The sequence below is a fragment of the Saccostrea echinata genome, unplaced genomic scaffold (assembly GCF_033153115.1).
Source record: "Saccostrea echinata isolate AGI-Se365-2 ecotype Australia unplaced genomic scaffold, CSIRO_AGI_Sech_v1 ptg000033l, whole genome shotgun sequence".
In the NCBI taxonomy this organism is placed as follows: domain Eukaryota; kingdom Metazoa; phylum Mollusca; class Bivalvia; order Ostreida; family Ostreidae; genus Saccostrea; species Saccostrea echinata.
Window position 1 is genome coordinate 878,017 of NW_026889782.1, and position 118,853 is coordinate 996,869.

General features: G+C 34.5%; 3 protein-coding genes and 2 pseudogenes across 4 annotated transcripts; 4 read left to right on the top strand and 1 right to left on the bottom strand.

Moving 5' to 3' along the window:
• The first annotated feature begins 6,082 nt into the window (after window positions 1-6,082).
• LOC133198926 (uncharacterized) lies at window positions 6,083-18,847 on the top strand. Of its 2 annotated transcripts, none has more exons than XM_061334836.1 (6): window positions 6,083-6,299; window positions 8,147-8,447; window positions 11,186-11,286; window positions 11,855-11,922; window positions 12,482-12,660; window positions 18,271-18,847. In XM_061334836.1, exons 2-6 carry the CDS (start codon window positions 8,213-8,215, stop codon window positions 18,543-18,545), a joined length of 858 nt encoding a protein of 285 aa, XP_061190820.1. In that variant the 5' UTR covers window positions 6,083-6,299; window positions 8,147-8,212; the 3' UTR covers window positions 18,546-18,847. The 2 variants fall into 2 exon arrangements, with proteins under 2 accessions (XP_061190820.1, XP_061190819.1); XM_061334835.1 differs by lacking the exon at window positions 6,083-6,299 and adding an exon at window positions 6,312-6,584.
• A 946-nt stretch (window positions 18,848-19,793) lies between these two features.
• LOC133198931 (uncharacterized) lies at window positions 19,794-26,860 on the top strand (annotated as a pseudogene).
• A 4-nt stretch (window positions 26,861-26,864) lies between these two features.
• Window positions 26,865-29,218, bottom strand: LOC133199070 (P2X purinoceptor 7-like; annotated as a pseudogene).
• Window positions 29,219-44,793: 15,575 nt separating this feature from the next.
• LOC133199071 (multiple epidermal growth factor-like domains protein 10) lies at window positions 44,794-67,191 on the top strand. The gene is made up of 8 exons (XM_061334957.1): window positions 44,794-44,848; window positions 46,729-46,950; window positions 53,038-53,292; window positions 53,379-53,513; window positions 56,527-56,664; window positions 65,622-65,762; window positions 66,042-66,179; window positions 67,055-67,191. The coding sequence occupies exons 1-8, from the start codon at window positions 44,794-44,796 to the stop codon at window positions 67,189-67,191; spliced, it is 1,221 nt and encodes a 406-aa protein (XP_061190941.1).
• Window positions 67,192-85,324: 18,133 nt separating this feature from the next.
• On the top strand, window positions 85,325-104,304 carry LOC133199072 (multiple epidermal growth factor-like domains protein 11). Its single transcript, XM_061334958.1, has 5 exons — window positions 85,325-85,592; window positions 88,702-88,953; window positions 89,063-89,200; window positions 89,509-89,646; window positions 104,123-104,304. The coding sequence occupies exons 1-5, from the start codon at window positions 85,325-85,327 to the stop codon at window positions 104,302-104,304; spliced, it is 978 nt and encodes a 325-aa protein (XP_061190942.1).
• The last annotated feature ends 14,549 nt before the right edge of the window (window positions 104,305-118,853 follow it).

The following is a 118,853-nucleotide window of genomic DNA, read 5'->3' on the forward strand; positions in this document are numbered from 1 at the left end:
ATACATGAAAAGAAAAGGTAATGGTAATTTTTATTAATTACTTTAGCAAAATAGTTGTACTTTAATTAAATGTCATTTAAATGTAACTTAATAGAAGAAAAAGTCAAACTGATAGTGATTGTAATGTTTTCGCTAATCTTTTTGAAAACTTATATTCTTTAAGCAATTAGGCATCATTTGTTTGGCCAGTTTATTCCTTCATAAATTATGAATTTGCCAGAGCCATTCCAGGATTTTCTATAAAAGGAAGTCAACATGGTCAAAAGTCATGTCAGACAGCAGGCTCCCATCAAATGGGGAATATCTTGTCAATGTGGAGGCCATTAGTCATACATGTTCTATTGGGAATCACTGAAGTGAGTGTAATCTTCAAAGAGTGTTGTTTCTTTGAATTTTTTATTTTGATTTTATTAGGAGAACTAATTATAAGGACACCCCAATCTATAGATCAGGTGTTGCAAAGTTCAGACATTGTTGATTTTGAAAGTGGTAAAAGGGATTGAAAAATGTAAGTTTATTTTCGCATCATACTAAACTATGCAATCCGGTTAAATCTTTTAGAGGCCCAGTCTGTGTAAAAGACCTCTCCATTGTTTTTATTACTTTTACCAATTTTAACACATAAAAGGCCCCTCTCTTTTTTTCTTTTTATAAAAGGCACTCTAGTTTCACATTCATTTGTTTCAATACACTTAGAAGTAGCTTTTGCAGTCATATTTTAAATCCAACACTATACAAAGGGCATAGTTTTTATATTAGGGCAGCATCACAAGCAGCTGGCTTAGGTTTCTCTGAAAATGACATTCAGTGTATGGGTATATGGAAACCTGATGCAGTCAAGAAATATATAAGGACAGGATCTTTTACTCTTTTTCTCCAATACATTGTCCATTTTCAGAATTATTTTAGTCAGACAGGGTTTCCCATCTTCCCTCAAGTATATTGAGCATAATACCAATCATCATCTTACATAAGTGTTTATGCAAATAGCTTTAGATGGGTTAGATTATGTCTGCTATCCCATTGTAGGCTATTCCTAGATCAGCTTTTGGTGGCCCAAATTATGTCTGCCACCCCTCATGCAAGTTGTCCCTAGATTAGCTTTAGGTGGTTCAGATTATGTCTGCCACCCTTATGCAGGCTGTCCCTAGATCACTTTTAGGTGGTTCAGATTATGTCTGCCACCCTCACGCAGGCTGTCCCTAGATCACCTTTTTTTGATGATCCTAATCATACTATTTTTCTTGGTTTTGGGCAACAAAACTTCATTTATCAGTTTATGGATCCTCTAAATTGTTATATTATACTCAGGTGACCGTTAAGGCCCTTGGGCCTCTTGTTTAACTTCCAAGAAACTTTTTTTTTTCTTTTTTTCCTGAATTTTCTTTTCACTTCAAGGTTTATGATGAAATTTTCTGGGCACAAAAATTTCCAACTACCTACCGACCCAATTTTTGAGTGGCAAACAGACTTTTTTTTTAAAGATGGTCCTGATCATTGTTTTTTTTTATCTTTCCAGATCTTGAGGTCCCTGTGTTTAATACCCCAGATCAAGTGTGACGTTTTCTTCATACAAATTCTGAAAAATCAATTTAATATTGATGTAACATAGAGATCGGTGAAGGGCTTCAAATTAAGACCTTTACTCGGCACTCAGGGCCATTGAGCAGTGAGGGATCTTTATCATGCCAACGCCTGTCGTGGCACAGGGCCTCGGTTTCTAAGGTCTCATCCGAAGGACCCGCAACTTTCACTTCAATGTGCCGAGCGTTTGGCAAAGGAACAGTTCCTACCTATTTTTTTTTATCGACTTAGGTCAGTCGCGGCCGTGATTCGAACACAAGACCTTCCGATCACAGAGCGAGCGCTCTACCGACTGAGCTACCGTGGCGGTAGACAGACAGAGAGACACCGGGTAAAGTGATCCCTAAGTGTCGCTCTGTTCTCAGGCGACAGAAAAGTATGTAGTTTACTTACAAAGATCGATATCGATACAACTCCACCAAATTGTAAAAAATTGTACTCGGTCGTTGCCATGTTTGTTTAGAACAAGGGATATTAAATGCCTGGATAAAGTGAGACCTCCTAGTTCCGAGAAATTAATTCTACATGGAAATGTCATCATCTTCAATTAAAAGAACTAAACTGCTGCAACTGGCATTAATTATTAGCCCGAGTTTGTATCTTTTAGTATTAAAGTACACTTCATCTTAATCTTTATGCTAAATATTATGGTAATATAAATTATTAGTAAGAGAAGTATTGCATAATAATTGAATCACATTAGTATACCAACAGGGAAAGGATACCATATTCACGTGGTAAGTTTCAGATGCATAAGGTGTAAAATGGATCTCCATAAATCCCTTTATGTCGGTCAGGGTTCTGTTGACAATTGTGTTTTGCCTTCAGTACAAAACTAACCAGTTAATATATGTGAATGGAAATTCTACAACTACGTTATTTTCTGTACAAAAAAAATATTAAAATGGTGCGTCAGTATGTGTTATTTTCAGTGACAGGTGCAATATATGATAAAAAATATATATTACAGTTGCCTATAATATCAAAAACATCATTTTAAGTGTGGCAATATGAATACGTTATCCAATATTTTTTAAAGTTCGTTTTATTATCCTTGATTGAAATTAAGCTTGTACAAAACGATTACAAAAAATACACTTTAAACTGCGTGGTAGAGGTAAAATTCATTTTATGTGAATAAAAGAGTTTGACACAGGTGATTAATGATTAATTTCAACTGTGGAAATCCAGAAGAGGATGTTGCCCTCTAACTGAATCTTGCTTGGCAAAATGTATAATGACTTTGCTTGAAAATTGATTACGATTCCGAATGGAAAAATACCCTTAAATGTATCGATAAGTTGATACTATTATGAAATAATGAAATATTTTTTTACAAGTAATACTATGACATTTCGCGAGCACTTTTCGAGTATACTCGCAACACTTGTAAAGTAAGACCGTCACGTGCTCATCAAAGTCAAGTGATGTCACAACATGCGTACATGTATGTGTTAATTTACAACTGAGGGAACCATACTTTTTTTATTTACTTAAAAATGATTTTATTTTCTTGAATTTACCAGATTCATTAAAATCTAGGGCGTGTTTTTTTTTTTTTTTTTGTATACTGGATTGAGGGAAAATGTTTAGGTCCTGCACATGATATTAAAGCACCTGCTCGTCCTCGACCGAACCAAATAAACCTGTGTGCCCTGCTAAATGGCTATGTATTAATTGATACTAAAATCTTTATAAGAATTACTTTACAAAATCTAAAAAAAAACTCACAGAAATAAGACCGCCTACTCAAAAATTGTGCATATTTTGTTAAGAATAAATAGCAAAACTTACATGTAATACTGTAACCCAGTCTGCAGTTACATTCAAGTTTAAATCCAAACCAAGCTCACAATTCAATATTGTTTTTAATGCATTTTAAAGTTTCGGGTAGCTGTAACACATCTGCGTGGCTTATTATATATCTACCTTTTTCTATTTCAAAAGCAATAAATCATTACGAAAAATAGCATGATTTTCCTATCTCTGGATTGCAAAACTCAAACATAATAACAAAATCATTGACTGATTTTAAATAAATAATAAGTCCTCACTTGATGCGGTTTTGGCTTCATTTTATTATTAAATAATTTTTCTTACCACTCATGTTCATCAAATGCAAAAAAAAACTTGAGCAAGTCTACACTTAGACGTATTGTATTTGACTTTAAAGTTAAAATTTAAAATTCATCAAAACGTTATCCTTCCTTGAAAGTTTGAATTTACCTGACCAAAGTATTAATGTCTACCGTCATTTCAGATATAGACTGTGAGTGTCTCACATTAGACGTAGCAAAATGACTCTGGACTCTGCCCATGCAAGTTAAAATTTAACAATTCTGTCTAAAACATCTTTTTAAACATTTTGTTTTGTATTTTTAACATTTTTCTTCGATTTTCTCTCGTATGCTAGATAATTACTTTAAAACAAACAAAGACCTTGTCTATATAAAATTAGCCAATAAGCAACCAGATGAGTACTGTAAAATTAATAGCAAATTTTTATCAAGCCGTAGCATGGCGTATAGTGTTTTGTCATCCTTACCCAAGAATTTGCATCCCGACGAAAAAGTTTTTTTGCCAACATATTTACATGTATTCAGTGAATATAATGTATCTACGAGTTACCACTAACTTACGTTTCCACGAACCAATTAAACTTGGCTTGCCCACGAACATTGACCCCACGAATTAAAATGATACCACAGTATCAATTCGTAACAGAGTCCAAATTAACCAAAACATGCCCGCTCTGTGTTTTTTCCCCGGTGCAAAAAGTTTTCTCCGTTGGTTATCTGGGATTATGTTCAAAAAACACACTACAAAAAATTGAAGATTTAAACTCTACATTTAACGTGGAAGATAAAAAGAAGATGGGTAAACAATGCGGGCGAAGTGCCTATAGTGCAACAAACATGAAATGAAAAATAAAATCTCAATTAGATCAAAGTTTTCTTTGATATTTCATCTTACATTACAGTATACTTTATGTAAAATATCTACAATTTACAAAAATCTCACAAAGACTGAAATTATTTGCCTACGAATTAACAGACACACACTAAAGAGGACATAAAGGATCATTTTCTCATACTTCAACAATTTTTTTTTCGATATGAGTGGGTCTTTCCTCCATTTTTTTTGAAAGTTAATCCTAAAAGTTTGCATAAAAATATACATTTTTTTGGTTTACAAAAACATGGAGCAAAGACCCACTATACCTTAAAAGTACACTTTTATGACAAAGCATTCGTATCTTTCCGAGAAATACTTGAAGTCCATTAAGTCAAGGGTCATATCACAAACATGATTTAAATGCCACCATTCATCATGATCTGTGTAGCGTAGTGGTTATGTGTTAGTCTCAAAGAAATATAATACTCCGGATTTTTATTGTTTGAATCCCTAAAATCCATCTTATTATTTTAATAAAAGAATTTTTTCCAAGATCTTTTTTTCTCAGAAAAGTTTTGTTGATCATAATTTCATAAATTTCAATAATGAGAACTTTACTTTAAATACTTCATTCACAAATTGAATACGATTTTTTTTTAAATCTGAAGCTATAGGCATTCGGCACGCCTTGTTCACCCATCTTCTTGTGATAAGTATGGCTGTTTAAATTTTCACATTTCTGTCTCCTTTACCAGAAGGATTAAGCAGATTCACTCCCTTTAATTCCAAGGTGAAGTGAGCTTAATTTTGTCAAAATTGTCTTTCAGGTGAGCGTCGTTGCCCACAGCCTTTTTAATTAGCACTGTGTTTTGAGGAGACGTACACTCTGATGATAAATGGTGTAGAAATATGACGATTTACATTTAGAATACGGTTAATGAGTCCACATAAAAAAAATTCCATGTACAATTTGGTGCATCACACATTCAAAATTTTAGAAATTAAATTAGGGATTTTATTCTGCGAAACAATCTCAGTTTGAAAATATATTACGAGAAAGGTTTTCTTATTAATTACCAGAAAAATATATTATAATTAACATAATGTAAATTCAATTTTTTTTAAAATCTAAAAGCATTTAATAAATTAATAAAAATAATAGAGTGAATGAAAATGATTTCAGAACGGGTTCTTCTTTATTTTCATCAGATGTGAATCCTGAAAATTTTCACCTTTAGAATATATACCAATATACACGGCAGTTCGTGATGACCTTACTCATATTTCACCGTCTCTTCTCTGATAATTTCTTGCATAATTAATATGGACAGCAATCTTTAGTAGCGTGAAATACCATTAATTTTAATTTGTACGAATAAAGGGCTTGTTTTGACAGTAAGTAAAACATTCAAAAGCTGTCGTCACCTGGTGTGTCACGAGGTCAGATTTTATTATTGCACAACTAAAGTGACATAGGACGAAAATAAAATTAATGAACATACTTGTTTGATAATTTCTTCATTTAAATCATGGACAAAAATTAACAGTGTTAATGATACTGCGTTTATATTTACAAATAAGTTTTAATGTTAATTACAAATACATTGTACGGACGTTTTCCTTTTGGGGGAGAAAAATAGCCCCAGACTTTAATGACTATAAACAATTGTGGCCTAATTGAAAAAATAATGTGAGAGTTTGAGATGTAAATTGACAATTACGTTAGTTTACGATTTACAAATGACGCAATATTCAATTTATTTTGTTTAAACGGACAGACTGGTTGCATTTCTAAGTGGAATATTTCATGGAACGAAAAAGTAAATTGTGGAATTTTTTTTTTAATGTGATATTTGCAAATGTCACTGCCAGTCGCACGTTGACTTCCTTTAAATAAGTGGATGTTTAGATATAGACAACTGCAATTTCTTCCACATATTAAAAAAACAAGACATTTTACATTAGCCGTAAAGGTGATATACTTCTTTAAAACAAGAATTTAAACTGATACATAATCGTGCTGTAACAAGATGGAAAATTCCAGGGAATTTACAAGAAAAGGAATACATGTATATAAAAATGGGGCACGGTTTGAAAGTTCTAAGGTAAGATTTGATAAAAAATACAAACATTACAAAGTATTAATATTTGTTAATTGAAAAGAAAGGGATACGTTAATTTGATCCCTTTTTAGTAATAATGATAACAGAAACAATGCGATAATGTTTACAAATCATTTAATATTTACTTTTAAAACTGATATCAGGCGCATAGCTGCCTATACTCGAGTACGCAAATGCGTACAAATAGGGGGAAAAAGAATTAACGAAAGGGAGAGATTTTTTTTTTTTGGAGAAAGAAATCTAACATCTAGTAAATATTTTGTGTTTCAAATTACCTTGTTGTCATATTGTTCTGATTCAAATTTTATGCAATAATTAAATTTGAGATCTTTGCTTTAAATCATTGTCAATTCCAAAAAAGATTATTTACCTATTTATAACTGTTCTGTAACACACTGGTATTTTTTCCCAAAGATCTTTCAGAAATGAAATTTCAATCACATTGCAGAATGCATTGATATAATACTGTTTGATTTAATATACAGCATTTTGTGTTAATAACTTTTTTATACTTGTTGCTGAGCGTTCAAAAGAGTAGATGATACCAACATATATACATGTATTGATAATATTCATCCTCAATTAAATGTACAATAAGTCTCCAAGGAAGTATTAACGTTACGTTAAACAATATTACCACGTCTTCTATTTTGAAAAGAAAAGCATATTTTTTTCCCAGGAAAACAACTGAGATACTTAGTGTCACCCAAGAGATTCCGGTGGCTTCGCCTAGCTCTAGTCCTGAAGTAGGCCACCAGACACCACACTGCCTACGCTGCCACCAATTTTGTAACGTGAATCGGTCACCCATCCAAAAGTTAAACTTAACTTGCCTGAAATAGAGGGAGACTCTACCGCATCACTAGATCAGCTAGCTCACTAGCGAGGCAGTAAAAGTTCCCTGTATACTGTTCGCTACATTATTTTATTTGAACTGCATACTTATTTATATCGTCGGCTATGAAAAATACTTTTTCTAACAAGCATTCTGAGAGTATTGCATTAGCAATACTAGTCCCCTACCGGCAAGTGTATTCTGGTTCCCGTTAAATATTAAAAATGCCATATTTCCTTCAAAAATCAATGAAGTGGAATGAAACGCAAACTTGATCTAGAACTCATCAAGGTAAAGTCACATACCAAAAATCAGGTCAATATTTGCAAGCGTTTAAAAAAAAAAGTGCGGAAAAAATTGAAAAGGTCGTAATTCCGACAAAAATCATTGAAGCGGAACGAAATGCTAAATTGATCTGTTATTTATTAAGATACACTCACATACCAAAAATCAGCTCAATATCTGCAAGCGTTTAGAGAAAAAAAGCGGAAAACCAAGTGGGACAGACTGACAGACGGACGGACAGACTCAGAAGAAACCTATAGTCCCCTCCGGTTTCATCGGTAGGGGACTAATAATCTGAGAGAAAACATTGGTCAGCGGATATTCAAACTAATACAAAAAAAACAACAACTTTAGTGCATTTTTTCTTCTTCCTAATCGGATATATTGGTATATTTTATAACTTGGCATATACGTCTTCTTTCAGTCTGTACCATATTTAGAAGTTCCTACCTGGGTATCCTTGACATGTAGTAGAAAAAACTGTTGTGGAATGGACAGCAATTTCAGATCAATTGACACTACTTCCCTGGGAATGGGAAGTACTTTCGGTGAGATCGGAAGCCCTTCAGACGTGTCATCGTTAGGGTCCGAAAAAGACAGAGGATTCCTAAATAGGAATAAATCAAAACGAGGCAAAATGGCAGTGCTGTTTTTAGTTCTATTCATTCTGATTACTTTCATTGCTGCAGCTGTTGGGGTAACACTAAGCTACGTCCACCATCGAGGTTAGTTAAAAGAAGGTTAACAAATGCTGGGTATTTTGTTATATGTCATAATGTGTTAAAATGCTGGTACATATGTGATAGAAGGGACATGCATGGAGACTAAAGAAAGAGAATTGAAAAAAAAATGGAAATTTGTCAACTGAAACAGTTTGTTTGTTTGTATGTTGTTTAACGTCCCTCTCGAGAATTTTTCACTCATATGGAGACGCCACCACTTGCCGGTGGAGAGCTGCAAATTTTGTGTATACTCGGCACTTACGGCCATTGAGCAATGAGGGATCTTTTTCGTGCCAGCACCTACTGCGACACGGGACCTCGGTTTATACGGTCTCATCCGAAGGACCGGTCTCCACGTCCCACAGTGGGATTCGAACCCGCGACGAAAGGATCAACTCCTTACACCGCGACTCTAGAGCAGACGCTCTAACCACTGCGCCACGCGGGCGACCAACTGAAACAGTAACATAAACACATGTAAACTTTCCCACATAAGGCTTACATGTACGAAGAGTGGGACTGGCAGAGATTGTAACCTCTGGGTCGAGGCCTCTGCTGGTGAACTGTTAGTCCCCGAGGGCCTCTACAGCCCACTAGCTACGTAATTCGGTGCTAGCTTTAAAATACGAATATATATTTAATTGCTGTGGTAAAATTAAAAAAAATATCTCAAAATTAAAGATTATTTCCTTCATGCGTAGCTCTGATCATTCGACGTATTTGGCTCTAGTCTTTGGCACCCCCTATTTTCAGCTCTTCCAAGTTTTTTTAACGTAAATATATCGGATTTCCAACGTTTCGGCATGAGCATCACTGAAGAGACATAATTTGTCGAAATGCGCATCTTGTGCAACAAAATTGTTACCTTATATGATTTACCTCACTCCTCCTTGGCACATGATCTGTGTTTCCAGGGAGTCCGTGTGTTTGCCCTTTTCATGATTTGTTTTGTTTACTGGATTTATGATATTAATTACCGTTCGATATATTCATGGTTTGCATATAAACATTGTTTAAATATAAACTTCCATTATAACAACCGTGAATCTCATGATCAGTGCGTGGAGATGACCAAAAATTATTGTTTTCTCTAAAATACAGAGTACATTGGTATTGTAAAGTCCTCAAATTAAATTGACAGCATTATCATGCAGTGCGGTTTATTTAAGTATTTGAATGTTGTGATATGTATGGCCTGTAAGAAAGTATGTGTGAAATAGGTAGGGGGAACAAAGGTCCAATTTTGCATCATAATATATACCACAAAATGTAAGAATTATGCAGACATCATCACGTGATGGAGAGGTCATGACCCAGTCAGGAATGAGGCTCCAGAGGGGTTGAAGTTTATTTAAAACACAGGGGTAAATGTGAATCATGATCAATCATCTGAACAACAACACTTTCACTTTCATAATAAATACATATATTGAACTTATCATTCTGCAGCATTCCTTGGAATATGAAATGAATTCGAATGATTTATAAGGAAATATGATGCGTCATTCTTTTCTTTTCAATGGCTACAAGGTGTACAGTTATTTCATTAAAAAAAAAAATTTTTCCGCATCATTTTTTTTTCGATTTAAATTCAACGTAGTTTTAAAAAGTCTACACAACATCGAGTTTTATCATTGTTACATGTATACCACCGCAAATAAAGTTTTGAGCTATATAAATATCCCTTTGTCCGTCTGTTGGTAAGCCTGTCCGTCCGTGCAATTGTGTCTTGGTTGTATGTTTGTTATGGAGAATTATTGGAAGCACAAAGATTGTTTTATGACCCAAGGGTGTGTTATGACCTTGACCCACTGTCATTTGGCAAGTTCAAGATCATATACTAAAAAATGCAACATTTGTCTCCTGTCTACAATTAATTAATGGAGAAACACTGGATGTCAAAACCTAAAACAGAGATTGCTTATGACCAAAAGGTGTGACATGAAATTAATTCCAGGTCATTTGATCAATTTGAATTTTTGAAGAGAACAGTTTGATTCCTGTTCTGACCATATCTTATAATGGAGAGATTAAATGACTCACATTTATCACAAATATTGCATATCACCTGAGGGTATATACTATATACTTTCACCCACGGTCATTTTGGCAAGTTCAAGATCACTTTTAGAGAAAGGGTATATTTTTCATGTTTAGTCTATAACAGACTAATTTGAAGTTCATACTTGACACAGACATTGCGCATGACTGAAGGGCGTAGTATGATCTGTCCCAATGTTGTTTTGGCAAGTTTAAGGTCTAGCAGAAAAAAAAGTTAAACATGTGCCCGGTCTATTATTTTCTAATGGAAAATATTAAAAGTTAATACTTTACTAAAATATTACTTTTTTCCTAAATGGTGTTATGACCTTAAAACAAGGTCATTCTTGCAAGTTCAAGGTCATTTGTAGAAAGATTAAAGAATGTTGTGTACAGTTCATAAATCTCTCTTATGGGTAAGTATCATACGTTGAAACTTCAAATACGATTATTACTTGGCTGAAGGTATGTCACAGCCTTGACCTAATGCCAGTCTGGGAAGTTCAATGTCACGGCCAGAAAAAGGTGTAAAGTTCATGTCAAGTCCATAAATTGAATGTTCATATTTCACTCAAAGATTACTTATGATCAGAGTTTGTGTCATTCATTTGGACCAGGACAAATTAAGAAAATTTTAGAAAAATACTGCACGGGGTAATTTTTTTGAGCAAGCTCACAGTACCTTTAGTTTTTCTCTGCAGATATTGTGAGACTCCATGTGAATTTCAGCGTTGATAAATACAACGAAACGCTGATGTACAAGAGGCAGCTGGAAGCTGAAGCATCTGAATTCTGTAGGAAGGTAAGAATTATTTCATGCAAATGTTACACCATGTCGGAGAATAGACGACTTTCACATTTACAAAAGTAATGTCTCTTTCCGGGGTCAATCGGCGTAACCCACTGTCTTACCTCTATAAAATTACTAACTTTATGAGGCAGTGTCATAAAAATTAAATGTAAACGTATAGTTCATTATATTTTTCTCATGCCCCATACTTTGGCAATACAGGAACAGTACAAAAAAGTTCGAAAGCATTGAATGTTTACAGGTGAGTTACAAAGGATATAAAAAGAAAAATGAGCGTTTTGTCACCAAAGAGATATAACTCTAAAGAATGTGAAAGTCGTCTGTTGTACTTGATTTTCAAATGTTGTTTAATGCAATAAAGCTATTCTACAGGAATTGCAAAATGTTTATTCGATGTAATTATTATCATGTTTTGTGTGTCTATATACAATATAAAGAAATTTTAATCGAATTATCAATACGGCAAGTAGGATCACTTAAATTAACCCTGTAGAAACAGAGATATTTTATTTTATATGAAATTTCATCCTTAACGCTTTTGAGGAACAATTATATTTAGGTAAAGGATGCGTTTCGTTCAACAGGACTTGAATCCCATTTTGTGGAATGTAAATGCGTAGACACCAGGTAAGGAATTTTTTCCACAAATATTTACTCATAACAAAACAATTTTTGTATTTTTCTTTAATTTGTCGACGTACCTCTGCATTCGGAAACTTAAGGTTATCAAGCTATTTTTCACTCCCTTTATACAAAAAAAAAATAACTAATGGTATATAGCAAGTGATACTGTGGGCATTTTTTTATGTTCTTGTCATTTGCTTTTTTAAATAATGTCGTTATTATTGTTAAGCATTAGCTGTATTTTCCTTTAAAAAAGATATTTTATAAAATGACATAAGAGATTATCAACAAAGTAATTTCTCCTATTAATTATCAGGAATGAAGGATTCAATGCAATGTTCGAAAATTTTCATACATAAAAGGACCCCGAACACTATAAATCCATATCTTCAGTAATTTAACATTAAGCATTTTTATTGGCTGAGGTCAAGTTATTCTCCTTTAGGATATCTTCTCATTATTTCATTTTTCCAAAGGTTGACTAAAGATTTCTGCACAAAAATATCTTGTCAGGAGGACAATACATTTCTTTAACTTGTGTAATATATTTGCGTACTTCTAGACGTACACAAAGCAAAGTAACGTTCTCCTTCCAACTTGATTTTGCTGATAAGGAGAAAGACAATATTGACCAAATCAAGGGTGTCATCGTAAGTGTTGTCAATGAAAAGAAGAGGGATTTGGAATTCAGAGCATTGTATTCCCATCCACCTCAGCCACCAGGAGATGCAGATAAAGAAGGTACAGTTTTAATTCATTAATGAAAAAGGTGAAGAAAACGAACAGTGATTGATCTAACAGGAAATCTACAAACAATTCAAATCTGAGTTCGGACATAATATACGGATCCCAGGAAATTTCAAAGGTAAGATCATGTTCCTAGGAGGAGTAAGCATCCCCTGTTGACCAATCACGCCCTACAGTACCTATCGCCTGGTCTCACCTGCCCTATGTATAGAACAGGTAGACGGACTACTCCATAGTCAAAATTAGGATAAGAACAAAAGCCTTATAATTGGTATGAAATATGTCGGTAAAAATACGACCCAATGATTGGTTGTATTTGCTAACAAGGTCATTTTAAAGACCATAGAATTTAGGAAATTCGAGTGAATTTCAGTCAAATTTACCATTATTCACACATTAATTGTATTGAAATGACCACTTCAACACATTATGAAAATATTACATTTTAATCATCGATGTCATGGAAAGTAACTTCTGCATTCTTGACACTCACCTTGTCTAGCTTTTTGTCGTTTTTTCAATCCGTGTGTTCCTGTTTACTTGTCAAGGGTATGGCTAAGTACATTGTTTGTTTTAAAGTCCCTTTAGAGAATTTCTCATTCATTGGGACGCAACCAGTTGCCGGTGGAGGGCTGGAAATTTAGACCTATACTCGACACTAAGAGCTATTCATAGGCACTCCCCAGCTTAATTGTTAAAAAATATATATCTACTATACTACAAGCTTATCTTTTAAAAAAAGATAGGTGAGCTAGCGCTGTAGCTATCATAAACCACAGAATTAGATATCTGAATTATTGGATTAATTTGCTGAATCGATTAAGGGGACGACCATTTGATTCTGAGGAGGGGGGGGGGGTCTGGTAAAATCTTTCGAGTCAGATTATTTATTTTCATGCCAGTCAAGGGCAGATTATTTATTTTCAAGATGATCAAGGACAGATTAATTATTTTCTTCTTCACTGAAAAAGTTAGACAAAAACAAAAAACAAAAACAAAGTTCAAAGAGGGACCGGGGGGGGGGGTGGTTAAGTAGCAATAGTCAATGACAGATTATTTATTTTCTTGCCGGTCGTGGAAAGACAGTTATTTATTTTCAACTTTTTTGAGGACATTATTTATTTCCAAAATCTGCCAGCCCCCCCCCCCTCCCCTTCAGACTCAAATGGTCGTCTCTAATTATTAATAGGAATACACAGTGGTACACCGGAGGTACTGTTGGGGGGATGTGTCTTAATTCAGAATGGCGAATGTATCAGCTATTCAGTGTTTAATACAGAATATTCATCAGACTATTTATAAAAAAACATATCCGAGGTTGTTATTCCGAGCTTGCCGGAAAGATCCAGGAAGATAGTTAAAAAATAGCTTCTTTTTTTTAATTATGAATTTAGAAATTATAACTGATCTGTACAGTTTTGGCATTTACTGTTACCTTTTGTACATTTATTTAAGGTTAGGCAACAAAACGCGAAACTTCAGATCATATGTATTTTCAGATTAAAAAACGAAATTGACATGGTACAGTTTATCTACAGTAGTATTCACAGAATGCCCTACCACGAAGTTGAGCATACGTATTCCAGTAAAAAAGACTAACGTAGTTGCTAGCGCTCTAGAGCGCTAGCAATAACAATCGGATCATTACTCAGGCTTTTCCGTCAAAAAATGAAAAATTAAAGAATAACAATTATATCAGTGCTACTGCATTGTATCAATCGCTTCTCGTGTCTTTCCGACAAACTCTGAAAGATTTCCGGGGGGAGGGGGGGGGGGGGGTCTGAGCTTGCCGGAATCATCTAGGAAGGTACATGTAGTATACATGGTTAGCTTTAAGGAAAGCTAGGTTTTACCAGTTGATCTCTACAATCTTGGCATTATATGACCCAAATTTTCTTATACTTTTAGTCATAGGTTAGACAATAAATTAAGAAATTCAGAATTCGTATCATATCAATTTTTTATGATAAAACGAAATTATCATCGTACAGTCTACCGGTATCTTCAGTAGTTTTCCCAGAATGCCCGACCGTGAAGTCGAGCATGCGTATTCCAGAAATATAGACTAACGTAGTTGCTAGCGCTCGAGAGCGCTAGCAATAAACATAACAAGGCATGAAACAAGCCTCCATGTAGGATTCCGCTTAGGGGCACTTTCTGACTAATACCGAGAATTTCTCGCCCAAGTCGGACTTTTCTCAGACATCGAAAGCTGTCATTTATTGAAATAAAATCAAATCAGGTTGAATCTCGCAGTACGTCCGTCGCATTCACGCGTTTTCTAGCATTTCTCTGCAAACCAGGTCTCCTCGGCCGGAACTTAAAGGTTTATGGGGGTATAGATAATTCGATCATCGTTTACCTTCAAAGTACGAGAACGACATTTCGCGGAAAACTAACATTTAATTTTCAAAAATGAACAAAATCTATTGTGAAATATATTTATTTGTATATCAATAAGACATTCAATTTTTCTTTGCATTTTTATCACTTCTATTGATAAAAAAGAAGTCTAGCAGATACTTGAACTTATGAAAATATATTGTCACCCGGTTAGTCTATAAGTCGGCAGAGCCAATGGGTTATATATATATATATATATATATATATATATATATATATATATATATATATATATATATATTTATAAGCAGTCTTAAAGACAGTGGCAGATTTATTCGGGGGGGGGGGGGGGTCACCCCCTTTAAAATTTTTAAGAAAAAAAGGAAAAGGGGGGGGTATTCAATATAAAAGAAAGTCTTGATAAAACTTATGCTTTAATACTAATTTTAACTACAAGTATTATGAGTTTCTATTGCCATTTAATCTTTTTGACCCCCCCCCTTTTTGAAATCCCGGATTCATCTCTGGAAAGTATACTTGCATACATGTAAATTATTAAGTATTACTTTTATTGCAAAATAAATAAATATACAAGTACATGAATATTTTATCCTGATAACGGGACTTATTTCTTATAGATGGTGTCATATAGATACTGATTAGTTTTGACCAAAAACCAGCTTCAGTCTGGACAGTTAACAAATGCAAAGGCAGCTAGATTAGGAGTCATTTATTAGACTATAGCTTATGTCATTACAATGAACTTCCTGAGCCCCGCCCCGCGCTGATTTCACTGCAACAACTACATATAAACACAATCATATACAAAAAGTGCTAAACTATTCATTTCGTCATGCGCAAGATTGTAAAGTGTGAATTTGCACATGACAACTACAGTGAAGGATTCAATTCGTGATGTGTAATTCTGAGGGGACAACTATTTGATTCCGATAGGTGTTGGTAGATTTTGGAGAGAAAAAAATCTGTCCTAAAAAATGTTGGGGAAAAAAAAATTATTTTCCAATAGGAAGAAAATGAATTATTTGACTTCGAGTTATATTAACCTCCTCCCCCCACCCGCAGACACTCTAATTTTCTCATTTTTTTTCTTCATTTTTTCCTACCTACTTTTTTGGTGTATAGTATAAATAAAAAAAAAATTCCCTAACCATCTAGGAAATAAATAATCTGTCCTCAATGACATGGAAATAAACATTTTGACTCGAAAAAAAAATCCCCCCCCCCCCTTTAGAAACAAATTGTCCTCTAAATTCCATCATTGAACTAAAAAAAGCCAAGTCTTTTCCTTGTACATAGTTCTTTTTCTTCCAATACATTTCACAATTTTCGTGCAGAACTTACTTCTGCAAATATCCGCTATATTTTATTATATTTATTTACTAAACATTTTACCACCACCCCCCCGGTTTAATCCATCTGCTTAAACGTGTCCCTCCCCCTCCTTTCGCCCCTACAATTTTGCCAATACTTGATCGAATATACTAATACTGTGCAATAGAAAACAAACCTACCTTACGACTGTCCTCCTTTAATAATATTTTTTCTTGTCAAAGAATTGTTGTTCAGTTGACCCCCCCCCCCCCCCAGCACACACACACACACACAAACACACACTGAAACTGCTTTTTATGGGCCTGAAAATGTGTATTAAAGCTTGCAAGGTCCTCTTGGTGTAAAATTATATTTATTTCACAGTACATTCGTTTGTTATGAAAAAGAACGTTAGCTTTCCACGAGATGTACTTTGAAGGTAAACGACGATCGAATTATCTATACCCCCATAAACCTTTAAGTTCCGGCCGAGGAGACCTGGTTTGCAGAGAAATGCTAGAAAACGCGTGAATGCAACGGACGTACTGCGAGATTCAACCTGATGTGATTTTATTTCAATAAATGACAGCCTTCGATGTCTGAGAAAAGTCCGACTTGGGCGAGAAATTCTCGGTATTAGTCAGAAAGTGCCCCTAAGCGGAATCCAACATGGAGGCTAGTTTCATACCTTGTTATGTTTATAGTATAGTAGATATATATTTTTTAACAATTAAGCTCGGGAGTGCCTATGGAGCTATTGAGCAATGTGGGATCTTTTTGTGCCAGCACCTACTGCGACACAGGACCTCGGTTTATCCGAAGAACCGGTCTCCACGTCCGCAGTGGGATTTGAACCTGCGACTTGGGGATCAACTCCTTACTCTTCCACTCTAGAGTAAACGCCCTAACCACTACACCACGACAAGTATAAAAGTAATGAAGAGAGCATAAAAGCCCAAATTTGACACAAACCTTGCTTATAACCATTGACTGTTTCTAAAATTTGACTCAAAATAATTTGCACAAGTCGGATAGTTCAAAGAATTGTCACAGTGGGACTATTTCCCGAATCGAAGCGTCTCTTCAATTAACTGTTTAATTTATTGTTTCAAAAGTAAACTCTAGATGATTACGGATAACCGGGAATTAAGTTTTGGAAGCAGGGACTAGCTTGACTAACGCATGAAAAAACGGCTTTTACTCCATTAACAACGATTTTTTGGGGAATTCTTCACACCTTATGATCTAATTTTATATAGGAAGAACAGTGGTGGTATAATAAAAGAAATTATTACCCAACATATTTATTTACATATTTTTTTTTTTTTAATTTTTTTTTTTGGGGGGGGGGGGGTGGTCTCGAAATGAATCACAAGACTATTCCGCAGTATATTGCGTAAAGTCACGTTATTTTGAAAATCAAAATAAAGTGAATTGATGTACATTTTTCTACCAATTTTGTGGCTGTAATCAAACAAGGTTTTTATTTTTACTTTCATAAAAGAGATTATGATATGTCTCTAACCCTAGATTATCTAGAAAGTGTAAAGCAACCTTAATAATTATGCAAAGCGTCTTAAAAAATCGGATGGGAAAATAAAAAATATATATATAAATACAGGACAGCTTGCCTGTAATGAAGTATTTGTCGACCTTAAGTTTTTGAACCAAGATGTCTTGATAAGAGAGTTTGTGATAATAAAATTTTAGTGGATTTGAAGTTGACAAATAATTGCTTATAACCATCAGGTAGAGAGTAACTCTTTGCTAGTGAATATTGCTTACATGTGAATAATATAAAATCAATAATACAGGCATGGGGGCTTTTTGTACATCACTGTTTGAATTGTACCGAGAAAACAATATACTTTGTCTTTTTTTATAATCACACTGATAATGTGAGTATTTCTTTTTAACCGTTGTATTTAGGGCCTGTTGAATTGAAGACAAAAGATGAAGAAACTGCAGCATCCACGAAGACAACCCCTGCTGAAATAAAGTCCACAACACAAAGAAATAGAAAGATATTTCCAAAAACTAATTCCACTACATCAAATACCAATACGGCATCAAGTAGCAATTTTAAAAGTATTCAAAAAGTGACAGTCAAAACTACAACCATTGCAACAAAAACAGTCTCCACGACACCGGGAATGAATGCGTGGGACAGACTATTGTCTCAGTTAAACATCACTGGAGGTTGATAACATGGTGAACAGTACAGCTGATGTCCACTGCTATTTCCTTTCAATCTCGTTCAAAGATGATTAAATCTATTGTTATTTAATCTTGACATTCATGCATTTCATCATTGCTTGCTTACGGGGTAGTCTGAATATCAAACGATCAGGTCTATACAAAGATTAGCAAACTATTGCTGATAATGAGGTTTTAAACTGATAATGGGAAATTACATGTATTACTTTAAAATTCTGTATGCTCATCTGTGTATATGTCACAGTTGTAATTAAATTATGATTATCATTATTATTAAATATGAAAATTATGCTTTTGAAATATTTAGTACCGTATTCCGATTGGCGCGCATAGCCAATCGAATACAACCGGTTTTGCAGGTATGTGAGAGCCATGTGCGAGTGTTTTGTTTTGTACAGGTGAATTTCTATTTTTAGCATTTCTATACGTATGACTGACCAGTGACCTACCATGGACCAATGGATTTCACTATACTAATTTATATGCATGTTTTTACTAACTCGTGCACTATATAAAGTAGGAAGCCCGCCAAATTCCCCACCCCAAACTTTTGTGCCTTTACGGTAACAGATAACGTATTGGTTATATCTTAGATCGATTCAATCGATGTGTATTATTTATTCCTGACTTTTATAATGGATGCCTGGTTTTTTTCTGTATCCATAATTAAATTATAAGACCGAACCAGTTTTGTTTTCACTGAAAAAAAACAAGACCCTGACCCTGTGACATATGGCGCCCACGTTAATGATGTTACTATGATGGAAACCAGGGTGCAGTTCCTGGGACAAGGCCGAAACGCCACTCGCCAGTGCCGCTGTGACGACCAACGCAAAGATTCCAGACAGTAGGCGTACAATTTTCATTCTACATAATCATGACAAGTGAGTTCTATTCATGATTGTACTCGCTACGTGCTTCGAGTCCGTGCGAAATCAGTATACTTAATATTTTTTCGCTAGATACGAGTCCACCTGAGTTCATTTCAGGACAGTTGTCCACTATCCAGTGATCCGTAGACTAACTGACATCTGTTTTGTGCGAGGAAAAGAATTTCGCGCTACAAGTTGTGAAAAGACCCTACCGCGGTGAAACTATCCATTCACTGATTCAAATCTTAAATTTGGCCAGTGAAAAATAAAATCTATCCAGATATATCTGTGCTATTAATTACTATATATGTTCTGTGTCTTTGTGTTTTGTATTGTATTGAATATGTCTGTGTATTATTCATGTTTAATGTATGGTGTGTGAGGTTGCCGGCTTTGTGAATGGGTGCAAGGTGCGTGTTACTCATGTGTAAAATCATCGGGCTCGACATTCATGTTTTCATTTGTTATGATATTGAACTTCCGGAAGTGTAGAAAAAACGTGTTTGTCAAATGTTCGACATGCTTTGATAAACTCTTAGCTGCCAAACGCGTATGTTCAATAGGGTAAACAATTTTTCTGTGTATTTTGAATGTCTGTGATGCATTGTTGTTCACTGTCAATGTTCTTTTGTCTGTCAATGTCATTGTCTGTGGTACGTTGTGTGGCATGTGTTATTCGTACAGTAGGCTAGTTTACAGTAGTTTGAAAATCATTCCCTGCGCGCGATCACTTTTTTTTTTTTAATTGCAGCATTACTAACCAAAGTACAGGACTTGAAAGCAGGACAGTTATACAAGGCAGACAGGTATATTTGTGTATATTTTCAGGTTTATTGTGTACATAAATGTGTTTGTGGAGAATTTGAATGTGTGATTACTAGTGTGTTGACAGATGCACTTTGCGATAAGTTTAATTTTGCTTGCAATTTGGTGTCAGTTTTCTGATCATCCTCAAATCAACATGGCATTTGGTGGTGATGAAACCATAGGAAAGAAAGATTTGCATGAAATTAGAGATCAAATTAATGCAGAACAACATTACAGGGTAATACCAAAGGAAGAGTATGACATGTTAAAATCACAGAAAATTCCTATTAGTACCCCTAAGGTTCAGCAAGATGCGAGTGAAGATGCTATACCAAAATTACCACCCCTAGGTCAAGTACCATTCCATAGTCATATACCCTCACCAGGTTATTTACACCCACCAGGTCTTATGTCATCACTAAGGTTTTTTAATAGCTCTGCTCTATTTCAGAATAACAACCCTACCCCTATTAAACTCCTAAATTTCAGTGGTAGTGAACAAACTCGAAAGGGAGAAGTGAGCTATGATGTATGGTCATACGAGGTTCGGTGTTTAAAGGGCCAGTGGCCTGATCATGTTCTTTTGCAGCCAGTTAGAAGTTCTCTGAAGGGCACAGCAAGGGAAATCCTGATTCCACTTGGAGAAAATGCAACTGTAGACAAGACATGGTAAAGATTTCCAAAGCAGAAGACATTACATCAGACCAGTCATTTCTGGTGTACAACCAATGCCTGATGAAGCTTGCAGCAATCAATGTCCCAAAAACCTGTACAGCAAAAAACTGTGGAGCAGAAGTCTCTGTCACCAGGAGTATCATTGGATCAGCAGTACATTTGAAATGGGTAAATGATAAGTGTTTTCTAGATTTTTAGTTGTGCTTAATTAAAATCTTGGTGGAATTAAGGGAGAGGTGGATGGGAGACAAATCAGAGAAAATTGATTCAAATTTTCATTTATTTTACAAATTGTCATTTAACGTGTTGCTGAGAGTTATTTTCTTATATTTTAGCTTTCATGTCTGATGTTCATTATCACTGTTTAATTACATTCACTAATTAACAGGTTTGCAGAAAAAATCATGTATTGTACGAGTGGTGCTCCCAACCCATTTTAAACAGAAGAATGCACAGTGGGGACTTGATGCTTGCATCAGCCATTTTGCTCTCGGGAAATAACTTCAAAAAGATTGAATTGATGTGTAAATTTTTAAATCTTCCAATAATAAGTAACACCACCTTTCATAAAATACAGAGGACATATCTTATTCCATCAGTAGATGAGTTTTGGGCTGATAATCAATTGAATACCATCAACCAATTCCTTGGTGAAGATTTGGTCATCCTTGGTAAGTATTGAAAAAAAGGAAATGTATTCTGAGCCACACACAAAATGTGCGAGTTCCATAAAAATCGCTTTGTTAATCCATCTATCCTTCCACCTTTATGTCGACATGCAATTTTGTTGTGACAAGATAAGTTTAGATGTATTAATGGGTTCATACAGAGGTACTTGATTATAATACAAGACAACTAATCAAAAAGTGTGTCTGATCGGATAATGTAGGTATGTGTTTCTACTTCAATCAGCATTATTTTTTTGTGATGGAGTATGAATATCTCCAACAGTTATTACATTTTAGCCTTATACAGAAGAACATGTAGTTACCAAAGGAGGAAGGCACATATATGAGGGTCATATCAGTTTCCTTGGTTGTATCAGTATATAAACATTTTTATATATATCCAAGGAACTTTCTGTTAGGGAGAAATTTATATCACACTATATCCTTCAAGCTTGCATGTTCACATCCATGATAAATTAAATCATTACAGGGACTTTCTATATAAGTGTTTTTATTTTTCTGGTTGCAATGTTTAAAGTTTTAATTATACAAATAACATGACTGATTTAAAATTATACATTGTTTTATTACCACAACTTTAATGTGTTTTATAAACTATGAATGTTTTATATTTTTATGTCCACATAAAATGTGGAAATTAAATATGAGCAATTTTTCAATTTCATTTCAAGGTGATGGAAGAATGGACAGTCCTGGACATTCTGCACAGTTCTGCTCCTATACCTTTATGGAGTATAGTTCTAAAAATATTCTATGTGTGGTCACCATGGACAAAAGAATTACGGAACTCAAAAGCACAAATTTAGAGAAAGCTTGTTTCATAAAGGGTTTCAATTTCTTGCTTGACAGTGGTTTGAAAATTGTTGAGGTTGTCACAGATGCCCATAATCAAATTGCTGCAGTGATGAGTAAGTTTTACTACACACTAAAGTGAATTTGTTACCAGTATTCCAGTTTCTATACAGAGTTTAATTAATTCTTTTTTTTTTTCAGAAAAAGACTACAAGCACATTCGCCACTCATTTGACATATGGCACGGTACTAAGAACTTAAAAGAAAATAATGTCGGCAAGTATAAGTATTATTGACCTAGGTTTTTAATAATGTTGCTCTGAGTCAGATCTATACATCCTTTATGCATATCCCTCAGTTATCTGAGATTTGGGGGGCATATAGTTTTTGATCTGTCTGTCTACAAAAACTTCAACCTTGGCCATAACTTTTGAAAGGTTGGTTCTAGCAGGGACATAGTATTGTTTTTGAAGGGGGGCAGCCAGAGAGAAAAAAAATACATCATACCATATATACCAGAGTAGGCTTCCTGATTTCTCACGTCTATACCACATTATAAAACTTCCAGACAAAAGTTTTTTTCAAGATTTAACATTTTGCATCAACAGATAACTTTCGACATATCAATGTCAACAGTATGACAACATCAATTTGGGAGGAAATCAACAACATAGTTTCACAGGGGTTATTTCAAAGTTTTGTTAAAAATAAAAAGCAAAGGAGATAAATTTAAAAAACATCTATAATTGTGTGATTTGATATTTGCTTTATCCAACTTGTTAAAATGGTGTATATTTGCTCGGCAAGACTTGGGGCCATTTCAACTTGTTGGATATATACAGCAAAAATCAAATCACACAATATAGATATCTTCTACGTCACCCTTATTTGACTATACTGCTACAAAAAGTTGAGGGGCCAACCAGCCTTTTAATGAACATTTATAATTGTAAAAAGAGTAATGTTTAGAAAAAAATTTGGGGGGGGGGGGCTCCCACTTCTTGTTATATTTTGAATTTGACAACATGGCACTTTCATTTTATGCTATGATCCTTTGAAAGATCAAACTTTATGGGCAATAAATAAATGTACCAGTACATTATAAAGCTTCAAAAATGTGACACAAAACAAACCCTCCTTTTAAGAAATTATTTATTACATTGCACAGGTTGGACAAGAGACTGATAAGAAGGAACTACTGAATTGGACTAAAGATATAATGAATCACTTTTGGTATTCTGCACAGATCAGTGAAACATACGAAGAATTTATTGTAAGAAGAAGTAATAAGTATCAATGCAAAACTTCACACTTATCACTGATATAAATGTACCACTTATACATGTTTATATTTTTACTCCAAGGGTGTCTGGTTTGGGCTTCTTCATCATGTGACTGACGAGCATGAGTGGATACTGGCATATGGAGACAATGCATCGAGTTCTTGCAGTCATGGTCCATTAACGGAGGAGAGAACTAAAGGATGGATGCAGAAAGGCTCACCAGCACATGTTGCATTGCGATACATCGTTATGGACAAAAGAAGACTCAACCAAGTTCATTATTACTTGAATTGCAGTATTAAAATCAATATCTATTAATTGTCTTATGCTTTTATTGAAACAATAATTTGCTTTTAAGCTGACATGAGCCAAAGGTTCAAGTGAGCTTTTTAGCAAGTGAGCTTTTCTGATCACCTGTTGTCCAGCATCCGTCCGTCTGTCTGTCTGTCCATCCGTCTGTAAACTTTTCACATTTTCAACTTCTTCTCAAGAACCACTGAGTCAATTTTAACCAAAGTTGGTACAGAGCATCCTTGGGTGAAGGGGAGTTTAAATTGTTAAAATGAAGGGCCAACCCCCCTTACAAGGGGAGATAATCAAGAAAAGACAAAAATTGGGTGGGGTCATTAGGGCGGGGCCACAATAGGGAATCAAAGTTTTACATTGAAATATATAGGCAAAAACCTTGAAAATCATCTTCTCAAGAACCACTGGGCCAGAAAAGCTGAAACTTAAGTGGAAGCATTCTTAGGTAGTGTAGATTCTAAATTGTTCAAATCATAGCCCCCGGGGGTAGGGCGGGGCCACAATAGGGAATCAAAGTTTTACATTGAAATATATAGGCAAAATCTTTGAAAATCTTCTTCTCAAGAACCACTAGGCCAGAAAAGCTGAAACTTACATGGAAGATGGCTTTTTAAAAAAAATGAACTTGATAATTTACAATTTAATTTTCATATAAGTCAAATATGAACGCCCTATCATATGTCATTCAAAAGTACCTAATCACCAAAGTTAAAATTTTTGAAAATTAGTTCAGACATCAAGGTCAAGGGGTCAAAAGTCATAGCATACTTGGAAACATTTTGTTACAGGTATTGCAGATGTCAAATATGAAAGCCCCATCTCTTCTCAATCAAAAGTTGTAAAAAAATATATTTTTTAAATATTTTTGAAAAGTAGGTCAAACTTCAAGGTCAATGTCACGGGTCAAAAATCAAAGTATGTGTAGAAAGGCCTTGTCACAGGTAATATACATGTGTAATATGAAAGCCCTACCTCTTCTCATTCAAAAGTTATGACCAAGGTTAAAGTTTTTGGGACAAATGGTCAGACAAATGAGATTTAATGTCCTCTCGCTTATGCGAAAGTGGGGGATAAAAATTGGAGTGAGATATATATATTTGTCAACCTTTTTGCAAAACTCGTGTGATTTTGAATGTAGATAACTACGTAGCTGTTCACCTTTTTTTTTTAGAAGCACAGCAGAATTGGAGAATTTCCAAAATTTAATTTTGGTGTATGCCTCCAAAAGACATTCCTACAGTCCCCCAACGTATAGGGCAAGAAATTACCTTGCAGCACTTGACCACAATGGTCACTGTGAGAGAGAAACAAAGAAAAACAAGGATGGTTCTATAAGGTAACTGTTTTTGAGATAAGCAGCTGATGTCTATCCATTTCCATTTGTCAATTACTGTAACTTCACTGTAGACATGTATTTAAGTGTAATAAATGTACCAGTTTGCTTGCAAGAATTACTGTATAAATTGTTTTGGTTAAATTCCCTTATTAATCCTCATAAGCTAATTTTACAATATTTATTTATTTTCCTCGTAGGTATCAAAGATCCTTCAACAAAAAAAGTGGTGTCTGGTCCGTACACGAATTGAAAGCTGAAAAAAACTACCCCTACATTCTGGCTTTGATTCATAATATAATCACAAAGCGATTGGAAGATGCTATTGGAATGTCTCAAAATGTTGTTTTATCAGCAGATGATCCTAGAAGAATTTCCAAGACCTTGGCACCAATTCCTCCACCTACAACTCAAGAACTTGTCCTTAAACAGAAATCTAGATTTGTTGATCAATCCAAATAAGACTTTCAATTATTCTTGGGACACTAGTGACACTCTTGAGCCTTTTGACTTTCATGGAGAACAAGAAGTCTGTGAGCGAATGCTCACTAGTAATACCCACACTCTGACGTTAATATGCGCTCTCATGTTGACGTCGAATTCATAAAAAAATGAATCCCACTAAATGACTTGCCTAAAGAACGAGTGTGCTAAAATTTCAAGCATCAATAATGAGTAGTTGCTGAGAAAATTGTGACGAAAATTTGATATGGACAGACACACAGATAAACAGGAAGTTGACTTCAGATTCAAACAAAAATGAATCCATCCATATGGTATGCCTAAACAAAGATTGTGCTAAATTTTCAAGTATCTATGATGAGTTGTTGCTGAGAAAACTGCAATGGAAATTTGGTTGGACAGACACACAGATAAACAGAAAGTTGACATCGGATTCAAACAAAAATGAAACCCACCATGTTGCATGCCTGAAAAAAGAGTGTGCTAAAATTTCATTCATCTGCAATTTGTGTAGTTGCTGAGGAAACTGCCATGAAAAATTGTTACAGATTCACGGACACACAGACAGATACAAAAGAGTAAAACAGTATATCCCCTTCCCTTCTGAGTGGGGGTATAATAAAAGTTCATGTACAAGATTTTCCAGGATTGTTAATCATGACCATTTTCTAGCAAGCTATTGTCATTCTTTGAATGAGACTAGTACATATACATATACATGAAGTGCATATTGTAAAAGGTCTCTCTAAATATGGTTTGCATTTACTAGTAAATTATTCTCATTGAAAATTACATTGTATATGTACATGTATATATGGTAAATACATGTGTTTTTTTCTAGGATTGTTGTGTAACTACTAATGATTGCAGATATCTTGTATATTTAAATTCAGATCTGCTGTTGTGTTTACAAGTGTGATCCTTCACACCTGATTTGCAATATTTATGGCAGTTATCAGCTGCCATCTTTCATTTGATATGTGTTATATTACTAGATGTCCTTGCCTGCATTTTCTAACTAAAAAGCAATTTTAAATTGTGATTTTTTTTTTATATTATCTCTATATCATTACAAACAAATAATCAAAAGTTGAATCATTGTTACAATAAATTTGTTGAATTTATCCTAGTCTGCCAGGTACATAACCTCTGTACTGTCCAAAAGCATTTGGATACTTGTCTCCGATTTTCCAAACACAACAGCTTGGGATAGGTCTGCGGTGCCCAGCTCCTAGATGCCTATGCTGCCACAAAGTGTACTGTCTGTACCCAGCACGACGATTGGCTCTGTTGTAGTCATCGTCATCTTGAATGGCATCGTCATCTTGAAGATTTCCTGCCTGTATGCTCGGGCAACATGTAAAATTAGTTCATCAAGAACTACTATATCAAAGTCCTGAAAGAGAATATATATATGGCATTGTACATACTGCAGAAAATTGGTCATAATGAAAACTACATCATCAGGTTTGTCTGTCAAGGTCATGATTAATTAAGGTCATAAAGATCATTGAAAAAAAAAAGAGTTTTCTTTTTGTTTAGTAAATGACAGGGCCATCTTTTGTGTGTGTGTGTGTGTGGGGGGGGGGGGGTAGTTAAAGTTTTTAAGAAATGATAAAGATAAGTTTGAATATGATGCAATCTATATCCCTGGAAACAAACTTAAAATTTAAGTATGGTTAAAAAAAAATATAGGAAAGGGTTGATTTTGATTTGTTGGTCAGAGTACATCAAACAGGTCACTTTTTATTGTTAGCCCAGTGTAGTAAAGCCGTTGATCTGGATCATAGCAATCCGAGATCAGAAATGTCTAGTGTGAAATAGTTGATTTTTTAAAATAAATTGGAATTTCAACGAAAGTATAGACGGAACAGACAAGCTAATTTCAATTCACTCTTGTAACTTTGCTGGAGAGTTTGAGAAAAGCAATTTTGCAGGTAATGTTTAAAAAAAAAAACTTGCTCTGAGTCTTGAGAAGCAATTCTGCTCAGTTTGTCCACAACAGACGCGTTCTAGTTGTGTTGGCATCTCCCTGCAATAAGAACAGGTGCACCAGTCAGGCTGTCCTTGCACACGAGCAGGTGAATGGTGTCCACCTCCCTGGGCCCTGCTGCTCTCCTCCAGGACATCAAAAACCAAACTTGGGTTCCTCTGGCAGAGTTGGAACATAAGATCTCTTAGGCTATCTTCTGGCATGTTATGAATGCGTTCCTGAGAAACAAACATTGAAACGTATGATACATCCACTTCATGCAAACATCTGTTACACGTATGTAATTTATCAACATATAAAGACATCAAATTAACTTTTATAAAAGTCATATATGTTATACTTGTAAGTGTATTTAAAAAGGGAATATTTGAGTAGACCTACCTGCAACTGAATATTTCTTGCCGCAACCGCATCTCTTCTGTCCACTGTGATCTGCCTTCTGCCGCGGCGAGCAGCACGAACACCCTGTCCCCTGGAACGACTAGATCTTACTCTCGCAAGACGGACACGTCCCCTTGCCAATCTTGCACGTCTAAGCTCATCAGAGCTTGAATCACTATCAGGACCCTAGGAAAGGAAAATTTTTAGATGATATATACACAACTAAATTCGTTTTTTTGTTTTAGTCTTTAAGTATAATCAACACGTGTAGGCATAAAAAAAGAGAAATTTATCATGAAACTTATTTATTATTAGGGTCTATAGTATGGTCCGTGATCATCAGTCAGAAAGTGCAACTGATTTCTCAATTATCTTTTGAGCTGAAATTTTATAGGTCTAGATCATCGCCGCCGCAGCCAGTAGTGACAGTGTGAGTGACAACGTTAGCAGCTTAGCTTCTCTCCATTTTTTTTTTTTTTTTTTTTTTTTTGAAGTAGAGATCAATTTAAATAAAACATAAGACCAAATGGCATTGATAAATATATCAGAGACAACACACTGTTGCAGATTTTTTTTATGAGGCATCGGATCTGATCATGCGGCAACCAACATTTCACGTTAATCTCGGTCAGTGTCGGTACAGTAATTTTTAATCTGTTAAATGTTACGTATATGTTTTCGAGAAATTATTCCTGATATTAACTTGACCCTTGAGTATAATTCTTTTATTTATAGCTTAAAAATAATGAAAATACACACAGATATAGACTACGAAACAGTTTACTGAAAGCGAATATGTTACTTTACATCAAATAACGTAGTCCCGTGAACCCCCATCGTGGGCCCCAACGAACATTTTCTTTTAATTTTAGAAGTTTTCATGTTTAAACTAAAATTTCATGAATTGCAAAGTGTTAATAATTTTTTTTGGTCATAAACTTTTGTAAATTTAAAATCTCTTTTATTAACTGAGCTTATAATGTACTGAAAGTACTTACAACTTGCGTATTGGAATCCATCTTGCTTTCCACTTCGGCTATTTCCGGACTACGAAGCGTCTTCGTCATCAATGACGATTGCGACGTCAGACTCAGCAGTGAAAGATAATTAGATACGATCATCGTAATTTTTATTGAAGTAATCTTACCCATATGATCCTTTTACACACCAGAACAACAATAATTTATTGTTTTCCGTGTTTTGGAAAAGAATAAGATGGTTTTTAGGGATATGAAAAAATGCTTAAAATGAGGTTTATTATCACTTTAAATGGTAACGTTTCAATTTTATTACCTTTCTATGCATGATTTTTTTCCCAGGAGCGTATACATGTACTTTCATGAATATTATACATAATATAGCGTTAAAACATGAATCTGCATGGGCAGCAGAAGGGCATGATGCAGGAGTGTCTCAATTTTTTCCCTTGATATTCCCAGTGGCTTGATAATCAATCAAATCCCAGTGGCTCGATGGCCAAGTCACTTCAGAGGATACGATTAAGGAAAATAAGGAAATTTTTGGGAATTAATTCAGGTTCAGATTAATTTAAGTTGGCACTTTAAAACTTCTTTGCTGCCGTAGTAGGCGGCTAAGAACTAAAGTTAAAGGAACGCTAAGTTTTTATCCATCTTCTTTCGGAATAATTGTTAAAGCTTTCGATGGTGTATCTGAGCTAAAAAATAAAAATACGAGAATGAGTGTAGCTTAACATGATATATGTTATTTACGTTGAAATTAAATTTTTCACCGATTTTGAACTTGAGTAACTTCATGTTTCCATAGTTAGATTGATTAAAAAAATTTAAACTGTGTCTGTTAAGTAAATGCGGAATCGGTAAATAAACCGGATATTTATTTAATTTCTAATATCTATGAAACGTGATTGATTTAAATTGTGTAATTTACAATGTGTTTGTTCATGTATGCAAACTAATACTTTGTTTTGACATAAAAAAAAATGTGAATATATACAAATAGTTTAATGGTCCATCTCTTTGAATGATTTTCATTCCTAATTCTAGAAGGGTACATGGGTTGACCCAAATTGATGAATGAAATGTCAAGCAATCTTATCATTGATGCACTTTTATTTAATTTGATGTTGTCATTTTGTGAACATTTCCAGTTCATTAAGAGAGTGGGGATGACCTCCTGGGATTCATAACCGTAAACCATTAGATGTACATAACATAATTACACAAGAAACAAAATTATGTATAGTCAAATGGAAAAGTCTTCTAGTATTTTGGAGTCACATGATCATTTGTCATTTAAGGGACAGGGAGCGGCTAGGGAGATTGGACCCCCCCCTGGAATTTGCACAGTTATTTAAATGGGGCTATATACTGATTTACAGAAGCAAATAAAAAATGACTTTGGACGCCCTCCCCCCTTTAAGAACATTGACCGAGGGACGTTAAACAACATACAAAAACATGGACCCTACCATCATTGTTTTTATTTTGTTTGTTTGTTTGTTTGTTTTTTTTTGTCTTTTTTTTTTTTGCTTCAGGAAATTCTGGGCTGGAAATTTTTTTTACTGAGGTGTGGACCCCCCCCCCTCCCCCTCCCTGGAAAAAAATTTCTGGATCTGTGCCTGTAGGCCTAACTGAATGTAATGTCGACAACGGGAGATAACTCTTCAGAATGTGAAATTCGTTCATTGTGGCATCCGATGATCTTTGATCCTTTTTAAACTCTAACCTAACCATTTATTTTACCCCCAATCTATACTTAAACTTGTACTTACCGACTGTCATAGGTCCTGTCAACTTCATGAAACATAATCCAATTAAAACACAAAATGAATTAATTTCTACTGATATACATTTAATGACTGCACCATGTGCAATGTAAAAATGGTAATGGTTTGATTGTTTATTGTTTAACGTCCCTCTCGAGAATTTTTCACTCATATGAAGACGCCACCACTTGCCGGTGGAGAGCTGCGAATTTTGTCCTATACTCGGCACTTACGGCCATTGAGCATAGAGGGATCTTTTTCGTGCCAGCACCCACGGGACCTCGGTTTATACGGTCTCATCCGAAGGACCGGTCTCCACGTCCAACAGTGGGATTCGAACCTGCGACGTAAGGATCAACGCCTTACTCCGCGACTCTAGAGCAGACGCTCTAACCACTGCGCCACGCGGGCGACAATTGGTAATGGTAAAACAAGTACTAGTACTAGTATGGTGACGCAAGCCCAATGTGATGTAGAAATTTTCAAAAAGGTGTTCACATACATGTACAGTACAAGAACAAATTTTAAATTATCATAACAAACGATGTTTTTACATAACTTTGCCATCCAGGCCTATTTCCAAAAAAAAACAGGCAAATTGTGTGTGTGTTGGGGGGGTTGGGGGGTTGACAAAATTGATTGGGTATGGCTTTTCAAGGAAATTTTTGCCTAATCAGATACTGAAAAAAGTTTGCACATTTTGATAAATTCATCAAAAAAGCTTTGTACTAGAATAATATTTATTGTTGAGAAAATAAATTTAAAAAGTTCCAATTATGGGCCAAAAATTTATATCCCCCCTTTTATCAAAACCTAATTTACATCATTGATTAAATTCTGTTATTTCAGACTGGTAATGAATCAAGTAAAGGAAATACCTATAAAAGGCGTATAAGTCACATGGTCACCCGAGCATTTTATACTTGATTTGACGAATACATGTACTGTGCAAATCATAGAATTATTTTGACTCTTTCCTTGGTTAGCCCAATATGAAGGAGTGTGTATTTAGAGGCAAACACCTTAGTGCGGGTATTACTGTCTCATGACAGCATCTAGTTAGAAATATTTTGGTGTTTCTTAATTTGTAAATACAGAGTCATTGTAAAGAACATATCGTTAGGAATTTATTTATTATTAATATAGTGTACCACCATATCTGAAAGACCCATACAGTTTGTTAGATGGACTTGGTTCCATAAACTGGTATGCATAGCTATTGTGATTCTCGTATAAGAAAGATAACTCTTCACGATTGTGGAAAGTAATTTTAAAGATTAAGCTTGCAAGAGTTATCTCCCTTTACACATGTAAAGCGTAATAAATTCTATAGAGTGAAACATTTATTTATAACACTATTTGTATAACGATTCCTATGTATATCTACTATTATAATGTACTATTCTAATGTTATTGTATGTTTAATATTAATTTCAGAGTCAGTTATGTTGTGATATATTGATCTGAAATGATGAATAGATAATGTCAAAAAAACTAAATGTGCTTCGACTTATTTCATGATAGGATTCCCGTTAAAAAATGGCGCCAAACGCAAATGAACCCCAACTCATCTAGAGCGCTCCTCTACGCCACAACAATTCTGAAAGTATCCGATTCAGTTGCATGCCATTCCTGTGAACATTCCCGGACAGTTGTTATATGAAGACAAACAGCTCGTCAGGATTCAAATTTTCTCCACAGAAAAGAGCTGATGGTCTTTGTGCAGAATTTTGGTAAGTTCTTGCATATCGGGTTTAGACAGATGAAAAGTGTGAACTCTCCTTGCCTCTAATTCTTCTATGAGGTCATCTCGCTTTAAATTTTTTTAAAGGACACAAAGAACGAGGGCGCTTTTGATTGACATTCGGCAGGAATCTTGGCGCACTTGAAAAGTGAAAATTTTATTGAACTGTAAAAATAAATTTTAACATTCTTTTGATATATTATGTTCCCATTAAATAGGAAAGGAAAATATTTTCCCTGAAGTGTGTTTTGATTTCCTTGAAAATAACTTGAAACATGGTTAGACGAGTCATTCTGGTACAAAATGTTACATTTTTAAACACGTTTTTCAAAAAATTTGCTATCTCTGGGTCATCTCTCCACGATTTTAAAAAGACATTTGTGTGCATTTGTATTCAAAGAAACGAACAAACATTTGTAAAAAATGGAGAGAAGATCCAGAGACTATAAAAATGAACTTTTTCAAAAAAAAAAATACCATTGTGTACATGCGTTGCTTTTTTGTCATTTTATATTCCAGATTGTTTGTGTAGCAGTGATAGCATTACCAGTCCAACGCACTTAGGAGTAGAGAAGTTTTTGGTTCGATCCTCGCATGGAGCAGTTTATTTATTTATTTTTTATTATACAAACAATCAAGTCGTTTATCATTTGAGTTTTATTTACTGATTTATAAGTTTTAAAAAGAGATAAATTTCAGTTGCACGGGGAGCGAAAGCAATTTTTCAAAACCTACTGAAACTTCATTTCATATATCATACCCCATTATCGTGTTAGGTGTTTCTTATTTATGTGAAGTATCAATTGACTTTGTTGTCGTCACTATTAAGATCACTGGACTAAAATATTTCAAATTCGAAATTTATTTCAATGTAAATCTAAACATTTTCCTATGTGCGTAACTTTGTAAAGTCTGTCCACATCTGGTCAGCCGACAAATCGTGGACATTTAAACCACAAATGTTTCGTACGCATGATCCCTGCAGATCGCACGCCAAGTACGCCCATCTTCTTTTCTAAGGAGAGCCTGTTCCAGAAAAAACAGCTATAAACAAATTTACCTTCTCTTTTAAAGATGGAGAATAAAATCTCATGGCACACTCTACATTCTTGTATTCTGTTGCCTTAATTCCCAGACACAGCTATAATGACAACCTCTCCGCTGTCCAGCTTCAAACTGCCTAGCTGGTCCACCAGCAGTGAATACTGTGACTTTGTCGTAGATGAATTCTTTACGAAATGTTGGATTTTTGGAAAGGTTTGCTAATCGCGCATCTACATATGTCATCTGGTCACTGTAACTTCACTTAGATTGCCCAAGAATATACAGATATGGTACTTTTACAGCACTCTGAACATCTATTGGTGTTTTGACTGAAAATCTATCTTGGAACTCTTCATTGATCTGAAACAAAGATGAATCTAATGTAGAAACCATAAAGGCCACATAACTATGGTTCGGGATGTCACTGAAATGGAGCCAGAACTTGAAATGCCGAGTGTTTTTAGTATGAATCTCTTCCTGATAAATATTTCAAAAGAGGTTGGACTGATTTGTGTTCATATCTTATTTTCTCTTAAGGTATTTTCCTACCGTCAATTTGAAGAGACATCTTGAAGTTTTCCATTTGACGTTATTTTATTTCTTTAAAAAAAATCCCGGGAGCAATCTTCAATCCTATGTAAATTTCACTGGTTTTTAGTTTCTTCTTGATGGTTTTTCTGGAGACGTTTTGTTGGAGACGATGGATTGTGATCGATACCCTTTTGTACAGTTTGAACTAAGCCCTGCGGACCCTCTGAAAGTAATCTCTGTCACCGAGCCTTTGTTGGGGGTTGAATATATTTATGTTCACATATAAAGCTTTTTCTATCTCTAACGAGACCTGTCAAATTGTAATGAGATGAAGCAGCATTTTTTAGGGTTGTATGAAATTTCTGATTCAAGATTTAGGAAGTTTCTAAAATGTTCATTATTTGAAGTTGCCCATTTGCAGTTCTGTTTGGAGTTAGGGTATTGTTTTTATCAACCAGTTCTTCTGATTGATATTTTCTGTGTTTTAACAAATAAATGTATGTTAAGTTGATAATGATGGACAACGCGCCCCACACCTTGCACAATCTTGCAAGGAATGCATTTTTCCTTTTTCTGACAGGGAAGGGACCATGATTGATTGAAAAGAAAACTTCTAAGGAAATTGCTGTTTTTCACCATTTTCGTTTGAATTTTTCCTGTATTTGTTATTTGTTAAATAATTTTGCAGTCTGGAAAGATTTGGTTTGGATTTTTTGTACGGAATGTACCTTTTGGGATATCTGTGACATTTTGGTAAAAATCATAGCGTGCTGGAGCTGAAATTATGTTGTTAAATTTCCTCACTTAAGTTGTGCTGTTGTCAATGTAGATTAATTTGATTTGGGCTCTTTTTTGTTTTCTCCACCATTAAACTGATTTTTCAATGATTATACGAGTTATATATTCTCAAAAATTGATGAAAAATGGTAGCATGTTTAAACTTGTAGAAGTGTTATTTCCTCATTTCATTTCGACACCTTTTGGTGCAGAGGTTATATTATTTATCAAAAATTTAATACTTTCTGTGGATTACTTCACCACTTAAATTACTCTTTACCCTACTCTAAATTTACTATTGGAGTCAAAATGTTTTAAAAAAGAAAATTAAATTGATAGCATTTAGACCAAAAAAAATAAGGGTATGCACCTTGGAAATCTTTTCCTTTAAATTTTATTTTTGTAAATATTTCTTAGTATGAAATAAATATATCATAAAAAAGGATTACTTGTGTGTTACGTTATTAATTGATGCCTCAGATGAAAATTAATGTGATTAAACGAAAAGATGGCACATTGTCCATTGTGTGGACTATAAAATGGCCAATCCTTGATACACAATGACTGGCGTTGACAATGCTGGTGAGAGATGCCAGGAGGCCATGGACTTAAAATGAAAACAAAATATCATTTTTGATGAATTAAATCATTTGATTCTTTATTGAGCGAAAATAAAGACTTGCGGCGAAATATATTGAATAAGGAAATCGTTTTTCCAGCATTGTATCTACGACTTGTTGGTGCGTATAAATTTTGACTTATCGAAAGGAGAAACGGTATCAGGTATATAAATCGGCCCAGGACAAGGGCATAACCACAATGGATTTTTGTGATCCTTTACAGAACGAAAGGAAAATGCTTATAGATTGTAAAAAGTGCTGCAATCCTGTTGAAATATGATTTTCTTTAATTATATTACGAGTACATGTAATGTCTTTTTTGTGCAAGGCAAAAGTGCACATTGTGACCCATCTATGGCCTTTGGTCTAAATTGCATAGAAATCAGAAGAAATGTGGCAAGACAAATCTTAGAACTTAAAGATAAGGCGTTTATTTGTTCCCCCCAAAAATAAGGGGGGATAAAATAGAGTATAAAGGTTTGAGAATTATAGATTCTGAAAAATTGCTACTTCCAAGGATTGGTAGTCATGACATTTGTATATTAAATGGTTTTATAGTGTCATATTTACAACAAAGAGATAAATATCTAATCAACACCATTAGTTTTATAATCTATATCATTCTTTTTTTATAATCTATATATATTATTTTTATAATCTTTTTTTATATAATCTATATATAACAGGTTTTTCGGTAACCGCACATACCTATTAGAGGAAGATGCTGCTCTAGCATGTTGATATCTCTACGAAAGATATGTATTGACAATACCTGAATTTCTAAATAAAAATCGATAATAAGTTAAGAATACTTATTGAAAAAAAAATTACGTTAATGAACTACTCGACCCAAATATTATCCGCAACTTTCCTTACCTTAGCTACCACAATCATAAAAGAATTTATCCCTGGGTAGAGTGCTGAAGAGTTTTGGTTTTGCCTATCGTAGAAATCTTAGTTTCCAACTAGTAATGTCAATACGGTCCTTAATGAGTTTTAAACTACCTGTTAAACCGATAAGCAATATATACTATAATGCATGAACATTGCATTATCTATTAAATCAAGTTACCTTTGAATACGCAAGTGTTTACTCTTTGTTTTTTAAATGTGTAATTACTCCTCGCCCGTCTGGTTCTCTGGTGTAAGTTGATGAATGGGTCAGCTTGCTCCTACATTACAGATCTATACTTATGAAAAATAAATACATGATGGAAAGAAGATTGATATTTTACGACTGACTGTGAATGATTCTTTTTTTTACATATGGCATTTAATCTATTTTTCGTACTTATATGACCTGTCATCAAGTACGTCCTTTAAAATCAAAAACTCAATCAAGCAGTGCATTGAAAACCTTCTTTGACTGTGCTCGTCAGAATAACGTTATATGATTTAATTCTTAATCTGTATAGTGTGAAGAATTCATTTAGCCGGAACAACTTCCTGGTCCGACGAAGCAAATAGAAAACAACATTTTGATGTCTTTATCTTATTAAGTGTTGAGGTAAAGTATATTTGATTTAAATGAAAAGTACACGTTTAAAATGACACAATATTTAAAAATTAATATATTCGTCAACATTCAACGACTTTAAATAGATTGTATACTTGATATGCACAAGTTTTTACGACAATAAAAAGACCTTTTACAAACTTCATACAGGTAGACATTTTCATGAAATATTAATTTAATGTATACTTACTTTTGTGGGTTCACAAAGGTTTTACTTTCATTTTTATTTATTTTTTTTGTTATTAAAGGGTGATATATATCTTGAGATACAAGTATTGAACTATCTTCGTTCTAGCTGTACATACATATAACGACTTCCGTAACAACACAATTTGTAACAATTTGAATTCGTGGTCGTAGAAATTAAATGTTATATATAGCTTTGAAATTTTAACACCTCCTGGAAGACACAAGTTAAACTCATCTCTTCACAACACAAAAATACCCTTGAAAATAAGTGACCCCATACTATTCTTCATAGGAATGTCACACGTTTAAATGATTGCTTTTGATTCGGGTAGGACAGGGATCCAAAGCTTCTGGGGCATCACTGGTTGTTGTTTGTTGAGAACATATTTTTTTTTAAACTTTGACAGTTATACGCATTAACAATTTCTTTTTCTTTTATATATTCATAAAATATATCCTCTCAAATCTTGTAATATTTAAGGTAAAATAATGAACGGTGATCGGTATGATAAATCCAGGAAAGAATCATGAACAAGGCAACTCCCCCCCCCCCCCCAAAAAAAAAATGCTGGAAACACAAGAGGTGGCATCAGATGCATAGGAGGATCGCCCTATAATATACTTTTTGTAAACAAATGAAATATTTTTTTTTAAATTAAGTTAAATGCTTAAAAGTTGTTATTAGTGGTATTATTATTTTCAGATTCTATAACCTATTATTTGTTTATTTTTAAGTACATATGTGTTTGGAGGGGATGGGGTCTTTTTCACAGTATACAAATAATTCAGAAACATCAATTTTTGTTTTACACTATGTTTTATTGATATCGATTAATTGTTTTTATTAATGAATTTATCAATCATTTTGCCAATTAATTAATGTCATTAATTAATTTGTGTATTAAACTATTGATCCCTAGGGGCTGTGTGTTTTTTTCAATTTTTTGGTGGTTTATTCGCGAATTCGGTCGAATATTAGCACTTCACCTAAGCCTTGCGGCACAGTTTAACCTGAAATGACGGAAAACCCTGATAAAATACATAAAAAGTTGGGGGTTTTTTATACCCGCACTTTCTAAAGAAAGTTCGGGTATATTGTTGTTACTCATGTCTGTCCGTCCGTCTGTCACACTCTTCTTTCTCAAACTCCTCTTACATTTTACACAGTAGCCTAATCATCTTTTGAGAGATGTTTGGTGGTGTCATGTAGATGTGCAGTAAGGTTTCGGAATTTTCATTTTCACCCTAGGGGTCAAATGGGGGTCGAAAAATGACGTTTTTTATGCAAAAAGCCCCTGGTTTCCTGAACTCCTCTTACATTTTACACAGAAGCCTAATCATCTTTTGGGAGATGGTTGGTGGTGTCATGTAGATGTGCAGTAAGGTTTCGGAAGTTTTATTTTCACCCTGGGGGTCAAATGGGGGTCGAAAAATGACGTTTTTTATGCAAAAAGCCCCTGGTTCCTTGAACTCCTCTTGCATTTTACACAGTAGCTTAATCATCTTTTGGGAGATGGTTGGTGTTGTCCTGTAGATGTGCAGTAAGGTTTCGGAATTTTTATTTTCACCCTGGGAGTCAAATGGGGTTCAATTTTTCCCCCCTAAATATTCAACATGTTTAAACAACCTAGTTCCCAGAACTTCCCTTATATTTTATGCATTAGCCTTAAATCATGATCATTTGGAAGATGATTGGTTTTGTCCTATGGATGTGTAAAATGGTTTCAAAATTTTCATTTCCATGTGGATGGCAAATAGGGGCAGGAAAAAAAATGGCCCCTCCCTAACCCATAGGGTCATGATGTGTACAAACTTGAATCTACATTTCTTCAGAATGTTTCCATATTAATCATGCTCTTCTTGTTCTTGAAAAGAAGAATTTTGAAGATTTTTCCCCTTTCATTCCTATATAAAACTTCTTGTGGCCTGACCCTACCTTTGGAGGTCATGATTTGAAAACTAGAAATATGTTCATAGGACATGAATGCCCAGCCGAATGTATATTACTAATGAAACATGAAAATTTGTATGAGTGTATGAAGTTTGATGAGAATATTTTGAACAGTTTCTTTAAAATTGAAACTAAAATCTAAAAACAATTGGATATAGTTGATAAATTCTCACCAAATTATGTATAAGTGCATGCTTACATAAAAATATCTTAAATTGTTTCTTTAAAACTAAGAAAAACACAAAGTAAAGAGAAGGGAGGTCAAGGTCACAGGAAAGTGCAAGGTGAAAAGTTTTTGATGCAGTTGAATAGCTCTCACTAATACATATCAGCATATTAGGTTTGATAAAAATATCTTGAATGATTTATTTAAAACTGAGCTTAACACTTATTTAAGAAAAGAGAGGTCAAGGTCAAAGAAAAGGTTGAGGTAAAAATGTTGATGCAGTTGAAAAGCTAACATCAGTATGTATTTACTATTAGCATATGAAGTTTAATAAAAATATCATAAATGGATTATTTAAAACGTAGATAAACACTAATTTAAAAAACTGAAGTCAAGGTCATAGGAAAAGTCAAGGGCATAAAAGTTGATGATAATCTTTGCTCTTAGCAGTATGTATCAGCACATGAAGTTTGATAAATATATCTTGAATTGTTTATTCAAAACTGATTTAGACACTAATTTACAAAAAGCGAGGTCAAGGTCAAAGGAAAGGTAAAGGTCGATGCAGTTGAAAAGCTTACATCAGTATGTATCAGCATATGAATTTTTATTACAGTAATTTGAATTTCATTAAAACTAAGCTAAACACTAATTTAAAGACAAGTGAAGTCAAGGTCAAAGGAAAAGTCAAGGTCAAAAATGTTGATGCAGTTGAATAGCTTACATCAGTATGCATCAACATATGAAGTTTGATTACACTATCTTTAATGTTATCTTTAAAACTGAGCTAAACACTAGTTTAAGAAAAGTGAAGTAAAGGTCAAAGGAAAGGTCAAGGTTAAAAATGTTGATGCAGTTGCATAGCTCTTATCAATATCTTTCAGCATGTGAAGTTTGATAAAAATATCTTGGATGGTTTCTTTGAAACTGAGCTTTGAACTGAGCTAAAAGCAAAGCACGACAGAAGGACAGTCGGAAGGACAAACAGAAGGATGGAAGGATGTAAGACGGACATGACAAACACTATATGCCTCGGCCATATTCATGGAGGGGCATAAAAAAACTTTAATCTACACTATATGAGGTTGTTTCCATATCAAAATGACTAACAAGCAAATTCAAAGAATTGGGTCCCCTGCTTTCCATGTCTTAGTGGATGCGATGCCATTATTTATGGCATATTGTTTCAAATATGCACGCCCTATCATATGTCATTCAAAAGTAATCACCAAAGTTAACATTTTTAAAATTAGGTAAACATCAAGGTCAAGGGGTTAAAAATCATAGCATGCTCGGAAACATCTTGTTACAGGTAATGTACATGTCAAATATGAAAGTCCTATCTCTTCTCAATCAAAAGTTATAAGGAAATATAACATTTTTGAAAAGTAGGTTAAACTTCAAGGTCAATGTCACAGAGTCAAAAGTCCTGATATATTTAGAAAGGTCTTGTCACAGGTAATATACATGTATAATATGAATGCCCTATCTTTTCTCTTTTAAAATGATCAATTTAAAATAATGTTAATTTTTAGGTCACCTGAGTCACTCAGGTGACCTATTGCTATCTGTTTTCGTCCGTCGTCGTGCGTTAACTTTTGAACATTTTTAACTTCTTCTCTAGAACCGTTCAACCAATTTCAACCAAATTTGGTATATAGCATCTATGGGTGAAGGGGAACAAAAATTGTGAATTTCATGGTCCCTGCCCCCCTGGGGCTTGAGGGGTGGGGCTAAAACCACCAAAAATAATGCAGTCTTTAAAAATCGTCTTCTTTACTCCTGGACATCAAGCAGTCAAACTGTTGGCATCATTGTAATAAGCATGGAGCCCTCTACCAAAATTGTGAAATTCATGGCCCCAGGGTCAGGGGTTCTGGCCCCAGGGTGGGGCTATATAAATCATATAGTGAAAGTGCATTAGTTCTTTGAAAATCTTCTTCTCTGCTCCTGGGTATTAAATAAAGTTACTAAGTACATAGTTATGGTGAGCAAGAGTGCCTCTTACAAAATTGTGAAATTCATGGCCCCAGGGTCAGGGGTTCTGGTGTTAGGGCGGGGCTCTATTGATTATATAGTGAAAATGCATTGTTTCTTTGAAAATCTTCTTCTCTGCTCCTGGGTATTAAATAAGTGCATTTCTTCTGTGTAGTTCACCAGAGTTTTGTTTTATGATCGGGTGTCGATGTATCGTGCAATGCACACGATTATTTTTTTTGTATTTCCATGGCTTTGCAGTGACGACGTACCCATTTTTGTCTGTCAACAAATCTGTCTTAAGGTCCTTTTCACAAACTGGAAATCCAAACTGAATCTAAAATCAAACTTCTTCACAGTCAGAGTCTCTAAGAATACCAACGTGTTTCACGTCGTCATTTTTCATAATAGTTCAAATTTGGGCTAACCTTAAAAAATTCGCGCATTCTCATTGGCTGCAAATTAAAGAAAAACAAAGGAGAATACTCATAGAATAAACTAGGCGGGAATACGGCTTCCTGGATCGATATTGTCGATAACGTACATGTATGGGTATCTGATTCATTGAAGATCGATTTTATCGATATATCGTTGCAGCCCTAATTTTCCAGTGAACTGCTTAAAGCTGAACACGACTTGTTAATAAGCATACGCCATATTAGATTCACTATCTTTGATACCAGCACTGGGGTATACCCTTCGCATTCGTTACACCTGACTGCTTTAATGTCACGGTTACCTGCGTGGAATGGACGAAACGTGTTCTTGCTGGTTATCTTACATTACCTTTGATTACATTTTATAGCAGTTGACATGTATTTGTGTTTGTTTGTATACTGCATTTACCTGTGCAACAGCTGCAAGTTTCTTTCTCTCCCGCCGTGGAAGAAGTAAACAGTTATTTTTGTCGCTACCGAGTGTTTTACAATGTAGCATATGTACGTCTACACATGTGACAACTGATTACAGTGAATACTGACTAGGTGAACGGCCTATATATAAGGGTCATCAGATATAACGACTGAATAAAAGAATATGGCTGACAAATTCCTTTTATGAATCGTGATTAGCTTTAAAGTTCTAATGAATGGAAGGCCCTACATACACAAAGTGAATGGATAATTCATCTTGGGATGAAAGTTATGGGACTTTATTTGAATTCCGAATGTGACTTGCATTTTCCGGATGAGTATCAATATTTGATGTAAAACTCGCTCATTGTGGTCCCAGCCAACCCACCCTAAATTTGAACAAATTTGAATCTACACTACCTTAGGGTGCTTCTATAATAATATGACTAATCATGGCTTTGCTGTTCTTGAGCAGCAGATTTTTTTCAAGATGATTCTTATATATTCTTTTGTAAAGAATTGACCCTCTGTCCCCCCTCTCCAACCCCTGGGGGTCATAATTTGAAGAAAATTGATTCAACAATACTTAAATTGCTTCTCTATTTATATGACTAATAATGGCATAGTTGTTCTTGAGAAGAAGATTTTTCAAGGTTTTTCGTATATAACGTGTATGATCAGGTTCTTACAAGGGATATATAGGTTTTCCTTTTACTCTGTCTGAGTTAATGATTTGAATGATTATTACATGTAGGATAGCTCTGTCTGAGGGTAAATCACAAAAACTAAAATGTTACTCTTCTCTAGAGACGGGGGGACTGGGTAAGGTACTACTTGCACCGTGCCCCCCCCCCCCCCAAGGTTCCTATTGTTAGATAACCAGAAGTCTCTGACGAGACTGTAGCTCTACTGGTTTGTACTTAGAACAAAGGAATAGAAAAGTAGCACTTGGACTTTAAACTTTGCAACAACAATAAAAAGAATAATGATACTTGTTATAGTCTTTTTTCTTTATTGCAATCAGACTAGACCTCTGGGAGGTGTAGGGTTTTTGAATATTTCACAGAAATTTCTATTTTAAGTAACCGTGGCAACACCCTTCATTGAAATAAAAAACCGATAAAAGAATTATGTATCTTAGTGTAGTCTACTTGTGTGTCAAGTTATATTTGAATCAGACCAAAACTGTAGGAGGAGTAGCGTTTTAAAGGAATTTCACAGAAATTTCTATTTCTAGTAACCATGGAGACACCATTCATTGAAATCAAAACCGATGCAATAAATTATGCATCTCAGTATAGTCTACTTGTGTGCCAAGTTATATTGAAATCAGACCAAAACTAGGAGAAGCGTTTTAAAGGAATTTCACAGGTATTTCTATTTTTAGTAACCTTGGCAACATCGTTCATCGAAATCAAAAGCCGATGCACTGAATAATGTTTCTTAGTGTGGTCTACTTGTGTACCAAATTATACTGAAATCAGACCAAAACTAGGAGAAGCGTTTTAAAGGAATTTCACAGGTATTTCTATTTTTAGTAACCTTGGCAACATAGTTCATCGAAATCAAAAACCGATGCACTGAATCATGTTTCTTAGTGGAGTCTACGTGTGTGCCAAGTCATATTGAAATCAGACCAAAACTGTAGGAGGAGTAGCGTTTTGAAAAATTGTCTAGAGACAGACGGAGAGACAGACGGACACCTTACTCTTGCACAAGCTCTTCTGGTCTCTGACCAGTAGAGCTAAAAATCAGGTCTTTCAATCTTCTTCAGATTTACTACATCCAGCACTTAACATCTATTTCTTAGGATACGTGCCACTGGTGCTTTTAACTTTAATACTTTTATTTTGCTCTTCCCCTTAACTTCTTTATTGCTGATTCAAAGGCCAAATTCTACAGCTACCTTCTGAATGCCAGAATTTCCCAAAGCTTTGCCTTCTATACCCTTTTGCTAGTCCATTCCAAGGGTTGTTAGGTCATTCCACAATTTAAAGTCTTCAATGTGTTTTACGTAAATGCCCCACCTATATATTCCTATGTAAAACTTTGACCCAGACCGAACTTCCATTAATATTGAATGCACACTACCAAAGCATTCGTTTGGAGAATTAGCCTTACTTATAGATAACAGTCGTTGAGTTAGGCTTCGTTATATTTCATTAACCTTTATTTTCATTGTTACATTGTTATTACAAAGAACAAGAGTAAAATTTTAGATCCCTGCTTTTTACAGTTCACAAGTTAGTGACATCTGCATTGACAAAAAAGATGCTGGTCAAGTTATCTTTTAGTGACGCTTATTAATTTGTTTTTGAAAAAAAAGAAACAAAATGTTACTTGATACAGCCAGCTGTCCTTCTACCAATTCAATACTTGCTAAAACTTTCTTAGTTTCGCTTGAACGAAAATGCTTTTTAACATATTTTTTTCTTTTTTTTTCTCTCTTTTTTTTCTTTTACCTTCCAGAAGAAAGCACGGTTTCAAAGGACTTCATAGCTAACATTTATTCAAATGGGAATAAGAAGAAATGATTCACGTCATTTTCCAAGTCCTGATGTTTGGTGCATGCTGTAAAGCTTATGGTAAGTCCAACTACGGAATTCCGCTTCATTTTTTGTTCATCTTCCGTCAATCATTGTACTACCTTCCATTTATGTCTAGATATGCCTGTCGTGAAAAATCAAACTATTTTTTGGCAGTGAAATATCATCAATATCGTATATAAGAGTATACATGTATAAAAAAGAATTTCGATGATTTAAATGACAGTAAATTTTGTAAATGTAAATTTTCGTGGCACGTTTTCCTTCAATGTATTCGAGGATTACCCAAACATGTAAGTCGGTATGCGATTTCTTTGTCATCTCTCTCGGGAAAGGACATATTAAGTCTGAAAAGCCGGAAGGAAAGTTCCAATGCAACCTGCCATTGATTAGCTGTTGGTCTGGCAAATAAAGACTGGCGATCTGATGACGACGCGATTTCTAACTTTAGAAAAAGTAAACTGCCTTTTGTCCTAAACAATGAGCAATCTATTTTATTATTATTAAATAAAATAGGATTTGTGCATCTCAAAGAAAAACTACACGGGATTTATAATGAATGAGAGTCAGGCGCGTAGGAAGCAGTTTAACTTTGAGGGGACACAACCATACATTTCCAGTTGGGGAGGGGGGGGGGGTACTATCAAGTACCAAAATTCCTTGACAAGCAAATAAAAAGTCATCAGACGTTATTATTGAGGGGGCACAAGCATATAGTAGGTATGTTTTCTATAATCTTCTATATATCGGCAAAATTATTGGGAGGGGAGAGGGAACTGCCCCCCCCCCTCCCCCGGTTTCTACGGCCATGAAGGTTGTACTAGGATTGCTTTGGTATTGTTTGGTCCTCAACTAAGCATGCTGAATGATAGTCATGCAGCGTGCGGGTAACAAAATATAGCTTAATGTGTGGCTGATATTGAATATATAAACTAAAGCGTGGATCCAAGAATTTTCAGAATAGAGAAATACTGAAAACATTTACATAATTATGCATAAAATGCATAAATACTTAATTGGTTTGAATTAACGACAAATAACTTTACTTTATGTCATTATACTCACTGTCTTTTCATCTCTCTATGCTATTTCCCAAGAAGCGTGAACATGTACTTAATATATATAATGATATAAAGCGTTAAAATTTGGGTAGCAGTAAGGGTATAATGAAGGAGTGTCTCATTTTTGCCTTGATATCTCCAGTGGTTTGATCGTCAAGTCAGGTAGGAGGATAAGATTAAGAAAAACGTTTGGAAAGCTTACAAGGAACTAAATCAATGCTATAATTTAAACCTCTTAGCTGTTGTCAGGGTAAGCGGCTGTGAAAGAAAAACACCTAGCTATCCTAATTCGGGCTGAATTACAACTGTATACTTATTATTAAGAATTCTTATGTGTTTACAATTTTTGCTTCACATTATTTTTCCCTTATTTAAAATGAATTAAAGGAAAATTTTGATGCAGTTAAATAAAAGCCGAGAAAAAAAAAATGTTTTCGCTCCGTTTTTTTATTCTGTGATATTAATGAAACCAAAGAGATGACATTTCAGGCTTTCTAAAAACCCAAACTTGTTTTAAATCTGACAATGCACGGTCTTTAAGGGCCGTTTGGAACCATTGAGAGGTAAAAAAAGAAACAATAGAAGGAGGAAAATATGTTTATGTTTAATTAGGGTTTACCATGCTTTAGGTGTGGGGTTGCATATATATTGCGAGAAATAATGCTCGGACCGTGAAACAAATGCAAATAAATGGTTTAAACAATGTGGCTCCCTTTTTTCCTCCGAATTTTCAGTATCACGGAGCTACAGTTCTACAGCTATTACATAATCTGTGGTTTATGTAAACTAATTTTAATATTCAAGTTAACACGCATTTTTTGCCACAGTGTTTATTTATTAGAAAATGTTTTTGTTAAGTCAACTTAGCACTGAACAGACCTGCTTGGCAGGAGAGTGACTACTCACCAGACTGGGGAGCAGACAAGGCAGTGGACGGACGCTATTCTGATCGCTCAGCGGGAGGGAACCAATGTACAATATCAGCTAACGGAAAAAGCACGGCAACACTGAGAGTGGATCTACAGAGTGTGGTCAGCATAAGTCACATCAACATATTCTACAGGACAGATAATGCACCTAGTATGTATACATTTCATCAAACGTTTTTGTTTTGATATTCCCGCAACTCGCTGGTTGAAATAACTCGCACAAAACAACTGAAAATAAATCTTTGGAAAAGAAATACTACAATGATAGTAAGAAAGGCAATAAATAAAATCAATGTGTGTGTGTGTGTGTGTTTTTTTTTTTTTTTTTTGTGGCAAATATGCAATAACATTTGTGCCTCAACTTCGGCATTTTAACGGAAGCATGCAATTAAAGAGGAAGAAATTGCTCTTCATTGATGTTAAATCCTTAATTTTATTTGGTACATGTATAATTTATGAAATATTTATCTATGGTTGACTGATTTTATTTTAGTGTTTTAAAGTAACAAAACATGTTTGCTAATATCTGATGAAAAGTCCTTAGACTCCAAATATCGAAACACTAATCTTAATTTAAGTCAATGTCTGTCGTCTGTGTGATCAAACCTAATAAAGCACACTTTGACTTTGGGACGTTGGATCTGCCATGTTCAATACTTCTTAACATGGACCAAAATATACCTATGGTATTCAGTTTTTAATAGCGATTCTCTGTAACCACTTACACTTCTTTGCCACGCATGGTCACCGATTTTGATGAAACTTTGCCCATTATTACAAATTAATACCAGAAACATATATCAAATAAAATTTCGTTGCTATGTGTCTTGGTTGCCATGGTAACAGGCAGAAAAGTTGAAAAAAATGAGATTTTCAGCTACTTTGAATCTTTATTAAGCCTTAATAATGACTAAAAAAAAACAAACAAACTATTCTCACAAAAACATGACACCTTGTTGCAACTTATGCTGTAAAGAAACTATTTAGAATTTATCTCTAAGTAAGTGGTAACCATGGGTACATTTGGAATACATTTTAGATGCTGAAAAACACTCAATATTCACTAATGATAGATGTTATATGATCAAACTAAATCAACAATTGAAGAAAAACGATAAAAATATTTGACCTTAAGTAATAAGGTATTGGCAATATTATTCTAGAAATAACTTTCATGGTTGCCATGGTAACACAGTGTAGCGATGCAAAATTCGTTGCTAAGATTGGGTTAATGCTACTATCTTGAGGAAAAACAATAAAATTCATGACTGGCACATATACATCCTTAGGACCTTGCAACACTGACAACATAAGAAAAATTGGGATTAATTGTTACTTTGCAGTGTAACCATGGAAACAACGTACCAGTTGTTTAAAGTGATATTTTCTTACTGCTTTAGGAAATTACTTATCTTTTAATCAAGGAACATATGATTTGACTCACCTTGAATAGTACTTATCTGGTAGAACTAAAGTTGAATATCATATATTGATAAAGTTTGTTGAAAAATACAACACTGTTGCTATGGTTACCAAAAAGAGAAAATGTTCGATTTCATTAATTTTATTTCAATATTAAATCCTATGTGCCAGCTTTTTGCATCCAGTTAGAGATTGGTTGGTAGTCAAAATTGAAAGTCAGGTTAGTTGTTCATATATATCAATCATAAAAGTTTTGGGAATCTACATACAAGGGTACGTATCCAAGGAAACAGAATATTTTTCAGATTTTTATGCATATTTTTTCAGCTAATTTCCATAGCAACGCTCTATTTAAAGAACCAAATTTGAATTTTTTGAAATGTGAAAATTAGGGCCACACCAACGCCTTTAAAAATTAATCATCAGTTATATAGAAATATGCTTTGTAAAAAGATAGGATAAGATTAAAATACTAAGAGAGTAAATTTAAAATCCCTTTGTGGTATTAAAACCATGGCAACCATTGCCAACCTATAAGAAATATCATATTCCGTCCTTGGTATACGTTACAAGGATCTCCTGTCTATTATTTGCTTGCATTTCAACCTATAATTGTTTTTATTCTTAAGTGTATGACTTTATAAAATTAAATGAACAAAATTATTACTTTTGAATACTTTGTTTCCATAGTAACGTATGTAATAGTTGATTTACCAAACATGTTTATCATGCATTTAAGACATCAGGCCTTCAACTTTCAGAAACAATCATTGCCACTTGTTTGCTTTGCTGCAAACGTTAACTATGGGACTCTGAACATGTTGAAAAATGCTATTTTTCAAAATTTAGGACATGTTGCTATGGTAACCATGACACGTAGCAACCAATTTTTGCCTGATTTGAGTTTACGGTATCAAAGACTTTTATCATAGAGAGTTTGGAGAAATTCTAAGACTATGCGTGCCACAGTTCCCATATAAAAGTTAAAGTCATTACAGAGAATGGCTCTTAACACCTAAAAATTGGATCCTGTGTAAAACCCCAAATACTGCTTGAAAACACAGCATGGCTTGATAATCTCGTGAATTTTACCCACTTAAGATCCGATAGGAATAACTACGCTCCATCGCACATGTCACCTGTGAAACTGATATCTTAACTGAGAAGTTCACTACTTACGTTAATCCGTTATTTGACTGTTTATTAATGTATCCATTATTGTTAGCATTATAAAATAACACTAGTAGACTAATTGCTCCTGAACAGACCTTCCTTCAATTTTTTTGAATTTTTTTTATATAACTGTATACAGTTAAATTTTTTGAAAAGGAAACTAGAAATAACTTAACAGATTGAAAAAGATAAAAATTTTAAAGAAATTGAAGTGGCCTTGACCTTGATCAAATGTTTTAGGTCAAGGATCACATACCAGTTACTCTCATATTTCTATTATTCGATTTCAAGTTTTTAGGGCTTAACGATAAGCACAAAGAAAATCAAAGAAGGGGTCGTCAGATCCTTTCGCACTGAATAGATTGAAGCTTTGTCTTGAAAAGCCGAAGACATTAGTGAATGTTTGGCGTCTGTATGTTTTATGATTTCAGAGGAGTAGCGATAACAAGTATTTTAATCAAAAGGGCAATAACTTTTAAAGGGGTCAGACTTAGGGTTCAAAAAGAAATTTTGAATTAACCTTAAAAGGACATACTAGTATTTAAGATATATTGAAAAATAAGAGATCTAGATTTCTCATATTTGGAATGACCTTGACCTTTGACCATAGAATTCAAGGTCAAAAATTAAAGATTCTAATGCAGTTGGTCCCATATCTCTATAAATAATTGTTAATTTTTGTTTATATTATTGTAAACATCAAAAACATTAGCGAGATGATGATAATGGTAATGGGTGAATTATAATGGTCAACCTACACTGAAAAATCAGAACAAAACTCTATACCTCAGCATGTGTCGTTTGATACTTGCTAAATGCCTGCCAAATATCTCACTGATATCTTAACAGAAAGTTATGCCCCAAAATGATGCTACAAATGTCAGGAGTGCAACACCTTTTTGACACTTTGAAAATTTACCATATTTTTTGAAGATCTGTTAAATAAGTAAATGTTTTATATTGGAAAAAAGATTTTCCTGATAAAATTAAATATATGGAGCTTTAAATTTAGACTGTAATAACTTCTGCTTGACCAAGTGATGGTCATGGCTAATGCTGAAAAAAAGGATAGGTAATCAGAAATTACAAAGCTCACCTAAACGAATGTTGTCTTTAAGTAAGACAAAGTCCCAAAGTAATAATCTAGTAGTGTGCATCCCTAGATGTAACTTTTATGCAATTTTGTCCGATAGGGCTTGCAGTTACTTGGGAATGCACTTATCTAAAAACTTTAAACTAGTCACTCATCCAGAAAATGTAAGTCATATCCAGCACCTGAAGCAAGTTTGAGAGTGATCATCCCGTGATGCATTATCTATGCAAGTTCAGTTCAGATAGCCCTTATAGTTTATTTAACCTGGTAACTGATCTGGAAAATGTTGGTCAGATACAGCATCCGAAGGAAGCCTGATAGTGTGCATCTTCAGATGTATCATCCATGCAAGTTTGGTCAACATAGGCTTAAAGTTACTTGGAAATGAGACCTGCTTTAAAAAGTTTAACCTGTTCACTCATCCGGAAAATGTATGTCAGATCCAGCATCCGAAGCCAGTCCAGTGTGTGTCAGATGTGTCATCCTTGCAAGTTTGGTCAATATAGGGCTTATATTTACTTGGAAATGAGAACTGCTTTTAAAACTTTAACCTGGTCACTCATCCGGAAAGTGTAGGTCAGATCCAGCATCCGAAGCAAGCGTGGTAGTGTGCATCCTTAGATGTATCATCCATGCAAGTTTAGTCAATATAGGGCTTATAGTAACTTGGAAATTAGACCTGCTCCAAAAAAATTTAACCTGCTCTAAGAACTTTAACCTCCTCCAAAAACATTAACCTGGTCATTCTTCAGCTGAAATTGCAGCATCTGAAACCTTGACTGGTACAATGAAACATACTAGAAGCACCCCCCCCCCCCCCCCCATGCATGCATCTGTGATTGATATAGGGCACAGAAGTACTTGAAAAGAAAACTGCACCAAAAACTTTAACCAGAGACGCCGACGCCGAGGGTATAACATAAGCTCACTCAACTTCGTTGAGGTGAGCTAACAACGTTATATCATGTCAGGAGTGCAACAGAAAAATGTGATGATGCCAAAAACATCATTTTTAAAAATCTGTATGACAAGTAAGTCAAAAAAAAAAAAAAGAAATTTCAAAGTGTTAAAGAATATCAGATATACCATTTAAACTCTAACAAAAAAAAAATACTATAGTAAACTATAGTTAACTATAGTTTACTCTAGTTAACTATAGTTTACTATAGTTAATCAAAGTTCCAAAGTTTTACTATAGTAAATAAAAGTTCCAAAGTTTTCACTGTAGTAAATCAAAGTTCCGAAGTTTTTACTTCGACACAATAGTTAACTATAGTTTACTATTGAATTTTTTTTCGTTAGGGAAGGTTTAAAATGTGATATGTATCGCAAGCAGCATAAATGTGAGTTATGTATCTGTGCATACCCATTTATGTCAGAAGTGCAACATTTGATGTTTTGCTCCCAAGCTTGAAATTTTTTTCCCCCAGTACATACATGTAATTTAACAGTTTTTTTCTTTCTTTTTTGGAAAAATAAAAACACAAGGAACATTTTTTCCAAATAAGTCGATCATTTACATTACCTGTCTGTGTTTCAGATCCATGTTTCCACGGTCAGGAGTGCAACACATTTTTATAAAGAACCAAGAAAATATATACATTAATTAGACAACACAAAAATCTGCTACGATCTTTGAATTTGGATATTATGCATACAAAACTAATTTGACCTGAACCTTTGACTGATAAACTTAAAGGTAACTGCACACACTTTGCTTACGTGCACTCAGGTATAAGCATGGTCCAGAACGGACGAAAGGAACAAATTTTGATGACGTCAGGGTTTACACATAAAGATCTATGTTATTGACATCTGACCTAAAAAACTCGCTTTTTTAAAGCCACTGCAAACCCTTTCACCACGAACACTCTATATTAGTCCGAAATATCTGACGTTTTCCAGTTTTTTTTTCACGATTTTGATATTTTACGTGCCAGGAAAACGTCAGAACCGGTGCCATTACGAAAACTGGGAATTCGCCGCCTCCATCTGGAGGTGGCATTCTCGGGTTGATTTTCGATACTTAAAATTCTCAATACAATGATATCCCCGCCTCCCATATGGTTATAATGGCAAAGTCAATGTTTTTATATAGGAGACCCGAAAGAAGTATTCTATCAAAAAGTAAAATAGGAGGTGCACAATGGCATTATGTAGTAAAGTATCTGTGAAAGTATCATTAAATTTTATTCATAGGTATAGGAGGAGTTGCGGACAAGAGATGGGTACCCTTCAATATTATAGAAAGAATGACCGTGTCCATGTTTTTCTCTGGCAAACCCAAAACATGTGTCTGATCAAAAAGTAAAACAGAAGGTGCACAATGGCACTATGTAACAAAGATTCTGTGAAAGTCTCATTAAATTTCATTCAGTGGTGGAAGAAGAGTTGCGGATAAGAGATGAGTACCATAGGTATGAATACGGGCATAAGTGTAACAGACGGACGGAAGGACATCCTGATCACTATATACCCTCCCACTTTTCAAGCGGGGGGTATAATAATTCATTAAGTTCCTATTGTGTATGTTACACTTCCACATTTCAGGCCCTGGTACTTACTCTATGCGTTTTGCGGGATTTTTCCTCTACGTTTCAAACACAACGTCAAAAGACGACGGCTATCTATGTTTTCATCAAATACAGGATAAAGACGGTACACCAACAGAGAACCAGACAATAAGCTGTCCTGTTCATGGACGTTATGTTATATACTACAACGAGCGTGGGAACCCGGACGTTACATACCCAAGTTATTACTCTCAATATGCGTTCAATGAATTATGTGAACTTGAAGCATATGGTAAGCTAAATCATGACTTTTTAAAATTAGTGTCCCTCTAATTGTGAACACATAAAATTTCATAAACTTCAAAACATTTTACACAGGATGCCATAATCCTAAGTTCTACGGGGAGACTTGTGCTCAACCATGCCCCGAGAAATGTCAGGAGCAGAACTGTGATATAAGTGGCCACTGCCTGGGTTGTATTCCAGGATACCAAGACCCTCGTTGCAGTCAGAGTGGGTAGAACTTTTTCTTGAACAAGTGGAAAAGGAGCTATTGTTATATATTTTTGGTTATGTAAAGCAGATACCGTGTTGTAAAGCTAACTGGAGGTGGTTTTCATTTTTTTTGCATATTATGTGAGGAAGTTCTTTTGTTCTCGTCATGGCCCTTTAGAAATTGGTTTGTCTATTACTATGTATTTGAAAATCAGCTTTTTCTCTAGAAAATCGAAACTGTCAAAAAGAATGCAAGTTGAAGCGTCTCGACAAATTCATGTTTTCATATTATGACATGTGCTTGGTTGATGTCGAAGCATGCTGACTACGTTTTATCAGTTATCAATGTCCAAACTTTTTCCATTCATATGTCGACTAGATATATCCAAGTGAACGCTTATTAAAAGTCAACATAGTCTGCAACATCTGTCATACTCGAATATTTTACCGACTGTAAACTAGAACTAAACTATATGTCAAACAGGATGGCTTCATATTTTTCATCGTCTGCGTAGTAAAATCCCACTATCGCCAGCAAATGGTGTTTTTTATGTCTCCCACTTAAGGGTGCCGACTAGGACTTTATTGTTTGAAAAATAAATACAATAAAAAAACTTACACTGACTTCAGCGTACATGCCAAGTCTCGGGGAAATCTATCGACTGAGTATTTTTAGGGACCATTTTAAAATACAGGTACATTTACCATAGGATTTATGGGAACGTGCTAGTTTTTCACACTTCAAAGCAAATTATACAAATACTACTAGACTTTCTGCTGAAATTATTATATATAATAAGTAATACTGTATTTTACATTATAAGAGTGTTGTTGGATATGTAATTTGTATTGTACCACAGCGCGATAACGTTTTGCACGATTTCGTGGATGATGATACTCTTGAATAGCTCTATTGAATTCAATACCTGTTCAACGGTATAATTATGAGCCTTCAGCTCCAAGTAGTTTTAAACTTAAAGTCATTTCAAAAGAGCCAGGCGTCGACCACTGTTGTAAAATGAGTTGAGAATATTGAAGAAATTAGAGCTTATATAAAAGTTTGCACAAAACTCGGTCAGGCAGATTTTTACTGAAATGGGGTCTAATAAGGTATCTTATGAGACAGTTCGTATGTGAATAAAGAAATTTCTCACTGGCACAGAGTCCGTCAAGGATGCAACAAACTCTGGCCGACCTATGACTGTAACAGGCAAGGCAAATATCTCAAGGGTCAGGAATATAATTGAAAGTGATGGCAGATACACGATTCGTGATATTGGCAAAGCTTTTATCACATCGCTATTGCGGGTGCATTTCAATTTGAAGCGTTTTTTGAAAGTACAGCTTTACGAAAGATTTCTGCCAGATGGATACTGCATATCTCTATAATTGACAGATGACCAAAAACGGGGACGAGTACAAACCGCTATGCAGTTCCTCAAATGTTTCCCAAATTCAGTCAAAGATAATTTGCAAACATTGTTAATTTTCTGGTGACGAAACATGAGTTCACTATTTCGAACCAGTAAGAAAAGTTGGAAACAAAATATGGCTAACTAAACACGGTTGAAGGCCTGTAGTTGCCAAAAGAACCATAAACACAAAGAAGTTTCTTTATTGCATATTCTTCTCAGGTGATGATATAGCTGTACAAATTCCGGTGCCGAAGGGCAAAAGTGTTACAGGTCGGTATTACCAAGATGTTATGCTAAAAAAGCTCAAGAAATATTATCATAAACGACGCCCTTTGTTAGGATTCGGGGTTCTTATACATCATGATAATGCTCCAACGCATACATCTGAGCTTTTGAAGCAATTTTTGAAGTCGGAGAAGGTTACCGTCTTGCCACTCCCCCATACTCTCCAGATCTAGCCCCTTGCGACTTTTTCCAAAACTTAAAAAGTTCATATCTAATCGTCGTTAAAAGTCCTGACAAGTCATTGACTTGGCCATAAGTAAATGCATCAAAGGTCTACCTAAATCAGCATACCATGACGCATTTCAGAAATAGATTCAGAGATTGAAATTATGTATTTCAAACCGCGGAGAATACTTTGAAGGAATGAAATGTTCATTTCACTATTAAGTCGAAAGCCTTTGAGATCGTTCAATACGCATTACATATCTGTAAGAAATACAAAATTTAATCATCTGGTTTCCAGAGGGGGCTTCTCAAAAGGTAAAAAAATACGATTTTTTTCTGTTTTAATAGAGTACTACAAAATACGACATATGATTTATTTTTTAAAAACACCAGAATATACTTTTTAAGTCTTTAAATTCCTGTGTTTAAAATTTCAAGAGCAAACATTTTATACTTTTTCTTTTGTAACATTTTGATGACCCCATCTTAAAGAACTTCAGATTATAATAACGTCATAAACACACTGTTAGGACGCCCATCTACCTATCAGTAAAGAATTTGTTAAAAAATTAGTTCCTTAAAATTTTTACAAGATTTTTGAAACTGTAATTTTTTTTTTCATTTTGCTAAAATATATGGAAGTTGTTGATTTAAAACTATAAGTACGTTTGATTTTAATATGCTACGCGAAATATTGAGCAATTACAACCCGAGTCGGCCCCAATTATTCGGTATAAAAAAGTATATTCTGAGGATGATCAATTTTTAAAACGAGGCAAGTTACCGAGAAATAAAGTAATGTGACAAAGTTTTCAACTACATACATCTCGTTAAAAGTCACCTTTCTGCAAATACTATGCTTATCACACTGACCTTGTTTGCAAATGTACACGTAACCTATTGATGGACGTAGTATGACTGACATGTTCCACTACAGTCGTTTTTATACTGATTTGAACTCGGTAAAATCCGTTTTCCTGATCAAAACCGAGGGCTTACGGCGCGTGTGACTGATCGATCCGGGATTCTTACTCCTCCCAGGAACCCGATCTAACGTTTGGTATTTCCAGGGTCAGGGTTTTTAGCCCTGTTCACGATTCATATTCTTTACTGTTCGTTATTCTCATTTTTGTCGATGGTAATATTATTTTATAATTGCATTACAGAATGCAGTAAACAAAAGTTTGGACTGGGTTGTTCTGTATTGTGTGGTAATTGTAGCAATGGAGAAACGTGTCACCATGTCAATGGAACCTGTCTTAGTGGATGTAATGAGGGGGCGGAAGGAGATAAATGTCAGGCGGGTGAGGATTTTCATTGTAATTTTTTTACCGGAAAATACATGTACAGTGCTTGTCACGTATTCGAAGCCCCCCGGAAGCTCCTGGATTTTAGAGATTTTATAGGGTAAAAATGAGGTCTACCGAGTAGACATTTTTACATTTTCTCTACGAAACTATGAATTACGCTAACTTTGACAGTTTAAAGGGGGGGGGGGGTGCGCCCCCCCCCTTAAATCCGCCACTGATATATATCTTGTGCTGGCTTCCATGAGATTTATTATACCCCCGTCCTGAAGGAGAGGCGGTATACTGTTTACCCTTGTCTGTTTGTCTGTCTGCAACAAATTTTCGTCGCAGTTTTCACAGCAACTACCCATTGCTGATGCTTGAAATTTTAGGACACTCTTTGTCTAAGCATGCCATATGGTGGGATTCATATTTTTTTTTTTACAAATCTCATGTCAACTTCCTGTTTTCCGTGCGTCTATCAGGACCAAATTTTCGTCGCAGCTTTCTTAGCAAATAATCATTGCAGGTGCTTGAAGTTTTAGCACACTCTTTGTTTAGGCTGCCGTATATGATGGGATTCATTTTTACGGATCCGATGTCAACTTCCTGTTTATGCATGCGTCTGTATGTACCAAATTTCCGTCACAGTTTTCTCAGCAACTACTCAAGGCAGATGATTGAAATTTTAACACACTCTTTGTTTAGGAATGCCATATGGTGGGAATCATGATAGCGTATATTCACATCAGAGCGGGGTATTACTAGTGAGCATTGGCTCACAGACTTCTTGTTTCATTTACCCGCACTGCGATAAAACTCGTTCAATTCTGTCACTGTCGAATTCCAACGAATGCAGATAAGATTTTGCGGATCCCGCCCACAGTATGACGTAAATGGAGCAACATTGACATTTTATGACCGCTCAGTAAAACATTTGAAATGATGAATTTTTTCCGAGATTTATAAAGGATTCAATTTTTAAAGGTCTAACAATTAAATTTATACATTACCTTTTATCAATTAAAAAATATTCAGTTTCATTCCTTTGTTTATATGATATATCCCTTTGAACTCTCGAGATAAAAGATACCATATTCACTGACACATCTCTTTTATATTTGGATATTTTACTAGAAAAAGGCATTAATGATAACCTAGCAACAGATCTTGAATAGACACATTAAAATGATGCCAAAGAAAACGTTTCGAATTAATTGACATAATTGTTAAACCTTTCTGCACTCACAAAATGTCATTTTTTTCTGGCATTAAAAATTTAACAAGAAATTAAATTATTTTAAGTCTTGAGCTTTTACTGAAAATAAGCAGAATAGTCAAAGTAATTTTATATATTCAGACAAGAAAATTAAAAGTGGGAGTCTGCGATGTGATTTTTATTTTAGATATTACGATAAAGTGTTAATTTTAAGGTAAAATTTGGGCTATTTTTTGGACTTTCTCAAAATGTTCGCCACACTTTATGATAGATTCATACTAGATAATTCAATATATAATTCGGGACCAGCATAAAACATTTCACTGCACAAAATAACTCATGTGGAAAAATAGGAATCCAAACATAACAGTGGTGTAAATATTTCGAAAGAGAAAAAAATGATCGTTTTTTTTTCTTAAAAGCATTCCGCCATAAAATATAGTTCCTCAATAAATTCTTTTTGTATAGAATTTAATCACGGTTTTTTGTTTGAATATAGTTTAATTTGCATTGTAGAATCAAAAATTTTGATGACTTCGACTTTTCTTTCGCAGCTTTCTTTATTGATGTAGCAATATACCATTATCACCTACATATGGAGTTTATATCTCCAAGTTGATTCCATACGCAAGAGTATGCTCTACGTACGAACAATTTCTAATACGAGGCAAGCTATTGAAAAATAAGTCGATTAAACAAGAATATCTACAATCCCCTTAAAAAGTCAACATTTCGCAAATTTTATGGCCGATACAATGATCTTGTCAGTAAATACAAGTCGAATGTTTACTAACTTTTTTCATTTAATTTGTTAGGTCATTTTCATACTGAATTGTCTACGGATTTTTCCATTTCCCCGATCATGAGAAGGAGCACAAAGCGGGTGTGACCGGTCGACATGCTTACACCTCCATGGCGCCTGATCCTACCCCTTATGCTTGTTTGCTCTGCTCAAACTTTGTATTGTTTCTGAGCTTGATTACTGCTCGTTATCTCCATATTTTACATTGATAGATATTGGTGGCAGTTAATTTAATGTCATTATTTTTTAACCTTGACATTACTCAAAATTTGTTTTGTTTTTGAGCTTGATTACTGCTCGTTATCTCCATATTTTACATTGATAGATATTGGTGGCAGTTAATTTAATGTCATTATTTTTTAACCTTGACGTTACTTATGTTCATGACCTCAATGCTGTTTTTGAGTTAAGTACAATTCATAATCTTTTTTTTATCAAACTTTACAAAAAGTTCCATTTTGGTAGGGGCAATTGAACTCGGTCATAATCTTTTGATCTACCTTATGACTTTGACATTCCCTTGAACTTCACTTTTGAAGATTTTTTTCATCAATAATCATATACTTCATTGTAAACGCTAAAAATTGTATTACATGTATAAGTAATGGATCAACAAGAGGCCCACGGGCCTTATAGGTCACCTGAGTATCATGCAACAACTTCGCCACAAATAAATTGGATTCATGTTTTAAACCAGAGGCCATGAAATTCACAATATCGAAAGAGGCACACTTGCTCATCATAATTTTACATTTAGTAAGCTTGCTTAATACCCAAAGAGAGCAGGGAATTATCAAAGAATTAATGCATTTTCACTATGTAATCATAAGAGCCCTGCCCTAACACCAGAACCATGACCCAGGGGGCCATAAAATTCACAATTTTGGAAGAGGCATCCTTACATATCATAAATATACTCTTAGTTCATCAGCTTAATACCAAGGAGAAAAGATTTTCAAAGAATTATTGCATTTTTACTATGTTATCATTAAGCCCACCCTAACACCAGAACCCCTGACCCAGGGGCCATAAAATTCATAATTTTGAAAGAGACACCTTTACTCATCATAACTATGCATCAGTTTGTTTGCTAAATACCCAGGATCAAAGAAAAAGATTTTTAAAGAAATAATGCATTTTCACCATATATTCAACATAGCCCCGCTCTTTCACCAGAACCCCTGACCCAGGGGCCATGAATTTCACAAATTCTGCGCAGCTATGTTAAGGCTTCCCGAAGCTTTAAAATGCGCTCAAAACATATGTCATTGCGAGGTCGGTTTTGGTTTTAATTGATAAGTATTGAACTTTAGTACTTTCAATTAATATAAAGGGTTTCCTCGGCTATATATTAACATATTTGTTATGATATCACATGACTTTGTTGATCACGTGACGGTCATTTATAAATTTTTGAAGTGTTTCATATAAATCGCTTCGGCGCAGCTGATTAACACGATAATTATTAACATTTTGTTATATAAATAAACTCATCGTATCCTTGTGTATCCGAAATGTGCTTGGGAAAAGTCTTAGTATTACTTGGGTACAAAATATTTCCTGAGAAATTCAACTTACCTACAAAATTGAGGGTATTTTCCACACAATATCGTAATCTGTATTAAAACAAAGCCAACACACATTTTTCCCAAGCAAGATTCAGTTAGAGAACAACCTCTTCTTACAGATTTCCACAAAAATTCTCAGATTTATTCTCATCAATCACCTGCGCCAGACTCTTTTATACACACAAAATAAATTCTACCTCCAACCACGGGTATAAAACAGAGTACATTTCAGAAGTATATTTTTCATAAGCATTTTGAACATGCTGAATTTCAATCAAGGGTAGGTAAGCGGTGTATTTTTAAAATATTCGGACATATAAGACTTAAAGAACCTTTAACGACTCGTGAATTTTGCAATAGCTATCTAGCATTTTACATGCAGTTTGAAATAAAGTGTAAAGTTTATGACACTCTCCCCGTCATAACACCTCAAGTTTGCAGTGACTTGACGTCATTTTCCATTATGACGTCATATTTTCGTAGTTCAGAGATGTGAAGGCACAGAGTGCACTGTGATATTCTACGGGAAGCCTTAACCTACCTGCGTGGAACAGACACCCTTACATATCATAACTATACTCTTAGTTCATCGGCTTAATACCCAGGAGAAAAGGAGAAGATTGTCAAAGAATTATTGCATTTTTACTATGTCATCATTAGAGCCCTGCCCCAAAACCAGAACACCTGACCAGGGGCCATGAAATTCAGAATATAGGAAAGGGAACCCTTACTCATCATAACTATGCATTCAGTTTGTTTGCCCTGGATCAGAGAAGATTTTTAAAAGAAATAATGCATTTTCACTATATATTCAACAGAACTCTGCCCTAACACCAGAACCCTGACCCTGGGGCCATGAAATTCCCAATTTTGGAAAAGGCACCTTTCATTATCATAACTATGTATTTATTTTGTTTTCATAATATCCAAGAGCACAGAAGAAGCTTTTTAAAGAAATAATGCATTATCACTATATATTCAACAGAGCCCCACCCTAACACCAGAACCCCTGACCCTTGGGCCATGAAATTCACAATTTTGGAAGAGGCACTCTTACTCATCATAACTATGTACTTAGTTCATCGGCTTAATACCCAGGAGCAGAGGAGAAGATTTTTGAATAATTAAATCATTTTCACTATATAATCATTAGACTCCCGCCCTAACACCAGAACCCCTGACCCAGGGGCCATGAAATTCACAATTTTAGAAGAGACTCCTTTCCTATTCATAACCATGCATATTGTTTGTTTCCTTAATACCCAAGAGCAGAGGAGAAGATTTTTTAAAGAATAATGCATTTTCACTACATATTCAACAGAGCCCCACCCTAGCACCAGAACCCCCTGACTTTTGGGCCATAAATTTCACAATTTAGGTAGAGAGCTCAATGGTTATTACATTCATGCCTGCTTGATGTCCAGGAGTAAAGAAGATTTTTAAAGATTCATTAATTTTGATGGTTTTAGTCCCACCCCTCAGGCCCCAGGGGGGATAAGGGTGATGAATTTCACAATTTTTACTCCCCTTCACATGTAGATGCTATATGCCGAATTTTGTTTAAATTGGTTCAGTGGTTCCAGAGAAGAAGCTGAAAATGTTCAAATGTTAAGGGACGACGCACGCCGACGGACGAAAACATATAGCAATATGTAAACTCAGGTGATCTAATAAATGGAACCAATGAACATATCAATATAAGATTTTCATTGCGAAGAAGCCGATATATGGCTGAAATAATGCAGATTCGGCGTAAAACATTAATCAATCAATCATTGTGAAGAATTCTTTATTATGATCAAAAACTTTCAGCATGTATGCCGGGATACTATGGCAGGGACTGTAGATACAGATGCAGTGATAACTGCGGTATACCCAACAGATGTGACAGGTTTACTGGGGAGTGTGAAGGAGAGTGTCAATCTGGTTGGAAGAGAGAACAATGTGATCAAAGTATGTATTTTTGAGATGTAGCTTCTCAAAGTCCATTCTGAAAATGGATAAAGGAGTTTTGAATTGAACGTTGTTCTCATTCCTAAATAACGTGTCAGTAAAATTGGATATGGTATTCCTTTTAACTATGTTTCAGTGACCTATAAACTGAAACTGATTTATAAGGAAAATTAATTTTCTGAAAATGATGACATTGTGTGTGGGTTTTTTTTTTAAACGCGTTTTTGAACCATCCATTCTTTATTTTTAGAGGAATTGCACTTAAAAAATATCAATAATCTATGTTTTCAAAGGATGTGACGGTGGAAAGTATGGTGATAACTGCAATCAAAGCTGTGGACACTGTTTGGACGACGAACAATGTGACCATATTAACGGCACCTGTGTCGGGTGTTCCTCTGGATACCAAGGATCAATCTGCAATGATTGTAAGCCCTCTAATAAGAGAGATCAATCCGAAGAGAATCAAATAAATATATCCTTAAGTTCATATTATTAGGTTTTATTTATTTAGACATCATATGGTCAGTTCATTCAATTCCTACATCAAAATCATATCCTTTTTTGGGCCAACTTCCAATGACGCGAACATAGACGCATTTTTAGCTCAAGTGAGCCAAGTGCTCAAGTTAGCTTTTCTTATCAAAATATTTACGCTGTCTGCCATAATCGTTGTTAACTTTTCACATTCTTGGGTAAAGGGGATCTACGTATGATCAAATAATTAAATATTATTCAAATTAAAATTAAAATTCTACTTCAAAAGAATAGCAAGGGTTATTAATATGCAATCATACTGCACACTAAAGTTAGTTCATATCGTGGCCCCCTGGGATAGGGTAGGACCATAATTGGGGAACAGTTTTATATTAGAGTATAAAGTTAAAATGTATAAAAAATCTAACCTGAGGAGGAGCAGGGGCATGTTTATTTATATTAATATGCAAGCATCTTCAGGTAGTCAGATTCAATTGTTTTTAGTCCGCATGAGGATAGTGACATATGGGGGAAAGTACAGGAAAATAAATAGATCAACTTTGATTTGTTATAGAGTACCAAATTAATATTTTGCTGATCCCTGATAATTATTCTATTTTTCTTGCTTTTGGGCAACATAGCTTTATTTATCAGCTTATTTTGTTTTAAGCTAAGGATCGTTACATTATAATCAGGTGACCTTTAAGGTCCTTGGGCCTCTTGTTTATTTTTCAAGAATGCTTCTGAAAAAATAGTAGGACCAGAACATCATTTTTACGAACATTTCCATGTTCACCGTTTTAATGGATTTTTTTTTTCCAAATATGGATCCTGATGTTAGAGAATGATTAAAATCATTGAGCACTTTTTACCCATATTTACCCTTTTTACAGTACAATGAGGCCATATTAGTCATAATGATAAAGATATAGATTCCCAGGATGAGTGGATTAATTATTTCTTACGGCTAGGGTTCGACCACGATATGGGTTAATGATTCGTCATGTGAATAAAGTAGGAAAATATTTGTTTTTAAGAATAGCAGGACCAAAACGACTCGAATGAGCGTTGTGGCTTATGTGTCTCTCTCGCTCTTTTCCATTTATTTTATAGCATTCGACCTAAAAAATTTGCACCCGCTTTGTTTACTTTGGGATATTTCTATCTTGTAATACAACATTCAAGAACTACAGTAATTTTATATGTAACAAATGCAACATTAACATTATTAGTATATTTTTGTCATTACAAACGGTTTAAAAGAAGGTAACTCTTGTTTATGGAAGTATTTTATTTTGCAAGCATAGACAACGTGATATTCTGACTATAAAGTACCGCTTCCTTGTGTTTTCTAATAAAAAATTATGATGTACGATATATATTTAAGAATTAACAACCCCGTTAATGATATTAATCAGTTAAGTGTTCAACACACTTATATATTATATAATAATAGACGAATTTCACATTCTTAAGAGTTATCTCCCGTTGTCGGCGTGACACAGTCATTCTACGATAAATGGACCAATTCAGAGTAAAAAAAAACATGAAAAAAATAATTGTTTCAAATAGCAAAATGAACATCATAATTCTCTAAAGGACATATCAGTGAACTTGAAAAACAAAGAATTGTCCACAAATCTGGTATCGTTAACTTTTTACAAAAATTTCAAGATACCATTGATTTTAAGGTCATGTTACGGAAGTTAATGCTTGATCAAGCCTTATTATTTTTTAAATAAAGCTGAATTTGACAATTTTTTTGTTTCTGATGTTCAGTAAAGTACGCTAAGGTATGATTCAATAAGACTCGTATGAATCCGAATTTAAATTAAATTTTCGGGGAAAATATCGTTACGGAAGTTAATCGTTACGGAAGTTAATTCCCAACAATCAAAGTTAAAATTCTCTTCAATAGTTAAAATCAAAGTTTGTGTTAGAATATTAAACAAAAGTATGAAGCATTTCGCTCCCAAAATAATAAAAAAATTATACCTTTAATGCAAAAACTTTCCTGAATTACCGTTACGGAAATTAAATTTTTGAGAGAGACAACTGTTTTTGTCGAATTCATTTCGTTATGTCGAAAATGTAATCGTCTAAAAAAGCTGACTCGCACCTAGAATCGATGATATAAGGTTCCGTGGTCACTTTCAGATAAGTTTCAGTTCTTTTTGAAATCTGCATTCTATGCGTGAAATTTAAAACAAAACCGTTATGGAAGTTAATCGATTTTAAGCGACATGCTTATGAATTCGCATTAAAGGATAGCCATGCATTTCTTTGCGAGACATGGTTTGATTTCTTTTTTTATAGGATACTAGTAAAAGACATTTTTTAACATTCATTGCAATCTATTTGGAACGATTTTACAGCTAAAAATTTCATCTTGAAATTTGTAAATAAATGAAGTGACATTAAGATTTGCAGTGGAATACGTTTTTCAACATTACATTATGTTCATATCAGAACTTAAACTGCATATATATCGGTGAATATTTACAAAACCATGTGTGTATGTTAAGTCTTAGAGTTGAAATCGACCTTTAAATTTATAGTTAAGATATTACAACGGTAAATTTGTAAGCGACATAAAAAATTCTTTATTGGTCATGTTTTTGTAGAATGAATACTCGTTTTTGTCACTATATCCTTTGTAACTTACCTGTAAATATTTTCAAAATTAAAACGGAATCGGACAATCTTGACCTGTTCCTGAATTGCCTTAGTATGTAGCAACATGAAAAAGATAATGAACATATTCAAACGGATTTAATTTGCGAGATATTACCCCCCAAAAGTTGGTAATGTTATAGAGGGAAAACTGTGTCTTACGCCGGTTGACCCCAGATTGACCCCGTAAAGGGGAATAACTTTCGTAAATGCGAAATTCCTTTATAATACATTGATAAACCGAAAGTATGATTAGTATTTCAACATTCATAAATTTCAGCATGTATACCGGGCTTCTATGACAGGGACTGTAGATATACATGCAGTGATAACTGTGGTGTACCCAACAGATGTGACAAGTTTACTGGCGAGTGTGACAGAGGTTGTCAACGAGGATGGAAGGGAGGACAATGTGATCAAAGTATGTACATGTATATTGTGTTGATCTGGTAAGAGGGTAATGGGTGAAAGATGTGTCAGTTGAATGTCATTTGTATTCCTAAATACATAGGCTAGTTAAAAATGAATATGTTTGATGTCTGTTAATTTAAAACCTACATTTTAATCGAATTGATTTATAGAGAAAAAAATTCTGGAAATTTATTAATCTACCTTTCTTCCAGTAACAATTGTAGACGTATATCCTTTTTACAGTGTATTCATGAACATTAACAAATATTAAAAAACTATCATTTCTCAGAATGTGACGGTGGAATGTACGGTGCCAACTGCAACCAGAACTGCGGTCACTGTTTGGATGACGAACACTGCGATCATATTAACGGCACATGCGAAGCAGGATGTTCCCCTGGATACGATGGATCTCTCTGTGATGACAGTAAAACATCACCATTTCCTTTTTTAGTCGAAAAAGCATTTATCTTTGTTTATCTTTAATAATATTTTATAACTTCATTGCATCTTCAAAAGCAAAAGGTCATTAATCTCTTAGCTGTTTTTAGGTAAAATTTTCTAGTTTGTAGCCCATCATATTGGGGCATCGAGTGCAGGGAAAACTGCAGCACAGATTGTATAAACCAAGCATGCCATCATGTTTCAGGATTGTGTTTGTTTAATGCAGAGGTAATCATATATTTTTATAGCATTTATTACGTAATATCCCAATGAGGTCATAAACTCTCTGTTTCAATTTAGTTTAAAATTATCTACTTTCTCCAGTCTTTAAGCGATAAATCTTCAGATTTTATATTCGTTGTTGTTGGGGGAGTCGTCTCCGCAGTGGTAATCCTCATCACCACCATCGTAATTTCATTGGTTGTATTCAGACGGTATGTATGAATCCGAACAGGCATGCATTTGATTGAAAGAAACTAAAATTTTATTCACATTTCAAAATTTTCATGTGAACAAAAGTAATCCCTTTTCTTTATATGTCAAAAATGTTGAAAATAGTATCATAATTTATATCGGTTTTGGTGTTATTTTTTCCCAATTATTAGAAAAATCATGTACATTGTTCTAGCGATTGAATAATCAAGAAACCTAAATTTTAGATGCAGGTCACGATCACCGAAAACAGGAAACCCCAGAGAAATAAATCAGGATAACGAAAGGGCAAGAGAATATGTCTATGAAAATGGTAAATCCAATAAAATAATGCTTGCCATTGTTTTATTTATAAAAAAAAAAACAGCTCCTGTCATATCGAAAATCTCATTCTTTGTTATTTACATTCCTTTATAACCATTTCAGACTTGCAGGAGACTGGTTTCACGAACATTTATGAAAATACACGTTTAGACGATACTTCACAATCTGAAGAAAACACAATGTCCAGGAATAGGAGGAGAAATGATACACAAGACGACATTAATATTGATGAGGATTGATTGTTGATGTTTTTATACAGAGTCGGCAGTATTTGTATATGATTGAACACAGAGTCGGTAGTATTTCATATATTTGCTGTCAGCGTTTGAAGAAGGTTTGATATCAATATGACTAGGAATCATAGCAAAAGTTAACCATTTTCCTTGTTGAGTGAAATGATAGTGCCTTGCTTGATGTATCTAAGATGTACAGATAATCATTTTTCATACTAAGTATGGTTTGTAAGCAAGTCAGAGAGTTTAAAAATATCTTTAAAAAGATGTTACTAGAATTCTTGATATATTTAAATGCAAGTTATATAACTTTTTCAGACGTAAATATTTTTGATTATATTTAAATGTGTAGAGATCACATCACTTTAAACCACTGCAGCGACAGTGACTTAGTTTATTTCTGTCTTTTTATTTGTTTTATTTATCACATTTCTAATTTATCTTTGGATGTATTCAAAACTGGTTTAATTAACTTCCATATTAGCATTTCAAAGTAAATTATGGGTTTTGCAATTTCTAATGGTATTACCATGTAAGATACTGTTTTAATTATTAACTATGTGTCGTTAATGCCACGAATGCCCCCGGAAGCAACCAAAATTTCAAATGCAATATTTAGTTTTAAATTTGTTTTCAAACTTGACCCGTATTTTCGGGTAAAATACCTGCATATTCTATTTTAAACGTCACTACAAAAGTTCGAGAGCAGAAACTGAAAATTTCTTATTTTTTCCAAGTTCAAGAGGGATAACTGTGTCAAAAATCATTGTATCACAACCAAATTCGAACTTGACCTGTATTTTTCCTGCACATGCAATTTCAACCTTATACATACATCCCTACAAAAATAGAGAGCGGAAACTGAAAATTTCTGATTTTTTTCTAATTTCAAGAGGGATAACTCTGTCAAAAAATCATCGAACTATGACCAAATTCGAACTTGACTTGTATACTGCACATGCAATTTCAACCTTATATAAACATCCCTACAAAAGTTAGATTAATTGATTGATTGTATGTTGTTTAACGTTCGAGAATTTTTCACTAATATAGAGACGTCACCATACACCGGTGAAGAGCTTACAATTTTGACCTTTACTCGGCACTGAAGGCCATTGAGCAGTGAGGGGTCTTTATTGCACCAACGCCTTCCGTGACACGGGGCCTCGGTTTTTAAGGTCTCATCCAAGGGACCAGCAACTTTCACTTCAAAGTGCCGAGCGCATGGCGCAGGAGCAGTTGCTACCCATTTTTTTAATCGACTTTGGTCAGTCGCGGGCGAGATTCGAACTCTCGACCTCCCGATCACGGAGCTAGCGCTCTACCGACTGAGCTACCATGAACGGTTACAAAAGTTTGAGAGCGGAAACTGAAAAATTCAGTTCAAGAGGGACACACATGTAACTCTGAAAAATTGTCGGACCATGACCAAATTCAAACTTGACTTATATTTTCTTATAAGATACTTGCTCATGCAATTTCAACTTATACAGACATCCCTACAAAAATTAGAGAGCAGAAACTGAAAATTTCAGTAGTAGTTATCAGCATTTTCTTTTAATGAATCTATGTACTGTTAATTCCGATTCATTTCAAATGCAAACATGGTGAAATTATATAATATCTTAACAAGATGAGAGTAAAACTCAATAATGTTTTAGCATTTTTTTAAATAGCAGAGTACTGCCCCTTTTTGTTTTGTTTGTATGTTGTTTAACGTCCCTCTCGACTCTGCCCCTTTTTTGTTTGAATTTACATTTATTATCAAATAATACACTTAAAACATTCATGTTTTATCAATTCTGTTGGGTTTCAAACTTACACCAAAACATCTTGAGCTTTCCGTCCGAAAAAAGAAACCATTCATATTATCCTAGTGATCAATTTTGTAATTTTTTACTCTGTCGCTAAATGGAATGAACATTTTTTAATTCATTTTGTGAACAAAAGCAATCAATATACAAAATGCCATGGCGAACCATTATTAAGTACTAACGCTAAATTATTTTTTATAATGCATATGGTGACTGAGAGAATACGTCTACTACAAATTCCTGTTTAAAATTGTTTGAAATCATTAAACCTAAGCCCACCGCAAAATATCTATTACATGTATTTAAAAAAAACAACAACAAAAAACACATGTACAAAGGACTTTTTGGAATAGCGTTTTGTATAGAGGTTTCAGGACTAGCTAGCCGGTTAACAGTACTTTTTATTTCGAAAACCACATTCTATAACGGTTAAAATGTTAATGGTTTCAAGGAACCATATTGAGTATTCACTTATTATTAATGCACGTTTTACATTAAAAACTTGTCAAAGTAAGTGGTCTATAATCCTTGGTATCTTCATTATCCCTACTAGGCTTTGAAATAGAGATAACTGTTGTCTGTATCAGAGAATTCGGGAAAAAATCTTGTTCTTAGATCACATTGAAGAGTTGTAGAAGATCTTCCTTAGTATTAACTTAGTACATGTACTTGATAATGGGTCTTGTCCGGACCCACAGCTGTATCATGAAAGTGACCCAAATAATTTTCAAATCGTTAAAAACGATTAGTTTTCTAAAGTTTTCGTTGCTTTCGGAAGTAAAATCCTGTTTTCTTTTTTGTACAATTTTATGTTTGATGAAATAGGGATTCAAGTTTTTTTCACTGAATTGTAGTAATCATTTCTTCACTTATGCCTTTCTTATATGTAATAATTGGATAACGAACGCCAAAATTGTTTAAAGTCTTCACAGAAAAAAAAATGTTCCCTTTACAATTTCTCTGAAAAATACTCAAAAAGCATGCCATTTTTTTAAAACCTCAAAATATATGCATGAACTTGGTGGGGGATAAAAGGGTTATACTGGTCACATGACATGATGGAGGTGTGTATTTTATACAGGAAGAAAAAGAAATTCAACAAAGACCCTTTTCACAAAATAAAAAAAAAATCAATGTTGAAATCTGAGACAGCGGAGATTCATCTAAATAACGCAATTGTTGGATGTTCTTGAATATTTTGGGAGGCTGACTACGTTGAACATGACACTTAATTCTTTTTCCCCTTCAACAGGAAACGGACCTCTTTGAAAGAAAGAGTGATTGACGTCATGTAGATCCACTATCACATGAAGATCTGGATCAAGTCTTTGTCATCTGACTGATCTGTTCTTGGTGAATTCTAGGTTTGAAGTAGTTTAAAGAGGGTTAAAAGATTTGACTTATTAGGTACGGTGGTAGATATTTATAACGATCCTGTTCTACAAAGTCTTGTACTACATGTATTAATAATTCCGCCGTTTCACGCACTTAGGAACACTCCTGCTCCATAGTCATGTACACTGTACTACGGATGATTCCGCCGCTTCATGCACTTAGGAAGGAATTTTTTTCTAACACTATGGCTTCTCTAGAGTAGAGGGCTCCATTGCATTCCCGCACGCAACTTCTAATTGATGGACTGTAATCTGATGCATACACACATAGATGGTGAAGTGGCTGATGACACAGGTGCTCTTGGATGCCTCGTATTCTTTAGCGGTCTGGGTCTACGTAGGTCTTGTTCTGCGTAATAGTTATGGAATGTTCTCGTCAAACCACATCTCTGAACAAAATACTGTGGCAGCATCATGTCGTGTCGCTTCTATCCATCTATTGTCACACATCCCCTGCCAATCAATATTGTTGGATAATTACGTCGTAGATGCAGAACTGTATCGTTATGGTTTTATCTTTTAGCCTTTGACCATAACGTTACAGATCCCGCAAATGCAAATATTTTGCAATTTACGGCGCAAGATTTTCTGCGCACTTTGGGGATGTATTTCGCTACTTTCCAGCATTTGTCAATCAGCGACCTTTCATTACCTACTTCTAGACATATTCTTTAACCAATCTGTGTATTTTATCCATCGCCTTACCCTTTCTAGTTGTCTCTCTAGACAAATAAACTCGCTTGGTGTGAATTTTATGCCACCCCCCCCCCCCCAAATAACTTTCAAACCTCTATATAACCTCTATATAAATTTCTCTGGCGGCCACCAGTGAGCCTACTCTTTTTCGAAAACCAGAAACACGATCTTTTACGTGCCAAGGGAATTGTAATCCTTGACACGCAGCACCATTTAACGTCCCATCCGACGGACTTTAAATTTGAATATATGAAAACATTTAAATTTATTATAACAAAAATGTGCAATTAAAATGTATACATCTAAATCTTACTGTAAAAATCTGTTTCCTGCATGTATTCTAAATTTGTACCAGGACTAATATTTGTAAAAAGGTCATGCATTGTTTGCACATTATTAAAAAGTCTATTTCGTACAGGCGAAAATCAGAACAGTCTAAAAGAATATGGTTTATTGTTAATCACAAGCTATGCATTTAGGTTGATGTTCCCCGTTTAGTTAATATGAATGAGTAAACCTTGAATATCCATTGCGTATTCTTGATATAATGACTTCGTCCTGACGTTTCAGGCAAAATCGGATGACTGTTTACCTTCGTTTTGTATTGCATAAAGTTTATTATTATCACAAAAATCCCAAAATATTTGCCAAAGTGAATTTACAGAAGTTTTTACTTAATATTTCTTAACAGTGTAAGGTATTTTAGTGTACAATTTCATACTGAAGTGCATTTCTGCGGCACTATCAGCCATCGTGTAATATGACTTCGGATCGAACCAAATTCAACATCATTACCTTGTTTAATGAAGTGATAGTATTTGGTTAATATATCCAAAATATATGGGTGATCAATGTTCATATTGTTTATGGATTGTAAGCAGAAGAGCGAGTCTTGTCACAAGATGCTTAAATACACTGATTTCAAATGCAAGTTGAACTGCCTTTGCTTCAGCTGTAAAAATCGTTGCTTCATCAGGAAGTCGTCTAGAAAGCTGCAACTTTGTTTTTGTCTTTTGGACCAGCTGTATAAATTTGTCGAATGTTTAGATTATTTATTTCTGCTTGAAAACGATGGAATTCCTTTCTGACTTGGTGTTTTAAGTAAGTGAAGCATTTATAGCTGGTATAATAACTTTCCATGGTATATCAGAATTAGTGATAGGTTTTATAATATCCATCCGTAGGTCGAAATCTCTCATATGAATTTTATATCCTAAACCAATTGATTTAATGAATTTTTGTTTATTATATATGTCTATGCTCCGGATGAAATACACAGTTAAATGCAGGGTTACCGGTATTTGATTTTAATTTTATTAAATACTGAAATCACACATGCAGTTTTGTTTGTTTGTTTTTTTCTCTAAAAATTTCAAACCATTCTCCTCGGCCCAATACTGAATTTTGTTTAGACACGACTGTAACTTCCTCTCAATGAGTTTCGTATTTTTTGGATTTGTAACTAAGGACAAAGTCAACAACATATAAACTGCCAAGCATATCTTTTTCTAAGTACTTCAACTAAACTATTTTTATGCTAAATAATGTGACTGATTCTTGGTCATAATTGTTTGAGAATGGCGGGTGTGACCGGTCGACAGGGGATGCTTACTCCTCCATGGCACCTGATCCCACCTTTGATGTTTTTAGAGTTCCGTGTTTGCTCTACACCCGATCTGTATTGTTTCAATGGATTTTTGAGCGCGATTAGTGTTCGTTATCTCCATCCGTCAGTCATTGAACGGACAAGATCTTCCTTTCCCTAGAGAAGCTTGACCTATGACTTTGTGACCTCAAAATCAAAAGGGGTCATCTACTCTTCACGGGGTACCTACGTACCAAGTTTGTTATCTGTCAAACACAGGGTTCTCAAGATATTGAGCAGACAACACTTGGTTTATGACCGACGTACCGACTGACAGGTGCTAAACAATATGCACTCTTTAACGGGGGAAGGGGGTGGGGGTTAAATGATTTGAACAGGTCAAGTGTGGAATAATCAGTTATAACTAGATAACATTGAGATGGTGGCCATTTCAAAGGGCCCTGCTTTCATCAACGAACATGAAAATGTAAGGTAGCTGAAAAGGGTTTATTTTGAAGAGAAACATTTGTGTACTATTAAGGGATGTGTTGTTTTAGTCTAAAGGGCTACTGTGTCATCCTTGTTATAATAAAAATAGCACGAAAATCACGAGTGCTCCATACCCTCTATCAAAAAACGGCACAAAAATCACGAATGTTGCACATCCTGTATGAAAATTGTTGCATATCCTCTATCAAAATAGAAGGAAAATCAGCAATGTTCCGTACCCTATGTCAACTGGTAAAGTTCGAGGCTGACTGGACTCGAGGGGAAGAAATTATGCACCGAACAGATATTTAAAACAGAGAGGCTATTTTTGACCTTGATCCTTGAAACTTCATTCAAGGTCAGTGCACATCCATTGGCTAGTGGCACGCTGTGAGTGAAGTATGAGCCACATTGTACCAAGAGGAGAGAAGATATGCTCTGGACAAGGATTTTTCATATAATTCTGCTATGACCTTATTCTTAGACATAGAAACAGGATTCAAGGTCATTGCACACCCTTTTCCCAAAGACACTCTGTGGGTGAAGTATGAGCCAGATTGAGCCAAAGAGAGAGAAAATATGCTGCGGACAAGAGATCTCGAACGGACAGACGGACAGAGAGACTGATCACTATAGGGCGCCCGCAGAGCGGACTGGTAAAAAGCAGAAAAATCCAATCATTCTCTTTTCTTTTCACTCCTTCACAGTAGTCTGGTTGCAGTGGCCTACTGATTGGGCGATCGGTTCGTGACCGCGGGGTCCGGTTAGGATTCTCCAAGTCTTTCAGATAACGCGTCAAATCGAAGGCATTAAGGGTAGGTAAAATCCACCTGTGACGTCACTCTTGTTTGAGTGCTCCATTATTTTTCAGGAATGGAGAGTTGCAAATTACACTGAAAACAAGTTTATTTGCACATAAAGAAAATAAATGTGGCACTGTTGAGAATCGAACCCGGTACCTTCACATGAGGAGTCAGGTACTCGTCTCACTACGCTATCGAAGCTGTTGAATGACAGCGGATTTGAATAACTTCAGTACACTTTTTTCGCCTTACTTTTTCTATATAAATAAAGACTACTAATATGTTAAATGTATATTTACAATGTATCTTATAATTATTCTTTATTATATATTAATAAACAATAATTACAAGCATTTAACAAGATGTGTTTGTGAAACACTGATGCCCCCGTATGGCAGGTTATGGCAAAGGTTAAAGTTTCTCAAATGCAAGTCAAAATCCAGGCCAAAAGATAAAAAATGTTAAATTTGAAAGCCCTAGCTGCAACTGTTCAAAAGTTATGGCGAAGGTTAAAGTTTTTTAAAAGTAAGTAAAACATCAAGGTCAAGGTCAAAGTTGTTGGTATCCAAAGGAAGGTCTTGTCACAAGGATTACGGTACATATGTAAAGTATGAAAGCCCTAGCTCTAACCGTTCAAAAAATATGGCCAAGGTTAAAGTTTTTCGAAGTAGGTCAAACTCCTAGGTCAAGGTCAAAGGGTCAAAGTGGTTGGTATCCAAAGGAAGGTCTTGTCACAAGGATTACATATGTAAAGTATGAAAGCCCTAGCACCAACCATTCAAAAATTACTGCCAAGGTTAAAGTTTTTCTAAAGTAGGTCAAACTCCTATGTCAAGGTCAAAGAGTCAAAGTGGTTGGTATTCAAAGGAAGGTGATGTCACAAGGATTACATAATTATGTGAAGTATGAAAGCCCTAGCATCAACCATTCAAAAGTTATGGCCAAGGTCAAAGTTTTTCAAAAGTAGGACAAACTCCTAGGTCAAGGTCAAAAGGTCAAAGTGGTTTGTATCCAAAGTTAGGTCTTGTCACAAGGATTACATATGTGAAGTATGAAAGCCCTAGCTCTAATCGTCCAAAAATATGACCAAGGTTAAAGTTTTTCAAAAGTAGGTCAAACTCCTAGGTCAAGGGCAAAGGGTCAAAGTGGTTGGTATCCAAATGAAAGTTCTTGTCACAAGGATTAAATATGTGAAGTATGAAAGCCCTAGCTCTAACCGTAAAAAAGTTATGGCCAAGGTTAAAGTTTTTCAAAAGTAGGTCAAACTCCTAGGTCAAGGTCAAAGAAGTTGATATCCAGAGGAAGGTCTTGTCACAAGGAATACACATGTGAAGTTTGAAACCCCAAGCACCACTTGTTCAAAAGTTATGGCCAAGGTTAAAGTCTCATATAATTTTGCAAAAGTGGGTCAAACTCCAAGGTCAAGGTCAAAAGGTCAAATATGATGGTACTCAAAGAAAGGTCTTGTCACAAGGAATACACATGTGAAATATGAAAGTCATAGCTCCAACCAATCAAATGTTATGGGCAAGGTTAAAGTTGACAACAGACAGACAGACAAACAGACAAACAAACAGATAAACAGACAAACAGACAGACAGGACAAAAACAATATACCCCCGGGATCTTTCGATCCGGGGGCATAAAAAGGTGGATTTTACGCGGGTTAATATACTCGTTGGGCTCCATTCCTTAAAAGCAATGGGCCTCGGTGCCTTCGGGGCCTCGGCTCCATTACTTTTAAAGAATGGAGCGCTACTCGTACATTAACCCTTCCGTATAACAAACAGTCCTTCACCAAATGTCTGTGAAAGTCACGGGACTTTCAAATGAAACTTTACAAACCTAGCTACCGTTTTGATTATAGGCTTTAGCATGAAAAAGAATCTTCACTGCTACGACCGTAAACGCGATGTAAAAATCTGTGGCTCATCTAAGGCAAATGACGTTTCTACATGAGTGAAATATTCTGGAATGGGACTTGTATCAACAATCAATCAGTTGGTGTAGTGCACATGATGTCATACATAGCATTTGATTATTGGTTTTTGAAATATACTTTTCCCAAAATTCAAAGTGTACGAAATTGTCTTCAACCTGCAATTTGCAAAGGGGTTTCTCTTATAGCACATCTGCAGGAATTGATCCGTGTCAAACACGAATAATTTTAATTATGGCATGTTTGTCATTCATTTTTGCACAATTAATTATAAATAATTGTGAAAAATTGGAAATTGTGGTGTATAAATAACATATTCTTAAAGATCGAGGTGTGTTGGTAACATATTAAATCTATAATCAAGAAAAGACAGAACTAAAATGTTTGAGAGAATCAACAACACACTATTGTTGTTAGTTCGTGTTCAGTGACATGTGCAGACCTGCCTACCCTTTTCATTGCGAGGGTGTAATTTCAATACTCATTTTGGCGGAATTTCAGGGGTGAAGGTGTAATCCTGTATGTTTCCCTAGTTTGATGTTTTGGATGATACTATATTTTCACTAATACAGAGACGCCACCATATACCGGTGAAGGGCTTCAAATTAAAACCTTTACTCGGCACTCAGGGCCATTGAGCAGTGAGGGTTCTTTATCGTGTAATAGCCTACCGTAACATGGGGCCTCGGTTTTTAAGGTCTCACCCGAAAGACCCGCAACTTTCACTTCAAAGCGCGGAGCGCTTGGCGAAGGAACAGTTGCTACCTATTTTTATCGATTTAGTTTAGTCGCGACCGAGATGCGAACTCACGATATTCCGATCACGGAGCGAGCGCTCTACTGACTGAGCTACCGTGACGGTTATACATCATTGAACAAAGCAAGCATGAATGTTTCGTTTTCAAATCATTTATTGACAAAAACATGTGTTGTAAAACTGGTATCCTAAATGCAGTCGTATCAAACTTATTTTACTTACATGCCTAATGAACTTTAGGAAAATTTCTAGAAAATCACAAAATTCAGAGTTTTATTTCCATGTTAATACAAATTCTGCATTATCGCGCTATTTCGTTTTCCCTACATTTATTTGTCTCTATGTTGTTCTTAAGCAATGTAAGAATAAACTGAATTGAAAATTAAACTGACTTTACTTATTGCACATATCATTCAAGAGTTGTTTTTTTTTTAATTTTTGGCATGCCACCCGTTTAAAAGGCATAACTACAAAGCATATTACGTATGTTGTTTGTATCGTAAATAATCATATCGTGAAGAACCGAAACCCTCTACTAATTATTAATTACCTTCTCGTTTTAATTTAAGAAAGCCTTTACTTTAACTCCCAAGTTAGCCTTTCATTTAGTTGTCTAGGAAAAATATTCAAAGGCGTAAAATTAAATTTCCATGGCGTAACAGCGTAGTTTTATGGTAAAAAGCGGAAGAATTACGCCAAAAGCGGAAGGGTAGGCAGGTCTGCATGTGCAATGCACCCGGGTAAAGAAAACACAATAAATAGTGCTTTAGCGCATGTTTACAAACACTGGTGTTTGAATTAAGTTATGACGAATGATTTGTTACGGAATATTAAAACATATGAGTACAAATCATAAAGCTGTTTTCAAATATAAGAATTCAAAGTTGTAAACAAAACAGCAATGCAGGTGTGTCTATGCCCCTTTAAGGTGAAGCACATGTGAATGCACCTATATGTCCTGAACCCACAAAACATTTTTTTTTTTTTTTTTGCACGTTGACATTGCTTTGGGATATTCGTATTGTAGCAAAACAAAAATATTAACAGCAATACGTTATAAATAACACTCTCATCAACATTTTTCTCGCAATCTTTAATTAAATTAACATCCGATTCTAGTGAAAGTGTAGTATCCACAGCTTGTGCTTTATCACATTCGCATGCATTTTCAAACCATTAAAATATATTTTATCATTATTTAAAAAAAATACTGAATTGATCTCTTCTTTAATTTTAGAATAATTTTTGGAGTCAAGTTTGGAAAAGACTTCTGACTTGTTTTTCTGTTGATAATGCCGGAAATAAATATCATTGAAATTCACCATAAATTCTTCATATATTGGATAGCTTTTTAAGCGCTTATGTGGGACATACAATATTACACCTGGTCTATCTATCCTTAACATAAACCAGGAAGGTTTCCGAAATGTGTGCACCGTCATTCCTTTTCACGTGAACCTACAAACTCATTTAAAATCCCCATAAGTGTACCTGGTTATTGATTAGCTTTCATGAACAATTAATGTATCCAACAAATATGTAACGTGCTATATTTCAATAGTTGAATAGAATTTTATGATCTAGTGATAAATGAAACTTCCCGGACATTACATATCAAAATATTTATTTAAAAAAAACTCAGACCATTCTAGATGTGTTCTAGCCCCATTGTGTCTTTTGTCGGCTAAATAATAACGACTTAAGTAAAAATACATGTACTAGTGAGCATTTTTGAAGCATATAATAGTAACAAATTTTATTTCATACAGACTTAATCTATAATTATGATTTATTTTTACATCTGAAGTTGCAGTCTGTGCTTACAACATTTATAAGGACCAACATTTTAAAGTGTTTTGCTTGATACACTGAGTTTTTGGAGATGTATCATCAAACACAAAAAAACATTTAGTTTTGATGTTCGAGCTGATAAACGTTAAGGTCGAACACTTTGGCCCAAATAAGTGTAAAGGCATTACTTGAACATTCTTCATAGGAAATAAATTTTAGTTATTGCTGAAATATCTGTCGACTCGGCGATTAATAACCAAGAAAGGGTAAATTTAATTTTAAGGAAAAAAAAATCAGATTAGGCCACCTTTAAAAAATTGTTTGAGTGCCCTCTCCCGATCGACTGGCTATAAATGGCCCGACTCAAGACTTTTTTTAACCTCCAGGAAGCAAAATTATTTTTAATGTATTCTAGAATAGGTTTTTAAAATTGTATCGAAATTGAACTTTTCTGAGAAAAATAATTCTCACCTACCTACAGACACATTTTTTTTCATCCCGAGTCGGGAGATGGCAAACAAACATTGTTTTAATTAAAATTGGCCTTATTTTGACCCTTTTTGTTTTTAATGTACAATACATTATTTTCTTTAAACAACATGCTCAGTTCTACAAAAATTTTGAGATAACTACATGTATTACATTTGTTTTAGAGAGTTTTGGAGAAAACAATTTCGATATCCTGCAAATTATCAATTACGTTCTAAATTTGGTTTTAAATAAGACAGCAGTACACATTCCTACAATTTGTCCTATTAATGAATGTTCCCGGTTATCTTCCTATACAGTACGCCTTTTTCGTTATGATCTCTATTCATTTGCACACAAAGAAACTTTTAATGCCTATTGTATGACAGGATGCTTACTCCTCCATGGTACATTATTCCACCTCTGATGGTTTTAGAGGTGTTCGTTCTGGTCCCGATTTGTTCTGTTTCAATGGATTTTTGAGCTTGATTACTGTTCATTACCTCCATATTTTTGTAGTTAATAACCCCTTAAAAAACATGCATATTGTTTGCCCTTCGCATTTCCAAGTATAAAATTGTTTTCTCCAACTTCATCAGTTTCAAATCACTCTCTCATGATGTCCTTTATGGTAGAAATCTTTTCTACAATGTAAAAGCACTTGTGTCTAGATGCAATATCAAAAACTTTAGGTTTGCTCAAAAGAAGCTGTAACTTTCACTCTGTGCATTAAAGTACATGTAACGTTAGATTCTTGTGAGAGAATTAGCCTCCGCTTTTACTGCATCACCTTTGCGTGTCTATTCTCTTATTTACGAAAAATATTATATAACTGTATTTTTAAAAAAAAAAATATGTATTTATAAAAGTACATTGAATTTATCATTTAATTATTTTGGAGTATCACTTGGTAAATAATAACTACTTCCTAGTTCTCATGGCCGATAAAATATCATTGGCCATCGCATTTTGCAAAACAGTGTTACATTGGTTTAGTTCAATTGCATATATTAAATACTACGTGAGGAAATATTTATCTTTTTTGGAGGACAGACCTGTAATGCATTAAGTTATCCAGCCATATAAATATGTTTTCATTATTGAATTAGGTACACACATTATACAGGTAGGTTCAGGCAACATGAGTAATTTCTTCAAACTGCTATAAATATCGTAAATCCTCAGTGTTTTTGCAGTTGATGGTTTCTGTGGACTTTTCTCAACAATGTTGCTATTTTTGAATAAATGATTCGAATTTGAATGGTCTAATTTGCGTAAAATATCTGGGACAGAAAATATTTGGAGGAAAAAAAATTGCGTTTCGGATGTACAACTCTGCCGTTGCGTTTTCTGTCGGCTCAACGATAAAGGAATAAGGTAAGAGTACAAATATACATGTACTTGGTTTTGGGTGCCTTAGTGTTTTGGGGGGCATCGAACACTTGAATGTCGACAGGAGGTTTGTGACGGTACAGATTGTCGTTCTGTACATATTGTCGCCGTACAATATGTACCTATCCTCACTGCACATCGGTATATTTTGTCATGGACGACAATATGTGCGGAAAAGATCCTTCATGTCCTCCTGTAGAATGGACGACAAAATGTGCAGTCATACATCCGTAAATATTGTTGTCGGCGACAATATGTACTGTGAGCATTTTGTTGACAATACATTGTTTTGAAGAATATTCACTGGGGTCTAGAAGAGAGAGATTCTGTGGAACTTTTAAAATTTTTATCTTCTCCCATGATACTGGTCCGATTTCAATCAAATTTGCCGTTAAGCATCCTCGAGTTAGGGTATAAAATTTGCTCAACTCAAGGGTCACGTCCTCTTTTAAGGGGAGATTAATTTAAATACCCTAGGGCAGAGAAGATTTTTAAAGAATTTAAACACTTTTACTATCTGATCAACAGATCCCCGACTTAACACCTGAACCCTTGACCCAGGGACCATGAATTTCACAATTTTGGAAGAGGTGCCTTTGATCATCATTACCATGCATTTATTTTATTTGCTTAATATCCTGGAGCAGAGAGGAAGATTTTCGAACAATGTATGTCCACTATATGATCAATAGAGCCCCACCCTAAAACCATTTAACCCCTGACCCCGGGGCTATGAATTTCACGATTTCTGAAGGTTGCACTATTTTTTATGGTTTTAGCCCTACGTCTCAGGCCCCAATGACCATGAAATTCGCAATCCTTATATATGTATCCCTTCACCAATTGATGCTATATGCCAAAATTGATTGAAATTGGTTCAGTGGTTAAAAAGAAGAAGCTTAAAATGTCTAAAAGTTTACGATTGACAAAAGCAGACAGCAAGTGTCCACTGATCAGATACATGAACATAAGTGTATAAATCAAGAATCTCAAAGGAACCGTTTAACTCGCTCTTCTCTGATAGATAAATGGTAGCTGGACCAGATAAGAGACAGAGAAATTGTTGATGAGTTAGAAGATGATGACTGGAAAGCTAATAGTGTTTTTAAATTAAATTAAATGCAGAACCGACAAAAGCGGATTCAGACATGCATGCAAGGCATACTACCTCCCTGGAGAGAGAGAGAGGGACAGAGACAGAGATGTTCATATATTAGGACACTCGAAATTAATTCTAAAAGATTCTTTTGAATAAGATGATACAATTGAAAAAAATAAATTTTTTTTTGTTTGTTGACTTTGAAAAAAATGAGATGAAATGGTTTGAAAATTGTCGGCAACAAACGGTAAAATAAAAACATCACAGTCTCGAGTTGTAAACAATATTCACGCATTTACAATGAACTACTAGTGCCACTTTGTGACCGTGCAATATTTGTTTTCAAATATTCAGAATAATTTAAACAGAATTAACTTTAATTAAATACGAAAACTAATCTAACCTAGGTTAAACCGATAGGTAAGGACGTCAACTTTAATAATAATGCTCAATGGCCCTGAGTTCCAAGTCAAATAGATTACAGTTTTCAGAATAAAGTTTTTTTTCTGATAGACAACTTTCAAATTTAGAAGGTTTTTCCATTTAGAGATCATATAGGGTCAATCTACATAAGGTTCTGTTTTTCCTCACTACATCAGTGACAGGTTTGGTTTTGGTCAGCACTGGAATGTTAATATTACATTGCTGAAACCTGATTAATGGATTCAAGTTGTCTGTTCACTGCACTTGGAACCTGTCGCATGTTCACCTGCACGTGACCTTCCAGGTGAATTATAGGTCTTGTTTTTTTCTACTTTTGACTAAAAAAGATTAGGAACTTCAACATGATACAGTTAGCTCTGAAAAGTTATTTCATTTCACCTGCACCTGATAGACTTCCACTCAAGTGAATATAACAAACAAGCTTATAGAATCGGAGGTTGGAGTGCATTGGGGGTTGTCCCCCGACTTTTTTTTCCTATCGTAAAAACCATTAATTTAGTTTAGCCCCACCCCCCACCCCCAGTTCCATTAAGTTACATGTAGTAAACATAAAAGCCATTTGCAGGTGATAGCAGAATACAACATAAATAAGGAAAGTTGACGATAGAAAATTGACGTCATCTCTGTCGTCATACAGTTTAGTTGTTAGTTGGCCCTTATAGTCTGTAGTCGGTAAAACATCCAAATGCTAAAAAGGTGTTGCTTTGTAGTTTCTTTTATTTTAAGTTCAATGGGCTAGAGGAAGTCGATATATGAATTGAAATAATTATTGTTTATTAATAAAACGTTGATATATCTTAATGTCGACTTGAAGGCCACAGTAAGTGTTTTCTTCTCACGTATCTCTAAGTTTTTGAATAAATTCTGCTCCATAGGAATATGAAAACCGATCGGGTAATAAAAGGGCACAATCATATAATAAAACAGGTATTTCTGTTTTTCCAGTACATACAATGATTTAATCACCCTCGAAGTACAATATTGTACATGTGGCTAAATCATCGTATTGATCTCCAAAACAGTAAGGATTATACATGGATATGTATTACCTATATAAACAGTTGCTCTGCTGTTCTTTGAGCTCCGGCTAGGAGAAATGTATAGTTTGATTTTAAAGCATATAAAGTTACTTTCTAGAGCCCCCTGGTTTTATTTTGAATAATTGTTTTAAATTATGCAGGTAAAAAAAATACATGAACTTTCAAACAAGAGGCCCATGGGCCACATCGCTCACCTGAGCACACTGGCTAGGAAGAAGCAGAAATCAGTTCAGTATTTAAAAGTTTTACGGGGGGAGGGGGCAAACTTAAATTTACACTACCTCAAGATGCTTCAATATCAATATTACTAATCATGGCTTTGCTGTTCTTAAACAGAAGAATTTTAAAGATTTTTTTCTTATGTATTCCTATGTAAAACTCCGATTGCTCATTGTGGCCCACCCTACCCACCGTAAATTTGAACAAATTTGAATCAACACTACCTGAGGATGCTTCTGTAATAATATGATTAATCATGGCTTTGCTGTTCTTGAGCAAAAGATTTTTTCAAGATGATTCCTATATATTCTTATGCAAAACTTTGTCCTGCTGTTGTGCCCTAAGAGGGGTCATTATTTGAACAAGCCTGATTCTACAATACCTAAGGATGCTTCTCTATAAATATGACTAATAATGGCTTAGTTGTTCTTGAGAAGAGGATTTCAAAGATATTTCCTATGTAATGGTATGATCAGGTTCTTACAAGGGATATACAGGGTTTCCTTTTACTCTGTCTGAGTTAATGATTGGAATAATTATTAAGACAGCTCTGTCTGAGAGTATGTCACACAGTACTTAAATTTTCTCTTGTCTGGAGATGGGGACTGGGTAAGGTACTATTTGCATCGTGTTTCTCCCCTAGGTTCCCATTGATAGATAAGAACCAGTTGTCTCAATCTTCTTCAGATTTACTACACCCAGAGCTTAGCAGCAATTCCCTAGGATACTTGCCACAGGTCTTTATAACTTTTATACTTTATTTTGCTCTTAACCTTAAAGTTTTCCATCCTCTATCCTTAAATGTCCATCACATACATAATACTCTGATATTAATTTAAAGCATTTACAGTTGAAAAGGATTTACCAAGAAAAAATTTTAAAAATGTAATTAACTGAGCAGTAAGTCCTTAACAAAGATTGCATTGAAGTCTACGGAGCAAATTTTTTAAAAATAAAAATTCAAATAATATCAATAAATACTGTAAAAATGCACTTAAACACATTAGAAATGGAATGACAATTGAAAACAATTTTTTTAACCAGATAAGTTTCTTAAAATTGATCTTTTTATTAATTAAAAACATAGAGAGATAACTCTTTCCAAAATTCAAGGTCATAAATTAGGACATACCCCACCCTTATATGCTAATAGTAAAAAAATGGGAATTATGTCTAAATATATTGAGTATTCAACACCTACCATCTGTTATGTATTCAATTTCATTGAATCTTTTGCTATAAGGATAGAATACCTTAACTTCTTTATTGCTGATTCATCTTCCAACTTCAACAGCTACCTTCTGAATGCCTGGCTTTCCCAAAGCTTTGCCTTATGTACCCTTAGGCTAGTCCAATCCAATGGTTGTCAGGTCATTCCACTATCTGAAGTCTTCAATGCTTTTTAATCAAATGCCCCTTAACCATTACACCTAAATATTCCTATGTAAACCTTGACCCACTGTTGTGGCCCCGCCCTACCCCCAGACGTCATGATTTGAACAAATTTGAGTCTACACTACCTGAGGATATTTCTATATTAATATAACTAATCATGGTTTTGCTGTTCTCAAGAAGAAGATTTTTAAAGACATTTCTGATATATTCATATGTAAAACTTTGACCCCCTCTTGCAGGGGTTATGATAAGAACTAATTTGAATCTAGAGTACGTAATGAAGCTTTCACATAAGTATCATCTTTTTTTGCTCAGTGGTTCTTGAGAAGAAGATTTTTAAAAGAAGCAACCAAATTTACGAATTCTTTATTATCTCCCCTTGAAAGAGGGCGCGGCACTTCCTGTGAACAAACTTGATTCCCCTTCACTCAAGAATGCTTTGTGGCAAGTTTGGTTGAAATTGGCCCAGTGGTTCTTAAGAAGAAGTCAAAAATGTGAAAATGTTTACAGACGGACACCGGACACTCTTTGATCAGAAAAGCTCACTTGAGCTTTCGGCTCAGGTGAGCTAAAAAGAGAATAAATGTCAGTTATATTACAGCTAATCAAAATATATGAAGCAATTTATGATGTTAAAATTCCAGTGTCAAGAAATATCATCATGCTTTCAACAATGACTCAGATTCTATTTTGTGTGACACCTCTTTGGGCTTTTGGTAAGATTATGTCGCAATGTTCTAATAAATGGTACTTTTAAATATTTTCTAAAAGATTCGATACCAATCAAAATGTACGATGATATATATTCAGAAATATGCCTTACTTAAAGTTTATACTATATTGTTTATTAGAAAATCTTGCCTTAAGGAGACCTACGTGGATGGAGAATATTTTTCCTGGTAAAATTGTAGAGTGGGGAGCCTCAAAGGCAGTGGACGGACGGTATACTGATCGAGGCGGAAAAGGAAACCAATGTACAATATCGGACGACGGGAAGCAAACGGCAACATGGAGAGTAGATCTAGGAAGTATTGTCAGCATCAGTCATATCAAAATCTACCATAGGACTGATAATAAACCTAGTATGTAGTATTGTTCATCTGTTGCCATATAGATTGATACTGAGTGGCAAATTAAAAAGTTCCTATCTTGAAAACTGTAAGAGGATTTATCTGGATAAAGGGTGTCCCCTTTTAGCAGCCGCCCGCCTGCCATTTTCACCATGTTTTTCTCGAGGAAATCCCGGTTAACAAAAAAAAAAAAAGATCTGCCTTTAGGACGCTAGGATCAACAAAGTTTCTGTCAGGTTTATAACCCTATTATATTATAATATTGCACGACAACTGTGTTTCGTATTTGATGTTGCTAAAAAAAGGGGCCTTCATGTATATATATATATGTTACTGGTTTACTATGAAAACCGTTGAGCGGCAATAAAATCAATATGGAGTTAGATGTGACCTTTGTACACATATCAGAAATGTGCATATTACTTTGACTTTCGATTATCCAGAAAATATTATCTCGTAAAATATCATGTTCTCATAAACTACCTTGGGATGAGTAAGAATATTTCCATTGTGATGTGACTGGTCAAAAATAGTGCAATTTTTTTTTCAAAAATGATTGTTGAATGACAAAAATATGTGGCAAGTCATCAGAAAAGTAATGTAAATATAAGGTATAAATTTATTTTTTGAGAATTCAAGAGGTACATGAACTAACGCGCTCCATGAAATACGCCGGCGTGAAGCGTCGTAGTTCATGTCCTTATGAATTCTCAACAATTAAATTCATCTCTTAAAATACCAGCAGTTAAACTTAGTCATTTTTAAAGAGAGAGGGGGGGGGGGGCTAAAATATTGCATATCCTTAAAGTGATGAACTAGTAGAAAGAATAAACAGGAAGATTCTTAACATGCTTACTAAAACAATAAATAAAAGTCAGAAAGATAAGAATAGGAAATTACCATTTGTAATGCTAGCACGTAGGTCATCAATTCAAGAAAGCACCAGAGAATCTCTCTCATTTATGATGTCTGGACTCGAACCCCCTTTTCCCGTTGACTTATAAGTCAGAACTCAAGACAAGAAAATAGTGTCTGATTATGTTCTAGATCTCATGACAAAACTGTGGAATGTGCATGGTGGTGCTCGTGAGAATTTAGTAAAAGCGAGTGACCGTCATAGGAGATATCGAATACTAAATGGCATTTTTCATAATAATTGTTAGGCCATTGTCTACGGATTTTTCCGTTTCCCGATCATGACATGGAGCACACGGCGGGTGGGACCGGTCGGCAGGGGATGCTTAATCCTCCTAGGTACCTGATCCCACTTTTGATGTTTTAGAGGTCCTTGTTTGCCCCGATCTTGATTCGTATTTTTTTTATTGACTTTTGAGCTTGATTACTATCCATTATCTCCATTTTTGATGTTATGACTTAAAGACTAATGACCAGACATTTTCTCAAGGAGATTGAGTTTTACTTATTATTTATGTTTATCCGGATAATTCCTCTATAGTTTTCAACATAAAAACTTATGTTGTGAATTAATTGTACACATATCAGAGATGTCCATATTACTTGAAATTTGAATCGCAGAAGTATCCATTCAGAGCCCTTTCAGTTAACTGAACGCATAATTTTCTCTTGTGTGCTTTATTGAATGAAGTGTGTTAAAACATAAATTCTTATGTATATGCTGTATAGAAAACGTAAAAATGACTTCTTATATAGCAACACGAATACGGACGTAAGGAGCAATGTTGAAAATATTCAGGTAACGACCCTTGCAACTTCATCTTTTAAAGATTTCACACTTTGTCGTCCAACAGGACGTGCGATTTTGTTTTGCATTGTCGTTCAAAAATAATGTATCAGGTCCAGTAAAACTGTATGCACCAAAGTTGGTATCTTGTTCCAAAATCATGCATATCCGGAACATTTATCATAAAAAAAATGCAAAGACCACACATACACATTGTCAAGTGAACACAAACACACATGTATAAATAAACCAAAAGTCTCTTATGAGACTGTAGCTCTACTGGTTGTACTTATAAAGGAAGATAACAGTAGCACTTGGACTTGATTTAACAGCAATATATAGAATAATGATCCTTGGTTTAGTCTCTTTTTGTGACAAGATTTATTGCAATCAGACTAAAACTGTAGGAGGAGTAGCCTTTTAAAACAATTATACAGAAATTTCGATTTAAGTAACCATGGCAACATCATTCAACAAAATCAAAAAACAATAACATCAATTATGTATCTAAGTGTAGTCTACTTGTATGCCACGTCATACTGAAATCAGACAAAAAGTGTAGGAGGAATAGCGTTTTGAAAGTATTTCAAGAAAATTTCTATTTTTAATAACCATAACAACACCGTTCATCGAAATCCAAAACTGATACAGAGAATTATGTATCTTAGTGTAGTTTACTTGTGTGCTAAGTAATACTAAAATCAGACCAAAACTGTAGGAGTAGCATTTTGAAGGATTTCAAGGACATTTCAATTTTTAGTAGCCATAGCAACAACGTTCATCAAAATCAAAAGTCGATATAAAGAATTATTATCTTAATGTAGTCGAATTCTTTGCCAAGTAATACTGAAATCGAACAAAAACTTTAGGAGGAGTAGCGTTTTGAAAGTATTTCATAGAAAATTCTATTTTTATTAACCATGGCAACACCGTTCATTGAAATCAAAAACCGATATACAGAATTATGTATCTTAGTATAGTCTACTTATGTGCTAAGTTATATTGATATCAGACCAAAGCTGTAGGAGGAGTAGCATTTTGAAAGTATTTCCCAGAAATCGCTATTTTTAGTAGCCATGGCAACACCGTTCATTGCAATCAAAAACCGATATACAGAATTATGTATCTTAGTGTAGTCTATTTATGTGCCAAGTTATATTGAAATCAGACCAAACTGTAGGAGGAGTAGCGTTTTGAGAAATTGTTTACAAACGGACGGACGGACGGACGACGGACACCTTACTATCGCATAAGCTTTTCTGGTCTCTGACCAGTAGAGCTAAAAATGTGACAAAGAAATAAATAAATGGGCAGACTGACACAAATGTTCCATTTCCATATCCTGGTAGCGCTCCTTAAGACCGAGAGGAAACGCGATTAAAGAATATAGATTGTTATTATTTTCTTCATTCGTTTTAGGCCCAACTGTTTACGTAAGACGATTTGCAGGATTTTTCCTTTATGTTTCAAACACTACATTAAAAGAGGACGGTCATGTTTGTTTCCACGCGATACAGAGAGTGAATGGTACACCAGTGGAGGACCAAACGATTTATTGTTCTGTTCAAGGACGATATGTAATATTCTACAATGAGCGAAGGCCGGATGTGACGTATCCAAGTTACTATACACCATATGCATATACTGATTTGTGTGAATTGGAGGTTTATGGTAAGAATGCGTATATACAAAAATCTTCAATATCAGTAAAGCTCATTAGACTATAGTTTTAAAAAAAAAATGTTTTAAATTAAACAATTAAATTATCATCATTGAAAAGGATGTCGTGACCCAAGATATTACGGAGACAATTGCGACCAATCATGTCCAGCAGCATGTCAAGAGCGGAGGTGTGATGTCATTACAGGCGACTGTTTGGGTTGTATAAGTGGATATCAAGGCTTAAAATGTCGTCAAGGTATGTTAAGATATCTTATAATGCTTGGAAATATATCCAAACATGTCATCTTTGATATGAAATATCGGAGATTTTATTTCTAAAAAAGTTTCATGGAAAGATGAAAATTCCACAGTACATTTTCAGTGTTAAGTAGGTCAAAGTAAATCAAATTAAATTTTCAAAGTATTTGGATAAGTACATTACATCTTACTGCAATAAACAATAGTTAACTATGATATGCAAGAGTTGGATAAGTTTTTCAATCATTTATCTGTTGTTGTTGTACACAGGTTGTTCTGCATTGAATGAAGTTATTGTTATTTCAGTGTGCAATGAGCAAACGTATGGACCACAATGCGCTTTGTCCTGCGGAAACTGTAGATGTGGGTATACCTGTCACCATATTAATGGAACCTGTCTGAACGGATGTGACGAGGGAGTGGAGGGAGAGAAATGTCAGAATGGTAAACCTTTTCTAAGCCTTGCAAAATATATAAGCCTATAATGTTGATTACTTTATTTTCATTAATACCTATAAATGTAAAAAATGTATTGCCACCTTTAAAAAAATTGTTTGGTTGCCCTCTCCCGACCAACTGGCTAAAAAGGGCCCGACTCAAAACTTATTTTAAACTCCAGGAAGCAATTATTTTTTATGTATTTTGGAAAAACGATTTTAAAAATTCATCATTGAAATTTTCTGAGAAAAAAAACTTCTCATCTACCTACCGACCCAATTTTTTCTTTCTGGGTCGGGAGAGGGCAAATAAACATTTTAAAGTTGACCCAATCTGAACTTTGATGTTGGAGGCACGCGATCCAGTTACATGTCGCCCGATGTAAACAATACACCTTTCAGTCGATGGGGTTGTCCCTAAGTGACCCAAGTATGGAATGTCAGAAAATATTCTGTCAGTGAAATTTCGGTAGCCATTACGTCCACTGAATCATCTTAAATCGAGTTATATTTCAGTGGCTTTCCGGTTATATATTATTATTTTGCTTTTAAATTTTTAAAGTTTTTTTTAGCTCTACAGGTTACAGACCAGTACATTGTCTGTCTGTAAACAATTTTTCAAAATACTACTCCTCCTACAGTTTTAGTTCGATTAATAATAATAATTTATAATTTGGCACACAAGTAGACTACTCTGAGATACATAATACTTAGTATCGTGATTACTTCACAGTTATCTTACAGTGCCTGAAACGTTCTACTTTCCCATTTTCCGTTCGCTCACCGTGCGTTCACCGTTCGTTCACCGTTCGCTCTCCGTTCACAGTTTTGCGTTCTGCGTTCACCGTGCGCTCGCGTTCACCGTTCACAAAGCGTTCACCGTTCGCTCTCCGTTCGTTCACTTTGCGTTCAGCGTTCACTTATTGTTCAGTCATCACTGTCATTCGGAACTCTGAAGTGAAAGGACTTATCTTTTTTTGTAAGTAAGGATTTACGGGATTTGAAATTTAATAATTCACATATCGTGTTCAAAGGATCATTATTTTATTGGAATAATAATATGTACAATATGTTTTATTATTCTAACTAAGCTGTTAGGTTTCACACCTGCACAGTGTCCCTTTCTCATAATAAGGGGGGTCTTAATCATATTGAATGGCAAACATATAAAGTTAGTGTAAAGAAAGGATTTTTTTCTCTCTAACAATAGACTTTATATATGCGTTGTAGTGTATTGCATTTAAAAAAAAATAGTTTTTAACTACACTATCAGTTTAATTCGCTCCAAAGATATTTAATTAACTCGATATCCGCAGTACTATTTATATTTCTCAGAACTAGTTCTAATAATTTATTTCTATAATAATTGAAAAAAAAAGTGTTAGTAATAAATACTTTCGTAATTTTGCTGCAGTTGGTAAATTAATTGACATAGATTATTATCCCTCCATTAACGATTCGTCGTCTTTATCAGAACAACAAAATGTTGCAGTGCTTGAAGTACCCGTATATTACCCGTATTTAAATTTGAGCCGTCCCATGCGAAAAGGGCCCTTATGTATTTTGACGTCATAATGAGAAAAACGCCGGTAAAGATAACGTCATAAAATGCAAGTTGCGTATGTTACATATTTTTCCAACTTTTTACCTGAGCGCTACCAACTTATTTTCATTGTGCGTATATATCATTTAGAGTCAATAAAATATCAGGGAAAAAGAAAATATGAATTTTTAGAGCTAAGTTCCATATAAATGGACATTTCCAATATTGAATATTAAATTTTGTTGATATAATTAGGTTTAGTTTTTCTTATCCAATTTTTAATACATTGAAAGCAATTGTACATGTACACAATCGAAATATACGTCTGCATGTACACATCCTTTTTAACACAAATACATAGTAACCGAATTAAAATAATTAACAATAAATGGATAAAAAATTCTTAAACCGTTCCCAGCATTTAGGTTTATATATGCGATTAAAATTTTGTTCAGCTCTACATGTAGCAAATGACGAAGTTTGAAAAGATTGATTCTTTGTAACGCATTAAATTTAATGAAGAAAACATCTGATTTTTTTTCAAAACAACAGTTATTATGTGTGTATAAATGCGATTGACGATCTGTCTCGTCACGGTGATTTGCAGGTCAATGTGTTTGTTGTCTCATTCAAGTAAAGAATCGGTTTTTACTGTTTACGGAGACAGCCTAGCTTGTGGTTGAACAAGACTAATGTGTTTGCTACGATATATATTTCTTGAAATTTGAGAATAAAATCTAGTATCATTTGTTAAAAGTCTTGGACCAGGAGGAAAAAAATGAGAAAAAAGTAAATGCTGCAACCCCCCCCCCCCAAAAAAAAAAAATGACCAGATTTTCTTTATGCATTATATGGGAAGATTTGAGTTTGCTATTAAAAAAAAAAGGGGGGGGGGGGTAGAGGTGGGTGCAATTGGCCATTCAGTAAACATCTTCATTCTATATCATTCAATTACCAGTGAAACATTATGTATGGACACCCCTGGGTCAATATAATACTGGAAATTAAATCTGAAAGATTGAATATAGATTTATTTCTCTGTAATATTGCATCTGATTATTATTTTAATTTCTTCCAAAGATGCAGTGTTTGTCAGAATTAAAGGTTACGAAAATAAATACTTTTTTGTGTAGGAAGGTTTGCGATAAGTTCTGTTTAATCTTTAATTGATAAATGGGAAGAAAGACTTCTTATTTTTTTTAATGAATCATATTTGGTCATTTCTTTTGGCATGTATGTAACAATGTTTTTCAGAAAAAGGGGGGGGGCTTAAAATGACAAGTTAAAAATACCCCCCCCCCCCAAAAAAAAAACAAAACAAAACAAAACAAAGAAAGAAAAACAATGTATTTCGGTAGGGGGTTAATCCCTTTTCGAAAAAAAAGGAGCTAAAATGGCAGTGCTCAGCAATGTCGGTGAAACAACCAGAGGTTACTCAGTAGATAGATACAAGAATATCCAATGCGTACAAAATTTATCAGACCTCGGGACAAGGGGCGGTTCACAAATACTAGTACAACAAGTCAAAATTTTACGAGCTTGAAACGACAAGTTGTTAGTGTCAGCGAAGAAAATATGATTTCTTTTTAAATCTGAGATAAACACTTCTATCACCGTGCAAAATCAACTCTTAAAATAAATCTTAGTTTGAATATTATGTCATTTTATTATTCAATTCGCTAATTGTTGTCAAAGAACTCTGTTATATACCAGTATCTAATTAAAATTGTATGTGTCCGGAGGCCTGACGAATTTACTGGCCACTTCCGTCTGTGTCCCCGCATGTATTTCTTGAAAGTTAAAATTGCCGTCCATCGTTAAAAGCTTTCATAAACTCGGAAACTGATTTACTCATTACTTTGGATTTATACATGTAATATGTGATTTCGGGAAGAGTCCTAAGAATGCGGAACTACTACTTCCGGCCCGCAGCGCCACTCATTTCACTGCCAACGTTCCCTCTTTCCCGATCAACGACATATCTTATTAGACCCAAACTAAGCGGTCATACCTCCACAAAATTTGAGAACAACAAAATGAATGGAAGAATATGTAGGCTTAAGTTTAGTATTTTTTTTTCTTCAAACGAAATTTAGTGAAAAGGGGGGGGGGAGGTTTACATGATGAATCAATATGACAAAAAAAAAAACAAACTTCAAACTTCAAAATATATTCTGAACTTAAAATGATCGTATAAGGATATGATGATGATATGAAAATTATATCCTCATCCTCAATTTTTATGAGATTACATGTTCACTGTAAGACATACAAATATTGGCCCGCTTATAACTCGGTACAGTGCAAATAGGCGGTGCAAATATTGTGACGGTTTACGCCAATATTACAGGGAATATGACCAACTTTAAAATAATGTTTGTATGCCCTCTCCCGACTAAGGAAAAAAAATTTGGTCGGTAGGTAGGTGAGAATTTTTTTCCCCCCAGAAAATTTTGATATCAACGCTGAATTTTCAAAATCTATTTTCTGAAATGCAATAAAAAATGCTTCCGCCAGTTAGAAAGAGTTTTGAGTCGGGCCATTTTTAGCTGGCGGAGAGGGCAATCAACCAATCTTGACAAATGGTCTAATATGTACAATTAATATCGTAAGAAACATACATTACCCATGTAAAGGGGGGGGGGGGAGGGATTGTCTCGGCACTTATTATTTGCGTGTGTCAATATTTACCAATGTAGGACAATGAATACATATATATGTTCAGTATCGTAGGTACATACTGCCCCCCCCCCCTTCCCGAAACTTCATTTATTTTGTCAGAAAACCTCCTCAAACTTCATTCTTTAACTTGTCAGAAAATTTTAACTGGATTGTGATACTGCAGATCCTCCCCCCCTCCCCCTCTTGCCGATCAATTTTCTGTATCCGCCCTTCAAGCATTCTTTCATAAATTCATCTAGGTCATGAACAAAACAACAAAAATTATATCCTTATGATGAAAAATTATCAAACAACGAACTCTATAATTACAAGGAAGACGCAATATTATCAGTCTTATCTTACGGATTCTTTTTAAAATGTTAAACAAAATATTTCATAAACTACAAATAAATAAAATACAAGTCTGTAAAACATCTGAACAAATTTCTTTTATTTGTTTGTTTTTTATTTAAATATTTACTTTTCTCTGAACCGTATATCAGAGCAATATTCACGTCTACAGTGTAACATGACGTCGCGAGTGTATAACGTTATCATTTTCGAAACAAAAAAAAGCATACCGGGTATTTACCGATATAAAACCATTATCTGTGTTTTATTTATGAGAAAACTTAAATAATTTTTTTATCGGATTTTTTAAATCATGTGTGTTACAACTGACCGAAATGGACATTTATGTGACATGCAAAAATGTCGACACTCTTAAAATGTACATGTAACTTACGTCTAATATAGAGTTCAAAACACCTCTTCTTTATAAAATTAAACAAATAACAATGAAACGGTTTCGACAACTAGTATATAATTTAGATATACTTTAACGAAAACAACTATATCAAATATTGCATGTAAAATAAAGGCAGGACATTTATTCATAAATTTTTCATGTATATTTTCGTGTGATAAAGTAATGTTTTTTCAATCAGATACATATTTCAAATATTTCTGAGGGATATAAAAGTGTCAGTTTGAACGTCATTTTTCAACGTCATTTTTCGAGGTAATTTTAACATTTTCTTAACCTTTGATTCCCTGTATCTCGGTAATTATTCTGAATATTTGAACCAAACTTTATATTTGGTTATTTTACACTATAATCTATCATAATCCATTGAAAAGTCAATTTTGAAAATTTTTATCTTAAGTGCCCTTTTCGCATGGGACGGCTCATTTAATTTTTCAGCATCGTTCTACATAGGTACATACTAATAACAACATTTATTTTCCAGAGTAATTTTATAAATAACCTATCAGCTAAGTTAGAGTAATAATAAAACGTATTGTAGATTTTTCCCCCATGAAATATTGATCCTTTAAACACGATATGTTAATTATTAAATTTCAAATCCTTACTTACAGTACAAAAAAGATAAGTCCTTTGAGTTCCGAATGGCAGTGAAGACTGAACGATAAGTGAACGCTGAACGCAAAGTGAACGAACGGAGAGCGAACGCTGAACGCTTTGTGAAGGCTGAACGCGAGCGCACGGTGAACGCAGAAGGCAAAACTGTGAACGGAGACCGCACGCTGAACGAAGGGTGAACGCACGCTGAACGAACGGTGAGCGAACGGAAAAATGGGAAAGTAGAACGTTTCAGGGACTGTACCTATGTAGAACGATGCTGAAAAATTAAATTTAAATACGGGCAATATAGGGGTACTTCAACATTTTGCTGTTATATTAAAGACAAGTCGTTAATGGAGAGATAATAATCTATGTCAATTAATTTAGCAACTGCAGGAAAATTAGAAAGTATTTATCACTAACACATTTTTTTTTTAATTATTATAGAAATACATTATTAGAACTACTTCTAAGAATTATAAATAGTACTGCGGATATCCAGTTAATTAAATATCTTTATAGCGAATTAAATTGATAGTGTGGTTAAAAAATATTTATTTAAATGTAATATACTACAATTCATATATAAATTCTACTGTTAGAGAGAAAAAAATCCTTTCTTCACAATTACGTTGTGTTTGCCATTCAATATGATTAACCCCCCTCCCCCTTTTTCATGTAGATAGGTCACTTTGTCAGTATTTCCAGTATATTTTAAATTAATATTTAAAAAGAAGTTAACGGGTTTTGTAGCAAAAAATTTCAGTCGCAGAACAAACATGCATCTAAAAAAGTCATTAAACATTAGTAGTTCAAAATATACACGCGCCGACGGTGGTATTTTAAATTGGCCAGGGAGTATGTTTCAAATTCATTCGAAGTGTTTATGCCCAATGTATTTTATTTATTTATTTATTTTAAAAATTTCAATCAGATCTACAAATGATAAAACTTCTTGGAAATACAACAGTGTAGCACTTCGACTTTGGTGTGACGAAACTTTCACACCTGCACAGGGTCGAATGATTTTGATTGACAGGACAAGCACGTGGACTTCGTGTGAACTTGAAGCAGGAAAATAAACACCGATTATGACTGTCAAACAAACTGAATTTGTTGATAAATAAAAAGGTTACTTTCACTGCCTGATATATTTAGATAAAAATTAAGAATTTTTGTTTATACAGGTACATGTTCATGCATTTGTGGAAAGGGGGGTTAAAACGGAATCTTTCTGTCTCTCTCTCTCTCTCTCATTTGTCCGTTTAAACAAAACTATGACACCTATTACTTAAATACCAAGCTGAAATTTTAATCTATAACAGATAATATGAATGCTTTTTTGTATCACCTTGTCCGAGTATAATCACGGGGAATTGTTTATAGATACATGTAGATGTCTGCTGCATAAATCATCATTAAAAAAAATGAAAAGACACATAAATATATTATTGCATTAATTTTTTCATATACTAGTGTATATATGCAATACGTCCACAGACTAGGAAAATATTTTTTTTTAATTTTTTTTTCTTCATTTTTTACACGGAATTGCCTTGACACGGAAATACACGTATGGTTGTTACAACCGTTGTAATTCTTTCTATAAGTCAGTAATGTACTCTTCGAAAATCATAATTTGTAATGTTTTTTTTAATATCAAATAAGAATAAATATATCTATTTTACAACTAGTATAATTTATCTTTTAAACTACAGCGTTCGGTAACAATGACAATGTTTTACAGCGATAAAAATCGTGTGATGAAACAGCTATATTTAACTTCATTCATATGTGCAGAAAATATTGTAAGAAACTTAATTAATAGTTTTACTAAATGTGCATGTTTCATCTTTCTTATGACAATTTTTGAATATTTATTTATTCTCCTATTCTCTTATTAGAATACAATAGAATAGATACAATGCATGGAAAAGATCAGAGGCATTCCGAATAAATCGTTCTTCCTGCGTTCACCGTTCACTATGCGCTCGCGTTCGCGCTCCGTTCGCGTTCTGCGTTCGCTCACCGTTCAGCGTTCACCTACCGTTCACCAAGTTGCGTTCAGCGTTCACACATCGTTCACTCACCGTTCGCTCTGCGTTCGATCAGCGTTCGCTCACCGTTTATGTGGGAAAGTAAAACGTTTCAGGGACTGTACTTGATGCCGCTCTTTTGCGGCGAAGTCGAGGAAACTCTAAATCTCGCTAGATTTCCTGGGCATGAATTACTTTTGCTTGTGACAATTGAAAGATTCGAACAATTAGTATGCCGAAAGTACAATGTATTGCAAAGGGTTGAACTTCAAATAGCAGGTTGTCTGATTTGGAACGTTTAGCGGTTTTTATCAGCTTCCAAAAGTAACGATTATCAGAAAGAAATGCTTAAATTTAATTATAGAAGAGTCGGCTTAGTGAAAAAGTATCAATAAAAATGTAACACATGAGGACTAGGTTCTCTGAAAAATTTATAAGCGTAGTTAAGCGAATGTTCCGCAACATATTTCACCAGGACTTCTTTTATATCTGCCCTTTAAGAATCCAAAATGCTCGATCTCGCGTTGTATCCAACAGCACATTTATATCAGTTTTTGATTTCGATGATTGGTGTTGGCTTGGTTACCAAAAATAGAAATTTCAGTCTTCTACTCCTCCTATATTTTGGTCTTATTTCAGTATAACTTGGCAACAAGTAGACTACACTAAGATACATACCTATACATATCGGTTTTTGATTTCGATAAACCGTGTTGCCATGGTTACTAAATATAGAAATTTATGTGAAATACTTTCAAAAGGCTACTCCTTTTCGCATGTGAGTTAAGGCTAGGTATAGGCGTTTCTATGCAAATGAGGTAACAAAAAGATAAGAGGTATATTTATTATTCAGAGAAAGTTTTGATTTATTTTTTAATGCATACTTAGTACCCACGATATATTATAGGCAGTGCATATTATGACGTCATATTATGACGTCATTGTTCTTACCTACTGGAGATAATAAAACACATCAACAAAACAGCTTCAGCGCAAGATATTACCCTATTTAATTTTATATAAAAATTGTATAATGCTAAGAAGAATATTCTATAGATTAATAAAACTGCTGCACAAATCCTAGGCATTTTCTCATTTGATCAGAATTTGAGGAAACTTATACCGGACTGTATATTTTTTCCCAGATTCAACTTAAAACTTTATAAATAGAAATTATATTACTGAGCTGCTGCTATTTGTGCAGCAATACAAGCAATCTTTGGAATATTTTGTTTCTAAACATACCTTGTTTCAGTAAAATAAAATAGAGGATGCCCTTGCGCCGAAGCATTTTTGTTGATGTCGTTTAAAATCTTTTGTAGTAAAGAATGACGTCATAATATGACGTCATAAAGTGTACTGGCTATCTCACGTCCTGGGTACCAATTATATATTAGACAATAAGTTTTAACTTTCTCTGTTTAATAGATATACAGTACCAACCAGACCCAACCTGACACAAAGCAGTCCCGGGGACTGCTTTCTGGGACTGCTAAAGCAGTCCCACAGCGGTCCCAGCAGTCCTAGTGGGCGGGGTTAATTAATTTTATGGGCGGAGCTTAATCAGAATGAGATTACCAATAAACAATGTAACTATAAAAGGCATTTCTTTCTGAGTGAATCAACAAATATTTACAATTCTTACGCGACAGTCATTTCTAAACTGTTAAGAAAATCACAGTACGCGTATAGAAACAATAAATAATAATTGAATGAAGAAGACGTTCACACCTATTAAAAACATGAATATTTAAACACAAATATTTGGTATTATATTAAATTTTCGCCAAAATAAATTAGTTTCTTTTCATTTTCTGTGATTGATATAATTGGTTTTCATATTTATTATTATTATTTTTTTTTTGTATATAAATTAAACTTGAATTGTTTATTTTCTACCAGAATTAGCTTTAAATAGATCTTATAATTATAGAGCAAGACCGATTCGCATACTATACTCTGAATGCATTTTTAGTATTTAGAAAGTATTGGAGCTTTTGAACGAGAGCTATTGGAGCTATTGCCGAGTATTATATTTCAGTCATGATTATTTTCAATGACTTGCCAATTTAATTATTGTTAGGTTCTCAGTTTTAAGTGTTTTAATATATTAATGTTCGAGTGTACATATGGACAAATGGAACCCTCAGATTATGTTCAAAATTAATTAATCCCGAAATAAATTTTATTATACACAATTATTTAAACAAAGATTTTTTGCAGTACATAGATTGAAATAAGTGTCATTGTTGACTAGCGTGTTCAGTGATGTGTAACACTGATACCCAAATAACATGTATTGACATTTTGCTAATTATGCCCAAAGGCGATTGAAACCTCAGGTGTTGACACCATTGTGTACAATTGTATTGCTTTTTTTTAATCGGTCAGGTAAACACAAACAAAACAAATAAGAAATCAGTCACAATTCCCACAGTCACAATATTTTTCAAATGTTTATTTTTTTTTAAATAAATGTACTCTTGTTTATAAATTAAAAACTAATTCATAAATAAATCTCCAAATAATTGTTCACATTGTTTATGGGACAGAAGAATGGTGGAATAATTTTATTTCATGGTCATTTAATAAATTATTAGGTTTTATTTGAGGGCAGTAAAAAATAACATGGAGTGCTCATTTTTAAGCACGGTATTAGCTTTTTCAATTAAGAAAAAAATCTAGTACAGTACATTCCATCTGAATATCTTACTGAAATGACACTTGAAGAGAGTTTGTTTGTTGTTTTAGATAGTGCTAATGCAAACTTTGAGTACAGAATTTGACAGCATTAATTTATTAAATAGGCCTAGATATTTTTTTTTCAAACACTTGTATTTTCAAACACCTGTGTTGAAGTTTAATTTAAGGGATAAAAACCATTCCCTGGCTTCCCTTTTTAACTACTTTGAATTTTTAAAATTAATTCTAGACAATTGTGTAAATTTACAGCCCCTGAAGACATTTAGTAATTACATGTATAACTATCTTTACTTATTTAATTTTTGTAAGAAATACTTGTTATTTTTATTTTTTTTTTTATCTTAAACAACTCTCTGCTGAAAGTAAACAAAACAACAACAGGGAGCCTGCAAATTCAGAATACACAAGGGGCGGAGCTATCATGTCACTCAAAACTTTTTTCACGCATGAATGAACAAAGCAGTCCCTGGGACTGCTTGGTCTGCTTTCTAGAGCAGTCCCACAGCAGTCCCGGGGACTGCTTTCTGGGACTGCTTAAGTGTCAGGTTGGGTCTGATTGGTACTGTAGTTCTTAGGCATTTTAATTTAGTTTATTTGCATAGAAATGCCTATACCTAGCCTTAACTCACCTGCGTTATAGTTTAATCTGATTTCAAATTGAATATAACATGGTACACCAGTAGACTACACTAAGATACTTCTTTCCTTTTATTTGTTTTTGATTTCAATGAATGGTGTTGCCATCGTTACTAAAAACAGAAATTTCTTCGAAATTCTTTCACAACGCACCTCCTCCTACAGTTTTGGTCTAACTTTTAATATAACTTAGCATGCAAAGTACGCTACACTAAGATACATAATTCCGTTACTTTATTCTTTTTTACTTTAATGAGCAGTATTGCCATGGTAATTAAAAATGGAAAGTTCTGTAAAATTCATTCAAAAAGCTACTCCTCTAATAGTTTTATTGATTGCAATAAATCTTGCCACAAAAAGAAACCAAACCAAGAATCATTATTCCACTTTAATTGCTGTCCAAGTTCTACTTTTTTCATCTTTTAATTTTAGTACAAAACCGTTGAGCTACAGTCTCATCAGAGACTTCTGTTTTTTTTTATTCTTTGACTTTGTTCGGATGCAAGACTAGTGAAAAATAGATTGAACACCTTAATTAGTAATAAGCTGAATCAAAGGTTCAAGTAAGCAATTCTGATTGATTGTATGTTGTGTTTCGTCCCATTCGAGAATTTTTCACTCATATAGAGACGTCACCATATACCGGTAAAGGGCTTCAAATTTTGACCTTTACTCGTCACTTAAGGCCATTGAGCAGTGACGGGTCTTTATCGTACCAACGCCTGTCGTGACACGGGGCCTCGGTTTTTAAGGTCTCATCCGAAGGACCCGCAACTTTTACTTCAAAGTGCCGAGCGCATGGCGAAAGAGCAGTTGCAGTTTTTATCGACCTAGGTCAGTCGTGGCCGAGATTCGAACTCACGACCTTCCGATCACGGAGCGAGCGCTCTACCGACTGAGCTACCGTGAACGGTCAATTCTGATTGAAGTCCATTACCTATTTAGTGTACAAAAGTAAAACTTTGCTAGTGTAGTAAACCATAGGTAACTTTACCTCTAGACCAGGTAAAACAAAGATTTGTGAACGTTTCCTTGTGGAGCTTCAATTCAGATCTGTTCAAATCATGGCCTTCAAGCATAGGATGGAGCCTTAATTGGGGATTGAAGTTTTACATATGGATACATAAAGAAAATATTTACATTTTCAAATATCTTTGTCCCAAATGAAGCTACAAATGAGGTATCCTCATAAAGGGATTTGTTCAGCACATGACAGAACTATATGCTTTCTCGTTGTGCGTTGCTTAGTAAAACACTTAGCGGGGCCTGCAGAGATTTCTTATTATTGGATTTTTTTTATTTAATTAAGGATCTATTGAAAATGTTTTCATAGGGAAAACCTTTTTTTTACTCAGATACAACAGAGCTGACGCTTGATTTTAATCATGTTGATTTGCAAGCATCCTAAGGTAGTGTTGTGTTTTGTTCACATTTTGACCCTTTTGGGTAGGTGGGAACATGGTAGGGTGATCAGAGGTTTGCATAGAAGTACGAGAGGAAATCTTTTGAAATCTTTCAAACAACAGCTCCACAATTAACAGAAATAATTATAGCTATGCATTTCTCGGTGGTTCAAATTAAACTTTTTTTTTTAATATTAAAGGCGTCAAGAGAGAGAATTGGGCCGCAATATGTAATCAAAGATCTATGGAAACCTTCTCATGAGACATATTAAATCATATTAATATACAAAAATTCCCGAAGTGTGTAGATTAAAGGATATTCTTACCCTATTTATGGACTAAAGGTGTTTTCCCCCCGATTTATGGACTTTCGGATTAGGGTAAGGCTTGGGAAAAAAATCAGAATTTCTCATATGCAAAGAAAGAGGGCGTACAAGGCGAGGAAAATCCCCCGCTCTGGAACAATGTACTTCCCGATTTTCAACTTTCAGCGAAAAGTTATATTTTTCTAAAATGTTTTCAGTAATGCCATCTTCATCATATTTAATTCAATTATTTTATTGAATGACTTCTTGATTGATAATTTGTTTTTAAAGTTGACAGTAAAGCTTTTTAGTAGAAAATGGGTTTAATAGAGCCATAAAAATAATTTTTGAGTATGATTAGGTCAAGTCTTCATTATTCATTAACGTTAAAGTAAATGTAAAATATATTTCATGTTTTAAAAAAAATGAGTCTGAACCCATTCTATATGAAAATCGAACATTCCTGGAAAAAAAATGACGTTTCAACAAACTCGTTTATTTAAACCAAGCTAACACAAAACAAGACAAGCAGGCTTCGTAGCGTAGTGGTTAACGCTTTCAGTCTTACGCCTAACCGTGACCTTTAGAGAGAGAGGTCGAATCATGCGTGATTTTTTTTAACTACCTTAAAAAACATTAGTGAAAAATAAATTATTCAACAAAATGTAGGAAGCAAATGTGTAAAAGATTATATTGACAATATAATTTTTGAAAAATATAACTTTTCAAGAACTTTAGAATTGAAAAATAATCTTCTCTCAGAGCGGGGGATTGTCCACGCCTTGCACGCCCTCACTCTTTACGTAATTCATGTATACGGGCAAAAATATCTTCCTTAGAATAGCAATATTATTTATATGAAGCAACCCCATACAGTGTTTGTTTAAGTTTAATGAAGTCATGGTACTTTTGAACTAGAGTGAGTCATAAATTCGCGTCAGCACATTCAAAATGTTCAAACATATGAAAAATTTCAGGTCAGGGTTACTCATGTTCGCACTTTTGTCAATACGTATGGTAGATGGAATGTTGTAATCGTTAAAATGACAATGTCCTACAGACCTGTTTGAAGGATAGAATGTGTTCTGTGTACAGTACTGACAGGTAGCAAAGCAAAAAGTAAAACAGAAAGTATGAGCGAAAACTAACTCATTTGTATTTAATTTTAACAATCCATAGAGTTCTGAATGACAACAGTGTATGTAAGTTTGAAGCGAGTAGAAAAATTTAGAAAAAGTGTTGAATTCCACAATCAAAAAAAAAAGTTTGTATGATTAATTTTACTGTTACTTTCAATGCAACTTCATTTATGTTCTCCAAAATTGTTTCGGAGCGACTCTGCAATTTTCTTTTACAGTGCGGGTATATGGGAGGCATTCTAGATAACTATGGTCAAGGCCTGTTCTTAGATAGAGTTAAATTATTCTAACTATACCTAAGGGCCCTTATTTGAACATAATGTTCTCAAGATTTTTCAAGCTTTCTATGAAAATCGTCTTGCTATGTATTTTTAAATAAATAACATAGTCTGCTGATTATAAGTCTATAAATATTTGGATTCAAATTTGAAGCTTTGTTGTAATTTTGAAATAATCTAAATCATTTTCAATTAAAACAAAGATTCCGGCATTTATTTCACATGAATTGCCGACATGTAGAAAATAAAAAATCCATAGTATTTATGGTATGATTTCAAAAAAAATATGTTATCAACATGTACCTTGAATTTATTATTAAAGAAAACGTTAGCAAATCGCGTACTCTTTCAGGAAGGTAACAAGCTCAATTTTTCATGCAAATGAATGAAAAAGGAAAAAAATCTCTTCTCAGAATGCCAACCAGGTTATTATGGTAGGGACTGTAAACATGAATGCAGTATTAACTGTGGAGTTACCAGACGATGTGACAGGTTTATTGGGGAGTGTGAGGGAGGCTGTCAGCCGGGATGGAAGGGAGAACAATGTGATACTCGTATGTATCCATTTGATGAATACGACATTTACTGGAGTTGAGATGATAACTTTTTGATTACTTTATTGAAAATTATATTAGATTATATTATTATTATTATATATTAAATTATATCACATTTATTAAAGTAAAAGGATTTTCTCATTCTAAAACAGTACAAGCTTGTAATATATCACATGCAAGGAATACAAGGGAAGATATTCTTATTATATACAATAATTATGAAAACAATCAAAATAAGAGTGTTCGGTGTGCATGTGCTTATTTGCCAAATGTGTAAATTATCTGTAAACTGTCTTTAGAACCACTCAGCAAATTTCAGCTAAATTTGACACAAAAGATCCTTATGTAAAGGGGATTTAAAGATTCAAATCAAGGAGAGAAATTAAGAAATGTGGAAATTTTGGTGGAATCATTTTAAACAAGAGGCCCAAGGGCCTTAACGGTCACCTGAGTATAACACTGTAAAGGGTCCATAGAAGTATAAAACAAAATTAACTAATAGGTGAAGCAATGTTGCCAAAGGAATTTCAAAAATCTGGTACAAATACCCTTGCTTATTATAACGTGTTAGACCCGAGTGATCTCCTTAGGATCATACTTGGTTTTCCCAAGTCTTACAGGGATGATAATGAATGCAAAATATACAATACAATGAACTCTTGCCTATTGTGTAACTTATTCAATATATACAGATATGTTTTTGTCACTTGCCTAGTGATACAATTCAGTACACACAGACTTGGATATACAACATAGCTATTTGCCACTTGTCACAAATCACAATAAGTCACCCTGACTCTCTGTGATTTTTTATTCACTTTGATAATGTGTAAAACAATTTTGTCCAGTCTCTTGTCATCCATGACTCTACCAGTGATAATAACTCATCTACTGTCAAACAGAACACCACAGTGTAAACATACTATTCACAATTACAACTTTTGCTAAATATATAAATAATCTTTTTTTTTTTATTAAATATATATTCATTTGTATAATATTATATAATATACACAGACAGTTCCAAGATACTATGACAATACACTTAATCAACTGATAAATAATATCAATCTAAAATGATGCGTTAATTAACATTGTTTAGTACACAGGGCGTATTACTCTTCCATCACACCAATTCAACTGTTTATACTACTATATTCAATAAGGAATAAATTATTAATAATGACACCAACATCTGTATAAACCATATATAAATAATCTTTATGTCAATCTTTTATATTGCTTTCCAGGCAAGAATCTGACTTTGAGAATGCTTGGTTCATTTAATTCAAACATTCAATTTTTTGGGGTTTCTAAATATATAATATTCTTTCTTGTATTCTCATTCAATCAAATAACCTGTTAAAAAATTATATACAAGGATTTTTTGATTAACAACATATAGCAAAGGGGAGTAACTCAATTGCTTCACTTATTACAATTGTGTACCCTGTTTGCCTCCTCGATACCCAGGAGCAAAGAAAAGGCACAATTACTCATAATTTTATTCAATCAATTACATTGATATTATTGCATTTAGTTTCTTTGCTTAGTACTCAGGGGCAGAGAAATTTTCAAAGAATTAATGCATATTCACTATATAATCATTAGAGCCCCGCCCTATCGCCAGAAACCCTGACCCTGGGGCCATGGAATTCACGATTTTGGAAGAGGCACTCATCCTCATCATAACTATGTACTTAGTTCATTTGCTTAATACCCAGGAGCAGAGGAGAAGATTTCTGAAGAATTAATGCATTTTCACAATATAACGCTCTAACACCAGAACCCCTGACCCAGGGGCCATGAAATTCACAATTTTGGAAGAAGCGCTCTTTCTCATCATAACTATGTACTTAGTTCATTTCCAAAATACCCAGGAGCAGAGGAGAAGATTTTCAAAAAATTAATGCATTTTCACTATATAATCATTATAGCCCCGCCATATCACAGAAACCCTGACCCCGGGGCCATGAAATTCACAATTTTGGAAGAGGCACTCTCCTTCATCATAATTATGTACTTAGTTTATTTGTTTGATACCCAGGAGCAGAGGAGAAGATTTTCAAAGAATTAATGCATTTTCACTATAGAATCATTAGAGCCCCGCCTTAACACCAGAACCCCTGACCTAGGGGCCATGAAATTCACAATTTTAAAAGAGGCACTCTTCCTCATCATAACCTCTCAGGCCCCAGTGGGGCATAGACCATGAAATTCACAAATTTTGTTTCCCTTCACCCATAGATACCATGTGCTGAAATTGGTTCAGCGGTGTCAAAGAAGCTGAAAATAATCAAATGTTAACAAACGACGAACGACTGACGACGACGGAAGAAAACGGATAGCAATAGGTCAGCTAGGAGATCCTATTCAGATATGGGATAAAGTAGGAAAATATGATGTCTTCAATATCCAAACAGGTTTAGTTGGTGAAGATTTATATTGTTCTTTTTTCTTTCAAATAGTGTTCCCGTGTATGTTTCGGTAGCAATTTTTTACATGGAAAAGGTGAAAAAAAAACTTTCTTTCCATAACAGCAGATCTACATCTATAAACATCATTAGTGAATTATTCAATCAAAACTTGATTTCAACGATATAGAAGAAATTAATTCTAATAAGTGCTTAAAAACACGAAGTGTGCAAATCGTTTTTGTCAGTCTCCGGCCTTAGTCTTGATTAAAATTTACTGAAAATATGGCATCGAATCCAATGTTAAAAAGTAAAACAAGACAATTAATTGCTGGATAAATATAAAGAAAGTTTTGTCGTGTATGAGCATGAAATAATAATACAGCAATAACACTAAGTTTTGAATATATTTATATAGAAAAACTATTAGTAAGTTGTTCAAATAAATTTATTATGCCCCCCTTCAAAGAAGGGAGGGCATATTGCTTTGCTGCTGTCGGTCTGTCGGTCCACCCACTGTTTCCGTTCATTTTCTTAAGACGCAGAAGTTGCACATACTGAAATGAAATTTGGTATACAGATGTATCATAAGAATATCTAGGTCAAGTTCTGCTTTGGGTATGATCGAGCAAATATTGGACAGTTATGTTCTTTGGACTTAAAAAAAAAATCCAATAATTGCAGTTTCCGTCCATTTTCTTCACAGAGGTTTCATATACTGAAATGAAATCTAGTATACAGATTTATCATAAGAATATCTAGGCCAGGTTTTGTTTTGGGTACGATCGAGTAATTTTTGACAGTTATGCCCCTTGGACTTAGAAAAATTATTCGAATTATTTGGGGGGGGGGGGGGAGGGGGATAAGTGTTTCACAGAAATCTTCTTGTTATATAAAACGAGCAACGAACCAAAAGTACAAAATATTTAAAGCAATAAACACGTACATGTAAAGAGAAAATGTCAATTAATAAGTAACAAGAGACCCAAGGGCCTTAACGGTCACCTGAGTACAATTTAGAGGATCGATAAACTTATAAATGAAGCTTTATTGCCCAAAAGCAAGAAAAATAGTATGATAAGCATCAACAAAATAATTGGAATAGAATCTATCTTTCCCCCACTTATCACTATTACCATGCAGATTATTAACAAAATGTCTATTTTTAACCCCATATTACTACTTCTCACACTTATCTCTCTTGGCCTCTGAAGAACATTAAAAACGATAAGCTATTTTGCCTCACTTTTATTCATTTATTATTTCCAAGTCTACCTGATCATTAAAATTATGAAAGTACTTTTTGTATTATACAATGTATATTCTTGAATAATTCTCTTATTCTATTAACCTTTCAAATACATTATTTACAGTGATTAATTATCAAAGGTGAATGGCAAAGGGGTATAACTTTGCTCAGCAGAATACAAGTTCATAAAACCCCTAGCCAGGACCAGAACATTTTACTAAATAATCCAGGTGTTCAAAATTCTGGTAAAAATACCCATCCATATTAAAACTTTTACTCTGTTTGCCTCGAATATGCCCAGAAGCATAGAAGATTTTCAAAGAAATGCATTTTCACTGTATTATTAAATAACCCCTCTCCCCCTTACACCAGAACATCTTATCCAGGGGCCAAGAACTCACAATTCTGGAAGAAGCACCTTGCTCATCATAACTTTACACTTGTTTCTTTGCTTTATTACCAGTAGTAAAAAAAAAAAAAAGAAATTATGCATTTTCACTATATAATCAATAGAACCCCTGAACCCGGCGCCATGAATTTCACAGTTTTGGAAGAGGCATTCTTCCTTATCATAACCATGCACTTCCTTTGTTTGAATAATACCCAGAAGCAGAGAAGAAGATTTTGAAAGAATTTATGCATTTTCTCTATCTAATCAATAGAGCCCCGCCCTAACACCAGAACCCTTCATCCAGGGGCCACGAAATTCACAATTTCTGAGGAGGCAGCCATGCTCATCATAACTATGTACTTAGTTTATCTAATATCCGGGAGAGAGAAGATTTGCAAAGAAATAATGCATTTTCACTATATATATCAATTGAGCCCCCCCCCCCCCCCCGATACACCCCTGACATAGGGGCCATGAAATTCACAATTTCGGAAAGGCAACCATGTGCACCATAACTATGCACTAAATATTAGTTTATTTAATGCCAAGGAGCAGAAAAGAAGATTTTCATAGAATTAATGCAATTTTACTATATAATCAGTAGAGCCCCGCCCTAACACCTGAACCCCTGACCCAGGGGCCATTAAATTCATAATTTCTGAAAAGGCAGTCATGCTCATCCTATCTATGTTCTTAGTTTTTTTTAATATGCAGGAGCAGAGAAAAAGATTTTCAAAAAATTAATGCATTTTCAATATATAATCAATAGAGCCCCGTCCTAACACCAGAACCCCTGGCCCTAAGGCCATGAAATTCATAATTTTGGAAGAGGCACTCTTGCTTATCATAACTATGTACTTAGTTACTTTATTTAATACCCAGCAGAGGAGAAGATTTTCAAAGAATTAATGCATTTTCACTACATAATCATTATAGCCCCGCCCTATCACAGAAACCCTGACTCTGGGGCAATGAAATTCACAATTTTCGAAGAGGCACTCTTCCTCATCATAACTATGTACTTAGTTTATTTGCTTGATACCCAGGAGCAGAGGAGAATATTTTCAAAGAATTAATGCATTTTCACTATAGAATCATTAGAGCCCCGCTTTAAAACCAGAACCCCTGACCCTGGGGCCATGAAATTCACAATTTTGGAAGAGGCACTCTTGCTCATCATAACTATGTACTTAGTTACTTTATTTAATACCCAGGAGTAGAAAAGAAGATTTTCAAAGAAATAATACATTTTCACTATACGATCTATATAGCCCCACCCCAGTACCAGAACCCGACCCTGAGGCCATGAATTAAAAACTTTTGGTAGAGGGCTCAATGTTTATTAAAATCAACAGTTTGACAGCTTGATGTCCCGGAGTAAAGAGGAAGATTTTTAAAAATTGCATTATTTTTGGTGGTTTTAACCCAGCCCTTCAGGCCTCAGGGGGGCAGGGACTATGAAATTCAAAAATTTTGTCCCCCTCCACCCATAGATGCTATATGCCAAAATTGATTGAAATTGGTTGAGCGGTTTCAGAGAGGAAGCTGAAAATGTTGTAATGTTAACGCACGACGCACGCCGACGGACGAAAACGGATAGCAATAGGTCACCTGAGTAAACTAAGGTGACCTAAAAATGTTGTGTTCTAAGTTTTCACAAAAGTTTTTACTTCAATTGTTTGTTTTAAAATGTGCTTCAATCAATACATTTAATTTTTTTTTAATATATTTTGAATTAAATAGAAGGCCTTTTTATTAGGTGTAAAAAAAAAAAAAAAAAAAAAAAAAAAAAAAAAAAAAAAAACGACCAAAAAATAAAACCAAAAACCGAAAAAAAAAAAAAATACAAAAACAAAACAAAACAGAAAGTTTGAAATTGCACATTCACTTCGAACCATAAATGATTTACTCATATGTTTGAAAATTCAATTAGAATTAAAAAAAAAAAAATAGTTTGAAAATCTATCAAAAAGGCTTCAAAATGACAGGAATGTGAAATTTCATCATATCTTTCAATTTGTCCCATCAGTTTTTATCAAGACTTGAAATGTACACCTAATATATACTTACTATATTTTGAAGTGTGTATCTGTTACGATCCTCTAAAAAAAACTAATGTCCAAATAATTGTATCTCACTTCCATTCTCAATAGTCGTGTAGTGTAGGGTGGCGCCGCGAGAATATCATCGGCATCGAAAGCAAGTTTTTTTTACTTGCGTAGATGGCCGAGCGGTCTAGCGCGCTGTTCCTGTACTGCTAGGAGACAGGTTCCGTAGGTCTCGAGTTCATCCCGGGTTGGTGCGTAAGTGGGTATCCTTATAAAGAAAATTTCTCTGTTTTCTATCTGTCTATCTATCTATCTATCAACGTCATGTGATATCATATTAAATATTTTAATATATATCCAAGAGAACTATCTCTATATATTGGCTGTATTTAAGTGCAAAACCTACAAATAAAAACAAAATCGAACTCGCAATGCAATATTGTGTTTTGAACGCATTTTATGGCTTAACACGACTCGTAAATAGACATACGCCATATTAGCTTTCCTATTTCCAATATCAGCAATGGGGTATTACCTTCTCATTTGTTACACCTGATTGATTTCTTGTCACAGATACCTGAACGGAGTGGACAACTCGTGGCCGAGTTGGTCATCTTGCATTACCACTGTTTACATTTTATTGCAGTTTACGTGTGTGCTTGTTCTGACCGCACTGACCTGTGCAACTGATATCACAATTCGAAGGTTGCCTTTTCTTCTGCCGTGGAAGAAGTACGCAGTTACTTTTATCGCTAGTGAATATTTTACAGTGGCTGTGTAGAACCATCTATACAGTTATAGACTGAAAAGCATAATACACTGAACAACAATAAAGTGAACGGCTTTTATAGGGGCTCCACATGTGACGACAGGTTAAAAGAAATATGGCAGACAAAATCCTTTTACAAATCGTGGTCAGTTATAAGCTTTTGGGAAGCCTTAACATGTCTGCGATTGTACGAATTTGAACATTTGATATCCATTTATGAATTCCACTGTAGAGGTGAATGATATTTTTCTTTATTTGTAGTGTGTCAGAAAGGATATTGGGGAAAGAACTGTAAAATGCAATGTAGAAGAGATTGTGTTAATGGGACCTGTAGTTCTGAATCAGGACTCTGCTTTTCTCCCGTTGAGGTAAATTATTGAATATTAAAAAGAACGTAAAATAAGTCTTATTTTACTTAGTCCTCATTTGCATCTCCATATAAGTGAAAAATTCTCGAGAGGGACGTTAAACAACATCAAACAAACAAACTTAGTCCTCATTTCAATATTGAAGTTCCAAATGCAAAACCGATAACGACTGTAAATCAGATACATGGGTAGCTTAATTGCAGACTTGCCCGCGTGGCGAAGTTGTAAGGGCGTTTGCTCTAGAATCGCGGAGTAAGAAGTTGATCCTTACGTCGCTGGTTCGAATCCCACATCGGGACTTAGAGACTGGTCCGGTTTTGCAGTCGGTGCTGGCACGAAAAAGATACACTGCTCAATGGCCATGAGTGCAAAGAAAAGGTCTAAAATTTGCAGCCTTCCACGGCAAGTGGTGGCGTCTGCACTAAATGGGCTCAATCTTGAAAAAACTGCTTTTATAAGAGACATACATGCCAGCAATGAAAAGACATAAGAAAAATTATGTCAACATGTTTTTTTCCCGGTATTGCCACAGACTATACAGTGAGACCGTATACACAGTGCACTGAACTTATTTTGTTACAGCAACAATGCTGATTTCGATGCTTCCTTTGCTTGCTGATTTTAATGCTTCCGTTGCTTGCTGATTTAATGTTAGTTATCCTAATCCTGATGCTGTTTTTTAATTAGGGCAATGCTACAGAAAGTAGATAACTGAATTTCAGTGTTGCCGTTTTAAGCAAAAAAAGTGCCTTATATAACCATTTGATCAAAATATTTCATTATGTACTTATAATTTGAAGAGTTTAACCAATTTTCTTTCTCTGTTTTCAATTTTTTACTGAATAAAACCTCATTCATATTCTGATGCTAGTAGGTCAATGCTGATTTTAAGTAGGTCAATGCTAGCCAAGGATACTCTGTGCCAAGTTTAGTTGAAATTGGCCTAGTGGTTCTGGAGAAGAAGATGAAATTGTGAAAAGTTTACGACAACAACAACGACGACAACAACGACGACAGACAACGGACAAATTTTGATCAGAAAAGCTCACTTGAGCCTTTGGCTCAGGTGAGCTAAAATGGAACTCGGTGATTGGTCATCTACAATATTATCAAGTAAAAATCACTCTGATTCTACACATAAGTACTCTGGGATTGATATTAAAAAGATGCTGGAATTCTTCTTTGACAACATCTATGAAGTCTTTGGAGACCAAGTCTTCCAACAATCTGTTGGAATTTCGATGGGCACTAATTGTTCTCCTTTATTTTATATTCCCATGAAGCAGAATCTATTAAACAAGAGGCCCATGGACCATAGCCACATCGCTCACCTGATCACATTAGCTAGGAAAAAGCACATATCAGTTCAGTAATGAAAAGTTTACGGGGGGAGGGGGGGGGGCTTGAATTTTAAACTGAGGATGCTTCCATATCAGTATAACAAATGGCTTTGCTGTTCTTGAGCAGAAGATTTTTAAAGATTTTTTCCTATATATTCCTTTATAAAAATTTGATCCCTCATTGTGGCCCCTCCCTACTCCAAGGGGTCATGATTTGAACAAACTTGAATCTACACTACCTGAGGATGCTTCCATATCAATATGACTAAATATGGCGTTTCTGTTCTTGAGAATATTTTGCCTATATATTCCTATGCAGAATTTTGATCCCCCATTGTGGCCCCTCCCTACCCCTGCTAATAAAATCTGTCACTGTCAAATTGTAGCAACTCCTTTTCTTTCGAACTATAGGTGTCAGCTTCAACTTGTCCGCCGACAATACTCTGTCTGTCGCATCGATTTGATACATGTGACATATTCGTTGTCCATGTTATCGGCATATTCTCATCCACAGAAATTTTGTTTATATTATATCTTTATTACCTAATCATCTCTATGTCAACCGAAAGTTATTTCAAGCCTCCCCTTTTTAGCTCTACTGGTCAGAGACCAGAAGAGCTTATGCGATAGTAAGGTGTCCTCGTCCGTCCGTACGTCTGTCTGTAAACATTTTTTCAAAACGCTACTCCTCCTGCAGTTTTCGTGATTTCAATATAACTTGGCACACAAGTAGACTACACTAAGATACATAATTTAGTGCATCGGTTTTTTATTTCAATGAACGGTGTTGCCATGGTTACTAAAAATAGAAATTTCTGTGAAATTCCTTTAAAACGCTACTCCTCCTACAGTTTTGGTCTGATTTCAGTATAACTTGGCACACAAGTAGAGTGTACAATGATATATAATTTATTGCATCTGTTTTTGATTTCGATGAACGGTGTTGCTACGGTTACTTAAAATAGAAATTTCTGTGAAATTCCTTTAAAACGCTACTCCTCCTACAGTTTTGGTCGGATTTCAGTATAACTTGGCACACAAGTAGACTGTACAAGGATATATAACTTATTGTATCTGTTTTTGATTTTGATGAACGGTGTTGCTATGGTTACTAAAAATAGACATTTCTGTGAAATTCCTTTAAAATGCTATCCCTCCTACAGTTTTGGTTTGATTTCAATATAACTTGGCACACAAGTAGACTACACTCAGATACATTATTTAGTGCATCGGTTTTTGATTTCGATGAACGGTGTTGCCATGGTCACTAAAACTAGAAATTTCTGTGAAATTCCTTAAAAACACTCCTCCTACAGTTTTGGTCTGATATTAATATAACTTTGCATAAAGTTAACTACACTAAGATACATAATTTAATGCATCGGTTTTTGATTTCGATGAACGGTGTTGCCATGGTTACTAAAAATAGAATTTTCTGTGAAATTACTTTAAATGCTACTCCTGCTAAAGTTTAAGTCTGCTTGTAATATAATTTGGCATACAAGAAGACGATACATAATTGAATGCATCGGTTTTTGATTTCAATGAACAATGTTGCAATGGTTACTAAAAATAGAATATTTTCTGTGAAATTCCTTTAAAACGTTTCTCCTCCTACAGTTTTCGTCAGATTTCAATCTAATCTGGCAGACAATTAGAATACACTACGATGCATAATATGTAATTTGGTTTTGATTTCAGTGAATGGTGTTGTCATGGTTGCAAAAAATAGAAATTTCTGTGAAATACTGTGAAAAACGCTACTCTTCCTACAGTTTTTATTTGATTTCAATATAACTTGCATGGAACTTGGCACAGAAGTAGACTTCATTTAGATACATAATTCTATTTATTGTTGCATGTTGCAAAGTTTCAAATCCAAGTGCTACTTTTCCTTTGTTATACGTACAGACCAGTAGAGCTACAGTCTCCTTAGAGACTTCTGGTTAATTAATTTTTCCTAATACTGTATAAACAATGTTTGTAAGTTTGTTGACCCGACCAAATTAGAGCAAAATCGTTACCGGATATTTAAAACGCCAAGAAAAAGTCAAACCAATATAGTTCAAATATCAAATCTCGGAAATAAGAAGTGTGGTTCCGGTTTTATATTCGTTAGTGACGTAGTGCGAGTATTGGTCAACTTTAACGTCCCTCTCGAGAATTTTTCACTCATATGGAGACGCCACCACTTGCCGGTGGGGAGCTACCCTCGGTACTCAGGGCCATTGGGTAGTGAGGGATCTTTTTCGTGCCAGCACCTTCTTCGACACGGGACCTCGGTTTATACGGTCTCATCCGAAGGAGCGGTCTCCACGTCCCACAGTGGGATTCGAACCCGCGACGTAAGGATCAATGCCTTACTCCGCGACTCTAAACTGAAACACTCTAACCACTGCGCCACGCGGTCGACCTCCATATGAATGAAAAAGTTATGGGAAAGGGCCATTAAAAAGAAGAGGGTGTGAAAAAAAAAATTGTTAAGGAGGTACATGGCTATTTTTAAGCTAAGAAAATTCGGATAAGCACCTATATGTTCAAGGTGTTCTCGTCATTTCAAATTTAGAAAAAAGGTAATTTTCGCGGGAACAAGAAAGGTTTGGGTAGATATAGTGCTAAGTTTTTGTGTTACTGTCGGGCCCTAGCATCCATGGACAAATCAATTTTTGTTTAGATGGCATCTTTGTCCTTACATTATACCTTTTTTTGTTTTTAATAAACTGTAAATACGCGATAACAATTTTGTAGAGTCACTTTGGTTTAAAAAACATATAGCAGATCTGCAATGACTTCATCGGGGACCAAATCAATGCAACTGATTGTAAATGCTTTACTTCTAAAGGCTAAGATATCTATTTTGCGAAAAAAAAAAAAAAACAACAAAAAACAAAAAACAAAAAAAAAAAAAAAAACACTGATACGTCACATGGAGAGTCACCCTTTGCAAAATAGTTCTCAATTTCATCTTAGAATCTTAGGAATTTCAAGTTAATTCTTTGTTTTTGGCTTGAACAATCATAAGCCTACGTCTGATCCCGCGGAGAGTCGAACTAGCGACTTATCACACAAAACGGCAAACGCTTTACCGACTGAGCCCCCTTAACAGGTCAAACTATATTAATGTACATGTATAATATTTCTATCCACTGAATATTTCTTCTTTGTTTCTTTTATACTGATTGTTGTTAATAAATCGAATAATCAAATAAACTTCTAAACAAGTTAAATCCGTTTTTTAAAGCCATCTGTGTGATAGATTTCTTAAGAAGGGTCAAAGGTCGACTGTTTCGTGGATTTTCCATCAATAGAACCTATAGATCGATATTAATCGATTTTACAAGTCTAATTTTCTGTAAAAACAGCAATGAAATAGCAAAAACCGTGAGTACGGTGTCGTTTCCAGTTGGCGGATCGAAGTCACTGGCAGTTTTTAATGAAACTGACAACAAAAAATCGTTTATTTATTTCATAAAACGTCATCAGAATTATTCAATCAAAACTTGATTTAAATGATATATAAGAGATAAGTAGTGATAACCGGTTAAAATGGAAAATATGCAAATTATTTTCGTCATTCACCGATCTTAATATTGACGGAAACTTCTAGAACATCATAAAGGATCGAGCCCGGTGTTAAAAAGAAAAACGAGGCGATTACAGCTGCATGTACATAAAAAAAGCTTTTGTGTGAATGGCCATTAAAATAATATTAAATCATTGATAACAATATAAGTGAATAAATTTATAGATTTATATATTGAAAGACTACTGTAAACCAACTTTTATTCGCGTGCCAGAAATATTCGTGAGTTTCGCGACCTACTTTAACTCGCGCATATTTATCGCAGTGAACCATTTATTTTGCTTAGTATTTGTATAGAATGTTTCCTCATTCGCGAAATTAATTGTCGCGGATTGATTTAAAACTGACGAATCGCGAATAAAAGTTAACGCGAATAATAGTTGGTTTACAGTATAATATATATATGTAGTAGGTTTTCCTAATAATTTTTTTTGGTAAAATTTGTATATATATTCCTCAGTCAGAGCATCGTGGCAACGAACCCGAAGTACAATTTGTACTTCGTAATAAACTTGCTTACATGAAAAGAGATAATGAATAAGGTATTGTTCAAATACAATTTAAGCTGTAAAGCTTTAATCAATATTTTCATTTTTTCTGAATACAGTCTTTTGTATCGAATACTCGGCCTATTCATAAGGCATTAAAAGCTAAATTTTACACAGGTTCTTGGGTCTTGGTTTATAAATATGTATGTACCTTATTGATATATATATATAAAAAAAAGTAAAGTACATTTTTTTTACATATCAATGAGATACATCCATATTTATAACCCAAGACCCAAGTACCTGTCAATTTTTACCCCTGCCTCCCATAAAATCAATTTATCTGTAAAATGTGCATATTCCCTGCTTTTATCCTTGACGGAAATGAAATAAGAGCATCTGAATTACAATATCCAAAACATAGTTTAACAAGTTTTACAATAAACGTCAATCAATGAAATTATTATTTTTCAACTTTTTACAAAAGGGGGTGGGGGTGGAGACATACATCTACTTCATGCGGGATTTTGAACAAAGAATTTCTTCCTGCTATAAGCTTCTAAGCTGTCAGTAGAAACTACAATATATTTTCTGTCGGTAGTGGTATAAATTTCTTTCCCCGCGCTTGCGCGGGATTTCATCTAGTACTCTAAAAATTGATCGAATGTAACCATAATGGTCCTCATATATACTTTCTAATTCATTAATTTGTAGAAAGGTACTTTTCATAGTGTCTGTAATTCGATTGTTAAAAGAAGAGAAATAAAATGCATAGGAAGACTTGCTTGCACATCTTCGTTGCTGACCTTATAATCCTGCATATATTTTCTACTCTTTAGTCACAGATGAAGTCGGCAACTAGAGACTATGATTACATTGCCGTCGTTATAAGTGTTGTATTGTCTGTTTTCATCGTTTTCACGGGAAGTATCATAAATATTCTTGTATGGAGAAGGAATAAAAGTGAGTAAATAATTCCTTTGAAATAAATACCTAGACACCAGTTTCCTATTTTCAATTATACTTAAGTATTTAAAACTAGAGGTATTGCGAACAGTAAGCTCACAAAATTATACCCCTTCTGATATGATTTGCATTTCTTCGGAGTATGTACGTAATGGATATATGCCGAATACTGTTCTATATGTAAAATTATCAGAAAACAGTCTGATAATTTTACATATAGAATTGTATGAGGAATATATCTTTAAGTTACTTAAAACATTGCTATTTAGATGTCCAAAAGTTACCTGGAGGAGTCCGATAATTACACAATAGGAGTTCAGGCATCAATAGTTTTCTACCTGAAACCATCTAATAAGTAGACAAAAGAAAAGAGAAAGTTTGTTTTTTTTTAGACAGTAAAATCAGTGAGTGAACTATTCTTTCATTCATTCAATGGCAGTCGTTTGGCTTAGCAGGAACTATGGGCAGTGGTCAGGTGATGAAGGATTATTTTATGATTCGGAATTTTTTTTTATTAAGTGCGTTTAACATTGATACAGATACAGTGTTGGATGATATCTTCAAAATGCATTTAAAGTAAAACTGCGGATTTTAATCTAAAATTTTGATTGGATGATATAATGAAAATCTTGGGTTTTGAAAGTGCGGTCATTGGCGAACAAACCTCGTTAAATGAAGAGATTCGCAGACTGGTTCTTTATCAGAAATGGATTTAAATTGGCTTTTTCACAGTGCTGTATCGAAATCGCTTTGCAAAAAACCGAATGGAAAGTGTTACTTTTGAGGAAAGTTAAAACTCCAGTTTCGTCTTGGATTTACTATTTTTAACAACTTAATTTCCTCCCGTTCGCTTTCCCTGAATTTTTTCTCCCTAGCTTTTTTTTTGGTTTCTGGACAAATTAAACCTTGATTTCACTCTAGTTGTTGTTTTTTAACTACTGTCCGATTTTGTTATCACTGCCGTCCGATAC

Bases quoted from the DNA above. Each gene is read 5' to 3' on its own strand.
- LOC133198926 (XM_061334835.1), top strand. From the start codon at position 6,510: ATGGAAAATTCCAGGGAATTTACAAGAAAAGGAATACATGTATATAAA. The intron at 8,448-11,185 runs GTTAGTTAAAAG...TTTTCTCTGCAG, and splicing joins AAGCTACGTCCACCATCGAG to ATATTGTGAGACTCCATGTG. The intron at 11,923-12,481 runs GTAAGGAATTTT...GCGTACTTCTAG, and splicing joins TGTAAATGCGTAGACACCAG to ACGTACACAAAGCAAAGTAA.
- LOC133199071 (XM_061334957.1), top strand. From the start codon at position 44,794: ATGATTCACGTCATTTTCCAAGTCCTGATGTTTGGTGCATGCTGTAAA. The intron at 44,849-46,728 runs GTAAGTCCAACT...GTTTTTGTTAAG, and splicing joins TGCATGCTGTAAAGCTTATG to TCAACTTAGCACTGAACAGA. The intron at 66,180-67,054 runs GTAAAACATCAC...TAACCATTTCAG, and splicing joins TGGATCTCTCTGTGATGACA to ACTTGCAGGAGACTGGTTTC.
- LOC133199072 (XM_061334958.1), top strand. From the start codon at position 85,325: ATGCCTTACTTAAAGTTTATACTATATTGTTTATTAGAAAATCTTGCC. The intron at 88,954-89,062 runs GTAAGAATGCGT...ATCATTGAAAAG, and splicing joins GTGTGAATTGGAGGTTTATG to GATGTCGTGACCCAAGATAT. The intron at 89,647-104,122 runs GTAAACCTTTTC...ATCTCTTCTCAG, and splicing joins GGGAGAGAAATGTCAGAATG to AATGCCAACCAGGTTATTAT.